The sequence below is a fragment of the Phyllostomus discolor genome, chromosome 2, assembly GCF_004126475.2.
Source record: "Phyllostomus discolor isolate MPI-MPIP mPhyDis1 chromosome 2, mPhyDis1.pri.v3, whole genome shotgun sequence".
Lineage (NCBI taxonomy): Eukaryota > Metazoa > Chordata > Mammalia > Chiroptera > Phyllostomidae > Phyllostomus > Phyllostomus discolor.
Window position 1 is genome coordinate 108261592 of NC_040904.2, and position 144179 is coordinate 108405770.

Sequence of the window (144179 nt, forward strand, 5' to 3'; positions counted from 1 at the left end):
TCTGAAGCATAGGGGTGCCATAAGGAGAAGAGGAAGAGCAAGAAATTGAAAACTTATTTGAACAAATAATGAAGGAGAACTTCTTCAATCTGGCAAAGGAAATAGACTTCCAGGAAGCCCAGAAAGCTGAGAGACTCCCAAAGAAGTTGGACCCAAAGAAGTACATACCAAGGCACATCATAATTACAGTAGCCAAGATTGAAGAAAAGGAGAGAACTTAAAAGCAGCAAGAGGAAAGGAGACAGTTACCTACAAAGGAGTGCCCATAAGACTGTCAGCAGATTTCTCAAAAGAAACCTTGCAGGCAACAAGGGACGAAAGAAGTATTCACAGTCACAAAAGGCAAGGACCTACATCCAAGATTACTCTATCCAGCAAAGCTCTCATTTAGAATGGAAAGACAGATAAAGTGCTTCCCAGATAAGGTTAATTTAAAGAAGTTCATCGTTATCAAGCCCTTATTCTATGAAATGTTAAAGGGACTTATCTAAGAAAAAGAAGATAAAAATATGAACAGCAAAATGACAATAAACGTATGACTCTCAAAACTGAACCTAAAACAAAAACAAACTAAGCAAACAACTAGAACAGGAACAGGATCACAGAAATGGAGATCACATGGAAGCTTATCAGTGGGGAAGGGGAGGGGAGAATGGGGAAAAAAGTACAGGGAATAAAGTATAAACTGTAGGTACAAAACAGACAGGGAAAGGGTTAGAATAGTATAAAAAATGGAGAAGTCAAAGAACTTATATATACGACCCATGGACATAAACTAAGGTAGGGGGGATGCTGGTGGGAGGGGGGTACAGCGTGGAGAGGGACAAAGGGGAGAAAAAATGGGACAACTGTAATAGCATAATCAAAATATACTTTTTAAAAACTTTTAAAAAATCCTACATTGCTCTAACAGTGAGGGTGCTCTTCCTTACAAGGAGCTATAGTCTACCTCCCTATGACCTCCCTTTATTTCTGGCTCCTCCCAGGCTGGGGTCACCAGCCCATACCCTCCCCTTTTCTGAACATACTCTAGGATGTCCCTGCTTCTCCTCTGGGGTAGGACTCGGTCCATTCCAGGGAGAGTCTCCATAGTACAGAACAAAATTGAGTAATCACCTCCCTTATGCTGGGTAGACATCTTAGTAAATATGACCTGAACTGGACACTTCCTTCTTTGGAAGCACTATCCCACTGTTGATTCCAATTAGTTCTCAAGTGGGTCTTACAATTCTTTTCACTTGACATAACATAAGACCTCCAAGTCTTGAGAATTTTACTTTTGCCTCTTTTTAGTCCCATGGTGTTGAAGGGCATCAGGAGGACATCTCTGGGGGGCCTGGCTGTAATGATCTCACCATAGCAATAACCAAAACCAACACCTGCTTTCCCTACGGGCATCTCACGAATGCCCCTCGACCACCACATCAGGAAACTAAGGGTGAAAGACACAGATGAGCCCGTGGTCACATGGCCAAAGACAGGCAGTGCTCATTATAAAACTGTTCACACTTTTTAATTGCTTACTGTGTGCTAGGCACTGGGCTGAGTTGCTCTTACAACAGCCCTCTGAGATAGGTGCTGTTTTACTGCCTTTTATACGTGAGGAAACTGAGGCACAAGATGGTTTATTTACCTGCCTAAGCTGCATCAGTGTGTGGCTAAGCTTCGATGTGAACCCCAACAGACTAGTTTGGGTCCATGTTCTTCATCCAAAAGTTTCTTCTTCTAGAGGCCGTGAGGTCAGGTTTTGGCTCCAACAACGACACTGGGTCAGGCCAGTTCCCTTGGAGACTTGCTTTTCTCACTGTGGTTTGCTTTAATAGCAGTTTCCCCATGTGGTATGACACAACATCCACCCAGCGCTCAGCTGACCTCACAGCATGGAGGGACCACTCAGGAAATGAGAGTTTACAGTGAAAGAAAAAGAAAAGAAATGTTTAAAAAGCCTTTTTGGGTAGCCAAATGGATTTAACCTGCCTCTCACCTTGCTTCCCGTTCATCCATTCATTTCTTCAACTAATTTTTTTTCCCACATGCCTGCCAAAGTCTCTCCCTGGTCTACAAGCCCCCGTGGTCTGGATCCTGTGACTTCCTGGATCCTCTTACCTCGTCTCCTTCACTCAGCCCCTGGTCCCTGGGTTCTGGCCGCAGTCTGCCCAACCTGGCACACTCGTGCTGTGGGCTGTTTGCATGGCTCTTCTTGCCCCAGGAAAGTTCTTCCCCATAGGTCCCTGGCTCACTGGCTCATTTCCAAAGACCTTTTCTTTTTAGGGAGACTTTCTCTGACTACCACCTCTAAAATTTCAACACCTCTTTCATGTATCGTGTGCCATCTTCCTTCCCAGTTTCATTATCTGTCTTTAACCTTTATTGTGCTCTAACACACCAAATGTGTTATTCATTTTCGTGGTTGTTGTTATTTGACTATCAGCTCCATCAGAAGAGGGATTTTTGTCTAATACATTCACTGCTGTAACCCTGGCACCTAGTGAGTGCTTTGTACATAGAAGGTTCTCAATAAACACTTCTGGAATGAACAATGCTATGGTCTTGGAGTTGATATGTGTGGGAAGCCGTCTCTGTCTTCAAGAGCTGACATCCTGTGGGTGACAATGGAGGCCCACACTGGTTACCACCATCTGTGAAGTGGCAAAGTGTCTGGCTGAAGTCAGCCCAGGGTCTCCGAAGAACCAAAGCTGGCCTTGGGACCCCACACCCCACTGCCAGGGGAAGTGCTTCAGAGCTGGGAGAGGGGTGGAATTTAGAACTGTGACATTAATACCTCAGGACCTAATTTATAAAACATGTAATTATAGGGTGCCAGTGTTTAATTGTAATTTTGGTAATGACCTGCAACTGCATACTAATTATAGGGCAATCACCTCAGACGTGCTCACAGTCACTGTACATGCCCTTCAGCCCAACAGGGAGCTCTCCAGCCAGGGTCTCTCGGGCTCCACAAGGGCAGGGCACTGGGGAACACCCTCCATTTGGCCTGTAATGCCGTGCCTAGGTGACCAGCATGAAGCAGGCCTGCAAACGCCAGCTACCACAAATTCCTACACCTCCACTCCTTGTGAAGGGTAGCCTTCTCACAGGCCCTAGTTTAAACTGCAGCAAGAGGGACTTTGGCCACAGCAGACTGAACCTTGGAAGGGGTTTTGGGGTGGGGTGTGGAAGAGGAAGGTAGGCCTCCTGGTCAGCTTGGGCTGGGTGGGGGGACCCAGAGTCAGGGCTGTGGCTGGGTTGGCTTTCTTTGTACCTGAAGTGGGGTGGATCAAATTAGAAGCTGCAAACTGGTGGCCCCTGATATGTTTTATGCAGGCTGCCCACTGCTCTGAAGTAGGGAATCTGAAGAGCCTTGGAAAGAGCACATGCTCTCCTACAACTGCACTTTACACTGCTCCCTATGACTTGCTCCCCCGCAGCCCTCTTCCTTTCATTTGTACTTGAACCTTTACCACCTGGGCCCTGTTGGCACTGACTTGCCTGCATCTTCCCAGAGGCAGTGTCCATGGTAAGATGGACATGGTCACTGGGGCTAGACACCCAGTGGTTGAAGTCTACACCTTGTCCCTTGCCAGCTGAGAGGCCTTGGGAATACAAAGGGATCTCTCTGAGCCTCCCCATGTGTGAGAGATTATGCAATAATCTGGCACATGTGGCACATGTATACAATGCCCAGCTTGCAGGGTTTGGCCAACATGTTCTCCAGCTACAAGAGGCAGCATAGTGTAGTGGTTAAGAATGCGGGTTCTAGTGCCAACTTCCCAGGACCCCAACCCAGCCTGCTATCTGTGAACTTGCTGAATTTGCACGCTTCTTCACCTCTTGAAGTTCTCATTTCTTCACCTGTAAAATGGGAATAATTGTAAAGACTGCTACCTACATAAGAGAGTTTACACAATGAGTTCAGAAATATGAGGACTTAGAATAGTGTCTGGTATACAGTAGCAATCAAGAAATGTTAGCCATGAGTACCTACCATGTGCTGGGGAGCTGTGGATAGAGAGGAGGGGAGGATAGGCCAAACTCCTTCAGATACACACACATGCACACAAGGCACATTGCGCTCTTTCTCCCTCTCCTTGAAATTCTCCCTTGCTGATCTATCAGGGACTCTTATTCATCCTTTCAGTTTCTCCTCTGTCTGGCCTTTGCTGCTCCTTTCCTCTTTGGAGCAATATCTGTTGGGTGCTGACTGCTCTTGTGTTATCTCACTCAGGAGGCCACTGGCTTTCCTCTGTCTCTGAGTGGGAGTGCTGGTGGCGTGTTGGTGGCCAGCATCCTAACCACAGGGGCATGGACTTCAGAAGAACTTGCTATACGTTGATCAAAATGATCTTATCGAGTTAGTAGGAAGGATCCCCAGAGGACTTCTGTGCTAAGGTAGGTGCTTTTTAATTAAAAAAAAATTAAAAGAAATGTCCTGGCTGGCATAGCTCAGTGGATTGAGCGCGGGCTGGGAACTAAAGTGTCCCAGGTTCGATTCCCAGCCAGGGTACATTCCTGGGTTGCAGGCCATGGCCCCCAGCAACCGCACATTGATGTTTCTCTCTCTCTCTCTCTTTCTCTCTCTCTCTCTCTCTCCCTCCCCCCCTTCCCTCCCTAAAAATGGATGAATAAAATCTTTAAAAAAATTAAAAGAAATGTGTGTTAATGAGGAAAAAAGATACAATCATAATGAAATACATATTATGTAAAAGCAAAATTTTATTCTCAACCTCTTGAGTTTCCCAGAGGTAGCCAGTGGTAGCAGTTTCCGGTGCTCCACTGCAGACATTCTCTATGCACATACCACACACAGTGAGTATTCCTCTGCAAATGAACCCCTCTAAACAAGCACTCTCGTCTGCATCTCTTTTTATGATGTACTAATTTCTTAAAACATCCTTCTATTTCAAATCTCTCAGACCTACCCCATTTGTTTCAGTGTGGCCTGGTGTTCCAAGGTATGAATGCCTCATGATTTCTTCAGCTGGCCACTATTTATAGACATTGGACGGTGTCTGGTTCTTGCTTGAGCATCTTTGTACACACACCTTGGCATGTGTACCTAGTAGCAGTGACTTGGTCAGGTCCCCTGAGTGGCTGGGCCAGGCCCCTACCTGGGTTTTGGGTTGCTTTCAGTCTTTTGGTATTTTACATGTCTTAGCTGCCGAGTGCGGATTCTAAACTGCTTTAGAAATAGCCTTCTCTCTGTGACTTCCCACCACAGGAAGCTCCATGGTTCTAATGAGAAACACCCTCACGGGTGAGAAGAGGGATGCATTGGTACATCTCTGTCCCTACTCCATGCCTCACCACCACCAGCGGAGCAACTCTGCTTTGTCCGTATGGATTTTTTTACTGTAAAAGTGGAGCTTCTGAGGTACAGAACCATGTTTTAAGGCATTCATTCACTCAGGAATCTTCTTCCCCACCATGTTTTAGATCCAGGGGGACCGAGGCTCAGGGAGAGGTGCTTTCACGAGTGTGAGGCTGGGCTGGGCAGCAGCTGACACTGGCCTTTGCAGGGTCAGCCCCCATTAGGTGCCTTCAGCCCTGTCCCTTGGCCTAATCTCATTTTCTGCCTTGCTGAACTTTGGACAAGGCTTATTTCTCATCCAATTTTAATGCAAAGGAGGCTGCCAGGCCTAGCTTGTTCTGAGTGCGGTGACAGTGGCCATGAATGGGAACCCCAGTAACGGGGACAAAAATGTGACAGGGCCCTCCATCATGGCATTGCCCAACAATTGGGGCATTATAGTTGCTACTGGAACCCTTTTGGGGAAGGGGAGGGGGTGTCCGCCTAATATGCTAAGCAGAGAAAGGCCAGGCCTGCTTTGGGCCACCTGGCCTTGGCCTGGTCAGTAATTCCATTGTGTTAGGCACTTGGACCTGAGCAATTCAAAGGGCCTCCCAGCTGCCTCCCTCCCTCCACCTTCATTCACCTCCTGCCATCAAGGCCTGTATGTCTAGTGTATGGGTGCAGGGACCCCCAGGCCCCCGTCTTGGGGAGGCTGCTTGTCCCACTGCCCTGCTACGTGACCCTAGGCCAGGTGCTGGATCTCAGCAGGTAATAAAGTAGTGACAACTGTAATAATCACCACACACAATCACAGATATTTCTGAGTGTTTGCCATAAGCACTTGGCATGCATTCTCTCTATAATTCTCACAGTGACCTTGGGATGGGGTTTTTTCTGCCCCCAGCTTACAGAGGAGACCCCACAGTGAAGGGACCAGGCATCAAGGGGTATCTGTGGTTTGGCAGATGAGCCCTATACTGTGGAATGCAAGTCTGGAAGCAGCACAAGCCAGCAGAAATGGAGGGCAAATCACATGTGTAATCTCAAACTTTCTGGTAGCCTCATTAAAAAAAAAAGTAAAAAAGGAACAGGTAACATGAATTTTAATAATATAAGTTATGTAGCTCTACTCCAAATTTCATTTAAACATGTAATCTATATTTACAATATTATTAGTGAGACATTCTCCATTTCTTATCTCATACTGAAGCCTTCACACTCTAGTGGGTGTTGGACACTTGGCACAGCTCCATCCAGACTTGTCTCCCTGTGTGCGCTCAGGGCACCTGTGGCCGGTGTTTGTCATGTATGCACAGCTCTCAAGGGGACCGGCAGATGCACTCACATTTTGCCTGGGCTGTTCAGCCACTCTGAGACACCTGGTGGACACCCCTGGTGGGCCTTGCCTCTCTGGGGATCAGTTTCCCCTCTGAGGCTCCCTTCTTAGCTTGGTGATGAAGAGGAACAAAGGGATCCAGGAACCCTGGCTCATGGGTGCTCAGGTATAGGCTCCCTGGCAGGGCCTCTCCGGGACCTCTGGATCGTCTGGCAGTGCTCCCCTCCCCACCCAGGGCTGTTTCCTCCAGACCAGCTGAGCAGCTTCTCCTCCCTTCAGGCAGCCCCTCACTTTTCATGTTGAGCAGAGTCAGCCCTTGCAGCCTCTGTACGCTGTCTCTTTGGAGTGTGCAGATGGGGCTGTGGGCAATGGCAGGTGGGGGTGAACTATATAAATATCTCCTAGGCTGGGGAGGAATCTCAAAATGGCTTTCTTTTGCTAAACCTCATCATGGTGAACCCATTTTTCAGATGTGGAAACAAAGGCCTACTCACCCAAATACCCATGGAGAGGTGGCTGAGCTGCCCTTCCACCGAAATCTTGCAGAAGTTTAGCTAGGAGAGTTGTGCTTGCTCCAATTTCTTTTTAAGGCCATGAGGCTTCTTCACTGCCCAGGGTGAAAATTCACGGAGAGGCAGCTGGGAGGGGCTGTGAGCAGCAACCCGGGCTGCCTAAACTCAACCCTAGCCGATTTTCTGTGATGGGCAACTTCAGGCAGTAAAATCACTGGATTTCCTCACAGGTAAGTCCTGGGTCTCTTTATCAAAGACAGGGAGGTCAACATTTGCAAACTGTAAAGGGCAGTTCCCAGGTCAGGGGTGGAAGAGCAAAGAGAGCAGATATGGACACAGGTCCTTTTCTCACCCACATTCCCCTCCCCAGGCCCCATTGATCCAAGGAGGCTCCTGTCCTGAGAACCACAGGCTCCCTGCTCTGCTGACTGCCCCTGCCCCCCTGGGGTTTTTGGGGTTTTTCTTCCATTTGTGACTGGACAACTTCCAGGGCCAGAGGTGGGATAGGCGGTAATGGACCACAGAGTGAGTTATGGAGTCTTGAGAGGCGACTTCTGAGGTAATGGGGGCAGTAATGAGGGGTAGTCAAAGTGTGGCATGCCTCCTTTCCTCCTCTGTCTGGCTCCTCCTCCATGCTCCATTCTCCTCTGGGCTACTTTCCAGCCCTCCCAGATTGGCTTGGTGACTTCACTTTCCAGGACTGGACACTGAGGTGTGGAGGTGAGAAGGGGCTTGTCCAAGGTCATACAATAAGTGAACTCAAGAGTCCAGGGCCTCCTATTTCTGGTCCAGAGGTGCCTGGGGACCCTCCCAGTGGCCTAAGCCATGAACCCTCCTCACACAAGCTCCAGCGCTATCTACAGGTTCCAGCCTTGAGGCTCCCAACTCTGCTCTCCCCCTGACCTTGGATTGAGTCTGACTACTTTAGGATGCTGGTTCCATTGCTGCCCATCTTTACGTGTATGGCTTTGGCCAAGTCACTCTTCACTGAGTCTCCATTTCCTCATCCATAGAATGTGGAAAATGATATTTGCACCTTGTCACAGAGCTGTCAGAAACAATGTGAGTATGACTATTTAGAGCCTTGGCCCTTCAGGACATGCTTGCCTGAGCCTCAACCCTGGAGCATCCTGGAGCCCAGGTTCAGGCTGAGGGTCCTGACAAGCCCTGGGCTAGCCCAGAGAAGAAGCGTGTCCCCCCTGCCCTCTGAAACTTCTCTGGCCTAGAACCTGAAGTTACACCTGACCACAGAAACTTTATGGGCTCTAGTACCTGAAGGGTGGAGAAGCCACCCCAGCCACAGTCTGGAGGAAAGGGCCCTGGGTGTGGTGGGGGAGAGTGTTGGCACAGTAGAATGATCCAGGGAGGCCCTGCCAGGGTGCCTACACCTGAGCACCCATGAGCCAGGGCTCCTGGATCCTTTTGTTCCTCTTCATCACCAGGCTAAGAAGGGAGCCTCAGAGGGGAAACTGATCCCCAGAGAGGCAAGTGGACCACCAGAGGTGTCCACCAGGTGTCACACAGTGGCTGAACAGCCCAGGCAGAATGTGGGCACATTTACCTGTCCTAAAGCACAGTGAAGATGTGGGAGCCACACACTCATTCTCAGAGCATTTATTGAACATTTGCTGTGTATTGAGCACCAGATATTGGGATAGACCAAGCACAGCAGTCCCAGTTCCTGCCCTCAGGAGCTGCCAGCCCAGTGGAGACCTCATCAGCTAGGTAGGGACAAAGGAACAAATACAGTGAAAACCTGTATCAGTGACAGAGGAAATGAAATCTATGCAGCAGCAGAAAATCCCTGAGCCTGGGGGTGGGCAGTAGAGGTTGGGGACAGCCTTGGGTTTGAGGCTCAAAAAGGGACCCTCGGAGAGGAGACTTAAGCTGAGATTGGACAGCAGAGTTGGGAGAAGGGCATCCCAGGCAGAAGGAGCAGCAAGTGCTGGGGCCTTGCAGTGGGAGAAAGCTTTGGGGGCCCCAGAAACAGAAACAACCTGTGTGGCTGGGGTGCAGGGGTGAAGGGCAAGGGCAGAAGTGGATTCTGGGGACTCAGTGAGGCAAAGGGGAGCAGTCACACTTTATTTCCAGTGGGCTAGGGAGCACTGGCTGTTTTTAAGCAGGGTAATGGCATCTCTGCTTGCTCAGTGGGGAATATTTGTAGGAGGTACGAGAAGCTGGGGACTTGCTAGGAGGCTGTTGCAGACACCTCTCCATGGGTCCGAGATAGAGGTGGAGGAGGGGAACAGAAATAGATGAATTCAAGATCTAGTTAGGAAGGAGAAACAGCAGGCTTAAGGATAAGATATGGGAGGTAAAGAAAAAAGACAAGTGAGGAAAGGTGCAGAAGTTTATGGTTGGAGCAGGAGAGCGTGGAGGGATAACCAGGAGTTCCATGTTGGCCTTGTCAAGTTGCCTGTGAGACCCTCAATTGCACAGGACACATAGGCAGGGAATGCTTGATCTCATTGGGGTGGATATCTCACAGAAATGAATAAGGTCACCTACAGACATGGAGAGAAGGAGGGCGGCCTCACACTTAGGCCACTTGTTCTCAAGCCTCATTAATAAAGGTTTGACCTAGAATGAGGGAAATGACACCTGTACTTTACACTGTTCAGACTCTTCCTGGATCCTGTGCCTGGAGCTGGTGGAGAGGAAACAACCCATATTGGGAGGAACCTGCAGACAGTGTTCATTAAACAGACTGGGGACAGGCTGCGCTCTGGGGTCTCTTCAGGCTGCCCTCTGCAGGGGAAGGAGATGAGACTGTGGGCCCAGAGGGCAAAACTCAGAGAGGCAGGCTCCACATGGATGGGGCCATCTTACAAGTAAGGAGGGAGCTCCCCACTCAGGGAGCTATGTGAGCCATGAATAGACAGCCTCATGTGGAAGGTGCTTTAGCAGTGAGTGGGGGTGAGACTCCAGGATCCACAGGGCCCATCCTGCTCAGAGAGGTAGCCTCCAGCAGGGACCAGTATTCCCAGGGAGCAGCAGGAACCACCATTGATTACAAATTGCTCTGTGATTTTTCTCCTGTTACCAGGGTGACAGCAGGCTGAGCATCTTAAGCAGCAGTAGGATGCAGCCAGATCTTTGCAAGCCATTGAAGATTTCCCTTCAGGGTTCTTCAGTGCCTTTCTCTACTTCCTCATCTCCTCCCCTTACTCCTTTCCCCTTAACCCTTTTCCTTTTGCCCTTGCCCCTGTCTCCTTAATACTGTTCCCTTCTCTCCCTCTCTGTCCTTCTTCCATCCCTTCCCCTCACTGAGACCGTACTTAGTGTTAGAGGTCATACCTATTCCTTACTCACCTTCTAAACACTGTGCCTTCTCCTTATAACTCATGCCAAAGCTTCTTGCTCACAATTGTGTGGGCCTCAGTTTCCCCACCTGTAGAACTGAAAGGACATGATCTTATGTGACCTTTCCCATTCCCACATGTCCAAAGCCAGTTCACCCTCGGGTATCCAAAGCTAATACCTTCTACCAGAGGAAGTCTCTTGATGTCTCTGCCTGAAGGAGACTCCTTCACTCACGCACGTTTGCCTGCGTTCCTCACCCTGTGCCGTCCAATGTAGCAGCCAGCAGTCACGGGTGTCTTCCGAACCCTTGAAACACGGCTGGTGCCAAATGATGAAATAATATTTGGAATATATTGGATTACATAACATATATTATTAAAATTAATTGTTCCGGTTTCCTTTTTCTTTTTAGAAAATTTTAAATGACCTACATGACTCATATTTCTGTTGAAAATAGCATTAAACTAGCATTTGTGAAGGCTGCGGTGAACAAAGCTCAGACGCACCCCATGGAACGCTGTGGTGTGCATTCGTTAGTATTCCTTCACGAATGCACACCACAGGGAGGGAAAGGAGACTTGGAGAGGGGAGCGACTTGTGAAGGGCACAGTGCTGGGGTGCTGGGGACAGGTCCCCCCTCAGTTCAGTAAAGCCAGCAGACATTGCGGTTGGAGGCAGAGGTGAGTGCTTTCAGAGGTGGAAGGGGTAAGCCAGGCAACTTGTCTTGGCCGGTGTTCAGGTTGGTAGCAATGGCTCGTTGCCTCCCAGGTGTCCAGGGTTCTAGGTCATAGTGAGCCCTTGGGGGTCCTCACCAAGCTTCTCCCACTCCATCACCACCCACATTGCCCTGAAACTCTAGTGTCACCTCCTAAGCCAGGTGGGTCTAATAACATCCAGGTTCGTCCTGCTATTCTACCCACAGTTTATGTGGAGGTGACCTGCCGCACACATATGCTGTCTCACTGCAAATTGTATGACACTCTGGTCTGTGAGCAAACTTGGTTCAGAGATGCTGAGGCCACAGGGAGAAAAGAGCAGGGCCACAGCCTACCTAAGGGTAGAGCTGCCGCCCAGACCCCATCTAAATGGCTCCAAAGACCTTGCTTGAAAACACTCTGCCTGCTGCCTGCTGGGCTGGCCACTGTTCGCTTACCGGAACCACACCCACATCCCCCCTACCCCCGTACCCCCTGGCAATACACACATTCCCTGTCCTTCTCTGCCCACTCAGCTCCAGAGGCTGACCTCTGTGTACCCCGTCACCCAGGCTCTCCAGCTCCCTGCTTCTGACCGGGCTTGCCCATCTCCCTCCAGCCAGTGTCGCAGTGAGCTGCCTGTGTTCCTCCGCCTCCAGTCACAGCTCCCATGTGAGCCTTCCTTGCGTGGTTCCAGATCTTTTTTGTGAACCAGTCCCTGCCCTGCCCTTTGGGGTCTGTGGCCAACCCCAATGCTGCTCTGTCCCCTGGGGCTCCCCAGGCCCTGCCCACTCCCCTGTAAGTAGTGCCTCTATCTGTTGCTCTTCTATTGTCCCCACTGAGGGGATGTCTGTGTCTTGCCTATACTCACAAAAATCCACCCACAGCCCATCCAGGGCCTTGAGCTCACTGGCCACCTGGCTCTGGCTGCTGGCCTTGGCCTTGGCCTTCCTCATCCCACTGTCCTCGGCCTGGCAGCCCTCCCTATACATCTGGGTCATAGCAGGCCACCTTGTGGTTATTGTTTCCCATAAGTCTTGGCCTCCTCACTGGGTCCTGGTCTGACCCACAGCTCATGGCTGATCATTGCTTGGTGACCCGGCTCAAGGGCTTCTCAGACACCATGGCTGTGTCTGGTTCTTTTTCCATCTTCTCTATCCCAGGGCCTGGCACTCAGGTGATGCCTGTACATTTTGTTCAGTGGCAGAGTAAGTAAAGTGATACAGAATATCCAGAGTCTGGTGTGTGTATGTCTGTCTGTATGTGTGGGTACATGTGTATGTGTATGCACACATATGTACATACAAACACACACACACATATGCCTAGTATATGGGGGCACATCCATATACATGTACATATACATATATGTATGTACGTTAAGGACATCTTCAATTTGTAAAACGATTTTAAAGTGCCACATGCATGTCCAGACTCTCTGTCCACTCTGCACCCTGGCGAGGTCAGTTAGACAGCTGGGTGAGAGAATTTGTGATGGATGGAGAAGCACAACCTTTCTGTAGCCTCCATATCTTTTTTGGTTCACTCTGTGCCCAGCAAAGCATGAGGCCTACAGCCTACTTAGCATGAAGAAGAGTTTAGTAGGCGGAGGTACCATTTGTCCTTGGGATTTATTGTCATCTCCGTTGCCAACACCAGACCTGAGCCCTGGGCCTGGTCCCTGGGCAGCGTGGTGAGATGCTGGACTGCTGAGAAGTGTGTGTACTCTGTGGGAGCCAGGCTCTGGCACTCACCAGCTTTGTGGAGACAGTGGGCTGGCTCTTCTCCATCAGCTCCTCCAGAGTTACTCTTGGACTGTTCTGTGTGTCCTGGGGCCTGATTCTATGGCTGCACCCACCGCCTCCCCACCCTCTGGTTTCTGTTGGCCTGAAAGGGAGTCAGAAGGTAAGCAGAACACAGGTGGCACAGGTGGTTGTGGCTGTCCACCAACACCTGTGCCTCCTGCCGGGCTGCCTGCTCCTCCAGCTGCACCTGCCTTCAGACCCTCAGCAGGTTCAGGAATGGCTCTCCGTGCCTCTCAGGCCTTGGGAAAAAACAGCCCCCCACTGTGGCCAGCCCACAGGTGCCTCACTGTTCCTTTCTGGTGCCTTTGAAGTCTGCTCACACCTCTGTAACTAGCCTCTTTATTAGTTGCCTGTTTGACTATACTGTCTGTTTCCTGCCATAACCCTGCCTGATTCACCAAGCATGTCACTTTCTGGGGTTGAGTTTTGGTTTCCAAAAATTGGGAGGAATAACGATAACCAGCTTATAGGGTGGTTGAACAGGTTAAGTGAGAGAATTCACTTAGCAGATGGCTGGCTCACCACTAGTGTTTAATAGGTGGCTGTTGTTTAATCATGTCATGGGGGAGGGGGACAAGGTAGATTAGTGGTTAAGAACATGGACTCCAGAGCCAGACAGAGTGGGTTCAAACCTCAGCTCTGCCATATCACAGCTGTGCAACCTCGAGCTCATTCGTCAGCTTCTCTGTGCCTCACCTACAAAATGGAGATGGTAGTTATTATAAGACCTATCAAGGGGGACTAAGCACATGAACAACATAATAGCAAGGGCAGTGACTGCCACTACCTAAGTGCTGGTTAGAAGTTAAATGTCAGCAGCGATGCTGCAGCAGGCACCAGCTGGCATTGTCACCAGAAAAATTTGCAAACACCACAAACTGCAGTCACCTTCATTCCCCGCACACAGTTTAACATGTAATTTCCTCAGGTTTTCCTCAACCTCCTCCTCCTTGTTGAGAGCTGGATAGATGCAGTCCTGGAGAGTGTGTCCATGTTCTCTCCTTTCTCCTACGTGGGCTTTGTGGATACACCGGCAGCAGGACCCCTGCCCCCAGCACCACCACTCCTGTGGCCTCATGCTTCCCACCTTTTTACTTTAGGCTGAGCACCCCATCCCTTCTGCTGTGGATATGCTGAGGGCCTTCAGCTGAGCGAGCAGCTCTACAAGCCCCTCCCAGGGCTGGCATGCCCCCCCTTGCCTGCCCAGCACGCTGTGTAACTGGAGCCGCAGTCCATGGAGCTGGTCCCAGTGGCCGGATCGCACAGGTATCAGCTGACCGCCTGTGTCCCGTTTTCCTTCACATGAGGTGCAGTTAACAATGGTCGACAGTCCTCACAGGGGGCCCAGGCCCCCCCAGGGAGAGGCCCAGGGCATGCTATCAGGCCACACAATCTTACCCCTTAAAAGGCCTGCCCTCCTTACTGACATATAGCACAAATGGGGCCTTCACTTGCTGCCAGCGACCGTCTGCCACCCTGGGAGTACAGGCCGGAACCCAGGCTCCCATGCCAGCCAGGCCTGTTGGGCTTGCTCTTTCCCTCCATGTGAACCTGCCTCCTCATACACCTGACCATTCTTCTCCCCTCGGCCTGGGTTACACCCCATGAAAGCCCTTTGTTCCTCAGCCCTGGACGAAACTGGGCCTGGCATGCTGTGAGTCTGCCCTGCTCCTGCCAATGTAGCCATCTGCCGGTGGGCAGCCCCTTGGGCCCCTGCTCTGTCCTCAGTGGGTCACCAGCTCCAAGGCCAGAAAGCGGATTGAGAGTTGTAGGTGGGGTGAAGGGTGCTGCTATTGCCTCAGGTAGCCCTGATACTGTCTCTTTCCTGTCCCAAGAGGCTGGGCTCCTTTGCTGTAGAAGTTTCTCTGCAGCTGCCGTGGGAGACCTGGGTGTGTGTCCTACTGCTGCCTTTCTTTCTGGATCAACTGGGGAAGTCACTGGGCCTCGCCAAGCCTCCTCCTTGTGTAAAAGATAGAGACTGGTGCTACCTCCTGGTAGCCAGGGTTACCTCTCAGCAGGGAGGTTTTATTACCTGAGGACAGTGAGAAGAGCCAAGCTCAGATCCAAAAATTGGGATGGAGATCTTCATAACACAGGCATGCCTTATTTTATTGAGTTTAGCTTTATTGTACTTGCATATATATTTTACAAACTGAAGGTTTGTGGCAACTCTGCATCCAGCAAGTTTATTGATGTCATTTTTCCAACAGGCTCAGATGACAGTGAGAATATTTTAGCAATAAAGTATTTTTTAATTAATGTATGACTTTTAAAAAACAAAGTGCTATTCATATAGATTATAGCATAGTATAAACATAACTTATATGCACTGGGAAACCAAAAAAATTCATGTGGCTCATTTTCTTGCAACGTTCTCTCTACTGTGGGGATCTGAACCTGCAAGCTCTCCGAAGTCTGCCTGCACATATGGTTGGTGGGGAGCAGACTGCAGAGCTGCAACTTTGGGCCAGGATCCTGGTCCCTGAGAGAGAACTCAGCCCAGGTGAAGGCCTAGACCTGAAGCAGGGTCTGAGTTTGTAGGAGAGCCCAGGTACTGGGCAAACCTTAGAGTTGCCCTTTCCAACACAGTAGCTGCTAGCCACATGTAGATACTTACATTTAAAAAGAAAACTAAAAATGTAATTTCCCTGTGGTTGCACTGGCCATGTGAGCACTCGTGTACAGCAACATTTTATCATCACAGAAAGTTCTCTTGGATGGTACTGCTGAAGAGAGCTGGGTTGCTTAATTCGATACATACTAGTGAAGCACCTACAATGTGCCAGACTCCACATCCGTTGCCTGCTCTCTCCATGCACATTTATTAGGTACATTCTGTGTGTGCTGGAGCTGGAGGGAGGGCATCTGAGCTCAGCCCTCGGCAAGCTTGCAGCTGGCAGTGGATTGAAGGCTGGGCTGCATGTCACAGGAACATAAAACTGGGTGTGCTGAGCCCCTGGAAAAATGTGTAGGACATGTGCTGGGGCCTGCGGGAAGAGAGGTCACCCCCACTGGAGTGAGGGATGCTTCTGTTTCTCTGTTCAGACATATGAAATGGGTTGACAATGATTTTTGAGGCCTTCAAGTTCTGAGTTAAACACCCATAACTCCCATTACCAGAGTTTTGAGTGGCCTAAAACGTGTTTCCATGCATCCAGGAAAAAGGAGCTCATCACACCCACTTCGGCAAGACATAGCCTAACCTCACTGTGGTGGACAGGATAAGGCCCCCCTCTCCCCACATGTCCACATCCTAATCCCTGGAGCCTGATCGTACGCTACCTTATGTGGGAAAAAGAAATTTGAATGCGTGAATAAATTAAGGATGTTGAGATGAGAAGAGTATCCTGGATTTATGTAGGTGGGACTGATATAATTATAAATGTCTCGGAAGAGAAAGGCAGGAAGGTAATGTGATGATGGAAGCAGAGAATGGAGAGATATGCTCTGAAGATGGAGGAAGGGCCCAGCAGCCAGGAAATAATGGGCCCCCTAGAAGGTGAAAAAGGCTAGGAAAGGGATTCTCCTCTTAAAGGCTCCAGAAGAAAGCATCCCTGCCAACACCTTTATCTTTGGGAAAGAGATTTTTGACCTCCAGAACTATAAGAGAATACATGTGTGTTATTGTATTGTATGAGTTTGTGATAATTTGTTACAGCAGCAAGAGGAAACTAATACACTGGCACAGTAGTTAACACTGGTTTTGGCACTGGACCAAAATAGGTTTGAATCACAGCTACTACCTTTTCTGACTGGATAATCTTGGGCAAGTGGCTCAATTTCTCTATACCTCAGTTTACCATAGCTGAAAAATAGGGTCTATAGTGATACCCACCTAATAGGGTCACTAAAGGACTTGAGAGAGATCATGCAAACAGATTATTCAGAAACAGTTCCCTGTTGTAAACATTATTATTATCTCTTGAAAGGTAATATTGAAAGGTTTATTGAGAGTGTAATGCCCAGAGCCATTCTATCTGGTCTGTAAAATTACTTCATCCTGCCCAAGTTTCTTTATCTGCAAAATTATGGTAAAATAACCTGCTGTTACCATTATTGTTAGGAGGGTTAAATAAAATATTCTGGACTTCCAGCCAAGATTGGAGTGTAGGTAGACACACTGTGCCTCCTCACACAACCAAGAAAGGGACAACAACAATTTAGAAACAGAATAACAACCAGAACTGACAGAAGATTGAACTGTATGGAAGTCGAACAACCAAGGAATTAAAATAGACATGTTCATCCAGACCAGTAGGAAGGGTGGAGTCAGGCAGCTGGGCAGAGAGGGGTTGTGGCACAAAGTGTGGTATGACAGAGCACATAAGGCATCCCGGGCACAAGACCGCAACGGGTGGACCCTGGGTGCTAAGATGGTGGCTGGCAGACCCCAGGCTCATGGTGGCAACTGGCAGACCCAGCAAGGCAGCGATTGTGAAGCAAGGCACTGCCCACAACCCAGGGGCCCAGCGCCGGGAAATAGAGCCTCAGGTCACTGATTGAAAACACCTGTGGGGCTTGAGGCACAGGGAATGACTCCCAGCCTCACAGGAGAGTTTGTTGGAGAGACCCACAGGGTCCTAGAACACACACAAGCCCATCCACACAGAAATTAGCACCAGAAAGGTCCAGTTAGCTTGGGGGAATCGGCAGAAGGGACTGAAATCCAACAGAGATCAGAGCAAGCACCATTGTACCCTCTCGGATCCTGCCCCCACATACAGTGCCACAACCCAGCCACTGGGTTGCCCCACCCTGGTGGACACCTAAGACTCTGCCCCTCATACATAACACGTACAACAAGACAAAAAAAAAGGCTCAAATGGAAGGACACATCAAAGCTCCACAGCAAATACAACTAAGCAACCAAGAGGTAGCCAACCTATCACATGCACAGTTCAAAGCACTGGTGATCAGGATGCTAACAGAATTGGTTGAATTTGGTCACAAATTAGATGAAAAAATGAAGGCTGCGCTAAGTAAAATGAAGGAAAATGCACAGGGAACCAATAGTGATGGGAAGGAAACTGGGTCTCAAATCAATGGAGTGGACCAGAAGGAAGAAAAAAGCATACAATCAGAAAAGAATAAAGAAACAAGAATTCAAAAAAATGAGAAGAGGCTTAGAAACTTCCAGGACATCTTTAAACATTCCAACATCCGAATTACAGGGGTACCAGAAGGAGAAGAGGAGGAGCAACAAGTGGAAAAGTTATTTGAACAAATGAGAAAGGAGAACTTGCCCAATCTGGCAAAGGAAATAGATTTCCAGGAAGTCCAGGAAGCTCAGAGAGCCCCAAAGAAGTTGGACCCAAGGAAGAATACACCAAGGCACATCATAATTACATTAGCCAAGGTAAAAACGAAGGAGAGAATCCTAGAAGCAGCAAGAGATAAGGAGACAGTTACCTACAAAGGAGTCCCATCAGACCGTCAGCTGATTTCTCAAAAGAAACCTTGCAGGCAAGAAGGGGCTGGAAAAAAGTATTCCAAGTCATGAAAGGCAAGGACCTACATCCGAGATTGCTCTATCCAGCAAAGCTATCATTTAGAATGGAAGGGCAGATAAAGTGCTTCTCAAATAAGGTCAAGTTAAAGGAGTTCATCATCACCAAGCCCTTATTTTATGAAATGCTAAAGGGACTTATCTAAGAAAAAAAAGATTAAAAAAATATATAGTAAAATGACAGCAAACTCACAATTATTAACAACCACACCTAAAACAAAAACAAAGCAAACAACTAGAACAGGAACAGAACCACAAAAATGGAGATCACATAAAGGGTTAGCAACAGGGGAGTGGGGGGAGGACAGTGGGGAAAAGGTACAGAGAATAAGTAGCATAGATGGTAGGTAGAAAATAGACAGGGGAGGGCAAGAAAGTATGGGAAATGCAGAAGTTAAAGAACTAAAGACACATGGACATGAACTAAAGTGGGGGAATGTGGGTGGGAGAGGTTGTGCAGGGTGGAGGGGAATGAAGGGGGGGTAATGAGACAACTGTAATAGCATAATCAATAAAATATATTAAAAATAAATAAAATAAAGTATTCTGCCTATAGCACTAAGAATAGTGCCTGGCCCCTGGTAAGCATTTAGTCAATGCTAATGGTTATTATTGATATTATTATATTCCCAGCCCCGGCACTCCATCTTGGCCAGAGCCAGGCATAGAGCCAGGAAGGCTGAATGGCGTGTCCTGCAGAAAGAGCAGGCAGGATGGGGCTGAGGCTAGCCTGGCCAGGCCTGGCTCTCTGCACCTCTGCTTTCTCTGCCCCCACACCACTCAAGCTGTCCAAACACAGGCTGGGTGCCTGAGGAGGACTCTCAAGGAACAACCCTGGGAAACGGTGGTGTCCGTAGCTTGCGGTTGAAGGAAGTGGCCCTTGTTTGCTTTTCTGGAGCCCCAGGGAGCTTCCTTCTCTCTGCATGTTTGCTTTGCTTCCCAGCAGCTGCCTGCTGCGCAGGACTAGACACCCGATGGACCTGAGCCCAGCCCGAGCCTGGGGTAGATGCTTCCAGACCCAGAGAGGCAGCTTAGAACAACAGCACCAGCTCTAGCCTCAGCTCCCAAAATTAAATATTGAAACTCCGGCTATTAAAACTAATTGTAGAACAAACATAGCTCACCTTTGCTGTCCACCCACTGGGTGCCTGGTTCCCTTCTTTGTGGTCCATGTGTGCTCGAATCCTCCCAGGAACACTATGGACCAATAGCATTCTATACCCATTTGCCAGCCAGGAAATTGAGGAGTGGAATTGGCAAGCACTGTGCCCGAGTTCTTAATAAGTTCGTATGAATTGAATTTGATCTCTAGTAATCTCACTCTGAAGCTGACTGCCTTGTGTGGGCCCTCTGGAATTTTAACATAGAATCAGAGGCTCAAAATCATGAGATTACAGCATTTTAAAACAGTGTAGAATTCAGGAAACTGATGACAGAAATTTTAACATTATTATAAGATCTTGTAATAAAATCAGAGATTCTTATTTTCAGGCTCACAACATGTCATTGCCAGGAGACTCTGAAAGTTCCGTGCCCCCCCTCCACTGAGTTCTTCCAGTGATGCACTTCCCCAGCCCATCCTGCCCATCCTCCTAAGCAGCTTCCGTTCCACCTTTTTGCTTGCATAAATTAGTACCCTGCCTCCAAACATCTGGTGACACACAGTAGCACTGATTCTACAAGGCTGTGCATTTCTTGTGTGGACTTCACAGAGCCTTCCCAAGGGAGTATGGGGGATTTTTCATCCTTGTGCTGGGAGTTCTGCTGGAGGTTCCTGTGGTTCTCCAGCAGGCCACCAGGAGAAGGAACTTCAGATTATGGCTGTGAAGGAAACTTGTACAGACCTCTGTCAGGATCAGTCCCTAAAAATGTTTGTACAAAAATAAAATCTGCCTGTAGGAACAAATAAAATGCTGTCCAGGGCAACCCAGACCTTGATGGGGAAGCCCCCCTGCAGCACACTGGTGGGTGGTTGTTTAAAGTCCTTTGAATTCCTCTAGGAAAGCAAAGCTCTCTGGAGGGTTTATCCAGAGCCACTCTGTGGCAGAATCGACCCCTCTCTCTGGGAGAATCAGTCACAGCATAACAGCCACTACTGATCAACCCATGAACCCCACTTCTAGGACACTGTCTTACAGCAAGACTCACTCCAGTGCAGACAGGTAGGTGTTCAAGGATCCTTGTAATGATGTTGTGTGTGGTGGTGGAAAACAAATGGAATCCTTTCCAATGTTCACCGACAGGAGGCCGATAAAATCAACTTGGGTACCTCCATGCTATGAAATACTCTACTTCAAAGAATAAGGCAGGTCCACTCACGTGTATTGTGAAGTTCAGAAAACAACTTGCAAAGCAGGCATATAGAAGGTATTCATGTGTTTGTTTGTATTCACATGGACAAAATCCTGCTTCCCCCGGGATAGGAGGCTTTTGGAGGAGACATACCTATTTTCATCTTTTACTTTAGACCTCCTGTATACTTTCAAACTAGAGAGCATGTATCAGTTTTGTTATTAAAATATGCAAAAATGTACACATTTATGAATATAAAGAAAGAGAACATCTTTCCTTGTCCTGAGATGATCTGCCTGGAGAGAGCCCATAAGGGGGAAGGCCAGCCCACTTAACCCACTTACAGGCTCCTTTGCTGAGACTGAGTCAGGCGCTCGCCTCTCACTGATGAGGTGAACATAGCCCCAATCTTACAGTTCTGGTCAGTAATTCCAGTTGCTCTGGTAGCAAAATGTAGGCATTTCCATGGCATAATGCAATGGAGGACAGCCCCTTGCTTTTCAGTAGTCTGGAAGGAGCCTCTGACACACTTTCCCATGTGGGAGGCTGGTCCTGGGCCCCTGCTACTATCTTGTTGCTCCTCTGTACAGGTGGCTGTAGGGGAGGAGCAGAGGGTGGGGCCCACTGACTTCTTCCTCGCATGGCTCTGGGCGGGATGCACATCCAGGCCTGCTTCCGATTCCCAGAGGAGAAGCAGTGCCAGGAAGCATCTCAGACATGCAGGGGGACAGGGACCTGCAGGATGTGGCTTTGCTCTGAGACAGTGAGCACAATACTCTGGGCTTCTCTACCTTTACTACCAGCATCTTTTCTTGGGCTAATTAAGCCACCAAGACTTAGAAACAGGCAGTTGACCTCAGGAAAAGAATTGGGTGGACTCTCCTAACTATCCAAATGGACTTGAGTAAAAACTGCCTTAGAAACTCAGTCAGGGTGGTGCTGGGAAGGCACCTGGGGTCTGCTCTGGGACCCCGCCCAGGGGCTACTCTGTGTCTGTTGTCGACTTGGCATTCCTCAGCTTCCTCACCTCTAAACACCACTAAGCAAAAATATGTATGATTTAGTGACCACTGTTGATACATGCCAGGAAGAAAGGTAAAGCTGGGTTCGGCATTAGGGGCAGCATATGGCAATAAGCTGACATTTTAGGCAGGGTGATCTAGGGGTGCCTCTGTGAGGAGGTGACTTCTGAACAGGCACCTGCCATGTGGAGTCCCCCAGGTTGGGGATGAGCGTGATAGATCAGACTCAGCCTGGAAACCTTGGCCTCAGCGAGTAAGAAAGCCCTTCAGTAGAGAGAGACACCAACAGGAGCCAGATCATGTGGATCCTCTGGCCATGCTGAGGAGTTTGAATATTATCCTAATTGTGATGGGAAACCAGTAGATGAATAAACTAGGCAGAACAATAAACAGGGGTGAGATTGCAGCATGGTCTGGTCCATCTCTGGAAGGAAAGGGGAAGCACAGGGAACTGCAGGAGTCCCGGGCACCCTGTGACACAAGGCCAACACAGGCTTCCTGAGAAGATGTGCCTGGGGGACAAGGAGGCTGGCCACAAAGGAAGCTCAGAAAAGGTTTCTGAGGTGGTGGCCCCCGTGGGAAACTGGACCAAAAGATGCAAACAAGCCATTTACAGAAGAGGAGACAGAAAAGGCCAGGAAGCACATGAAGAGACAGGCAAACTCATTAGCAACCAGAGAGACACAGCACATCACTTTATGTCTCAATTAAATTGGCAAAAGTAGGAAAGCTGGGTATTGCCAAGTTCTGGCATGCTCATGAGCATAGAGGACCCCTGGTGCCCTGCATGGGAACAACAACTGGATAGATAGTTGTCTATCTAGAGAACTACCTCCCAGGTGACACCTACCTGTGACTCAGCAATTCTGCTCCTAAATACCTATTGGAAGACATTCTCACAGGTCCCTAGACAATATGCAATACAAGACCACAAGAAGACACACTAATGTTATTTGGGGCAATAAGCTTTGCAGGTACCTTGGTGCCTGAGGGAGTGCTGGGGTAGACATGTACTGAGCACCTGCAGGCACTGTACAGTGGGCTTGACATCATTATTTCATTGCAGAAAGGACCCCTTATTATCACCATTGTACCACTGAAGGGGCGAAGGCTCAGCAGGCAGAAGCCCTGGCCCAAGCCACAGAGTCAGGAACTGAGGTCTGTGTGACTCAGCCTCCCCCCAAGTCACCTGTGCTGGGTGGTTTCAGCTCCCTACTCAGTTCCTCATCCCCAAAAGGGGCAGAGATGGTAGCCACAAGGCTGGAGGTATCGGAGGTATGTGGTCTTTCAGGATAAAGCCCTGGCTATCATCAGGAACCCAGGTAAGAGTCCCCAGTTGGTCCCATAGCAGCCCTGTAACTTCAGACAAACACTTCCTTTGCTCGGTATCTTCAAACTGCTCACCCATGAAATGGGCATGATAAGACCCACCTCAGAGGCTTTAGTGAGCTACCTTATGTCAAGCTCCTGGTACAACAAATATCTCTTTCCCTTCTCCCCACTCCTCAGGTACATAGAGAAAATTTAAATAGGGAAGGCTTTTTGGACAGGGTGTGTCTAATCATGGAAACTTGTTTTTCAAAAATTAAATCCAGGCAAACTGAGGTCTCATCCCTGCTGTGTGGCCTTCATTAAGTGCCTGCCCTTTCAGGGTCTCTGTGTTGCCCATTGTTAAACCAGATGATCGCTCTCTGACCCAAACAATGTCACTGGTCAGGGCCAGGAGTTCTTGGTACTCTCTATGAAAGAGAGGGGGAGCCCAAAGGAGTATAGGTTAATTCCCACACTGACAGGTGAGGCATGTTGAGGGGTTCACAGCAGCCAGTCTGTGTCCTGGTGCGTTAGACCCCAGCCCTCCTGTGACCAACAGACCTTCTCCCTCATAACTATCTTAGCAAAGCCACTTGGACCTGGCATCCCCTGCCTTTGGCCTGGGTTCAAGTGTAACAGAGATGGCAGGCCTTGAACTGCACACCTTCCTTAAGCTGGCAACTGGAACATGAAACATGATAGAGACAGGAACAAGAGACACCTATGCTATGCTCACTGTGAAGAGTCTAGGCAGAGGAGCCTGTCTGCTTAGGATCAAGCCCTGGTCCTGCCACCTCACAGCTTCCTGGGCAGGTATCTCATTTCTTTGTACATGAGAGGGAAAAACTGCTGGGCCTAGTCTGGGTTGTTATGGCCATTCAATGGGACAAGTTAGGGTCATTAAGCATACAACACTGATAAGCCACTGTCATTGTTATTGTTGCAGGCCCACCTCCCCCACCTTCCATCTCCCAGTGCAAAGGGGAGTGAGTCCTCAGGGTAACCCAGGAGCTGCAGAATCTGATTTGTCAGGACCATCAGTCAGGAGAGGCTAAGTTATGCTGCAGTAACAAAAGCTCCAAATCCTAGTGGCTTAATATAACAAAAGTTCATCTCTCACTCATGCAACATGTCCAAAATGGGTCAGCTGTGGCTTTGCTCTTTGTCACCGAATCAGGCTGATGAAGCAGCCACCATCAGGAACACTGTCAACCACTGCGGCAGAGGGGAGAAGGGAGTGAGGAGTTGATATTGGCACTTAAAGTATCTGCCTGGAAGTGAGACACATCACTTCCTCTTCCATTCAAATTGGCCAATGCAAATCACATGGCCAACCTCAAAGAGGCAATGAACATGGCCCCACTACTATGTGCTTGGAGGATGGAAAGGCAGAATATTTGCAAGCAGTGCCAATGACTGCCATGCCACCCAACCTTCTTTATGACTGTTATTATTGTTGCTATTATTTTCAATTTGGAGTTCAGAGAGCTCGAGGAGTCAGCTTCAGACCACAGAGCAGTCATTGGCAGAATAAGAGCCATTTCCTTATTCGATAAGTGTTTATTGAACAGGTACTATGTGCCAGACTGTCTTAGGCATTTGGGAAATGATGCAAAACAGGGAGTCAAAAAACTCTGTGTATAGAAAAAGCTTTTATTTTAATGATGATGGTGGAAACACAGACAATAAACAGTCAACATAATGATGAAGTGAATGGCAGTGTAAGTGAGGGGGTAGAAACAACAGTGCAAAGGAAGGGAGATATGAGTCCTGGAAGGAAAATCGCATTTTCTGTTTTAAGTGGGATTTTCAGGTCAAGTCAAAAAGGTGACATTTGGGCAAAGATTTGAAGGTGACGAAATGAGCCATGGAAATGAGGGGGCTAAAATAAATAATACTTTTCCTTTCACCTTTTAAGTTTTTCTGGCTGGGCTAATAATCAAATTAACAGAGTCAGAGTAACAAGAGAAAATAAAGTTTTAATGCATGTGCATGGGGAAGTCACACAAGCATGAAAATTCCAAACACAGTAACATAAAATTGGGTATATATGACCTTTTAAAATTTTTTATTGATTGATTTTAGAGAAAAAGAGACAAACATCAACTTGTTGTTCCACTTGTTTATGCGTTCATTGGTTGCTCCTTGTGTGTGCCCCAACTGGAAATCGACCCCGCAACCTTGATATATCCAAATGATGCTCTAACCACTTAGATACCCAGCCAGGGATTACATGACAATTTGAACAAAGGAGAAAAGTTGGGGGTGGGTGGGATCTTAGATTTCAAAACTGAGAATAAGTGATTTACAGGTAATTGGGGAAGAGCAGAACATACACGGCAGGTAAGTTTTTGCGAGGCAATTCAGAAACGAGACGTGGAGGGGGCCTAGTAAACACACTGCTGTTTGACACCCCCTGTCCACCATACTCAATTCAAATTAGGCTCAAGAAAACATTGTAAGATTTCCATCCTGTAGTAGGTCTTTCCCTCTTAGGCAGGAAAGCCAGGAGGTTCAAATGTTCTTTCTGAGTCCTTTGTTTCTTGGCAATCAGATTAAAATCAATATCCCAAAAAGCAGCTGTAGGGGGGTAAAACTGTGGTCCCCTTCAGGGGTGTCTGCGGGGGAAAGCATTCCAGATGGAGGGAGCAGCAAGAGTCTGTTCCATTATTCAATCAACAAACATTCACTAGGGCCTACTCAGTTTGGGCAGGTACTAAGAGCTTGGCACACAGAGCAGAAGGAAGTGATCTCTAACACTGATGATTTCAGAGCCTATGGAAAAGAAGTGAAAGGCCTTATCCTTAATGAACTAATCAATTATTCATTCATCTATCCACCAAGCATTTATTTAGAGCCCACAGAGTGCCCTGCCCTGTGTGGGAAGCTGGGGCCTTAGTGCAGGGTCAGATGTGGCCCCTGTCCTTGAATTACTCCCAGTCTGGTGGGTAAGGCAGTTACTATCCACTGCGAGAGAGAGAACCCCAGTGGTCAGGGATGCCCAGAGGGATGTCTGAAGCTTGGAGAGCTAGGAGACCAGGACATCACACTGGGGAAAGGTGAGACTAAGACCTGAGTAGACAGCAACTGTAAGCTGGGGAGGAGAGATTTAAAAGGGAAAGTAGGAGCACCTGGTAAATGAATTTGGGTCTGGGAGGAAAAGGTAAAACCAAGGGTGACATTGGGGATCCCACTTCGGGCACCTGGGAAGCTTGAAAAGGGGCTGTTTTTTTGTGATTAAAAATGTGGGATGCAGAAGAAAATAATGAGTCTAGACTTGACCACAGGGGAGTGACATGTCTGGTGGGAGAGTGTGCTGCTTAATAGTGGGGTTTGGGCTTCAAACCTGGGTCTGCACTTGCCTGGTTGCATGGTCTGGGACAAGTCAGAAGTCTGTCCCTCTCTGAGCCTTATTTTGTCTCTTGTAACCTGGGAATAAATATCATGTACCTTGGGAAGCTCTGGGGGAGGGGACAGTTAACTGATATCACCCAAGTGCTGTGGCTGTGGCCCCCAGCCTCAGCTGCTCAGAACAGCAGGGAGCTTTGACAGGTCTCCAGGCCCAGTCTGCCCCCCAGTCCCATTTAAGCACAGTTGTCGGGCAGGGGCAAAGCACCACCTTTCCAAAGCTTGGTGGGTGATGCTGATGTACAGCCAAAGTTGGGGGCCACCATGCTACTTGCTCTACCTGGCACACTAGGAAGTCTGATAACAGAGTTATTCATATTTTTAGTTTGGATGCCATTATTTTCTATACCACTATTTAGATGGTGACATCAAGAGGCAACTGGAGAGCTTGCACTGAGGGCTCCCAGCTGGTGCTGCAGAGCCCTGTCTGGGGCCACACAGGCCAGCACATTTCCAGGTGGAAGTTATGCTGCCCTGGGGCTTCTTGAGAAGGATCCTAACTTCAATAAATGGGTGAGAAAGGAAACAGTTCTCACACTCCAGTGTAACCAGGGACTTTATTCTTAAAGTAATAGAAAATTTTTGCACCAAATAAAAATAAAATAAGATTACAAAATACAGATAAGCAAAAGGAACACAAAATGCCTAAATAACAGTTCGCCACCTGGTATAACCACAATGAATGTCCTTAAAGGCAAAATTCATGTAAATATATACAGTATATAGATATAGATTCTGTACCTATATAATTGTAACTATAATATTTTTATTTCCAACAAAAATAAAACTAAACTCTAAAACTTCAGGCAGAGCTCCCCAGACCTGGAATCACACCTGCTTTCGCCTTTGTTAGGCAGGTGACTTAAACTTACTGTGCCACATTCTCCTCATCGAAATTATAACCCTCACAACAGGCGGTTAGTGTTTTTTGTTTAAACAGCCAATTATTTTTAAAGATATTTAAATAACATGAACAATCACCTTTTACATTTTCCCATGGAATCATTTTATCCAATTGTCTTCATTCCCTTATGTAACCCTAGCTTTCCATCTGAGCCACTTCCTTTCTTCACAGAGGTGTCCTTCCACATTTCTTGTATTATTTGTTTGCTGCTGATGAATTCTTTCCACCTTTGTGTCTGTAAAAGTAACATGTTTTTCCCTCTTCTGGCTTCTTTTAAGAATTTCTCTTTATCACTGTTTTGTTTTGTTGGTGAGGATTGTGTTTTGTTTTTTAGAGAGAGGGCAAAGGAGAGAGAAAGAGAGGAAGAAAAACATCAGTGCATGAGAGAAACATCAATTGGGGGCCTCTCACACACCCACAACCGGGAACTTGGGCGGCAACCCAGGTGTGTGCCCTGACTGGGAATCGATTTGGCAACCTCTAGGTTCACAAGCCAGCACTCAACCCACTGAGCCACACCAGCCAGGGCTCTTTATTACTGGTTTTGAGAAATGCACCTTGGTGTGATTTTATTAGTGTTTCTTATAGTTGGGATTTGTTGAGTTCTTGAGTTTGTGGGTTTATGATTTTTCCTAACATTTGCAAAGTTTTCAACTGTTATATCTTCAAATTTTTTTCTGCCTTCCTCCTACTTGTCCTTCCACGTCTCCAATTACTTGTGTGTTAGGCTGCTTAAAGTTGTCTCACAGCTCACAAATGCACTTTTCATTTTTTAAAAATTATTTTTTCTCTTTGTGTTTCATGTTGGATAGTTTCTCTTGCTGTGTCTTCAAGTTTTTAACATTTTCTTCTGCAATATCTGCAATATCCCTGCAATAGACAGGGATAATTGTCCATTATATTCTTTATCTCAAATCTCATATTTTATATCTCTAGGAGGTCTTTTTTATAGCTTCCATATCTCAACTTAACTTTGTCCACCTGTGGCATCGAGTCACAGTAATTGTTTTCAGGTCCATCTCTGCTAATTCTAGCATCTGTGTCCATGGTGGGTTGGTTTGGATTGCTTCACTTATTTTCTTCACCAAAGTGTGTTTTCCTGCTTCTTTGCAAGCCTGGTGAATTTTTGAGCCAGACATTGTAAATTTTGGGTTGGGTGTTGGATATTTTTGTGTTCGAATGAATCTTCATCAGAAGTCCAATAAAGTCACTGGGAAACTGTCTGGATCTCTTGGGTCCCATGTTTATAGTTTGGTAGAGGGGTCTGGAGCAGGGTTCAGTCCACAGGTAATCATGCCTCAGCACTGAAGCAAGGCCTTCCTGAGTGCTCCACCCACTGCCCTGGGACCTGGGAGTCTTTTCTGTCTGGCTGACCTCTCTAATCTTTCAGATGCTTCTTCCCTGGCCTCAAATAGTGTCCTAACATACATGCATTGGTTATTATTGGGTACTCAAGAGAGTCCTTGTGGATCTTCAGGCTTCCCTCTTTGGGCATTCGCTCCTTGCAGGTGCTCTTGCCAGCAAACCACAGTTTCCTCCATCTCCATGGACCCCCAGTGAGTTCCCTATGCCCTGTGTAGTCCCCCTCCCTGTGGCCCAGCCTGGAAACTCTCAAGAGAGCAAGCTGGACAATCATAGGGTTCATCTGGGTTCTTTCCTACATCACAGGGATTGCTGCCCTTTGTGGCCTGAAACCCAGTGTCTTGAAAGCACTGTTTCAACAGTTTTGTCTGTTTTGTTGGTTTGTTTCAGGTAGGAAGCTAAACTGGTTCATGTGGCTCCAACTTAGCCAGAAGCAGACACCCCCAATGATTCTCTGCCCTCCTCACCTGAATTAAACTCTATTCTTTTCTCCTTTCCCTCTTCTTCCCTCTGCCAATCCAAGCTGATGTGTACCCTGAGTCAGACACTCACCATAACCCAAGGGAGGCCACCTGGAAGTAGGGCGAGGAGGTCCAGAGCACCTCAGACCTGGAGAAGCCCCCGCACCTGTGGGAAAGGGTGAGGGGTTGGCATCACAGCCCTCTCCTGGCACTGGCAGATATGCTCGGAGAACGTCAGGAAGCCTGGCAGACCCTCACTGTAGAGGTCTGGGGAAGGACTGTTATCTACCCCACCTTCCATAGATGAGAAAACTGAGGCCTAAAGAGGTGAAGCCTCTCCCAAGTTCACACAGAATGAAAGGTCAGGGTAGGATTTAAACCCAGCCTAGCAGACCATTAATTATAATTATATTACCTGCCAACATGTGTTTAGTACTATTCTAAGCCCCGTTTCCACGGCTCTGCTGTTTCATCCCAGCATGGCCCTGTCAGGTTGTGGCCATTGGCTCAGTCTTAAAGAGGCGCACTACCGCAGGACCGTCAGCAATGGGGGCTCGAGAACCTGGAATCCTGCGTCTAGCTTTTAAAGCATGTGTGATCTCAGATTAGTCACTGAAATTCTTCACCTCTGTCTCCTCACTTTATACCCAGGTATTACAGGTTAAATTGTGCTCCCTCCAAATTCACATGCTGGAGTTCTAACCTCTGGTACCTCAGAATATGACTGTATTTGAAAATAGGATCTTTAAAGAGGTAACCAAGTTAAAATGAGGTCATGAGCATGGGCCCTAAAATGTCCTTATAAAAAGCAGAAATTTCAACACAGAGACATGGACTGAGGGCAGACAATATGGAGACTCAGGGAGAAGTTGGCCATCTATGAACTGAGGAGGGAGCTGTGAAACAGATTCTCCCTCACAGCCGTCAGAAGGAACCAATCCTGCTGATGCCTTGATTTTGGACTTCTATCCAGAACTGTGAGGAAATAAATTTCTGTTGTTTAATCCACCCAGTTTGTGGTACTGTATCACTGCAGCCCTAGGAAAGTCATATACCAATGCTGACAACAGTATCTGTATTATATTGTGAGGATCGCATTTAAGAATATGTGAAAGTGCTTAGGAAAGGGCCTGGTACACACTCAGTAATAGATGAGGAGGCTGAGGCCCAGAGAGTTTAAGCAACTTGACCAGGATCACACAGCTCACAGTGTCTGAACCCAAACTCTACACTCTTGACAACTCTGTTGCCCTGTCTGAACTCCAGTCTTAAGGTCTCTGCTGACGGCCACTCGCTGGGGTCCCTGTCAACCCAGTGCCTTTTTTGCCTATAGTTTGTGCTCAACCACTTTAATCAGTCATCCTCTCAGAGGTCAAAGGAAAAACAATGAAAGAGCCAAAAAAGGGGCCAGGTTGGTGGAGAAAAGATCCTACTCAAGGAAGTAATTCTATATTAAGTGAAAAAAGTCCACCTCATGCTCACAGGTTTAACGCCACCACATCCCTGATACATGTGTGGCCCTGGTTGCCTCCCAGTGGCAAGACCTGCGTCAGAGTGTCTGCTATGAGTCACCTGTCTGCCCCAATCTAGGTATGCTGGTCAGCAGGTGGGCTGAAGGCTGTTCTGGGCAGAAGAAGACAGATGTCCCTGTAGAGAGGAGGTTGGACATTTCAGAGTGCAGTGGCCTGGTGCCTAATAAAGTGCTAAATGACAGGCCCTGGGAGCCAACCCTTAGTTTCTTTGTCTGCAAAATGGGTGTCACTGTGGTGGGGGACAGCCCCAGGACCTGCAGATGTTCAAGATCCTGTTGGTGAGTGACAACTCTCCAGCCACATGTTGCTGTAGGACAGAGACTGTCAGAGCAAGGCTACAGAGAATGCACCCCTCCCCTGTTACCCAGGGTGGGGTACAGAGGCAGAAGGAAGAAAGGCTGCTTTGGGGGGTGGCAAGGGGTAAGGATTGGGTGAGTAGATTGCAGCAGCTCTGGGGCAATCTCTCAAGGTAGGACTGACTAGCTATAGGGCATGGGGAGGTAGCAGTGGGATGCTAGGTGAATTTGAATTTCAGATAAACAAGCTATTCTTAGAACAGAATACCCATGCAATGTTTGCTACGTACTTGTACCACATTTTTGTTTTTGTTGTTGCTGCTGCTTGTCTGAAATTCAAATTTCAATGTGCATTCTGAATTTTATCTGGCAGAGATGGTGGGGTTTAGGGTGGGCCCCCTCTCAGGTCAGACTGCCTGGGTTTCGGTCCTGACTCCTCCACTTTCTGGCCCCACAACCTCATCAGGTTCCGGGAAACTCAGGCTAGGTCTTCTCTGTCTCAACAGCCTTTTCATAAGGCTGGTGTAGGGATTCCATGAGATGACCTTTCTAAAGCCCCTGAGAAAGGGCCTAGTGCACAGCAAGGACTCAGCATATGCCCCCATTTTTATTATTTGTCAACTTTGGACAAGCGCGTCTCGGGTAGCAGGCCTCAAACCCTGGGGTCTTGGGAGCCCCTAACATTTTAACAGATTGTTGCAGAGCTGTTGTATATGTGTGCATCTGTCAATATTTACAGTAATAGAAATGAAAGCTGAGAAAAATGTTTAAGTATTAGTTTATTTAAAATAACAAACCTACCGTGTTTACATAAGTAACATATTTAATGAAAAATATCTTCTTGTTTTAAAACTAATAAAATAAAACAGTGAGAAGAGAGACATTGCTTTACATTTTCTCTAATTTCTTTAATGTCTCACATCTGCCACTGTGTTCAGCTGCTATGGTATCACTTGTCACATAGCCTCTGGAAACTACACTGCACACCTGTGAGAGAATGAGCGTGAAGAAGGCAACTATCTCGGTATTCCTGTAAAAGTGGCTTTGGCCTATTGATCTCCTGAACCCCTGAGAGAGCTCTGAAGACTGTGCTTTCAGAAACCCTGTCCAAGGTGAGTTTTAAGGAAAGATCCCCCAAAGCCCCTGGCACCCACCCAGAACCTGATGTCAGTGGGGACTGAACTCAAACTTGCAGTTTTGTGGTGGTACAGGGTGCTGTCTAGCCAACAGTGGGTGTTCACAGTTGCTGTCTGCTTTGACAGCACTAGGGAGCCCCACCTGAACTCACCCATGCACTCTGCAGTGAGGGTGCTGGGGCTCAGAGGGTGGAGGCCTTGTCCCATCTCTCCACAGCAGGAGGGGGCAGGGCTGTGACTGGAGCCCAGAATTTTAGTCTGAGAGCTGGGACTTTTCTGGGGGCACATTGCTTTGTGTGAGGCAGGACTGGAGCCTCAGAAGGTATCCAAGAGGGCCTCAGAGGTTGTGTCTCTTCACACTCAACTACCTCCTGTCTGGCTGTGGCCTCCCTCTTCACAGAGATGGCACGAGGTCCTCCTCTAAACTATGACTCCCCCATGACAAACACCCATGACTCCCACCACTGTCCCCCCCCACACACACACAAATGCTGGGGGCCTGCAAGTGCCAGGGCCACAGATGAATAGTGAAGGTCAAGCCATGGCCTCTCATGTAAGACAAGTTGCCCATTCTGTGGCCAGCCTCTGGGTGGGTGGCATCTTGTGAGTGTGACCCTGGGACCCTTGTAGTGGTCTGTTTGTATCTCTTGGGGTTTCTTGTGAGGGTTTCTCTGCAGCTCTGGCCATGGCAGACGTGTTTGTCTATACCTCCTTTGTAAGGGTCCCACCCTTGGCTGTATGTAATGTTTTGGGTGTGTGCAGGCCCCACAGGGTTTCTTGCTCAGTGTCCATGTGCAACCACAGGCTTGTGTGTGCATGCATGAGCAATGGTGTGACACTTTCTCTGGGTCAGAGGCAGCTTGCCATCCTGGGGGCTAAGCTGGGGGTGGCCATTGTCTCCAGCACATTCTTCTGGGGCCAGGAGTGTTGTTGTGGCAACCAGCAGCCACCTTGTCAATGGAGCAGATGTGCCTGTGACCATGTCAAGGGGATTTGATCTGTCTCCACACCCCCCACCCAACCTTTTGCCTCTTGTCTCCCAGCTTTTGGATTCAGAGGGCCCCTTGAGCCCACTGACCCCCAGGAGGGGCCTGGTGAGTCTGGAAACAGTCTCCAGCTCTTTATTCATTTTTATTCAACAAACGTTTGCTAACCCTGACTGTGTGCTGCACATGAGGGACCCAGTGGCAACAAAGGCAGCCAAAGTCCTGCACTCATGAAACTTAACAAACACAGTAATATCTGAACCTCACACGTCCGTAGCCCTTACAATGTACCAAGCACTGAATTTTACAATTTACATGGGTTAGCTCATTTAATTACCGTGATGATTTTTTTTTTGCTGCCCCATTTTACAAATGGCAAAATACAGGTACAGAAATGTTAAGCTACTTGTCCTAAACTACACAGCCAGAAAATAGCAGAACCAGGTTTGAACACAGGGCATCTGGCTCCAGGGTTGATGCTCTTAACCACTGTACTGTACAACCTCTAGTAAATGAGAAATATCATTTTAGATAGTGGTAAATGCCACAAAAGAGAAAACAAAAATAGTGGATGAAAGGTGCTGAAAGCCTGGGTGGTTGGAGGTGCAAACTGAAGTGCTGGCACTTGAGTCAAGTCTTTTTAACCAGGAAAACCCAGCTATGCAAGAAAATCAGAGAGAACAGGACATGCAAAGGTCAATCCAGAGGCAGGATGAACTCTAGCATATTGGAAGGACAGAGAGAAAGCCACTGTGGCTGGAGTCTAGTAAAAGGGGCTCTTTGCTGTAACAGATGAATTTATCTGTTGAAATCAGGTAAGTTCTTATCTGTTGAAAACAGATGAAATTTCAGTGGCTTTTCACAATAGGCAGATTTCTCACTCATGGGTGTTCCTGATTGTAGGGTGGCTCTCCTTCAGGTATTCAGGAATCTTGGGGCCTTTTCTCCATAGCTCTATTGCCCACACCTCACAACCCCAGTGGAAGGCAAAGAGCACAGGAGGTGTAGAAGAGTTTGGAAGTGGAGCACATCATCCCCACTCCATGGTGCAGAGCCCACACACATGGCCACTCCCAACCACAATGGAGACAGGTAATGTGGTCTAGCAGTGGGACCTACATAGAGGACCTGGGTGTGGTGAGAATTCAACCCAATTCAGACATACAGATGGCTGGTGGCTATGCAGACAGAGTGGTGAGATTTAGGTATATTTTGAAGTATACTCATTGGGATTTTCTGATGGACTGGGTAGAGGAAGACAAGACCCAAGACTGACTCCAGAACAAGGTGACTGATAGGTGGATAAGCTCAGAGTGGCTGTGTCCCTGCCACATGATCAGTGCTGACACTCTGGCCTGCTCAGGGCAGCAGATGTGAATGTCTTCACACTGGTCCTGCAGTTAAGTCCTTTCCCTGTCCCATGCCCATTGCTATCTTAAGAGTCTCTTTCCTAACACTTTGAATCTGAGCTGGCCCCATGGCTTGCTTTGGCCAATAGAATGTAGCAGAACTAACCTGGTGCCAATGCTGAGCCTGGGCATCAAGAAGCCTGGCAGCTTCTTCTCTTACATTTGAAATTCTTCCTGTCTGGTGTGAACAAGCTTGGAATAGCCTATTGGAAGATGAGATCTTGTGACAGATGACCCATTTGTCCTAGTTAAAGCCATTCTAGACCAGCCCAGTAGCCAGCTGAACCCAAAACACATGACAGAATTTTGCAAAGATCAGCAGGGTTACCTCCTGACCCACAACAGACCATGAGAGAACCCAGCTGAGATCGGAACAACTGTCCAACTCATCCATAGACTTAGGAACAATGATATAGTTGTTTGAAGCAACTGAGTCTGGGGGTGGTTTGTTACTCAACAATAGCTAACTGATACACTTCCCCAAGAAGGCAAAGAGCTCTGGTCATAGAGTCCAGCCAGTGATTTGTGTGGGTGAATTCCTTCATCTCCCAGACTTCGGCTGGAAGGTGGCTCTGGAGCGCTATGAAGGAGTTTGTGGTTCTGATGTCAGGAGCTCAGGATGAGAATAATAACAAGGCTCGATCTACACATGGTGGCTCCAGATCCCATCTTTCCTGCAACAACACAGAAGGGCTCCTGGGAGGAACAGGAGTTTGTCAGGTGGAGGGAAGGAAGGTGACTGCTCCTGGCAGAGAACGCAGCAAAAGTACAAGATGTAGAGGATGGTGTGAAGACAAGAGAGAAGCCGTGAAAAATTCCTAGGAGCTTGCCTGGCACAGAGTAATAACTTCACAAATGGCAGCATTGTTACTGCTGTGCAGGGGAGGCAGAGGCAAGGCTGCCAGCACGGCAAAGGCCAGGTTGTGAGGGACTCATGAACTTGCTCTTCATCTGCAGGAAAATGGGGAGCCACATCTGGGTATAGGTAGGGAGTGGATTAGTCTAGCCAGAGCTTGGAAGGCTGGTTTAATGGGGTATGGGTAGAAGCAGGGAGACCTGGGAGGAGGTGGTGGTGTTCTCCTAGGTGAGAGACAATGGTGGCCAGAGTCAGTGAGGAAGGTGGATTGGCTGTGCAATACCCCCAGGGAAGAAGTGCCAGATCTTGGTGACCTGTTGGATGCATTCAGTAAGGAGGGGAAAAGTTGACAACGACAATCTACATGAGACTTGGGTGCCCTATGTGGTCCACATCGAATCCTTTCTCTCCGTCTTCCTTAAGCTTCTGTTAGAGGGCAGAAGGCTCAGAACCAAGTGCCAGGGGCTGATGTGGGATAGCTCAGACTACAGCTCTTGTTTCCTTACTTCCCAGTGGTAGAGTCTTGAAGAAGTCACTTCTCTTCCCTGAGACTGGCTCTCATATGCAAGTGGGAATGGGTGCCCTCCTAGGGTCTCAGGAAACATCACAAACTTGCCTTGAAGATTACAGGGGACAGCTCTATCTCAGGTAGGGAAAGGTGTCAACCCAGGACTCTCCTAACCTGGGTCTTGCTAAGGGATTCCCTTGATTGAAGAGATGTGGGTGAAAGAATGAAAGGTTGGGGTTCCCTTAGCTGGCTGCCAGGGTACCCCCATGGAGTGGCTCAGGCCACAGGCCCATTACCCCACAGAGCTTTGAGCTAGCTATGAACTTAAGTCCAAAGGGGTGTGAGTGCATGTACATACACAAGTGAAAACACACACAGGGTGGGGAAAAGTAGATTTACAGCTATTCATAAGGAAAATAATATACTAATTAATAACAGTACAGGAATAAACTCTGCTTTGCATACTCACAACTGTAAATAGACTCTTGCCCCACCCCAAATGCTCATTGGAACAAGTAGGAATTTCACCCTTCCCATCCCACCCCTCCACATTATTTTGTCGCCTCAGGGGTGTGCTGTGTTGGTCGTTCTAGGAGGCACAAGTTCTGTCCTTGGCCTTCTCTCTTCGAGGCTTGCTGCAAGGCCTTGCATAAAGCCCCTGTCCCCATCTGGGCCTCAGTTTCTCCATCACTAAAACAAGAGATTTGGTCCAAGTCAGAGGCTGCACCCTGGTGGTACAGATGCCGAGTTCAGCTTGCAGTCATGATTTGCTCCATCCTTAGGGTGTTTGTTGACATATCAAAAGAAAAAAAAAATAGGAGATCTTACTTTAAAAAGCCGGGATGTTTAGCCCTTCTTGAAAAATCAGAGGGTCTGGCCGTGAGGAGGCCCACATTCCCACACAGCTACAATGGGCCTGTGTGGAGTGGCTCACTTCCCAGTTGGTACACACCAGCACCCTAAGCTTTTGACACTCTAGTCCCATACTTTCTAATTTTTTTCCTCTTAAAATTTTTGCCTTTTTAATGTCAGTGTTATTGAAAAGCCACTTTAGAAGTAAAGCAAAGGGGGCAAAATACCTTTGCCTAACACAGAGTGAAATATTTATTATCATAAGCTGTGTTTGATGAATCTTATCATTGTGGAGAGAATAGTAATAATAGTAACAATTAATAGTAATAATAATAAATAATATTTAGCATTCATCCATTACTTTGAAACTCAAAGTGTCATATAATCATAATAGCCCTGAAAGGTAGGTATTTTTATCCCACTTCTAAGAATGGAAAAACTGAGGCTCAGGGCACAGCTGAGCTGGGTACCTCAGAGGGAGGGCAAGCCTCTAGGTTGGAAACTAACACTTTGCTAAGGAGCCAAGTGATAGGCCAGCAGCTGACCCAGCCATTCTCCTCACAAGTCCAGCTGCCCTCCTGCCAGGCCCACTCTTCATTTGAATAGCAAGACAACACATAGGGATCACTTCTGATATCATGTGATTAACATTAAATAATCATCTGGAGAGGCTGATCAGAACCTCTCTCACTCTTAGGTGCCAGAAGGAAGCCAGCCAACAGCAAAGGGACTGAAGGCTTGAGAAACCTTTTTGCTTATGGTAGACACTGTAGGTTTTCCAAGGCAGAGATAAACTGTGACATGGGGGGCTTCAAGAAACTTCTGCATTTCTTTCTCCCTTACCCATGGACCCACCCACCCACTCCCCCACCCATTCGTCTATCCATCAATCCATCCACCCAGCTATTATCCACCTATCTATCTGTCCACCAATTCACCCATTACCCTTCTATCTATTCATCCATCCATCCATCCATCCACCCACTCATTCCTTCACATGCCTATCCATTCTGACACCAAAGAAGAAAAACATGGTCCAAGGGAAGAAATCAACCAACTGTCCAGCCATTTTATTTGTCCATGCTGTGATCCAGGCTCAGTGCTCTCCCTGGAGTGTCCAATACAGCCTAGACATGGAGGACTCCCAGGGCAAGGGGCAATGGGGCTGTGGTCTCAGAGGTACCTGAGTTTAGCCAGTGTCTGTGGGCATAGAGTTCAGAGGTGCCATCTCTTCGTGGCTCAACACAATTGCCAAAAGTCTCTATAGTTTGACTCAACACCACAAGCCTTCCCCAACAAGCAGAGATGTATAGGCACACACCCACAGGCACACACCACCCAAATTTTTCAGACACACAGATGGAGAGAGACAGAGATAGTTGGGTACACACAGGAGCACACAAGATATACATACATCAACACTCCAGAGGTACGCGAAAGCATGAAGTCATGTGACTACCCCAAGACTCCCTAAAGTCACACAAACACAAATGGATGCAGAACACACACAGCCTCCTTAAGGAAAGCTTTCCAAGTTCAGAGGCACTGGATGAAGGAGGACCCAGAGAAGGGAGGCTTCGTCCACCCCCCTCTCTCTGATGGTCTGTCCTGGGACTGTGACATCCAGAAAGCCCAGCTGCGCATGGGACTCCTCACTCGAGTTTTTCTGCCCTGTAACTGAGGACTGCACCTCACCCTTACCCCTTGAGACACACAGCAATGGCAGGGGCTTTCTGGTGAGGAGTAGGCTCCCTGAGCTTGGTTCTGCCCAGTGGCAATGACTAAGTCCCTGCGATGCTCACGCAGTGCTGAGGACACACAGACCTACCTACCACATGGCTCATCATGAGGTCACCACTCAGTGATGTTGCTCTAAAGGCCTGAGTATAACAGGCTGAATTGAGGATCTAATTCCTTTTCCAGGTGACATGGATGACACCATAGAACTGGCACCCACTGGATGCTTTTGCCCATTTGGCTAACAGAACTCAAAAACCCAGCCATGTGAGGGTCCTCGTGGGGCCTGACCCCATACCCAGGCCTTGCCCTCCTTACCCCAAAGCAAGCCCTAGAATTAAGAAGAAGCACAGGCCTTGGAATGATACAGTCAGGCTCAATATAAATAAAATATTCATATAAAAATAGTTTCTTACAAAATATTCTCTCTTATCCAGAGGCTCACTTTCTAAAAGATGGAAACTGCTGGGAGTTATTATCTTTCCTCTTTCTATATATTCCAAACTGGATTTTTCTAAGGGCGAAGTTTGAGTTGGGGAGAACTAAAGGGTAGGAAATGTTTTCTGAAAAATGTCTCCAAATCTGGACTAGCTTAAATGTCTGGATAAGTAGCAGCAAACAAACAAAAAAAAGTGTATGTATATTTATATATGTAAAGGACATGGACATCTCTGTTCTTAAACATCCAGTGCAGGGATATTTGTGGAATCAGCTAGTAGAAATGTCTGCATAAAGAGTAATTTTGTACAGTTGTACCTGGCTTCTTGTCCTAGTGACAAAATTTTCCTGCAAAGAAAGCAAACAGCCCATTTTGCAGAAAACGGATCCCAATGAGTGGAAGGACTTTTTAATTAAATAAATTAATATTACTTTTAAAATCAGAATAAATTGTTAAATATTGCTATGATGAGGCCCAAAGATCCAGAGTTCCTGCTGTGGAAGGCTCTGCTGCAGCTAAGGAAGGCCCCAGGCAGGCCCGGAGTAGCTGGAGCAGCAGCACTGGGTGTGGACTAGAACCCTTAAGGGCTCTGGAGAGCCCTTCCCCACAGGTCCTGCAGGAAACCCTGCAAGTGCCTCTGCAGCAGAAAAGACAAGCTCAGCATTCTGGCAGTTCCCTGTGGAAGTCTGGGCAGTGACCTGCCAGGGTGAGTGCAGCTTGGAGACTGGTCTTCCCCACAAGGGACCTGACTTGAGGGCACGCCCAGTGCGGTCTTGGGCTCACTTGCACGTGTACACCTCGGTGCGCTCACTGCAGGTGTTGCACTTGACATAGCAGCACCAGTGGAATTTGCAGTTACACTGCCACACGCGGGCATACTGGTGGGTGTTGTAGCCACGGCCACAGCACATGAGGTCACAGCCGCTGGCCTGGGGGGCTGTCTTGTTGCAGGCACGGCCCTGTGTGCCCATGCTGCCTGTCACGGGGTCCTCCTCGCAGTAGTTGGGTGACTTCTCGATGTACACCAGGTCCGTGTCCATGGGCTTGCGGTATGACAGTGGCTTCTTGATCTTCAGGAAGGTGGGCTGCTTGTTGCGGCTGGCGCGCACAGGCTCCACATGTACAGCCTCGTTGTACTTGTCCTTGAGCACGTAGCCCAGCTCGCGGAACTGCGGCAGTGTGGTCCAGCACGTCTTGGTGGTGCAGGAGCCTGACACACCATGGCACTTACACTCCAGCTTCATGTTCTCCTCCAGGATCTGCAGAGGTGGGGAGGGAAGAACACAGTGCACATCACTGCATGCGCCACCCAGGCCGGCCCACCCCCTCCCTCAACTAGCTGGCTTTGGCTTTTGTTTTTCTTTTTGGTGCAGGAAACTCAGGCCTGGATTCAAATTCTTCTCATCTCCAGCCCTTGTGCTGTGCCTTCCACCTGGAACTAACTCGCCTTCATTGCCTCCCAGGTCCTGTGTGGTCCTTAGATTGTTCAGGCCAGTCCAGATCACACATAAGTTCTCTTTGGTCTGCATAGGTTTAAAATAATTTCGGAACCAGGGGACTTAAAAGTAGACTTCCATGGTTTTTTTTTCCAAACAGAAAGTGCATCTGGCAACCCTGGAGTGATAGTTAAATTATTTAGTAAATGGTGCAGCTGGGTGCTGACTTCCTGGCATAGAATCTGGCCACAAATGCCAGTCTGGTTGCCCTGCTGTGTGCTGGCTCACCACAATCTTTGCCAGTATTGTCATATGGCAACAATGCTTGGACCTATACCAACAGGTGTCCCCTTGGTTGGTATCCTTCAATTTGCCATAGTCCTCACTGCTCCTATTACATCCCTGACCCTAAGCTATGGTTTTTCAGAAGTCAACTGTGTTGATCACTTATGATACCTGCCAGGCCCTGTGGACATATAAGTATGGAAATCATGGCTCTAATTTAAGCTTCCCTGGCATATTTCCCTGGCTACCAGGTCGGATGTGTCCCTTCTTCTGAGTTCCTGAGACCCTTGGGCTTCCATCATCATTGCATGAGAGGCAGCATTGTATGTGGGAGGGGTGGTTACAGCACAGATTCTGGGCTCTGAGTTCAAATTCCAGATTTAACACAAATCTGCTGTGTGTCCTTGGGAAACTTACTTCAGCCCTCTGTGCTGCAATGTCTCTATATATAGAATGGGGATAATAATAAATAGTGATTAATTGTAATCATACGATGAATTGCCAGATAACAGTGGAAAAGAATGAACTACTAATACAAGAAGAACAGATCTCTAAGATGTAATGTTAAGTGAAAAAAGTTGGACACTAAAGAGAACATATTGTGAAGTTCAAAGACAGGCAAAACTAAATGGCTGGTTTTCATTTAATCTTTATTTACATATATAGGGCCAGACATGGTCCATGGACCATGTTTTGCTAACCTCAGCTTTGTAATATCCCAGTGATAAAAGAAGGCAGTATTTGCCACCGCCCCCCCCCATAGTACAGGGTATTTACACTGTTTTCAGTGTTTTTTTTTACTTTTCTTTCCTTCCACTCTCTTTCTTTTTCTTTCTTTCTTTCTTCCTTCCTTCCTCCCTTCCTTCCTTCCTTCCTTCCTTTCTTTTCCTTTCTTTCTTTCTTTCTTTCTTTCTTTCTTTCTTTCTTTCTTTCTTTCTTTCTTTCTTTCTTTCCTTCTTTTTAACTATACATAATGTGAAAGCAAGTATATTTGGAACAAAATCTTCTCTTCCTTCCTCATCATCTTCAGCCTATTTTATCCTAATAGACATTTATTAAGCTCCTACTGTGTACCAGGCACTGGATGGGGGGGTGTGAGTGAGCATAGTTTCTGCATCACAGTACATGAGCATTTTCATAGTCCTTCCTCCAGACGGTCAAATTACTTTTGCCTGTTGCACAGTGAAAGAATAAGTGAATAAATTAGTAAATAACTGAACAGTTATTAATCACTTCTACACACACTGGGACCGTGCTTTTATATATGCCAGCTTATTTAACTCCTTCAGGTGAGCATGATCCCACTTACGGAGAAAAGCTGAGGCTCAGCTAGCTCCCAGAGCGGGCACACTGGTGGGCATGGCATCAGAGGCCCACTGCTGAGGGGCAACCCCAGTGCTTGTGCCTGCTTGCTAGCTATGTGCCTTGGGGTTGACACACCCCGTCTCTGGGGCTCAGCTGCCTTCACCGAAACATGGAGTGAAGGCAATTTTGTCATTTCTGACGAAGGCGGAGTGCTAGAACAGAATCAGACATTCAAAAAGTAGTCATTAGTGCTACTGTCTGTGCTGGGCCTGTGTGGGTATTGGGGACACAGAGGTTTGTCACCAAGAATGGGCCTTTATTTATGGTCTGACCAGCCCTAGTTGCTCTGCTTCCAGGAGGAGGTGACCAATGCTTGGTCACTATACTCAACAGGAAGGCAGGGTCACCTGTGTTTCAACCACAGTACTTGCAATCAAAGAAGCCAGCAATGCTGCAAACATTGCAAATGTTGAGATTCTGACAGATTAGGCACTGAACTAGCAGGACACCTAGTGTGACAGAGCACATACTAGGTGTCAATACCCTCATGTGACTTCCACACACTTAGAGCTGGTACTGATGAGTAGCCACCCAAATAACACAGGTGTCCCTTTTGGTCATCAGTGAGGACAGAGTTCCCAGATGTCCAGCCCACCTTTCTGCCTTGGCCTAAAAAGCATGTGGAAGGAGTGAGGCTCAGAGGTGTGATGCATGCTGGGGGCAGGGTTAGGTGGTGTTTCTGAGGCCCAACAGCTGGCTGACTGAGGTCTCGGTGCCATCAAAGACTTTGACACAGAAATGCTGAGGATGCCAGACGAATTCCTATGCTGCTCAGTGCTGGCGAGGACATGGAGCCCCTGGGACCTGCACGCACTGCTGGCTGGAAGGCAGACACAGTGGTGTTCCCAATGATGAAGATACACAGAAAACGTGCAACTTGTGTAGCCTAGAGAAACATACGTGTGTGTGTGCAGGAAGCAGGCTTCAGGGTGCTCACAGCCGCAGTGTTCATGACGATGCCAAACTGGGCACCCTCTGGGTGTCTGTCCATCATGGCAGAATGAATGAACTGAGGCGTGTGTACTCATCAGCACACTGTACGGCAGCGTCATCAAACAGCCACAGAGACACAGCAGGGAGGAAAAGAAGCAATTGAAAGATTTCCATAGAATTGTTTCATCTGTATCAAGTTCAAAAGTGGGCAAAACTGGATTCTTCAGGGCACATACAGAGGGAATGTATGGAAAGTAGAGAGATGAGGAACACAAATACCAAGACATTGTTTGTCCCTAGGGTCCAGAGCAAGGGGCTGTGGTTGCTGAGAGTCACCTAGATGGCTTCTGGGGTCCTGGCACTCTTCCATTCCTCGATATGGGTGCTTTATAATTATTCTTTTAAATAAACACAGATGGTCTTTGTGCCTTTTTTTTTGCATGTAAGCTATGTCATGCAGTTTATAAAAATGCAATGGGTACAATGCCCAATAAGCATGTGAAAAGATGTTCAGCATCTCTAATCGTTAGGGAAATGCCAATCAAAATCACAATGTGGTCTATCCACAAATGCAATCTTACTCAGCCATAAAAAGGGGTGAAGTGCTGACACATTGCTACTCATAAATGGATCTTGAAAGCATGATGGTCAGTGACAGAAGCCAGTCAGAAAAGGTTACGAATTATATAATTGCATAGTGGATGTCTAGAGAAGGCAAATCTATAGAGACATAAGATAGATGAGTGGACTGAGAGGAGGTTGCGGAAGCAGGGAGTGACCATTGAAGGGTACAGGTTTCTTTTTGAGGTAACGAAAATATTCTAAAATTAATTGTGGTGATGGTTGCACATATCTGAAAATATTTTTTAAACTGTTGAACTGCATGCTTTAAATGAATGTACTGTATGATGTATGAATTATATCTCCATAAAGTTGTTTTTAAAAAGTCATTGGAATGTTTTAGTAAGAACCTATTGAGCTGTATCTGCAAGTGTGTGACACCAAACATTTTTTGCTGAGGTGCACCCTGGGCTTTGAGTGCCAGTGCTGAAGACCAGGTTCCTCGTGGGCCTGGGTGCAGCTGCCACCTCAGTGTGCTGCCTCCTGCACATTGTCTCCCTCTTCCTCTGTGGCTGCCTGAGGCTGTGGGGTATTTGTGTGGGCCCCTAGTCATATGGCACCAGCCTGTTAACCCTGCAAACTCTGCATTTTGAGAGCCCCAGTGATCGCATTATGTCTGAATTAAGCTGGGTGTAATCACAGCCCTCCTGGCCAGGACTAGTGACCCAGATGGAAATTACAGAAAGGCAGCAAGCCCTTCCCCTGAGGCAGGGACAACAGCAGAGGAAGTGTGTCTGGGACAAAGCTACATTCTTTACACACTGTTCCTACCCACTGAGACCGGGTTGGCTACCAGCTTCTGAGCTGCCCAGGGGGACTTCCAGGATCCCTTTACACTTGAAGGGTCTGGACTGTGAATCAGTGTCAGACAGTTGAAGGGTTTGCAGGAACTAAATGACATGACCCCATACACCTTCCCAGTCTTTGGCATGCAGCAGGTTCTCTTAGGAAATGCCCAAATGTAAATTCACCAACAGATGCTCAAACTATTCCACAACTAGTATGCCCAGCCCCGAACAATCACCCTGAGCAGCAACCCTGCATTGCTGGTTGGACGGGAAGTCCAGAGAACCTTGGAGAGTAACTGGGTGGAGGAGGAAGGGGCTTGGAACTGTGGGTATGGATCGTTGTCAATATTCTATGTCCCTAGCTGCACTTCTGGGCCCCAGTTTAAAGACCAGTGACATAAGACTACTCAGAGTCAACCAGTTTACTGTACTGGGATGCAAAGAAGCCCCAGTGCAAAAGGCAAAGAAATGAGAAAACAGATCCATAAGGTCCAGATGTCTGGTCTCAGCAGGCTCTGAGCACATGTAGTCCTTCTTTGCCTCTCTCCTCAATGGTGGTCTGGGGTCTCAGAACCACCGAGGCCTCAGATGACATGAGGAGGATGCTGTGTTCTCATCTCACCTCCAGCTCCGGCCACAGGCCCCACTCATATCCACCTGTCACTGATGATCAGTTAGTGCAGGCCTGGGGACTGAACTACACAGGAACTGAGGGAACAAACTGAGCACATACTATGTGCTGGCATCATGTGAGTATCGGGGACTAAGCAGACAAAAGAGGGATGGACTGAGCCCTTATAAAGAGCACATTCTATGGAGTAGAGGAGAACAAGTAACTCATTCAAATAATAAAATGAGTAAGAAGAAGAAAATGGAACAGGAATAAGAGCCAGAGAGTGAAAAAGGAGGAAGGGAAGGCTATGTGCCCTTGGTGATGAGGACAACTTCTCTGAGATGACACTCAGGCAGAGGGCAGAACCCAAGAGGAGGCCAGCACGTGGCAGCACAGACTCATTCTCTCATTTCATTTCCACGTGAGCAACAGCAGGGTCCAGGCGGAAGCTTCCGCAGAGCAGGGCCCAGGCCTGCGGCTGCAGCACGGTGACACGGCCACGGCCACGGGGAAGGTGCTGAGGGGGCACAGGTGGGGTCTCGTCCCACAGGCTCCACAGACTACGCTAAGGAGGTGGGGTATTTTTTCTTATTCAGTTTTTAGAAAATGAACTTTATTTTTTAAAAACAGTTTTATGTTTACAGAAAAACTGTGAAGAGAGTTTCCATACACCTTGCATCCAGTTCCCCTAATACTAATATCTTCCATCAATCAGTACAGTAAATGTTACAATCAATAAGTTAATACCAATATGTTATTGTTAACTGAAGTCCATACTTTATTCAGCTTTCCCTGGTTTGTACCTAATGTCCTTTATCTGTTCCAGGATCCTACATAAGCCACCGCATGACAGTAGTTGTCCTGCCTCCTTAGGCTAAAAGGTGAGATTTTATTGTGAGTGGACAGGGAAGCCAGTGGAGCGGGATGTATGATTTTAAAAAGATCTCCCATTGGTTGTAACAGATATGCCTCTCATATGAGGGAGATTGGACGTATGTGGGGGCAGGGGGACATGGAAACTTCTGCTCTGTTTTGTTGTGAACCTGAAACCGCTCTGAGAAACAAAGTCTGTTAGAAACAGGACCTCAGCAGAGACGCTGCACGTAGGGAGTCGAGACTCGGCTGCCACCGATGCCGCCCGGCTGGGTGCCTTGTTTCCCCATCTGAACTTAAGGGTTTGAACTAGATGGTTTCCAAGGCCGCTTCTGTCTCCCTCTAAGAATCTTAGCCTCGGATCCATGCTGCTCTTTAACTAACACAAAATGTTTTCAGAGCTCTAACAGAGTGAGATTTTCCTGTATCTCCTGAGGGATGGGCATTTTCATCCCATTTCACAGGTGAGCAAACGGAGACTCAGAGAAAGGAAGAAGCCTCAGTTCAGAGTATGCAGGATCTCCTCCACACATCTCTGCAGGCTACTCCCCACACCTCCCCCTCACACTCCATGCCCCAGGAGGCCAGATTGTAGGGCTGTACCAATGACCTTGCTTGCTCTAGGACCCCGACCATTCCAGGTGATTGATTGGGCCCAGAGCATTTGGGTTGTGGGATGGTTTGAATATAGCTGTGTCACTTCCAGATGGGTCTAGCCAGTGGAAGGTACTGGAGGGAACTAAGAGGGCAGGAGGAAAGTCGTAAAGTTACTCCGGCTCATCTCTGCTGGCCCCACAGGATGGCTGCACTCTCTCTCAGAGGTCACAGCTGCTGCTTGGAAGTCCTCTGAGTACAGCCCCCAGGATTCTAAGCAGCCCAGCTTCTTGGCACTTTAGGCCTAAAAAGTCATGGTTTCTTACTGTGGACAGCCCTAGGGTGCTACACCATCCTTTTTGGTTCCTTTAACTTTGTCCTTTGCTTTATCAGCAATTTCTCTTTAAAAAAAATGGTTTTCTTGCAATATAATTAACATACCATACAATTCACTCAGTTCAAGTATACACTTCAATGGTTTTTAGTATATTCAGAGTTGTGTAACCATCACCACTAAATTTAGAAATTTTTCAATCCTCTAACAAAAAAACTCCATACCCAATAATAGTCACTGCCCCATTTCTCCCTTTCTCCCAGTCCCAGGTGACCACTAATCTCCCTTTTGTCTTTATTTATTTGCCTACTCCAGACATTTCCTACAAATAGAATCATATAATATGTGGCCTTTTGTGTGCCTAGTTTCCTTAACTCAGTGTAATGTTTTCAAGGTTCAACCATGGTGTAGCATGTGTCTGTACTTAAATTCTTTTTCACGGCTGAATAATAATCCATCGTGTGGCCATCTCACACAGTTTATCCATCCACTCATAAGTGGCTGGACAGCCCTCTCTTTGAAAACTCCCTTTATCTTCCCAGTCTGAATGTGACCATTATACTGACCACAACCCCAGGAGCTACAAACTGCCCCTCATGGCAGGGCCCGGAATAAGCCCTGTCCTCTTGATTCCCAGTCCCGTGCTCTTTCCTCCATGTCCACCTCTCAGCTCTGCACCTGCTATTCCTTACCTAGCAGGCCACTATTTACTGCCATTACAGATGCTAGACCCTACAGTTCCACTACTGAATATGTACCCTCTGGGGAGGTTTGTGCATGTACAAAATGACAAACAGCCTCAGAGAGGCAGTATCTCAAATATCAAAAAGCCAAAAGAATCTAAAGATCCACCAATGCAGACTAGTTATGTAAATAATGGTGTATCTATAAACTGGAACATCCAGCAGCTGTTAGAACAAGGCAGCTCTGTACTCACTAATGAAGTCTGATCTGCAAAATACATGGTTAAGAGAAAAAAGCAAGGTGCAGAAAAGTATGCAGAGCACAAGCTCATTTGTGCGGGAAAGAAAAGACTTGTGCATGTGTGTTCATAAGAGGACAGACTACTATCTCTGGAAGAATATGGGAGAACTTGGTAAGAGTGGCTGCCTCGGGGGCAGGCTCCTGGAGTGGATAAGAGGGTCAGATGGATGGGAGTCTTTTCATGGGATTGCCTTTTGTACCTTTTGAATATTCTGCTATGTCAGAAAAAAAGTCACCTCTCCCACAAAGCCTTCCCTGATTGCCAGAGCAATCAGTGACTCCCTCAGGGTTTCCGTAGCTGCCCTGGGCTGTTGAGTAGTTGTCACCCTGGCTGTGATGACTGTCTACCTGTCAGCCTCTCCACATCAGGCTAACAGCAATTTGTGGTGGACATGGAGATATGCCACCCAGATTCCCCTTCAAGGGAGATCTTGTTTCAGAGCTATAGGTAGTGGTGTGCTTGTAATCTGACTCTCAAAAAAAAAAAAGCCCTGATTTTAAGCAACCAAGGATTTAGCAATATGCTCACAAATCCCTGAATATGTAACACTGGCCTTGCAAACCCATGGAAGCCAGCTCCAGCAGACCATGGGACCAGGAGTGGATTCCACACACATTGTCCAGTTGTCCAATCTTTCACGGTCTGTCCCAGCTGCAGAGAACTGCAGCCTTTCCCTGTGGCTGGCAGCTGGGGACAGAGAGAGGCACAGGTCTCAAGGTCTGGCCACACTGATGGGCAGTACTTCCTCCCGAGTTCCCACTGAAGCACTGCCTGGCCAGCATCACAGCTCCACTTCTGCCCAGTCCTGCTCCTCCCCTCTCTCTGCACTGATCCCTGATAAACAGCTTGAACCTGGAACTCTTTCTTAGCCTCTGCTTCTGGAGAACCCCACCTGTGACACTCCTGAGAGACCAGGGCCAGTACATGCACCTCCATCACCTCAGCCTCTGGCAGAGACTCACCTGGCATAGAAAAGGTGCTGACTAGGTACAAAGTGAAAGAAACACCCAGTGTGAGTTTTTCCCGTTGTGAAACATTTATTCACTTGCTCTCTCATTTTACATTGAGCACCTGCTGTGTGATATCTGGCATCATCCCTGCTCTGATGCAAGCAAATGCTGTCTCTGCCTTCTTGAAGCTTGCAGACCCAAGCCAGAGCAGCCCTAGAACTGATCACCCCAAAACCTGATTATAGATTGGTGAGTGCTGTGAAGGAGCAGAACAGAGGGGCTGCTCTTGTGTGCAGCTCCAGAAAGCCTTCCCCAGGAAGGCAAGCTGGCAGCCAGATAACAGAAGGATGAGTTAGAGTCAGCCAGGCTTAGCAGGACGAGGTAGGCGTGGCTGGCGAAGTGAGAGGGAGATGGAGCTGGGAGGCACTCAGAGGGCAGGAAGCATCCGGATCATCCTTAATTCCGAGGGTGCCAAGGAGGGGCTTTCGCACAGGGGAGTGATGAGGTCCAACCGACAACTTCAAAGATCATTCCAAATGGAGAGGCCATTAGGTTAGAAAAGGTCAGAGTGGTAGCATGGAAATCTGGCAGAAAGGTATACCCCCATCACCCAGGCCAGAGACACAATGGTGTTTCTAACAAAGGTTGTGGCAGTGGAAGGGAGAGAAGGAGCAAAATCAGTAAGACTCAGTGGTGTATGATTGGTGGAGGATTGCGGGGGCCCAGGGTTGACTCACAGGCTTTGATGCATGCAGAGGCTCATTCACTAAGACAAGGAACGGGAAGGGGAACTAGGCACGGGAAAGAGTATGTGTTGAGGGTGAGGGCATAATGAGGAAATTTCAGAGAGTGAGTAGTCAGGAAGAAGGACATCTGGGGAGCAGAAGGGTATTTTGGTGCCACTGAAATCTGGCTCCAGTCAGCTCAGGTGCTCAGTCAGAATTCAGTCACTTCGACAGATTAAAACATGTGGTTGAAATGAGCCAGAAGTAAGGCAAACACCTATGGTTTTTTGTATTAAAAAATTGATTGCAAAAAACACAAGATAGGAGACACTGAGAACAATTTATAGCTTTAGATGACTACAAGTTCAATATGAACTAAGAGGCTGCTAAAAAGCCAACCATCCGAGGCCATATTAACTAAGGTCTATTGCCCACAATAAGGGAGGAGATGGTCTTGCTGTGATTTTCAGAAATGGGCTACACCCCAGCAGATGGACAGAAACAGATAGAACATATGTAGAGAAGGGAGCTGAAGACCCATACTGAAGACGCCGGAGCTGCTTAGTCCAGAGAAGGCAGTTTCTGCCCTGATTATTGTCCCCCACACTCTTCAGATAGTGGGGGACAATAATCAGGGCAGGGTGAGTGGGAGGGACTATGCATACAGAGGGAAAAACTGAGACTCTAGTTGGTGGGCAGGGTGGGAGGGGTGTCACAGGGCAGCAGATACCAGTTCAGGGAAGGCCAGCCATCCCCACCAAGCTGACCAGAGGTGGAGGGAGCTGCAGAGGTAATGAGCTCCTTGCCCTGGGAGTGTATGAGAGCAGCAGCTGGGGTCCACAATGGAGATTCCTGTAATGGGTGAGGGTGGCTGTTCTCAATCTGCTTCTCTGTCCCCCAGCCCAGCCCCAGATCTGTCTGGAGCAACAGGAAGGATTTTTCCACTCCACTGGAGAGAGAAAATCAATCTCTTTCTGACAGGTCCCCCACGAAGTGCCAACAATGTACCAGGTGCTGCCCAGAGCCTGGAATTACCAGGGTGGGGTTCTTAGGCCTGGGAAGGGCCTTGGAGAAACTTGGCTCCAGAAAATTCCTTGATTCATAACACCAAATAGATACTATCAACAGTGGTCTCCCGGCTTTCCGACGCCCTTAGGGTTGCCCAGAGGATCTAGGGAGTGAACATCCTAGAGGAGGAAGGGGTTCTGAGAGGAGAGAGGTGAGACGGTGCCCTCCCATGTGGTCCATGTCCGGGGTGCTCTTGTAACCAGACTACCCACCCCCTGGTAGTCTGAAGGGCATCAAATTTTTAAGAACCAGAAGCTGTTTCCCAGCATTGAATTCCACTGCTCCCGTTCACCTCCCCTGGGAAGAACCTGAAGTCCCAACACAGTGCAGGATCCCACCTTGTGGGGTCCCATCACTCCTGCCATGTCCCCTGCTCGAATGTGGTTCTGCTCATCGCCATGTAGCCTGGCTCAGCCCAACACTTCAAGGGCCTCCACAAATGCTACCTCTCCTCAGAGCTGGCCAGTCCCTGCCCTGCCCTGCCCAACACCAGCAGGACTTCTCCAGCATAATCTCTCCTGCTCTTTGTGCCTTGTTTGATAACAACCCAGCCGTGGCCTTCAGCCTCTGCAAACACCAACTCCTCAGTGAGGCTTTCTCCAGCCACTACAAGCAAAGGAGCCCCACCTGCCATCGCTCCCAGTTCCCACTTGTTACCACTCCAAGACCCCACCGCTCATTGTGCCCAGCCCCCCCAGTCATCACTCCGGTTCCCACCAGTCACTGCTCCAAGAACCCACTGCTCATTGCTTAGGACAGGCTGGTGAGTCAGGCCAGTAAAGGCCAAGTAGAGTGAACCCTGGGGATTCATGTGAAACAGCAGACAAGAACTGTTGGTTATTTCCCTCCAGATACGAGCAAGAGAGGATGCGGGGGCCAGAGCTGTGGACAGGCATCTTGTAACTACGTGGGTCTGAGAATGGAGTTAACTAAGAAAGCAGAGCTCAAAAAGAGAGAGAGTGCAAGTGTTTCCTGGGACAGTCATTTGCACCATGGATCAAACTGGACCTCAATTCATTACCCCAGATCATCCAATTCCTTAAGCTAATGAATTCCCTTTGTTTTTTAAGCCAGTTTAAGTTGGGTTTCTGTTCTTTACAACTTAAAATACCCTAACTAGTACAGAGCTCCTTTCATCTGTATAGAGGAGGTGCCTTTTGTAAAGCCAATATCCAGCCCTTAGTTTGTGGGTTTTGTCAAAGCATGGGGCAGATCTGGTGTGCTGAGGACTGCTTTGCTTGAAAGGGCCTTGTGCGGGGTGGGGGTCCTCAAGGGCTGGAGACTGAGGTTCCTTTGCAGGAAGGAGTCAGTTTTGGACAATTTTTACCCCAGGTGATGAGTAGTGACTCAGGCCATCAGAATCATTCGTTACATGGCAGCACATTGTGCAAAAAACAGCCAGAAGCAGAGGATAAAATACCAGCGTCAGGGCCAAGTAACCCAAGAACATGGTTCAAGTCCTACCTCTGGCTGCCACATGCAGCTGATGGCAGAAATGGCCAAAGGGAGCAAGGCTCACTCTTGCATGGATCTCCGTTTTCTCATCACAGCCTACTTACCTCTGACCATGGAGACTGGAAACATTATGTACCACATGATAAAAAGAGAAACCTGAGAGAGAGACTTCTCATTTCCCATCTTTGGGTACTATGGTGTCGGGCCATGATTCTTGGAGCTTAGGCAGCCATCTTGTGATCAAAAGGCAAGAGATTCAGAAGCAGAAAAGGTGACAATGGCAGACTGGGAGAGTGGCAACAGCCTGGGCCCTCAAAGTGATTGTTTAAGCCTCTGAAAGAAAGTATACCCAGACTTTCATTTTGCAAGAAAAAGCAGACTCCTATCATTGAAGCCACATTTGTAAGGTGTTGTGCTACTTGGAAGCAAATGTATCTGCGGTGATCCTTTCATTGCTTAAAGTAGGAGCAAGTCTTTTCTCTGAGGGAACAGTGGGATTAAATGAGAAGAGCTATCAAGGCTTGGTGCACTGTGTCACGGGCCCCAAACCTGTGTGAATTTCCCTCATTTCCTTCAGTGAAAGTGAGTATGAGCTGGTACAGTCTGGAAAGGCAGGGAAAGGGGAGCGGGGCTATGAGGTGGAAGGACAATCAGCTGGTGGTCCTGGCTCTGCATCCAAATGGCTGTGTGGTTGCAGGCAAATCCCTCTCTCTCTCTCTGGGCCTCAGTTTCCCCCACCTGCACAGCGAAGGGGCTAGAGGGGGTCTTCAAGAGAAAATAGGGACACAGAGGGATGAGGAGGGCAAGGGTCAGGAGAGGAGCAGGTTGGAGTCCACTACACTCTCCCATAGGTCCCCCAGGGAGGAATCAGTTTCAGGGCGGCACAGTAGCTGCAGACTTGCGGGCGTGTCCTTTTTCCCCAGAGGTCATTGTGAGTACCAAATGAACCCTGCTAAAGGAGCTCTGACCTTTCATCTTCCCTCCCACCTTCTCCCACATCCAGGCTGACTCATCCCAGAAACCCATCCTGTTATAAACCCCCCACCCAGGTCCTGAAGCTTGTCTATGCTGCTGCCTCCTGGTGTGGAAGCCCAGGGCATCTTTCAGAAGCCCCCAAGATGGCTACCACCTTCTCCTCACACACCATCTAGATATTCCAGGTCTCTGCAGCATCCTCTCCCATGCATGTCACCACTGGTGCTTTCCCCCACTATCAGATGTTAGCCACCCTTTCCCCGGCGGGACGCCTGGTTCGTGAACCTTCTCTGAACAAACCCTGAGTCAGATGAGTCACCTGGGAAAGTTGGGCACCAGCCAAGGAAAGGCACAGAAAGCAGTAACAGGTCTGCTGTGCATGCAGTCTTCCTCTTCCTAGGCTGATGTTTCCACAGAAGGCCCTGCCTGGGTCAGATTCAAGGGTACTTGAGGCAGGAGGACTGTCACCAAGTCTGGCTGGTTTCTTCTCCCAGGTTTCCATGCCTCAGTTATCCATGTTCCTCATCTCCAAGCAGCACCTGACCCAAACCACCTGCACCAATAGAGTTGAATCCTCGTCCCCCTTAGCACACCTGTGCCACACGTGGGCCACACCCTGTTCCAGGCACTTCATGGGCATCACCCTAAGGAGCCCTGCTGGAGTCCAGGCAGGGCCCCATGAGAGCCTGGGTGTGCTGAGAAGTCTCGAGGTACCCTTCTCTGTCCCCAAAGGCCATCTATGCACACCACATGCATGGGATCCCTGCCCTCCAGCCTCCAGTGAGGTCCAGACTGCTGAAATACCACAAAAGATGGGGCAGGAAGAGAGAGAGACTAGGACATTTATTCCCGAGTCCCTCTGTGTGGGGCCATGCGGCGGCTATTACTGGTTTCCCCAAACTGTAACCAAGGAGCCAAGTGGCTCCTCTCTTCAGCTACACTGCTCCCTTCACTGCCCCTCAGTCCTCCAGGCAGTAAGAGCTCCACATGGTTGCCAGCCCTGGTGTTGTGAAATCCCTCAGAGGATTCCCTTAACATAGCCCACACTCCTGTAAGTAACCCCTTCATTAAACTGTTCTGTTACTCCCAACTGTGCCATCTACCAGACCGCGGCTGGGGCCCTGGGTTGATTAGGCCATCAATGAGACCACCTCGTGAGCCTCGATGGCATCCCCTCACACAATGAAACACACCCAGGGGTGGCGGTGTCGGGACCGAAAGACCGAAGGCATAGTGCTGGACCAAAGAAGACTCTTAGGAAACGCAGCTGGGTTATTATGGTTATTAAATTATTTACGGCACGATGTGAAATTTTTGTGTTGGTCTTACAACACAAAGAGGGCTGTGGTAAAGTAGCGGTAGAGGCCTTAGCTGGCTCCCAGCAGAAGCTCTGGGGCTAGAGTTGCCTTCCAACACTAAGAGTGGGGACAATTTCTCAGAATAGAGCTGCATGCTGACTTCATGCCCAAGCTGCTCTGTGTTGTAACTTCCTATTTGCACACCTATCCCTTCCACCAGATTGTGAGCCCCTTGAGGGCAGGAACCAGGCCCAACTCCAATAAAAGCCCCTGACTTGGCATCAGCTGCTGTTTTAAGTGCTTAACATAAAGCAACTCATTGAATTTGCACAGAAACCTATTATTATTCCTATTTTACAGATGAGGACACAGAGGCACCAAGGAGTCACAGTTAGGACGTGTTGGAGCTGGTATCAAACTAGGTAGTCTAGCTCTAGAGCTGCGTGATGCAGCTGAATACATGGAACGTGCAGGGCTGGGAGAACTTTGCTCCCTCAGGCCGTGGTTCATAGAGCAGGTTTGTGCAGTGGACACTGTGGTGCCCACTCAGGTCCTCCAGGACCAAGCACTCACCATCCAGTGCTTGGAGTGTTGGTTGCTGATGCTTGCAGTCAAGTTTCTCCTAAAAGATGCTCTCATCATAGGATCCGTCTCCTCAGCACAGCCCTCGCAATGACTGGTTGCTGCTGGCTACAAAGGCCTGGTCTCCATGCCTTTGTAACTGGGACAATTCTAAAAGGCAATTCTAGCCTGAGAGCTTCCGCTGGGAGCCAGCTACAGCCTCTACCACTACTTCACCACAGCCCAACTTCTCTCCCTCACTTCCCTACAGGTGCATCTCCCCAGAGCCCTTCCTGGGTCCTGCCCCCAGGAAACTATAGATGTGAGCACCCCAGGAGGGAAGCTGTGGACTACAAGCCCAGACACTGCACTGCCTCTCCCACTCCTCCTCCTCCTGGTCCTCCCTCTGCTCTTCCTCCTCCCTCTGCTTCTCCTCCTGTTCCTCCTTCTCCTGCTACTCCTGTTCCTCCTCCTCCTCCTGCTCCTCCTGCTCCTCCTGTGTGTCAATCCATCATGAGCAGAAAGCTGCATTTCATTCAGCTGCAGCTGTATTCCTTTGGGCAACTCAGATGAAAGAGGAGAAAAGAGAGCTTTTTCTCGGTAAACATTTGGAATATTTTCTTCTTGGTCACATTCTTTAAGTAATATTGGATGCACTGACTTCAAGAACATATTCCTGTCTGCCTTAGGTGCAGTGAGGGGGGGTGGGGAAGGCTGCATTCCATAGAACACGGCCACTGGAGTGCAGCTGGGTTGGCCTTGACTGCAAGGGAGGTGCAGGGTCTTGCCCAGGCCTCAGGAAGAGCAGTATCAATCAGACCACTCAGGAAATCTTCTTGGTCTTGATAGAGACCTTCTGAAATTCAGTGCTGGCCAAGTTGTGACTGTCCACACACCATCTGTGGTACCCTACTGTCCTGGGGTGAAAGCCCAGAGTGTGCTGCCTGGCTCTCAAGGCCTCCATGAAGTGGGGTCTTACAGACAAACAACGCCTCATTTCCAGACTTGTCTTTCTAGGTTCCCACTTCCCCTCCATACACCTGTCCACCCCTGCACATAGTCACACACATACCCAAAAACATCCCCTTGTGCTGTACACACACACGTCCTCCCCACATGTATGAGCCCCAGCAACCTCATACTTGTTCATATACCCTCCCACTCATCACCACATACTGTCATACGTGTGCTCACATTCACTTGCTCCCTCCCTCAGAGTCACACACACAACCCACATGCTCATACACAAACTCCCATACATGGCCCCCTAAGTCCCACATGCTCACACACATGTAGATCCTCACATACACCCTGATACACAGCACTGCACACCATTCATTCCGGCACATGGGCTCACACAATCCTTCCCTCCTCCTGTGCTCACATATGCACACACATACACATCCCCACATACAAGTTCACATAAAGTCATACACACATCCTCATACTTGAGGGGAACCCAGACAGTACAGGCCAGCAGATGGGCTCCATCCACTGTGCTTGCTCACCAGGGCTCTGGGCCAGGCCTCAGCTTTGCTCACTTACTGTGAAGGGACTACCACAGCCCCTTCAGGGAGCTGTTGTGGGCATAAAGTAGAAATCCCATTTTAGACGTGGAACAGATGAACTCCAAGTCAGGCAACGGCTGCTCATGGTGCAGCCTCCCGACTCTGACCAGTTTCTCCCAGACACATGCCAGCTGTCTCTTTCTCATGAGCTGACTTGCCTAGTGGGAGCTGGGCTGACTAAAGAGCAGGGGCTGCCTCTAATGGGTCCAGCCTGGAGACAGGGTTTGGGTGGGGAATGTGCACTGTGGCCTAGAGTGAGGCAGTCAGCTGACTCCAACCACAGCATGAGAGGCAGGGAAGCCAGCAGAGGGAAGGTGGAGTGATTGGATACACATGCTCCTCCCAGCTTCTGGAGTATCAGTGCATTGGCCGTATCATTCATTCATGCATGCATTCATTCACTCACTCATTGGCTCATTCATTCATCTTTCATCATTCACTCACTAATTAATCTTTCACCATGTTAATTTAATCCCTGTCCTGGGCTAGGCCCTGAGGTTGGTGGCCAAGCAGGCAGAAAAAGGGAAGCTTCCTGCTCTCTGGATGCTTATCCTCTGGAAGGGAAGTCAGGTGTGCACCCTGTGCATCCAGTTGCCACATGGGCATGAGGCAGATGCCAACCTCTACCAACAGTGCACACCTGCCTCTCCAGTGGTCATGGTGGTTCCCCTTCCACAACTTGGCTGGAAAGTGTTTTCCACGGAGGAATCTGAGCTGAGGTATTATATGGCATGGAAGAATTGTTTGTGTTGTTCTCAGTAATAACAGTATTATTGTTATGTTTTTAAAATCCTTATTGATTAGATATCCATGGGTGAAATAACATAATGGCTGGGATTTGCCCTAAAATGTTCTAGAGTAGCAAATAAGATGACATTTATGTATGTAGGTCAAATGCTGGGGTTGTTGGAGCTAGGATTATGGGTGTGCAGGGTTCACAACACTGTCCTCTCTCCATCTACTCTTATATATGCCCTGCCACCGCTTTGACCTCACCTCCTATGCCTGTTCCCTCTACTCCAGTCACAATGCATCCCTTGCTGTTTCTCCAACACACCAGCACGCCCCTGTCTCAGGGCCTTAGCACTGGCAGTCCACCCGCATGGAACACTCTTCCCTGCTCTTGACATGGCTCCTTCCCTCCTTTCCTTGGCCTTTTGCTCAAATCTCACCTTTCCAAAGGCACTTTTTCTGACTCTGCCCTAGTTTCTTTTGCTCCCTTACAGGTACAAGTATCTGACATAGTACACATTTTCCTTGTTTGGTTTCTCTTGTCTCCCACTAGAATGTAAACTGCCCAAGAGCACGGACTTAGCCTGTTTGTTCCTGCCATGTCCCAGCACCCCACTGGTGTCTGGAACATAGCTGCTACTCAGTAAACACTTGCTGAATGAATGACTGAGAGCAGTAACAATGGAACCACTGAAATGAGGTAAGAAAATGATTCCCTGAGTTGAGGACATTGGCTAAACAAAAAGAAGGAAAGAGCAGGCTGGACAGAGGGAATGGTATGAACAAAGGCCAGAGCAAAAGGGAGCAGAGAGCAGGTAGCAATCAAGAAACTTAAGGAGGACAGTGGGTCAGACTGAAGAGCTGGCCAAGCCCCTTGATGGGACAAAAGACTGTTTGGCATTTGAGAGGTCCCCTCGGACAGCCACATGGAGGACAGACCAGAGGCTTGAGCTGGTGCAAGAGGCATTAAGAGGGAGGCTCAGCCAGAAGAACTGAAGATGAAGAACAAGGAAGCACAGAGAAGCCAGACAATTGCTTGGCCTTTTTCCAGGGGAAGGCCCCTGTGAACCCACTTTGGTGGTGAATCAGCCTCAAGCTGATGAGGACAAGCCAAGCGTCCACAGCACCTGCTGACCTACAGATCCCAGGCAGCCCCATGGGAATGCAGAGCCAGAGAACCCAAGGCAGGACTGGTCCATGCTGCCAGCAGGCCAGTGCCTACACCCGTCCTGATCCTCCTTGGCTCTTGACTCAGAGGCCTGGGCTCTAACAGGGACAACCCTGAAAATGGTGGACTTTAAGGACAGGTGGTACCTACGCACAGGGATGGTGGAACAGTCAGACCAGACACATGCACTTGTACATCCACACAAAACTTGTACATGGATGTCCACAGCAGCACTACTCACAATAGCTAAAAGGGGAAACAACCCAAATGTCAATCAACTGATGAATGGATAAACAAGCTGTGGAATATTTATACGATGGAATATTACTCAGCCATAAAAAGGATGAAGTACTGACACATGCTACTACATGGATGAATCTTGAAAACATTATGCGAAGTGACAGAAGCCGGTCACAAAGGATCCCATGTTATCACAAAGGATCCATTTATATAAATGTCCAGAATTGGCAAATCCACAGAAACAGAAAGCAGGTTAGTGGTTCCCTGGGGCTGGAGAGTGGGGAGTAACTGCTAATAGGTATGTAATTTCCTTTGAGGGTGATGAAAACGTTCTAAAATTGGTTGTGGTGATGGTTGCACAACTCTGAGTCCCCTCTGTGAACACCTAATGTCAGGTCTTTGTGAACCACATCAAGCCCACATCTGCCTCGGGGCCTCTACAGCTGTCTGCTTTTTCCTCCAGTTCCTCAGCTCCAGCTCTGCTGCTTATAGCAAACCTCACCAGCCAGCCTCCCCATGGTGCCTCACCCACTGTCCCTCAAGTCACCCCTCTCGTATAACCCAGGTTCACATTCTCAAGCACTGAGGGCACTTGAAGATCACTTGCTTGCCTTTCCCCTCCTTGCCTACATGGCAACTCCAGAAATGCATTGCTCTCAACTGTTTTGTTCAAGAGGCATCTTGCCTCATAGAAGATGTTCAATAAGTATTCACTGAATGAATGAATGGATGGATGGATGAATAAATTAATTTACCTCAGCTCAGGAGCCTAGATGTCCATTTCCTTCACAGTGAGGTATTGCAGAAGAGGCCCTGACTTGGTCCACACATGATCAAGACTGAAGCCCCCAAGGAGGGGCTTTAGGGAAGGGACAGGGACAGAAGGGGCAAATGTTCTAGAGCATGGAGGAAGGACCTAAGAGCCAGGTCCTATTGCCTGAACACCCTCTATGCCGCTGGCCACCCCCAAATGAACTCCCCAGACCTCAGCAGGGCCCTGCCTTGGCAATCAGGGACCACTGAAGCCCTTTGAAGCCCCCATCCTAAAGCAGGAACTCCCTTTGTGTGGGTGTTTGGTGCAGGAGCTGTTGTCGGAGAGGGTGGGCTGGCCTGGCCTGAAGTTCCATGCTATCCCACAGCCAGCCCAGAGGACGTGGAGGCAGGGACCCCTCCCCTGAGATAGCCTTTCTGACCATGGTGGAGTCAGGATTTTTCCAGCCAGGTGACTGGGAAAAACACCCTCAGTTATCTCTACCCAGGGCAGTTTCCAGTCGGGATGGGGTGGGGCCTCTCCCGGGACTGGAGGGGTTGGGCATGGCTGAGCAATAACCAACCTATTCCTTACTGCTCTGAAACTATAAGGAGCTGCTGTAGGAGCTCAGACCCAGGGCTCAGAGGGACTTGGGTTCTTGTCCCAGCCTGACCACCAAGAGCTGTGTGGCTTCTGATGCTCACCCTCCTGGCCATCTCTGAAGCTGTATCTGTACCATGTGGGCCGGTCCTGTGTGTCTGGATAAGCATGAATGAGTCTGGGGAGGTCCTCCAAAACCAGGTCATGCTGATGGAACTGGAACCTCTCACAACAAAGGAAGAAGAGGTTTAACTCCCTGACTTGGGGTCCCAGCTCTGGGGGACCACAGGAACACCATTCAACCCCTCTGAACCTGGTTCTCCAATAAGAAAACTGGGGCTTAAGAACAGCAACAACATGGGTTGTCTTATGTTTGCTAACTGAGGCAGAGTATGCGAGGTGCCCACCACCCAGGAAGGGGCTAGAGGAGAGGACTTCAAGGGGTTGAAGCCTCCAAACCTCTGCAAGACTATTCTCTACAGAGGATGCCCACCAGCTTGGAGATGCAGGGAGTGAAACTGGCCCTGACAACTCCCAACTGAGAGCCCACAGGGACAGAAAGGATTTCCCAGAAGGAAGTGAGGTCCCCATCACCAGAGGTACTCAAGCCAGAATGAGATATGTGCCATCTAAAACAGGGGCCACCATCTACAGGGCAGCTTGAACTGTGGCTCATCTGAACTGAGATGTGCTGTAAGTATAAAGTGAATTTCCAGATTTCAAAGACTTATTATGGAAAAAAAGAACATAAAATATATTAGCATTTTCATATTGATTACAGATTGAAATGACAGTATTTTAAGCATATCAGATTAATTGAAATATATTGCTAAATTTAATGTCACCCTTGTTCCCTTTTTGATGTGGCTACTAGAAAAATTTAAATTTACAAGTGTGGCTCATGTTAATTTCTATCAGACAGCGCTGGTCAGAATTCTTGTTGCTCAAAGCACAGTCCCAGGGCATCAGCACCTGGGAGCTCCTTGGAAATGTAGCTTCTCAGGTCGCGCCCTAGACCTACAGAATCAGAAGTTGAATTTCCCCACCTCCCCCCACCTGTTTGTGTGCACATTAAAATTGGAGGCACCCTGCAGATGACTTGGCTGGAGGTCTGGGGGACCCCTGCTTCAGGAGGGAAAACCTGAAGTCCAGAACTCCAGACTTCAGGTATGTAAAAATCAGGTAATCATGCCTTTGTCCCGTAGTCACACACTCAGTGCACAATGTTTTTAAACCCTGCTTTCTCTTGCCAGGAAGCAAACTCATACTTTCAAGAGAAAAGGGCAGCATAGCAAAGGACTAGGCTCTCTTGGAAATGAACAATATGAAACACAACATTGGTTGGCATCCTGTAACTTTTTAAAGGCTGGGAAATCATCTCAGGAAACAAGTGAAACATAGATCTATGTGTTAAAAAAAAATCACAACTTAACCAACTCCCTCTAAATTCCTCCTTCTTTTTTCTCTCTGAAAACTTGGCCCACAGGCATTCGATGGCACTAAATATGGAAATGGTGAGAAGTAAATCACTCAGAGGTGCCACATGTTGCCCAGGGCCTGTTTTATGGTTGAGTTGTAAACCACTGATCACTGGGAGCTGTAATTAAAATGCTGACAGCCTCCCAACTGTGAACATGCCAGGAGGGAGCAGGGCTGGGAAACCATAACTGGGGAACAAGAAGAGTGGCGCCTTTCCCAACCTAAATCAACCCACACTCAAAGTTCACCTTTGGCTTCCTAGGACACAAGCAGACCCACAGTCCTCACCCCACAGGGTGCCGGAGGCGAACTGCCCATCTCTGCTGCTGCCTGAGTCCCCAATCCCAAACACATCCATCTGTTGTTACCTTATCTTCCTTCTCCCTCTGTTCACTGAGTCTCTTTGTCCCCGCCCCACACTTGTATTTGTTATTCCCGCTATCTCAAATGCTATTCCTCAGGTGGCTCACTTCCTCACTTCCTGTTCTGAGCTCACCTTCTCTGAGGGGCCTCTCCAACCAACCTGATATAAATTTCCCTGCTTCTGTCATCTCTGCTCTCTCACCCTGCTTTCTTTTTTCATCACAGCATTTATTACTCTCTGACAGTAGATATAATTGATTATTTGTTTGTCCTCTGCTTTCCCTCTGGAATGTCAGCTCCCTAAAGGCATGTAGTATCTAATCCCAGAGACTCAAACAATCCCAGACACATAAATAGGTGCTTAATAAATATTGCTGAATGAGTGAATGCATGGATTTCCATCCCTTTCTTTCTCAGCTGATCTGGTGAGCTCACTGGGAAAGCATCCAGTAATGAGCTCAGCTTTTCACCCATCCATTCAACCAGTCATCCTTCTAAATAGCTAAATATTCATCCATTCTTCTGTCCCTTTCTCCACCCATCCATTCATCCACTTCTCCGTCCATATAGGTTTCTCCAACCATCCTTACAAATACTATTTATCTATCTATCTATCTATCTATCTATCTATCTATCTATCTATCTATCTATCTACCCATACATCCATCTTTCCTTCCAAATATCCATCCATTCATCCATCCCTCTGTCTGTCCATCCATTGGCCATCCACCCACCTAAACCAACCCCCAAGTGCTTATACCTCCTATCCTGTGGCTCCACAGTCCCCCACACTTCCCTTCACCAGATCCAGTTCATGCCATCATGAATACATGCAGTAATTTACCTTTTCCCTCTTATTACAATGTAAACACCTCAAAAGCAAAAATTATCTTATTTACATCAGATTTCCAGTGCCCAAAAAATAGGACTGACACTTAGTAGGTGTCAGTGAATGTTTTCTAAATGAATCTATTTTTTTCTCTCCCCTTGTTTACTTTTTCTGCATTTCTTGCTAGATTGTGAGCTTCCTAACGGCAGGGACCATGTTTTAGTAATTTTTTGGTCTCTAGAATCTTGTACCTGACACAAAGGAGACATGCTATAAATATTTAATGAATGAGTGAGTGAATAAATGCCCAAATAGAGGAACTATATGTAGCAAGAGTATAGACTCTAGAGCCAGACTGCCTGGCTTCAGATCCTTGCTCTCTACTTATTAACTGTGTAACTTGAACCTTGTAAAGTGAAACTTCCTTTGCTTCAGTGTCCTCATTTGTAAAAGAGAAATAATAATAGTACTTAACTAACTGGGTTTTTAATAAGTTAATATGCATGGAGTACTTAGAGCAATGTATGGAGTAAGACAAGGGCTACATAGGTGTTTAAAAAGAAAACCTGGCTGTTGTTGGACTTCCAGCCAAGACAGAGGCATAGTTGGATACACTATGCCCCCTCGCACACCCAAAATTAAGGACAACAAAAATTTAGAAACAAAAAAACCAACCAGAACAGAAAGAAAATTGAACTGTATGGAAGTCCCGACAACCATTCATCCAGACTGGTAAGAGGGGCAGAGTTGGCAGCTGGTGGAGAGGGGTTGTGGCTGGAAAAGCGGTGGCTGGCAGACCTGGACACGCAGGGCACAGGTGAGACTAGCAGACCCCAGTGGCATACCCCAGGCGTGGTCATGGGAAGGCAACGAGCAGACCCAGTGAGGCGCACAAGGCAGCTGGCTGTCTGCAGCCACACATTCATGCATAGATAAACCAGGTGAAAATGGGCAGTGAGACAGACTGTGCAAACCACGACCCCAGTGCTGGGAAATAAAGCCTAAAAGCACTGATTGAAAACACTTGTGGAGGTTGAAGTGCAGGGAGAGACTCCCACCCTCACAGGAGAGTTCGTTGGAGAGACCCACAGGGTCCTAGAACGTACACAAGCCCACCCACCAGGGAACCAGCACCAGAAGGGCCCAATTTGCTTTTGGGAAGTGGCAGAGGGGACCGAAATTTGACAGAGAGTGGAATAAGCACCATTGTTTCCTCTCTGACCCCACTCCCACATACAGTGTCACAACCCAGCCACTGGGTTGCCCTGCCCTGGTGAACACCTAAGGCTGTGCCCCTCATACATAACAGGCACAACCAGACCAAAACAAAAAAAACAAACAAACAAACAAACAAAAAGGCTCGAACAGAACAACAAATCAAGACTCCAGAGCCAATACTTTTAAGCGACCAAGAAATAGCCAACCTATCAGATGCACAGTTCAAAGCACTGGTGATCAGGATGCTCACAGAATTGGTTGAACTTGGTCACAAATTAGATGAACAAATGAAGGCTATGCTAAGTGAAATGAAAGAAAATGCACACGGAAAGTGTGCATCCCAACAGTGATGGAAAGAAAACTGGGTATCAAATCAATGGAGTGGACCAGAAGGAAGAAAAAAGCATACAGTCAGAAAAGAATGAAGAAACAAGAATTCAAAAAATGAGGAGAGGCTTAGGAACCTCCAGGACATCTTTAAACGTTCCAACATCTGAATTATAGGGGTACCAGAAGGAGAAGAGGAAGAGCAACAAGTGGAAAAGTTATTTGAACAAATAAGAAAGGAGAACTTTTCCAATCTGACAAAGGAAATAGATTTCCAGGAAGTCCAGGAAGCTCAGAGAGTCCCAAAGAAGTTGGACCCAAGAAGGAATACACCAAGGTACATCAAAATTACATTAGCCAAGGTAAAAATGAAGGAGAGAATCCTAGAAGCAGCAAGAGATAAGGAGACAGTTACCTACAAAGGAGTTCCCATCAGACTGTCAGCTGATTTCTCAAAAGACATCTTGCAGGCAAGAAGGGGCTGGAAAGAAGTATTCCAAGTCATGAAAGGCAGGGACCTACATCCAAGATTGCTCTATGCAGCAAAGCTTTCATTTAGAATGGAAGGGCAGATAAAGTGCTTCCCAGAGAAGGTCAAGTTAAAGGAGTTCATTATCACCAAGCCCTTATTATATTAAATGTTAAAGGGACTTATCTAAAAAAAAAAGAAGATAAAAAATATGAACAGTAAAAAGACAGCAAACTCACAGTTATTAACAGCCACACCTAAAACAAAAGAAACTAAGCAAACAACTAGAACAGGAACAGAACCACAGAAATGGAGATCACATGGAGGGTTAGCAACAGGGGAGTGGGAGTAGGAGCGGGGGGGAAGGTATGGAGAATAAGTAGCATAGATGAAAGGTAGAAAATAGACAGGGGGAGGGCAAGAATAGTATGGGAAATGTAAAAGCTAAAGAAATTATGACACATCAACATGAACTAAAGTGAGGGAATGTCCACTTTAGTGGACAGGTGGGAGGGGGTGTGTAGAGGGGAGGGGAGTGAAGGGGGGAAATGGGACAATTGTAATAGCATAATCAATAAAATATATTTTAAAAAATAAATAAATAATAAAAATATCCAGAGTCTTAAAAAATAAATAAATAAATGCTCCCATTAAAGGCTGGCCCATAGGAACAAATATAGACAGCACAGACTCTTGAGATTTGAAGGCGAGAAGAAAACTTCTGACCGAGTCTGCAATGTTCCCCTAGGAAGCCTTCTACAGCCAACACTTGAACTCTCCCAGCCACATTGGATCATTTGGCCAACTAGCAATATTATGTCAGGTGGTCATTAGTGCTGTGTAGAAAAGAAAACATGGAAGGGGACAGGACATCATGGAGCAGACAGGAGGCCAATTTCAAATAGGGTGGGTAAGAAAGTTCTCCTTAAGAAAGTAATAGTTGAACAAAGACTTGAGGAGGTGGGAAGGTGAATGTCTAGAGGGTGAGTGCTCCATGCAAAGGGAACTGCAAGTAAAAAGGCTCTGAGGTAGGGATGAGCCCAGTGTGTTTGAGGAGTAGTGCCAGTGGGACAGGATAAGCAAAGGGGAAGTAGAAGAATATAAGGTCAGAAGGTCGCAAGTCATGAAAAGCTTTGTACACAGTGAAGATTTCAGTTCTACTCCTACTAAGCTGGGAGCCATTGTGAGATTATGGATAGAGGAGAGATGATTTAACTTATGTTTGCTAATGTGAAAGCAGAGAGACAAGTTCGAAGGCTGTACTACTGCAGATAGGAGGTGATCATGGCTTGGACCATGTGGTCAGGAATGCAGGTTGTTAGAAGGAGAAGATTCTGGGTAGTTGCTATAGGAAGAACCAACATGTTGGACGTGGGGTGTGGGAGAAGGGGTCAAGAAGAAAGCCAAGTATTTGACCTAGACAGTGCCTCTATTTCCTGAACTGGGCAGGGAGATGGAGGCAGGAGCACATTCATGAGGAATAGGTCAGGACCACAGGAGGGGGAAGGGTGGCAGCTGGAAATACCACATTTAAGTTTGGGTGGAAGTTCTAGGCTAAAAACTGGACTTCACAGAAAACTTTGCAGTCCCAGAATGGGGCATATACTTGGGTACTGGTGACAAGGGGCTGAGAAGGACAGAGGCAGGGCCCTTTCCATGGGGGCTGTTCAGACATGACTGAGAAACCCAGATGGACCTCACCTGTCTCATAGAGGGGAAGACCAATGTGGGATCACAATGGCTTAGTCTCCTTGTGACCCTCTCTGTTCGGGAAGGTGAATATTTCAATCACCCCTTGGATATCTCCTTTTCCCCAAGTCCTTCCAGCAGGTGATGTGGCTGGTACATGACAAAAACTGGGTCTAAGACCTAGAAAGACCCGTAGGAATAGAATATAGGGCTGAGAACCTAATGTGGCTTTAAAATTACTATTACTTCCAATAACAATATTCATAATAATAGCTGCTATTTTCTGAGCACGCATCATGCAAGACAGCATGGGACCCAGCACTTTATGGGTATTATGTCATTCAATGTGTGTGATGGCTCCGAGAAGCACAAATTATCACTGCCTTTTTCCCAAGGAGGGAACTGAGGATTGAAGTTAGAAGACTGACCAACATCATGCAGCAAACAACTTGTAAAGTCGGGTTTTTCACTGCAACTCTTTCCACAGCCACGACATTCCCATCTCCCAGCATGGAACCAAAGCTGAACATCCTTTCATGAGTCAAGAGTACAATGTGGCTAGGAGCTCTCCAACCTGCCTCCCCACCCAAGGCTCTCAAGCCCAGGGGAGAATAACTCCCTACAGAGCCATGCTCCCAGCAGACTGATCGGCACCCACCCTGTGCATCAGGTGCCTCTCCTGCAAAATGGCCCAATTATTGCATTCACTTGGAGGAGAGTGTGAAGCTTGGCCATGAAAATATAAAAGAGGGGTTTTGCAAATTACAAAGTGTTCTACAAATGTTGTTGTCAGAATTATTATTGTTTCAAAATACTAACAATGGCTCAGTGGACTGAGTGCCGGCCTGTGAACCAAAGGGTCGCTGGTTCAATTTCCAGTCAAGGGCACGTGCTTGGGTTGCAGGCCAGGTCCCCAGTTGTGGGCACAAGAGGCAACCACAGAGTGATGTTTCTCTCCCTCTCTTTCTTCCTCCCTTCCCCTCTAAAATTAAATAAGTAAAATCTTTAAAAAGATTTTTAAAATACTACCAATCCTTCCAGGCTCACCCACCCCATAAATGTGCATACACACAGACAGACACACACACACACTATTGAGGGTTAAGAAGAGGCCGCACAGAGTGCAGGCTGCAGAGGCAGGATGGCTGGGAGGGCATCCTGGCTTAGATGCTTTCTCCCTTGGCAACCTCAGTACACTACTTAACTGCTCTGCGCCTGTTTTCCTCACTTGTAGAATGGAAGAGATGACAACAGGGCCTTCCCTGTCAGATCGTTTACGGAGAGCACACGTTGTGTTGGGCCTGGAGAGGGGCACATGGAGCAGCTGAGTGCAGCTCTCACATTGCCCACACCCCACTGGCCAGGGTTTGCCCCCATCCCCCAGTGTCCTGGGAGGCCCTGAAATCAGGTGTGCCCTTATTCTGATGCAGCTACGACTGCTCAGGAGTCTGGGACACTGCTTCAGTCACTGTCTGGACCTCAGCTGCTCATCAGCAAAACAGAGTTAACAAGGATCCCCAAGCTGATGGAATGGATTAACTCAGATACGAAGAGTGTGGGCACAGAGCAGGTGCTCACCAGTTCTGGGCAATGACTATTATTTGCCATCTCAAATGCACACTGCAAGGTGACAATTTAAAGAGGCCCTTTTGTCAGGTAAGGACTCCTTTTCCAGGACATAATAGCACCTGGATTTCTCTTCACAGGACGAGCAAGTGTTCGGATTAGGGGAGATGACAGCAGCTGACTCCTGCCCACTTCCTGGCCACATCACCAGGCCATGCCCCTCCCTCCAGGACCATTCCTGCTGGTCCCCTCCCCTGCCTTCCTCATCACCACTTGGCTCCCCCACCACCCCACCCCATCCCAGCAGATTTGATAACACCCAGGAGTCCCAGTCCCCCTCTTGAGGACAAAGGCAGCAATTGTCCCCGTGGCTGCCTTTTGACTTGGCCTCTCAGGGCTCCCCAGACTGCCCCTCCCCACCTCAGGTTGGTTTCAAATGAGCCTCTGGCTACAGCGCCAGAAGCCACACAGGGAACTCCTTCCAACAGAAATCAGATGGTCACTATTTGAGACCACTACCTAGTGCAGGCCAGGAAGTCAAGATGAAAGGATTTGCTGCAACCACTACAGAGTTCTCCCCTTAATACATTAATAACACCAATATCTGCACCCACTGTGCTCAGAGCTGATAGGTGCTGTCCAACAGACCCACCCGAGACAATGGAACTAACACACTAGCCACGAGCCACCCAAATCATGGACTGATGACCTGAATGTTTAATTTTATTTGTGATTTTAATTTAAATTTGAATAGCCACATGTGGCCTGTTGCCACTATATTGGACAGCTATAAGCACCACACTTCACTGAGAGCACCTACTGTATGCCAGGCTCCAGGCTGAGCTCTGGGAGACACTGAGGTAACTCACAGCTGCCCAGAAGGACAAGGAGGATTTTGCAGAGGGAGAGGATGTGGCTCCCTGGGCTGCCCTCACCAGGCTGAGCAAGCCCAGAAACTGCATTAAAATAGGAGGTGCCCTAGGTCTCTACACAGGTGTGGACACTCCTAAGCATGCCCCAGTCAGGGCAATTCCTCATCCAGTTTCACACTAGATGCCCCCCCCCCATAACAGCCCAGGTCCCTCCCTGCTGGGAGAACCCTCCTCTTCACACAGACTAGTTTCCTCCTGGCCCAGAAGTGTCCTTTCCCAGGCAGAGGACAGTGCCTGAGGACTCTCCCAGGGCAGAGCAGGAGAGAACTCACAGTGCCTGAGTAATCCACAATCCCCAAATTTCCAGATAGCATGGCCTTTTGGAGGCTTGGAACTGTAATGTCCAAGTTTTCCGAAACAGGGAACCTCAAAATCTTAGGATAACACCTTAGAATCACAGTATGGCAGAACTATGGGTAGAGATAAACACATCTGAGTCCAAGAATTGCTGGAGCTAGTAAACCATTTCAGTGGTATAAAGAACTGAGTCTGGAGCTGACTGCTTAGGTTCAGATCCCAGGGCAGCACCTGTCAGCTGTGTGGCGCTTGGGCAAGTTGCTTAACCTCTCTGTCTCTCCATTTTTCCATTTATAAAGTGGAGACAACAACAGAGAATACCAGCCATGTAGGACTGTTGTGGGGATTAAATTAGTACATGTGTTTCCAGTGCTAGTATTAGAGTCATGTCTTCATTCTCCAAGCAAATGCATGCCTGCCCTCTAGCTGATCTCACTGTTTGGCAGCAAGTTCTTCCTCACTGGACCTAAAACTTGCATTTCCCAACATACCTCTATTCCTTGGGTCCTTGTTCTGCCTGCTTCCCCACTCTTGCCCTTCAGTGACTGAAGCTACCACACTCCAGGCTGAGCCTCCTCTGCACCTGCCCTGGGCTGTCATCTCCATCCTGTGTGGCAGTGGGGCAGTGGTCTTGGCAGCCCATCCAAAGCAAAGTGGGATACTGAGGACTAGGCTGCATGATGCTGGGGACCCACAGATGTTTCTCTTCTCCTCTTCTCCATGGGAGGTGCTGCTCCTGTCCTATCTCTGTTCCCCACCGCCATGGCCTCCCTAGTTGGTACCTTCCTTCCCAGGCACTGTCCACTGCTATTACTGTGGTGTCAATGATCAACTGGGCTGAATTCTGCCCTTGCTGTGTCATCAGAGAAAACTGGAAAAACCTTAGGTCTTGTGGGTGTCTTTTTTTAAGGTTTATTTTATTCTCATTTGAAAGAGAGAGGGGAGAGAGAAAGAGAAAAAAAAAACACATCAATGTGAGAGAGAAACACTGATCGGCTGCCTCCTGCACACACCCCAGTGGGGAATCAAGCCTGCAACCCAGGCATATGCCCCAACCTGGAATCAAACCAGGGACCTTTAGGTTACAGGATGACATTCCAACCAACTGAGTCACACTGGCAAGGACCATGGGTGTCTTCCATCTGAGCCTAGGCTGGTTCCCCTGATCCCTCCTCAGCAGCTTCTGCTCCAGACTTGTCCTGGCTTTTCCCTCCGTTCACACCCACCCTGGCCTACTTATCCCAGGGGTCCGGTTCTACTCAGGCCCCACATCAGCACTGCAGCCAGACACAGGGAGCAGGAAAGAGGCCGAGCCAGGAGCTGGGCTCTGGGTGTGAATCCTGATACTCTACCATCTAGGTACACGTGGCCTTGCCAAGGGCCCTCCGAGTCTGGTGTCAGTCTCTCATCCATTCAGTGGGTCCAAGGAAGGAAGAGTCTCTGGTTCTAAAATGACTGTACAGCTCCCCTTGGCACTGTCCCAGAAGCCGCTCTCTTCTGCAGGGCTGTAGGGGCTGCAGAGAGTTGCCAGACTAAGCACATAAATAGACTAAAGAAACAAAACAAAACAAAAAACCCTCAAATGCATACCTTTTGCAAAAGTTATCTCAAAAAGGAACCTCGAGGACATCATGTTAAGTGAAATAAAGCAGTCACAAAAGGACAAAGACTGTAGGATTCCACTCATAGGAGGTCCTTACAGTAGTCTAACTCACAGAGACAAAAACTAGAATGGTGGTGGCCAGGGGCAGGAGTGAGGAACCGAGAGTTAACGTTTGATGGGGACAGAGTTCCGTTTGGGAAAGATGGAAAGAGCTCTGGAGATGGATGGTGGTGATGGCTGCGTGATGTGAGTGTATTTAATGCCACTGAAATATTAGAATGCTGAGGTTTCTTTTCAATTCTCACCAGAGGATATATTTATTGATTTTAGAAGAGAAGAAGGGAGAGAGAGAGAAACATCAATGTGAGAAAGAAACATCAATCGGTTGTCTCCCGTATGTGCTGCGAACTGGGGATCAAACACACCACCCAGGTATGTGCCCTGACCAAGAAGTGAACGCACAGCCTTCTGGTGGACAGGATGATGCTCCAGCCAACTGAACCACCTGGCCAGGGATAGGACGTTAAGATTTATGTTGTGTATATTTTAATAAATCAAAATTTAAAAGATATAAACCTTTGTTGATTTTATAGTTAATTAATTTTAAAAACAGATAACAAGCTTAAATACAAAATGTAAAACTACAAACCTTTTAGAAAAAAGTATAGGAGAAAATCTTTGGGACCTAGGGCTGAGCAAAAGGTTCTCAGACAACACCAAAAACACTGTCCATAAAAGGAAAAGTTGAAAAACTGGACCTTATCAAAGTTAAGGACTTGCTCTGCAAAAGACACCCTTGGAGAGGACAAAAAGACAAGCCCTAGACTGGGGCGGGGGTTGGGGGGAGGGTTTGCAAACCATACGTCTGACAAAGGACTGCCAACTAGAACACAGAAAGAAATCTCAAAACTCAACAGTAACAACATAAACAGTCTAATTAGAAAATGGGCATAAGATGCTAACAGACATACATAGATGGCAGATAAGCACGTGGAAGATGTTTGACATCATTAGCCCTCAGGGGGATGCTACTTAAAACCACAGTGAGATACCACACACACCTACTGAAGTGGCTAAAAGGAGAACAGTGACAATACCAAACACTGGTGAAGATGTGGGGACACTGGATGATTCATGCATTGCTGATGGGAAAGTAAAATGGCACAGCTACTCTGGAAAATAGTTTAGCACTTTAATTTAACTGGGACTGCTGTTTTTGTTTGTTGTTTAGTCTGGCAACTGTATTCCTTGGAAATTCCCCAAGGTTAGAGCAGATATTTGTCATTTCACTCATGCACTCAACAAATATTTCTTGAAGACTTACTATGTGCAAGGCACTGTTCTAAGTACAGGGGTAGATGCATGCCATCCCTTATGGTGCTGACATTGTAGTGGGAAAACAGGCAATAAAATCATAAAAAGCTATGTTAAAGAAGATAATTTCATAATGTGGTGAGGATCACATAGAAAACAAAGCAAGGTGGTATACCGAGAGAGATGATATGGACATAGGGGAAGAGAGTCAGGAAGGGCATTTGTTATGCAAAGATTTGTGGGAAGAACATGCCTTACAGAGAAAATGGGATGTGCAAAGGCCCTGAGGCAGGAAAAAGTCTGGTGGACTCTAAGAGTGTGTGGCTGCAGACAAGGTTGGCATGTATTTGTCCTAAGTACCCTGTGTCTTCCCCCAACACACATGTCAGACCTGGAAGACCCTTCTGAGACCATAAGGTCCTACTATGTTCAAGGCCGTGGAAGAGTGAGGTTTGTCCAAAGCTGCCCCTGGTGCAAGTCCCTTATGTTCTGGCTAGAGGCCTTTCCAATTGGGAGGGTGAAACACACATCTGCTCCTGGATCTGGGGCAGAAATGGAGATTATGGTGGCCTGAGGAGGCCTCCTCACAGCCTGGCCTGGTCAGCCAGCTTCAGGTCAGGCAGAGCCTGGCTCCCCAGGCCCTCAATGTACCACCTCTGACCACTCTATCTGGTCAAATATGCAAGTGGCCCTCAGGACAGAGGAGAGAAGCATAGCTGAGCAAGCCTTATCAGGGCCCCACCCCGGCAGCCTGGCCAGGTCCCTGGTGTCCCCTGACTCACAGGCCTGCCTGCGGCCAAGGCAAGGTGGGAATCCAGCTCCCAGCAGCACCCAGACCAGACAGGGCAGGGCAGGAAGGGACAAGACCGGCACCCTCTATGAGCAAGAGGCTGGGCAGGGACTGGGAGGTGACTTCTCACTCAGGTGGAATTCCATCCCCCTGAGCTCACCTCCCTGGGAGCAGGCAGCACATTCCAGCAGGGGCCAGCCCTATCCCAGCTGGGCCCCCATCCCCAGGGCTGCCTCTCTTGAGCTCAGGCACCACACTCCCAGGAAGGTATTGCTAAGGGCCCTTCCCTCCCCTGAGGCCCTCAGAACTCCCTGTGCACTTTACTCTCTGTGCACAGCAAGGCTTCCACAGCACGCCAGTCCCCACAGCACAGCCAGGGCACCCTGGGCAGTGACCACACTGCTCAGCCAGATCACAGCAGGAAGGTGGTCTCTCAGCCTAGCTCTAGGAGGTCAGACCCTCACTTGCTGCTACAGGGCAACCTGAGGGCCCAGACACATACCCAGGTGGTCAGGAGCAAGGATAGCCACCTAGTCCAGGATAACTAAGGCTTAGTGTATATCAGTTCTGAGTTCCATCCCTACTTGGGGCCTCAGTTTCCCCATCTGTCCAATGGGACTACGACACATGGAGCACCCCCAACCCACTGCCCATCCATGTGTTTTTAGGACTTACTGTCACCTCTGCCTGAACTGCCCTTTTCTTTTCCACCTCTCTTGCCCACTGGAGGACTCCTACTCATCCTTCAAAGCCCTTCTAGTGGTCCCTTCTTCTTCCCCTAGATGTCTTCAGACTTCTGCTCAAGGAAAACACTCCCTCCTCTGGGCTCTTCTGAGCCTCCTGTGTGGCATTTCCCCTGTGGTGTGAGCCTGAATCATAACTTTTGCTCCTCTTATCTGACTCTTTCACTAGATGAGTACCCTGAGGGCAGAATCATGGTTTGCTCATCTCCCCACTGCCAAAAAGCCTGGAAAGAAGTCATTCAAAGCCACAATGATTCTACCATCCAAAGATCTCCACTCACACTTCTGATGTCTCTCTCCCTCTGTACCAAAGACCCTATGATTCCAAATCCCACATGTGGGAATGTGAACCTAATATTCCACATTCCCAACCTGAACAGTTTGTGATCTCAATCCAAAAACATTATGGCCCTAAAATTTCAATAGGGAAAGACTATAATTTTTATCTTCTCACCTAGTCATTCTGATTCGACCCTGCAGACCGCACAATTGCATGGGACAATGAGGGGAAGAAAGGCTGGTGGGTCCACAGAGGTGTCCCACCCCCCCAGCCCCGTGGTCTACTTCCACAAGACGGCACCTGGTTCTGCCCGAGGAAACTGGAGGCCTGTGATGGCAGGATGCCCCCACAGCATTCATTCTCCCCCATCTGGGAGATGAGTCGGTGGGCTGCTCTGGGTTTCCCCTCACTGGGCCTGCCACCACCTCTGTCCCTCCACACACACACTGCACCCCCCCTCCGACTTCTCCTGCCTCCTCCTTTTCTCACACCAGCTGCCAACAAGCCCCAGAGCCTGTGGTCAGGTTGAGTCTTGTCTCCGCACAGCCGGAGTGAGGGAGCCAGTGATAAACACATCTGTGATCCTTTCCAAGACACTCAGCTAGGAGTGGCTGCGGGCTGGCCTCTTTTCTCCTGTCGGTTCCCCACCTCTGCTGTGTGAGTGCGTGGGGCCCATGGAAGCCTACTGTGGGGGACGTTCTGGGGTAGGGGCCCATGCCTTCAAATAAATGGCACACAGCATGATCCCGGGGGGCCTTCTGTGTGTGCCCTCACCTGGCCCTGACCAGTACCTGGGATCCAGAGCAAACTGAGGGTTATAGTCCTCATTTGACAGATAGGGAGACTGAGGCCCCAAGTAGGGATGGGACTCTGAACTGATATACACTAAGCCTTATATACCCCAGGCTAGGTGGCTGTCTTTGCTCCTGGCCACTTGGATATGTGTCTGTGTCTTCAGGGTGCTCTGTAGCAGAGGGGGCCAGGCTGGGAGACCACCTTCCTGCTGTGGTCTGGCTGAGTAGTATGGCCACTACTCTACATGTCTGAGGGCCAGTGGGGACCCCATACCACAAAAAGGCCAGAGCTTCAGTTGGTCAGGCCTTTTCTTCTGTATGTTGGGGAGTCCCAAATTCCAGCTCTTGCCTCTGGTTGAACTGCTATTTAGGGAACCACCCACAAGCATCGTCACAAACCAGAATGGAGTTGGGCAGGTCAGGGAGATCCACTCAGCTGGTTTCTCTGTGCTGGGAGATCCTGGCCTGCACTCAGTCTTCATCCCCAACCCAGGGCCTCACTATGCCTCATGGGAGTCGGTGTCTATGACCTCTGCCCTTCCCTGTTCCTGAACCATTAGTGGTTCCTCAGTGACCATAAGGTACAAAACCATCCACTCTTTGCATACACAGAGCAACTCTGTATGCCAGCCTTTGGGGTGCAGCTGTGAATGAGATACATGCGATCTCTTGTGCCCTTTAAGCTTACGATCTGGTATGGAGTGGGGCAGGAGGGTGGCAAGCCCAGGAACAAGATGACATCAGAGAAAATGCAAGGAAAGAATTGAAAAGAAAGCTTGTCTGAGGAGGGGGCATCTGAGCTGAAACCTGAAGAGCAGCCACAGGAAGATCTTGGGGGTGGGGTGGGGCATGTGTGGGTCAAGGCTCTCACTCACTGGCCTGGCAGGTGACTTTGCAGGCTCTACAGCTGCTGTTACCCTATCAGGGACCCACAGACCAACCAGTTTGGGCCCCTGACTTGCCCCAAGCCCCCATCTCTGGGATTTTGGGCCCTACCTCCCCACACCAGACCTGGGTTGCCTTCACCTCTCTTCCCTGCCTAACTAAACCTCACTTGTCTTTGGGGGTACACCTCTGGCAGGAAGCCCCTGAGGTTGATCTCAAGACATCTGACAGCTTCCAACATCTGCACTGCCCTAGAGCTGCCTTGAACAGCAACCACAGCCATCACACCCCTGGAGCTGTGTGGCTTATGAAACCCTATCCTACTTGATGCACACTGAATCTTTCTTGCCCCAAGCTAGGGATTCTCTTCTTTAATTCTCAAGTGGCCCTACCAGGTAGCCACAGATTAGAAAACTGAGGCTGGAAGAGGGAAGCCACTTGTCTTGCTTTTTTCTGTCCCCAGGGACTGAGAGCTTCAAGGGCAGGAGGGAGCCTGTGATCTGTGACCAAGCCCTAAGGAGTGATCTGTCTACAGAAACCAGGAGGAATGAATAGCTGAATAGCCTGGAGGAACTGCTGACCGTGGGCAGGAGCTCCCAACCACAGGACTCAATAGGTACGGCTAGGGAGGGCCTAGCAATTTACCCCAAGACATCATCCTGGGGCAAGCCAGATGAGCGGCTCTGCAGGTGTTGACTCACTGTGGATTCCTGGGAGGCTCTTACACCCAGGATGTGGCCAGAGGCTAGACAAGAGGAGGGAGGAGGACTATCTAAGGACTGGAGGGAGGGCCAGCTTATTCCTTCCCATTCGGCTGCAGTTTGGGGACCTTGCTCCCCTCCAAGGTATACAGGCTACTCCCCAATACCACTTAGCAGACAGGCTCCTTCCTGCATGACACATTCTCAATACTTGGAATTATAGCCACCCTGTGATGCAGACTAATTGTGTGCCAGCCCTGAGGTAAGTGCTCTCCTGCCTTGTCTCCTTTAGTCCTCACCTCAGCCCTGAGGACACTCTTGCCAGCTCTTCTTCCTTCCTGGGTAGGGATCAGTGACAAAGCTGAGATCTGAACCCAGGCAGCCAGTGCCAGCCCCCAGGGAGCCCTCTGACCACCACACCACAACAGCATGCGGTGAGCAAAGAATGCCAGCTTGAGAGCCAGACATGCTTGCTTGGCATGTCTTATTCTGGCATTGCTTATTAACTGTGGGACCCTTAGCACATTACTTAACCACTCTGTGCCTCAGTTTCTTTGCCTATAAAATGGGGATAATGATACTATTGTTCTTTGAGATGCCTTGAGAATTAAGTGATCTGATATATCCAGAGCTAGAAGGCTGCTTGGCCCACAGACATGCTCTAACAGAACAAGATCTGTACCACTTAATACATCTGTCACCCAAGTGGCGCAGCTCACAGCCCACACTTAGCCAATAGATTTATATGTTTGAGCCTCTGGAATCTTTTTTTTTACCTTTTCTACTGGTGACTATCAGTTTGAAATACCAACACTTTTTAAAACATGAAGTGATTATACATAAAAACCTGAGTCTAAAATCAGAATGTTTGGCCACAGTAGGCTGGCATCCTGCACAGCAACAATGGCTGGAGTCAAGTAGGTGGTCTGCATGCCTTGGTTCAACATAGCCTTGTGCATGGTTTCCCAGGTCATTGTCACTCTTGCTCCTGCTCAGCCCCCCTGGGCACCTGTATCTGTGGTCCCCAGTGGTGTCAGCACAAGTCCCGTCACTACAGTTGTCTGCCCCGCACCCAGGCAGCAATAAGCCCTCCCTCTCTGTCTGACCTGGCTCACAGACACTTCTCTACAGAGCTCTAACCTGACATCTAAGCTTTTCCTCACCAAACACACCTCCTGGGCCTGGGGATTCCAGAATGGGTTCTGAGCACCTCAGCCTTCAAAGGCAGTTAAGAGCCCACACTCAACCTCAGGCCACAGCTCAGGGCACTACTGGAGTCAGGAAGCATGGACTTAGGTGCTCTGAGACGCCTGGCCCAAATATTTCCTGGGATAAAGAGCTCACTTCTTTCTCGGTAACTCAAACTGTATCTCATGGCTGTGACTTGTCCTCACACTGGCTGGACCTGCCTCTCTGGGATACCCCTTACCCCGTGGGCCCTCACTCTGAACTGGGGACCTGCAGACTCATCTGCTCCCTTGCCTTAGGACAGTCAGATTCCCGTTAATCACTCAGCCCCCTTTCTATCCCAGCCATATCCACTACAAATATCCTAGAACATCCCTAGCTCTCTTCCAATCTGGGCTCCGAATCCAAGAGCTCAGATCTCCAAGGATCTGAGGAGGCAATAAAAAGGGTATGGTCACCTCCTTTACTTGAGCTCCAGGTTTTGGCTCAGGTGATCAATGACAGGTTAGCAGCTCTGCTCCATAGGGATGACTCCTACTGAACTGATCTCAACCCCTCCCCACAATCAGGGTTTTCTACAGCTGATTTGTGGACCCAAAGATAAGAGTTCACAAGCATCCCCATTTCCATCTTGCTGAATAACATACAATTTGTTTTAACAGATTCAGTTATTCAACCTCTCTTCTAACTGACAAGCTTCATGCCATACACTGATCCTGACCAGCAGCAAATTGATGATAGCACTGAGCTAAGGGCAAAGCTCTGTGGCTCATTACCAGAGACCAAACACTAACACCAACCCTTAGGAATAGGCTGTTTTGAAGCATCTCTGCCAGAGCTGCCAGCGCCCCTCCCTGGCTGCCTACCTTGCGGCCTGCCTCGTTATTGTGTAAGTTCATGAGAGTCCTGGCATTCTGCTTGATCTCCCGGGCATCCACAAAGACCTTGGCGAAGCCGATGCCGTAGCGGATGTCGGCAGAGCAGCCACCCCACTTCCAGCCCTCGTCCCGATGGTACTGGCCTTGCTTCTCCTTGTCACAGCCACAGTCACTCAGGTTGCCCTGCGTGCAGGCAGCTGTGATGGCGTGGGCCACACCGGCAGCTATGATGGCGTAAGTGAAGGCAGCCTCCCGGCTCCCTGCAGGAGAAGAGTGGAGAGACTGGGGTCAGGTCCAGGGCATCCTGGGAGAAGAGAGGCCTCCATAAGAGGGTGGCTGAGCTCGCTGCAAAGGCTCCACAAAGATAGACCAAGTACCCATTCCTCACCTCCAAAAAAGCTCCACCTTGGATGATGCCTGAGTGCCCATGTCCTGCGCACACTCACTGCATGCCCTTAGGGAGCTGACAGGGCAGGAAAGGAGAAAGGCAGTGGGCTCATTGCTAGGCTCTGGCAAGCCACATGAAGGCCTCTCTGTGGATCATCACCCATTCCACACCACACTCAGATTAGCAGTACAAACTACATGCCACGACGTTCACAGCACCTGGCAACAAACTGCAAGGCAGTGTTACTTCCCCACCTGCAGACTGCACACAGTCTTTGAGCCAGAGACTGGGGTTTAAATCTCAGAAGACTCAGTCTCTGGTCTTTTAGCTAGTGATGAGCCCTCACTGTGTCTGTGTTTAGATGTATAATGGAAACTCTGCAACAGTACTTTTCTCATGAAGATGAAAGAGAACAGTAAGAGTTTGTTCTATAAGAATGGCTTTAAGAGTGCTCGTCCTCAGGAAAGTTGTAGGTATATTTCAAAGTAGAACTGGTGATTTTTATAAAGTCTGAGTACTGAATGAAGGAGCAATTGTATAACTTATACACTGGAGGGAAGAGAAGGTCTCAGTGAAACTTGTATGACTTTTATATTTCTGTGCCATCAAATATAGGCTAAAATATGAATTTTGTAATTCTATGTTTAAATGGAAACTATTGAAACCAGGTAAAGACACAACAAAGAAAGAAAATTACAGGCCAATATCTCTGATGAACATAGATGCTAAAATCCTCAACAAAATATTAGCAAACTGGACCCAGAAATACCTTAAAAAGATGATACACCATAATCAAGTGGGATTTATATTCCAGGGATGCAAGGATGGTACAATATTTGCAAATCAATAGACGTGATACATCACATAAAATGACAGACAAAAATCACATGATCATATCAATATATGTAGAAAAAGCATTTGATAAAATGCAGCAACTGTTTATGATTAAAAAAAAACACTCATCAAAGTGGGAACAGAGGGAACATAACTCAACATAATAAAGGCCATATATGAAAAACCTACAGCCAACATCACACTCAATGGGCAAAAACTAAGTGTTTCCCTTAAGATCAGGAACAAGAGAGTGGTGTCCATTTTCACCACTCTTATTCAACATAGCACTGAAAGTCCTAGCCATAGTGATCAGACAAGAAGAAGAAATAAAAGGCATTCAAATTGGAAGGGAGGAAGTAAAATCATCATTATTCCCAGACAACATGATATTGTATATGGAAAACCCTATAGTCTCCACAAAAAAACTACTTGACCTAATAAATGAGTTCAGCAAAGTAGTGAGATACAAAGTCAATATTCAGAAATTTATGGCATTTTTATACATCAATAATGAACTATCAGAAAGAGAAACTAAAAAAACAGTCTCCTTTACTATCACAACAAAAAAATAATAATGAAGTACATAGGAATAAATTCAACCGAGGAGGTAGAAAACCTATACTCAGAAAATTATAGAACACTGAAGAAAAAAATTGAGAAAGATATGAATAAGTGGAAGCATATCCCATGTTCATGGATTGGAAGAATTAACATCATTAGAATGTCCATACTACTCAAAGCAACTTATAGAGTCAGTACAATTCCTATTAAAATACCAGTGGAATATTCCACAGATCTAGAACAAATATCAAAAAAATTTATATGAAACCAAAAAAAGATGCCAAATAGCCTCAGCAATCTTGAGAAAGAAGAACAAATTTGGAAGGATCACAGTACTTAATATCAAACTACACTACAAGGCCACTGTAATCAAAACAGTTTGGTCCTGGCATAAGAACAGACACATAGATCAATGGAACAGGATAAAAAGCCCATAAATAAACCCATGTCTTTATGGCCAATTAGTATTTGATGAAAGAGACAAGAGCATACAATGGAGTAAAAATAGTCTCTTCAATAGTGTTGCGAGAACTGGACTGGTACATGCTAAAAAATGAAACTAGACCAACTTACACCATGCACTTGAATCAACTCAAAATGGATAAAAAGCTTAAATATAAGTCATGATACCATAAAAATCCTATAGAAAAATATAGGCAGTAAAATTTCAGGTATCTTGTGTAGCAATATTTTTGCTGATACATCTCCTAGAGCAAGGGAAATAAAGGGAAAAATAAACAAATGAGACTACATCAAATTAAAAGTTTCTGCATAGCTAAGGGGACCATCATTAAAATGAAAAGGGAACCAACAGTATGGGAGAACATATTTGCCAACAATAATACATCAGACAAGTGTTAATTCTCCAAAATATATTCCAAAATACATAAAGAACACATACAACTCAAAGCAGAAAGACAAACCATCAAATTAAAAAATGGGCAAAGGACCTGAATAGACACTTCTCCAAGGAGGACATACAGATGGCCCAGAGACATGAAAAAAATGCTCAAAATCACTAGCCATAGGAGAGATGCAAATTGAAACCACAATGAGATGTCACCTCCCACCTGACAAAATGGCTATCATTAATAAATCAATAAGCAACAAGTGTTGGAGAGGTTTTGGAGAAAAGGGAACCCTAGTACACTGTTGGTGGAAATGCAGACTGGTGCAGCCACTGTGGAAAACAGTATGGAATTTCCTCAAAAAACTAAAAATGGAACTGCCTTTTGACCCAGTGATTCCACCTCCTTCCTCTCCTCTTAGTGCTGTCAGACTGTCCCATGATTCTGTGCCTCTAGATCTATTTTGCTTATTAGATTCCACTTATAAGTGAGATCACATGGTATTTACCTTTCATGGTATTTGCTGGGAATATACCCTAAGAATCCCCAAACACCAATTCAAAAGAATTTATGTTCCCCAATGTTCATAGCAGTGCTATTTACAATATCCAAAATTTGGAAATAGCTTAAGTGCCCATCAGTAGATGAGTGGATAAAAACAACTGTGGTATATTTACACAATGGAATGCTACACAGCAGTAAAAAATAAGGAATTCCTACCTTTTGCAACAGCATGGAACGACTTGGAGACTATTATACTAAGTAAAATAAGCCAGTTGGTGAAAGGTAAATACCATGTGATCTCACTTATAAGTGGAATCTAATAAGCAAAATAGATCTAGAGGCACAGAATCATGGGACAGTCTGACAGCACTAAGAGGAGAGGAAGGAGGTGGGGACTAATTGAAAGAAGATGAAGGGCCCTGGCTGGTGTGGCTCACAGGTTGAGTGCTAGCCTGAGAATCAAAGGGTCACCAGTTCGATTCCCAGTCAAGGGCACATGCCTGGGTTGCAGGCCAAGTCCTCAGGAGGGGGCATGAGAGAGGCAACCACACACTGATGTTTCTCTACCTCTCTTTCTCCCTCCCTTCCCTTCTCTAAAAAATGAATAAATAAAATCTTTTAAAAAAAGAAGATGAAGGGATTAGTCAAAGAACATATATGAAGGACCCATGGATATGAACAACAGGGTGGAAATTGACTATGGGTGGAGGAGGACAAAGAAGGGAAAGTGGGACAACTGTAGGATAACTGTAATAGCATAAACAATAAAATTTAAAAAAATAAAAATAAATGGAAACTATTGGTCTTCTTGACCCTACATGAAAGGACTAATATTTTCAGTTGGTTATTTTATTATAAATTATTCCACCCTCACTTTTAAAATTTGGTTGAATGCTTTTCTTGTTAAATAATCAAAAAGTAAAAATTATAAGTTAAAATTATTTTACCACTCTCAGTTCTGTGCCTGACTCCTGGCACATGCCTGACACAGCAGTGCTTATTCTGTCTATTACTACTGCGGTGTGCCACCTGCCATTTATAGGTTCATCCATTCTTCCTCATTATACTGTGAGCATCTCTGGAGAAGGCTGGGATGTGGCTCCTTTACATCTGCATCCTCAGGCCTTGGTCAAACACAGAAGTCAGGGCTGGGAGAGGGGGAGGAGGACTGCTCACAATCAGGGTAGAAAAGAGCAGATACATCAACAGAAAGGTTTAGTAAGGAGTCTGAGGAGATGCTGAGAAGTTGCTTTCTTACAGGTCTTCCCAGCTATTTGAACACGGCCCTGCTGGAGGGTGCTGGGGCTCTTAGTGGGAGTAGAAGGGTCCTGAGTTAGCCAGGGTGCAGGACTGCTGCCACCCACCCTCTTTGCCTGTTTGGGCCTCTGTCTCTACACCTGCAAAATGGGTTCACAGTAGCATCTACTGTAAAGAATGGAGATGAACCAAGCAGTCTGCAGGAAGCCCTATGTGCAATGCAAACCCCAGGGAGCAGTTAGCAATTTGGCTCTCAGAGCCAGGGTGGATAAGGCTGAGGGCAGGCAGCCTGTTGGAAAAGGCCCCATAGCAAGCCAATGAAGCAGCACTGACCAAGTATGGCGGGTGGGGAGAAGTGTTTAAAGATGTTGGGGTGAAGATGTCTTAAGCAGTGGGGAAGGAAGTGGATAGGGCAACCTCCAAGTTGCTTTGAGCCCCAGGTTACTCTGGCCCACACTCAGACACACCCCTTTCCAACCCACCCATCGTCTACTTCATGGCCCCCCTCATCTGGGCTGCTAAGACACAAACAACCTGTATGCCCCTCCCCACACCCCAAACCCCACTCCCTACCCTGCAGACATATGAGCCTTTTCACCTGTGGACTGGATGGCTTCACTGTGCCAGGATCACTTTGCTCTACCTTCTGTGCCAGCCTAGCCATAGCACCCCTGTTAAAACAGAGGCTCAAATTCCAGCTCCAACACACACTTACTGGGGTCCTGACTCTGCACACATTCTCATATTGGTATTACAAACCATATGTGCATGACACAAGCCTGACAGAGGGCTGGGACAGAGCCACATTGAAGGGGGCAGCCACTGGATGGACATACACACAGGTCTGACTATTCGGCAGGCTGGACACCTGATAATATGCTTGTTATGCAAATTTAAGAAATGGGGCACAAGACCTACCAATGCTTGTTTGGGATCACAGGAAGGCAAGGGAACCTGCTGGGACCATGAGATGAAGACAGGGCTAACCAGATAGAAACAGAATGACCAGCTCCTGTTGCTGGGCTTTGCAAAGGAGAGAGCTTTGAAATTTAAAGTCATGAGGGCAGGAGACCAGGCCTCAAGACCCACCGAACAGGACATTAGAAAAGAGCACTTAGTGGACAAACTTCCAGGGAGTGGGAGAGGGTAGACTGCAGAAATACTCTCCCCACCCCAACAAAGCTGGGCAACAAGCAGGTGAGTCTGACTTGGCCAGAACAGGAGGTGAGGGAGCGAGTGTGGGCAACCAGAATATCCTGTAACCTGTAACTTCATTCCTGCCTCTGTGCAGATTTAAGGCTTAAATTTATTCCCCTGCATGTCCCAAGGGTTCCCAAGTCAAGAGGGAAGACTGGTCCCAGGCCAGTGATTCCCTGAAGGAGAACAAAGATAAGGGTCCTGGGCTGCTACAGAGTGTCAAGTAGATAGGTAAAAATGTACCAGAGGGAAGAGCCAGCAGTGAAATTAGACCCACAAGGACATGAGAAAAAAGAACAGTCAGATGGAAAATATAAAGAGAACAGGATGGGTGCTGGGGTCTCCCGGTTCCATCACTTCCTACCTGTGTGACTTTGGCCAAGTTGCTAACCTCTCTGTGTTCCAGCTTCTCCACTATAAAATAGGAAGGCTAACCACCCACTTATTTAGGGCTAGAAAAGAATTAACCAAGGTAAAGTATTTAGCACAGAGCCTGGCATGAGAAAGTGGCCACATTTATTGCAATGTCTATTGATGACAGCAGTAACAGTTCCTTCTAAGAGAGCTGTGAGGTAAGGACTAGAAATCTTCATTTACCTTCAATTACAGTTGAGGAAACTGAGGCCAAGAGAAAGGTCTGGCTTGCTTCGGTCACCCAACTGGTGGACTACAGAGCTGAGCTGCAGACTTTGCCTCTAACACCCACACAGACAAAAACAAAACAAACAAACAAAAAAAACCTGTCCCCAGGGATTAAATGAGTCCAAGAAAGGAGATGGGTCCCTTAATCAGACCAAGGTGGAGTATGCCCATTAAAAAGATCACACACTATGATCAAGTGAGATTTATCCCAGGGATACAAGGATGGTACAGCATTTGCAAATCAATAAATGTGATACATCACATGAAGAAAAGGAAAGACAAAAATCAATGATTATATCAATAGATCTGGAAAAAGCATTTGATAAGGTACAGTACCCATTTATGATGAAAACACTCAGCAAAGTGGGAGTACAGGGAGCATTCCTCAATATAATAAAAGCCATATATGAGACACTAACAGCCAACATCACACTTCAAAGGGCAAAAACTAGAAGTTTTCTCACTAAGATCAGGAACAAGACTAGGATGTCCTCTTTCACCACTTCTATTCAATACAGTATTGGAAGTCTTAACCACAACGATCAGACAAGAAAGAGATACAAAAGGCATCCAAATTTGAAAGGAGGAAGTAAAACTGTCACTGTTTGCAGATGATATCATAGTGTACAGAGAAAATCCTATAGACCCTACCAAAAAATTACTCGACCTAATAACTAAATTTGGCAAAACAGCAGGATTCAAAGTCAATATTCAGAAATCAAAGACATTTTATACACCAAGAAAGAAAGATCAGTATCAGAAGTCAAGAAAAAAATCCCATTTACTCTGGCAACAAGAAAAATAAAATACCTAGGAATAAACCTTGCCAAGGTGTTAAAAGACCTATACTCAGAAAACTACACAACAATGAAAAAAGAAATTGAGGAAGACACAAATAAATGGAAGCATGTACCATGTTCATGGGTTGGAAGAATCAACATCATCGAAATGTTCATATTACCTACAGCAATTTATAAATTCCACACAATCCCTATTTAAGTACCAATGGCATATTTCACAGATATAGAACAAATATTTGATGAAATTACAGGCACTGTTAGAAGGTACAGAGAGAGGCTTCCCCTGCTTTAGTTTTCTCCATAACTTTCCTTCTATCTTAGACTTATTTGTTTGTTGTCTGTTTCTCCCACCATACCTACCACCTCCATTGCCCCTCTAGAATATAATTTCCTTGAAGGCAAGCACTTTGTCACGTTCCCTGTTGTGTATACGGTAAATATTTGTCAAATGAATAAATGAATGAATGAATGAATGAATGAAAGCTTCAAACAGTGACCAAAACCATATGACCTTTATTTAGTGCTTCCATGTAGGTGCTTTGGAAAGTATGCTCACATGTTCCTAAAGAGAGCAACCCAACTGAAGTTCAGAGAGGCTCTGCAAGGATAGAGGGTAGTGATGAACTCCAGCCCATCCAGCACGACTGCCCCCAGGTGTCAGCACAGAGTTCGCCAGAGGCCTGGGGTTTTGGTTTTGTTTTGGGATGGAGGAGAAGGGTGGAAAGAAAGTAACATTTGTTGAACATCTCTGTGTGCCAGAACCACATTTGGCTCTCAGTGTGGTACTGTGCAACAGTCCCTTTGTAGAGATACCGTTTTCCAGTTTTATAGGTGAGGAAACTGAGGCTCTGAGAAGAAATGTGATTCACTGAGGCCACCCACCTAGAAACTGGCCAGAACTGGGATTCTAGGCCCAAGTTGGTAGTGTCTTTCCTCAATCCTAGTTTACCTCCCTTCCTGGCTCCTTGCTGCATCTGACAGCTTACCATTCCTTTGGCTTAAGGTATTGTTTCTTAACAAAATGTCTTTATTTTTGTCAAGAGTTGCCACTCAGTTGTTAGTAGTTAAGACTTACCAATTAGTAATTTTTAAGACCCCATTAGTAATTTTTAAGAGATGAGCTAAGCTTGCTAAGCCAAGAACGGGGTTTGATGGTAGTGAAAAGGTAGAAATAGATCCGAGTCTTAAAATCTCAGACTCTCAGGGTGTGAAGCCACGTTGATCTCCAGCCATCTACAACCTCTTCACTGCATCCCCCCCAAGATGACTAACAACTCCATATTTCATTAGTGGGGAAACTGAGGCTCAGAGAGGCGACTTACCCAAGAAGAGTCAAGATTCGGGCCCAGAGGTCACATACAGTCTCTAACAAATCCAGAAGACTCCCCCAGACCCTGACCACACTCAGTGTTTGCAGAAGGACCAATCCTTCAGGCTGTGAGGGATTGCCAATGCCCCCTCGCAAATTGGGTGATTTCCTGAGTGCTGTCTCATTTGTTTTTTTACAATAAATCTGCAAGTGTGGCTCAAAGACGTATGTTTTATTATTGCAGAAATGCAGTGAGACAATACACCCAATGACACATAGTTCATAATAAGCATAGCAAAGTCATAAAATTGTTTACTATTTACCAGGCTCTGTTCTAAGCATTCACTATAGATCAACACACTTCATCCTGCAACAGTGTTATGAGGTGTGGGCCATTATTATCTATATTTTACAGATGTAGAAGTTGAGGCCCAGAGAGGTGATATAACCTGCCAAGGATTCTAACTTGGTCAGCCCAACTCCAGCATCTGAGCTACTCTCTCCCTCAAGGGCATAATATCCACTCCAGTCTTACTGACCCCAGCCCCGGCTCTCTCCTGGATCTACCCCAGGGGGCCAGTGAGCAGCAGACACTGCACTAGGCCATCACTGACCATGTGCCCTCCAGGAGCAGACCCACCCCTCCTCTGTCCTGACCATCCACCTCTTACCTCATGCCCATGAGCAGAGGAAGAACCTGCAGCAAAGTCAGCCCCAGCCCTTGGAGGGATTTAGACATCCCTTGACTTCATGGGGGCCAAACAGAGAGATCGAATCACTCAGCAGCAGCTGAGGGCTCTGAAGAATGGAGAATAGGACAGTGTCTGAGTAGCAGGCATCTGGTGTGGTAACTTCTGACCATGGAGGAGCCAACTATGAGGCTCTCTGTGCAGGGAGAGAGGGCTCCAGGCCCGGGGCAAACTCTCTGATGATGGCCCCTGATGTGGTATAGCCTGTGATGGAAGCAAGTGAGCTAGGGGCTGTGGGGATAACTGAAGCTATAGAGAGGGCAGTGGCAGGTCCTGCTGGCCCCTACCATCCTGTCCTGGACAGAAGCCCCAATGTCCCTGGAATCAGAGAGTAGGTCCCCAGAGCCACAGACATGAATGAAGCCCATGGTTCCTCCTGGGACAACAGATTCAAGGAGGTCAGGAGACTTGCCCAAAGTCTCCAATGACTCAGTGAGACCAGGGGGATTGGAACCAAGGCCTCCTGGTTCCCAGTATGGAATCCCCATCCTCATCTCCACCACATCCTTCTTAACTCTCAATCCACCCCTATCTCCAAGTAAAATTTCCATCCAGAAGCTCAGGTGGCTTCAGCTCATAACTCCAATAAAATGAAACTTGTCAGTCACTCCTCTCTACTCCTTATTAAGCTGGATGACCCTGAGCAAGGATTCTGCCTCCATTGAGTCTTAGCTTCCCTGTCTTTGAAATGCGAACCACCAAAAGGACACTTCCAGGTTGCCCTGAAGATTTAATGAAACTCCTGTGTAAAAAGCCCAGGCCTCTAGATCCATATTATCACTGAGTTGAAAATGAGGAGCCCAACTGACGCCCTCCACACATTCCAGCCCCATAACAATCCTGGCGGGTACAGAGGAAATAAACTGATGTCCAGGCCTGCCCGAAAGATTCCATTGCACCACCCTGTGCAGCCACTGTAAATGGTTTGCACCGGAATATTATCTGGGTGTATTTACGGTATCTTACTGGAAACCACAAAGTGCATTGTATTTTTTTTCTTTTTCTATTTAAAGCCAATGGGTCAGAGAGTGAGCAATCTGCAGTGACACAAGCTAAAATATATGATCATTTGGAAAATATACAGATGGAAAAAGGTTGCTTTTGCCAACCCTGTGGCAGGACAATTCACAGCCCTACTGGGCTCAGAATGCCATATCTGGCTGTCTCCATCTAAAGGAACTAAAGAGCCTCTCAATGAACAACCAGGAAAACTGGGGAAGCAGGGAATATGTGTTTCGACTGAGCCTGGTTAAGGCAACAGGCCACCAGAGATGGGACCTAGGGGAGGGGCACATGCAGGCCCCCACCCTTTAACCTTCCCTCCTACCTGGGTTCCATCCAAGGGTCTCTCTTTCTACCAGGCAAGGCAGAGAGCTCCGCTGACCTCCCATCAAGGATCAACACCTGCTTCTTCCTGCCTCCGTGCCTTTGCACATTTTGTTCCTTCAGCCTAGAAATGCCCTTCCTCTCCCATCTGCTTGGAAACAGAAAATATAGCCCAGTAGTTTCAAAGCAGGGCTGACAATCCTGGTTTCACATCCTGGCTCTACTTCCCAGTGTCTGGATCTTGAGTAAATTAACTGACCTCTCAAGGCCCCAGTTTCCTCATTTGTAAAATGAGAATAATAAATACTTGCCTCCTAAAGAGAGTAAATAAACCAAAGCATATAACATGCCTGCACAATACCTGATAAGGAATTAATTAGCAGTAGCTCTTTTTTAAAAGAGATTTTATTTATTTATTTATTTTTAGAGAGAAGGGAAGGGAGGGAGAAAGAGAGGGAGAGAAACATCAATGGGTGGTTGCCTCTTATGCATCCCCTACTGGGGACCTGGCCCACAACCCAGGCATGTGCTCTGACTGGGAATCGAACCGGTGACCCTTTGGCTCGCAGGCCTGTGCTCAGTCCACTGAGCTACACCAACCAGGGCAGCATTAACTCTTATTAGGTGCATTATTGATTAACCATACCCATCAAGATGCAGCTCCGGTGTCCCTTTTCTGAGAGACCTTCTTGAGTTCCCTCCCTCTGCTTGTGGCCCAGCACCTTAGCCATTCTTATTTTGTGTTGAATTAAATGATCAGTCTCTTCCCACCAGGCCATGGTAACCTGGATTATTTATCTGCAAAGCCTCAAGAATTGAATGAATGAATGACTGTGGATGTAGAAGTGTCTATGTGTGTATGTGTCTGTCTGTCCACCATATGAAAACTGGACTTATCTCAAAAATAGCGTCAGGGCAAAAAAAACCCAGGATGGTATCAGGCTTGCAAAAATGCAAATGAGAGAAAATGTCCTTTGTTGGCTGTGTTTGAGACAAGAACAGGGAAAGAAAAGGCCTTTGGTCAGGCAGGATGGCTCATTGTTAATGGCAGAAAGAATGTGGAGCTGGCCCTGTCCCTCACTTCTGTCTCTCTCACTGGAAAGGTCTTCCATTCCATCCCTCTGAGCAGTCCTCAGCTCACCAGACATGTACTCCATCCACTTTCAGAGCCCCAGAGGGGTAAAAAGATGGATTTGTGCATGGCATGCAGATTCCCAATTAGGGATCCTAGGCCAGCCACTCACCCAAGACAGAGAGAGGGGAGCTGCTGAAGTGACTGCTTGAGAGGAGAAATGGTGACAAATGTAACAGCAGAAGAAGCCCAGAAATGTACCAAAGTTACCCAGTCTGTAGAGGAGGGTGGCCCCCAGAGCTGAATCCTAGGTCATCTGTGCCCATCCCTGGAAAAATTCTGACACGGAAGCACCAAACAGGAGGTCATGAGTATTTGGGAAAGAACGCAGCTGTCCCCAGGAGCACACATCAGGAAATCACCATTTCTTTGTTGACAATAATGCTAGAGACAGAGCAAATCTCTATATGTGCTAAGAATTTGATTATCTTCCCACTTCCTGTCCTCGCCTGAGATAGGGGAGAGAAACTCTTCCAACATTTCCCTCTCAGGCAACCCCCAAGTCTTGAACATAAAACCCTGCAGCTTGACTGTCCCCACCTCTATCTCCACAGAAGCCCTTCTGCCTTCCCTACACCACATCCTGCAGTGCAGGTGCCCAATGACTCTGGACCCCGGCTCCTGGCTGGGTCACACCAGGAGCTTTCCTTGGCAGCTCCTCCCCGGTCACCCCCTTCCTGTCCTGGGTGTGGGCCAGCCCATGCCAGTTGAACCCTGCAGGCAGCCTTCCACGCTCCAGTCCACCTACTCATCCACCCAGAGCTCTCTTCTCTTCTACCAGATCCCAGAGCGTACTGCAGCCCTGACCATGTGGCCTGTCCCCACTAGTCCATGGGCCCTGAGGGATTCATCGGCTGTTTACCACTCAGAAGATTCTAGTTAATATTTGTGGGACAGATAAATAAATAAGTGGGTGGACATGTAGGGTGGAGGGGGCACGGTGTGTGATCCCAAAAACATTAATTTATATGAATTCAAGAAAATGCACATAGGGAAAGATAAATTAAAATACTATATATGTGGGAATATAAATTGGTGTACCCACTACAGAAGAGTATGGAGGTTTTCAAAAAATTAAAACTAGAATTACCCTATGTCCAAAAAAATCCCATTCTGGGCATATATCTGAAGACAATGAAATCACTGTCTTGAAGAGATGTCTGCACTCCCATGTTGACTGCAGTATTATTCACAATAGCCAAGGCATGGAAACAACCTAAGTGTCTACCGAAGAATGAACAGATAAAGAAGAGGTGGTACATATAAACAATGGGATATTATTCAGCCATAAAAAAGAATGAAATCTTGCTATTTGAAGTAACATAGATGGACTTTGAGGACATCATATTAAGCGAGATAAGTCTGAGAAAGACAAATATCATGAGATCTAACTATATGTAGAATCTAAAAAGCTCAAAAAAATACTATATGTATATTTTGGATGTGTGGTCTTCATTCTCTATACCACTGTACGAACCTTATACAACCACATGAATATTTTACTGTACTTGTATATAAAACCAGGTATTCTGAATGTTGTGGCTTATTTAAAGGACTTTCAAGGGTAATATTTACTAGAATTACATTTCACCATCCACAGCAATGTCGGAAGCTAGCATGTGCCTCTGCTGTAGCCTTGGGGAAAGATGTTGGACTTGGGGGTGAGTGAATATACGCTGGTGGATTCTGATTAGTGCAAAACCCGCATGATAAGCATGGTCACCCTGTGAAGGTCCCCAGCGCAGTGTCTCCTGATGTGGGTGCCTCTGAAGAGCAGCTCCACCAGAGTGTCACTGAGTCCAAGGTCAGAGAGGAGTGGGCCCTCCAAGGGAAGCTGCTGTCATGTCTGCAGGACTTTTCAGAACCTTTAATTTGCTGATGGAAACTCTGGCTCTCTTGGGCAGGAAGTACAGTGCTCTGAGTTCACAAATTTATCATTCTAAGTACCCCCTGCCCCGCCCTTATTTTCCCAGAGTAGCTGGTGGGGGTTGAGGGAGTGGAGACTAGTGTTCTGCTGAACAGATCCTGGGAACAGATCCTCTTGAGTCATGCCACTGGGGAGGGGTCTTCCCTAGGCCTTGACTTAGTCAACATTTTTATCCCACTGGAAGGGAGAGCTAACACAATGCTGGGCTAAAATGGACGAACATGAAAATGTGCAGGAATGAATGTTCAGTCTCATATTTGGGTCAGGAATGAAAAGTCTTCAATCACACAACAGAGAGAACAGAGTGAACAGAGTGTTTCCTGTGTGTGAAGTGCCACCCAGACCTGAGAGTCCTCAAGGGCTCAGAACAATTGTTAGCACATTGGGCAGAGAGGAGCTGAACTGCCTGGGAGTCATGGATTTCCTCATGTGTTTCTTGAGCACCTACTGTGTGCCAGGAGAACATGACTGACAGTCCCTGGCTCCATGAACTTCCATGTCTGGTATGGAGACTGATGCTGAACCCATTATTACAAAGTAAGAAAAGTCACTTCTGAAAGAGGTAAGTACTGTAAAAGCAGCAGCACTGGGTGAACTGCTGGTGTAGGGGTAGGAGCGTTCTCAGGCCAGATGGTCAAGGAAGGCCTTCTGGAGGAAGCAGCATTTGAGTGGAGACCTGTATAATACTGGGTGGGCAGGTTACCTACCATCATTCAGCAGCTTCTCCCTTCCACTCTTCTGCTCCTCCTCATACTCCAGAAGGAATTAGGGTAAGGGTCTGTCCCTATACCCACTGAGCCTGTGGTGAATATGTGCTCAGGTGCCAGCCACTGTATCAGAGGGTTTTGCTCCCTCAAAGACACACCTTCTACCCAAGAGACAGATGATAACAACTCAACTATGGTTTATGGTGCATGTGCAGTGTGCCAGGCACAGTTCTGAGTGCCTCACAGGGAATAAGTAATCTCCTCCTCTCCCACCTAGGAGATAGGCACTGTTATCATGGCCGTTTGGTCAAGGTCCTTGGCTGGGAAAAGAACCGAGCAGGTGGCTTCAGGGCTGAACAAAGCACTGCAGAATGAATGAATAGATCAGGATTATACCCTAAAGTAGTGAAGTGATAGAAAGAAATGGGGAGGTAAAGGATGGATAGGGATGAACATTTCCACTCCACAGGAGAGCCATGAAGCTTCTCTTGGGGTGGGTGACATGTGACCCCAGAATGGAAGAACAGAAGGGTACCCAGGCAGAGGAAACAGCCAGGGCAAAGGCCCTGAGGTTGAAAGCACTTTCACGTGCTTGAGGTTCAGAAGAAGGCCAGCAGAACTGGGGTGGAGATAGGGTTGGCATGAAAGTCACAGAAGTCTGTAAGGGTAAGGGACCGGGGGGCTTGTCAGTATTTTATTCCCAGAGCAATAGGAAACCACGATAGGGTTTTACACAGGGATGTCATGATCAGAGCATCATGGGAAAGATGCCATGCTGAATGGCCAAGTGGACGGGGAAGGCAAGTGTATATTAGGAGCCTGATGGAGTTGTCTGGGCAACAACTTTCTAAAGATGGAGGTCTAAACCAGGATGTGGTTTTAGAGGTGGCGAGAAATGGACAGGCTGGTAGAGTCAAGATAGTGAGCTTAGACTAGCAATTGAACCAATAGCTTCTCCCCATTTCATTCTACATCTTCCCATTCTGTTGCAACAAAAATCAAATCTAGAAAGGCATCCCCAGTTCCTCATGCTCATCTTCATCTGAGATGGGCATGCAGGCCTAATGGGAGGGACCAAGGGATGTCCTGTGATGGCCCTAACCCAGCAGATGCCAGAGCCTTACGTCCTGTATAATGCTGCTGCCACTTGGCAAGGTGGCCCATGTGACTCCCCTGTTCTGCAGATGGCCAGACTGAGATGAGAAAGGTGAGGTACTTGCTCAGAGGCACCAGCAAGGGAGTGGTGGGGCTGGGATGGAAACCTGGCTGTGTGACTTGGATACCTGTACTTGTTTTGCTGCTCCACAACCCAGCAACAAGACAAGGTTCTCAAGGTCATGGCATGTTCAACAACCTCAAATCTGGCAGGTGCACACAAACAGAAGAATCTCTCAGGAACAGTGAACTGCTATCAATCAGTCCTGCCACAAAACAGTCATGTGCCTTCAGTCAGTCTCCACCTTGCCCCAAGCCTGAGATGAAGGCATCCTTTCTGGAATGGGTGAGACCAGATGAAGTGGCATATGAAAATCACATGCAGGGGAAGGGCTGTGTCAGCTCCAGGCCCCTACTTGTCTTCAATGAAAATGTAAAAGATGAGAGATTGAAGCCCCTTTTAACTCAGCCTCCCTGAGGTGCTGCTGAGCCAGTCCATACTCTGCTCCCTGCACCATGATATAACTATGATGGCCCAAACTGAGGGGAGAACACACAACTCCAAGGAAAAATTGGTTAAAAGCATGAATAGGCAACTCCCAGAAGAGTAAACATGCACAGCCAGTACATGTAGGAAGAGATTTCAACAGCATCACTTCTCAGTGAAGTACAAACCAAGATGATAGTGAGAAAGCAACTCACACCCATTCCTTAGGCAAAAATGAAGAAGTCTGGATGATCCCAAATGTTGGAGAGGCTATAGATCAACACTATTTGCTGATGGGACTGGCATTTGGCACAATCGGTGTGTAAATCAGGTTGATATTCTTACCCTGTGACCAGCAATTCTATTCCTTTGTATGTATCCAGGAGAAATGCATGCACATGGATGCCAGGAGACCTGTGGTGGCACTGTTAGTGACAGCAAAAGTTTAAGGCAGCTCACATGCCCCACAACCCAAAGCATGGGTGCACATTGGGGTCTGTTTACCACAGCTGAAATGAATCAACAGCCCAGAGTGGTATGGCTCAGTTGGTTAGAGCATTGTCCTGTAAACCGGTTCAATTCCCAGTCAGGGCACATTCTTAGGTTTAGCTGTAGTTGCGGTACATAGAAGAGGCAACTGATCGATCTTCTATCACACTGATGTTTCTTTCCCTTTCTCTCTAAAGTACCTCTCTCCTTTTCCCTCTTTCTGAAATCGATAAGCATGTCTTTGGGTGAGAGGGGAAAAAAAAAACAGAATCAACAGCAGCTACCAGGAAGATAAATGAGTGAAAATTCCAAAAGATTGCATACGGTATCATACTTTTCTTTATAAAATTAAATATTGGGTTGGCAAAAAAATCCGTATATTTTTTTCTGTAAAATAAGAGACCCATTTTTCATTTTCACCAATAACTTTATTAATTTGAATATTTTGAGTATATCAGCTATTTCTCATATGGTATAATGTTGATTGTCCTCAGTTAATGTCTTGATTTGATCACTGTCAACTTCAGCTGCTCTACGCAACAGACCGTGGAGCATTGTCCAGTGAGAAATCTCCAGTATGAAAATTTGCAAACCACTTTTGACACATTCGATCAGCCACAGCACCTTCTCCATACACTGCACAAATCTTTTTTGCATTTCAGTTACATTTTTACCTTTCTTGAAATAACAAAGAATATGCTGAAAATTGTGCATATTTTCTTCTGTCTTCATAATGAAAATGACTACACAAAAATTCACCAATCTTGATGTTTTTTAATGCATTCTGATGTGATAGCTGTCATAATACAATCTAACAAAATTATTTTGAATGAAATTAAGGACAGGTAAGCACTACCAGAGCCATCTTATGGAAAAATAAACCAAACGAACTTTTTTTGCCAACCTCATACAAATAAAACCAAATAACTGACCTTTGGGGAATATATCAACATGATAAATTTGACACAAGCAAGCAAGGAATGGAAAACCCAAGATTCAGGACAGAGAAAGTATGGCTTGGGAGGGAAAGGCAGGGAGTGCATGAGGGATGTTCACAGAAATGGATCTAAATTGCCTGTCCTTATTCTAGCTGCTGTGTTGGGTGGTATAGATTGAAGGTGGGGGCAGAGGGGGTTGTTGTATGATTTAAGAAAACAAAAAGCCTGGACATAGGTGAATATCTTCTTAAGCCCCCCAAGGGCCACACTGGATAGCAGTTGATAAAGCTGATGTGGGCCACACAAACACCCAAATAATCCCTGTCATCTTAAGACCCTTGAATACACAGCCTGTCATCTCCCCTGAGGCTAGCGACACCTTGCCTCCTGAGGCTGCAGACCCCTGTTCACCATCCCTTTAGCAATCAAATGTCCATATATTGAGACCACTGTTCCCTCAGCCTGGGATCCCATTCACTGACAAATGAAACTCTTCACACCCTTAGAGACCCAGGTCAAGGCTCATCTCCACTGTCCAGTCCACTCCTCCCACCTTGGAGTCTAAACTCTGAGCACCACCACACCCCATATGCCCTTCCCTTAAAGCACAGACCAATGCTGTGCTGTGGTTGCTCATTGTTATGGACTAAATTGTATCCCCCTCCCCAAATTCATAACCCCCAGTCACTCAGAATGTGACTGTGTCCAGAAGCATGACCTTTAAAGAGGTGATTAAGTTAAAATGAGACCATTAGGGTTACCCAAATCCAGTCTGACTGGTGTCCTTATAAGAAGAGATTAGGGCACAGAGACATCAAGGGCATGCACATAGAGAACATATTTTGTGAAGACACAGTAAGAAGGATGCCATCTGTAAGCCAAGGAGAGAGGCCTCAGAAGAAACCAAACATGCCAACACCTTGATCTTGGACTTCCAGCCTCCAGAACTGGGACAAAATAAATCTGTGTTTAAACTGTGGTACTTTCTTACAGCAGCCTGAGCTGACTAATAGACTCGTGAGCAGTCCCACTCCCATGAGAAATGTTCTGGGTGGGGCTCCCACGCCTGGCCAACAAAAGCATTGTTGCGCTTGGCCATTGTGATTATTGCTGATGGACACACAAACAAAAGTCAAGCCCTGTTATCTGATCCAATCAGAGTAAACCATAGGAATTCTGCAGGTGCTGCCAGAGAAAGGTTAAGGCCTTTCTGCAGGACTTGAACTTGAAAGTTGTGGTGCCAGCAATGAAACAGCCATCTTACTGTTCAAAGAGGTGGCTCTGGGGTTGGTAAAAGCCAACACTACCTTTGGTCCAAGACATTCTGAAAGTCGGCACCATCCCTGACTTTCCAGTTACTTATGCAAACATGAATTCCCCTTTTCTTCTGAGGTGGCCTACATTGGATTTCAGTTTCTAGCATCCAAGAGGGCCTTGTGCATGGCCATCCTCAAATCTATGCGGTAAAATCTGGAACACTCAGAAGGCAAAACAGAGCCATGAAACACAGGCAGAGTTCGAGACTGGAGTGGAAGTTGAGGGGGGTGGTGGAAGGAGAGCCTTTAGGTCTTAGCATGGGATGGAAAACCTGTTGGGGACTGGCTTCCCACCCCAGTATCAATGTTCCCCTTTCTCCTCAGTCACAGATTCTCAATTGGTCTCAGCTGCTCTGAATAAAAGACTATATTTCCCACCTTCCTTTGCAGTGAGGTATGGTCATGTGACTAAATTCTAGCCAATGATATATAAGCAAAACATGGGTTGGAGATTCTGGGAAGTCTCTTCGATGGCAGATGTGTCCTGCTGCTTGGAATGTGAATTTGATGGCCAGAGCTCCCAAAGTCAAACACTGCACTCCTGATCTCTCACCCCATGAGACAGCCCTTGTTGACTGATCATTCCCAGAAAGAGGCAACCCCATGGAGGCAAGAACACTGATGAAGAGCCCAGAAAGCCTAAATTTGAGACTTGCCCATGGTGTCCTCAAGCAGGATAGCTGTTTATACATGAGGAAACCAAGGCTCAGAAGGAAAGTGACTGCTCAGACTTGCAGGAAGGTGTCCAATCCTGATCTCATCTCCTCTGCTCCCACTACCACCACCTTAGAAGGGCAACTCCTTCCTTAGTTTTAGGTTGTCAGTATCCCTCCATCCTGGCAGCTCCCTTCCAAAGCAGATCTCCACTGCTATCACTCACTGGCTCCACAGCCACCAGTCACCTCCTGCCTGGAAAACGGGACCAGACTCCCACCTCCCACCTTTGTCCCTCCACAGTTCATTCCATTTCCAGTGCCCAGAGCAATGCTGCTAAATCTGAAGTCAGCCCCTGTCACTCTCTTGCTCTCCATTCAATGGAGGGAAGGAAATCCAGAATCCTGCCTATGCCTGACAGACGTAGCATTGTCCAGCTCCCAGCTCCTCTGACCTCTGAGCCTTTCTTTCTCCCCTCTTTTGCTGTACTCCAGCTATACCAGCCTCCTTGCAGTTCCTCAAGCATGTTTCTGCTTCAGGGCCTTTGCACATGCCATTCCTTTTGCCTGGAAGGCTCATCCTCTCAACATGCCTGAGATTCACCCACGTCATGAATTCAGAGGCCTTCCCTGACCACACAGGTAGAACAACAGCCTCCAGCCACAGTGGGTGAATGCATGAGTGAATCAATGAATCACAATGAATGAATGAATTCTGCACCCACCCTTTAATTCAGAATTCCCATTGGATTGAATCATATGATACTGCCATTTTATGGGCCCAAAATCATTGTATAGTGGCTATTTTATACAATGTGACTTACTTTGGCAGTCATACCCATGCTCAAAATTTTCCAATTGCTTCCACCACCGAGAAATTCAAACTGCTCAAATTGACCACATGCCTCCTGGCTCTGGCTCCCATTCTCTTCCAGGCCCGGGGTGGGGGCATCCCATGGATTCTTCTGGACTCCTTTCTTTGCTTGAATTCCCTAAGACCACCACTGCCTGTCCAAGCCCTCCTCTTGAAAAAGGCTCCCTGACTCAGGCCTCTGCTCCACTCTGAGTACACTGGAGTATATACTGGATGGAGTCATCCTCCATGTCAGCTTGAAAGGGATCCCTCAGTTCTACACCTCTCTCCAGCCAGGGTGGAGGCATGCTGTTGGATGGCAGGGCCCTCAGCACCATGGCCTTCCACTGCATCCCAGCAGGCACTATTACAGTGACACCAATGGGCTGGTTATTCCAAGACTGCAAACTGCACTGGGATGAACCCAGTCCTGGGAAACCCTACAACTCACTTTTGTTGACCTTGGACAGGTCTCTTCTGAGCCTCAGTTTCCCCATAATTGAAATAATGCCAGAGCACAGAGCTGTGTCCCAGAAATGGAGGACAGGGGTATAAGCAAGTGAAAGCAGAAAAACACAGGTGACAACAAGGGAAGGAATACAGGATGGGGATTTCATCCACCTAAACTGGCATCTCAGTACTGATGCCATTTCTGGGCACAATCTGGGACAGCCCCTCTTTCCTCTGAGCCTTGGTTCTCCCCCTGAAAGGTGAGCCCCGGCACTGGGGAGAAGGGGAACAAGGGCGAGTGAGTGGTGCAAGGCAATGTCCTATCTCCCAGAGATGTTGAAAGGGTGTGGGTGTGAAGAGGGCCTGCAGCAAGAGACCACCATATCCCTGCAAGCCTCCTCCTGAATCCGGGATCCTGTTCTGCAGCCCCATCAGGTGTGAGTAAGAAGGCAGCTACAGAAGGTGATCACAAACTGAGACCTTTGGCTGGACTGAGATTATGTTGCTCTCCCTTGCAAAAAGAAATGGGAAGAAAACACTCACTGGTGACAGGGGGTCCCGATACCCACTGAGCCATTCCCAACAGATGAGGAAGAGATGAAGGCAGTGCCAAGTGCTTGGATGATAGGATAGGGCTTCATGGCTACAGGGCTTCATGCAGGGGTCTAGGGGAAGGTCTGTGAGATCAGGATACTGAGATGGAGGCATGTGCACAGAGGATGAAGCTCAGGAGTATGGGGTTGTGGGAAAATATCTGAGGCAGAGGGAACTCCTGCAACTGTATTCCCAAAGCAGGACCCCGTATGATATGTTTGGGAAACAGGATGAGGCTGGTGGTCAAAGGGGAGGGAGAAGATGGGGGCAGATGGGGGCAGAGGTCAGCAGTTGGGATTTCATTCTGATTCCAGGGTTATAAGCAGGGAAATGACATGATCTAATTTCCATTTACAAAGAATGACCCTGCCTGCAGAAGAATCTACAGAAGGATCGGGGAGCAGCAGGATGATGGGAGTGGGAGATGGGGGCCTGGCAGCCCAGATACATACACCAGCTGTGTGATCCAAGAGGGAGGAAGTGAGGACTCAGAGCAGTGGCTGGGTTTTGTGTGAACTTTTTCAATAACCAATGGACTTGTTGATGTTGGGGCTGATGGAGAGACAGGACTCAAGAATGCCCAGCGATCAGTTGAGCAGGCCAGGTGAACCACTCCATCCCAAAGAAATCCGAGGCTAAGTGGACTTTCAGGAGAGTCCACAGTTCAAAGCAAGCCTTCAGAGGTCCTGGCCTGCCAGTCCAGACACACATTAGCAAGACACACAGCATAGCCTTCCCCTCACTGATCAGGGACTCCTGGTTGCCAAACCCTTCCCACTAGGTTTTTCTCACGATTGTTTTAGAAATCCAAATGTGTGTCCCAACAATTTGTGCATGCTTAATGTGTGCATGTCCAAGCAACACGCAATTCCCATAAAACAAGGGTTGCAAATAGAAATGCCCACAGTGGCCAGGCAAGTCTTATAAGGCTGGCTATAAAATGAATAATAGGGAGTGGTGGGGACTGTGGCAGTGAATGGATCTAAAGCAAGTTGTGTTCTCAACTCTAGCCCATTGTAACTATGGTGATACATGTGTAAACTTATTTTTCAAAATAAGCCAGAAATTTGTATTTTTAGGTAAAACAGCTAAATTTTAAATTTTGGGCTTCATTAAAAAACAACGTAAGTGCTATTCTCAGCCAGTTAGCATTTGGGCCATACACAGCTGGCATGGTCTAGATTCAAACCAGGGACTGGCCTTCATCAGGTCGAGGCACCTTCAGGATCTCAAATTGGGGTCATCCCAGCACGAGGCACGGGCACGTAAGGGGGTCCCAGAGAGCTCCTGAGAGAGTATTCCGGTCTCCGCTTAGCCTGTAAGACCCTGTTTGCATTGTCTGGAGAGCACTTACCCACTTTGAGCTCCTTCCCGAAGACGGTGCGCTCCCCCAGCGCTGAGCAGTTCCAGCGGCCATTGCGGAACTGAAACTGACACTCGTCGAGGCCCATTTGTGAGCCTTCTCCTATGACGATGATGGCGTCCGGCCTACTCTGGCAGATTGCCCGCTGTCTGGGAGCCAGGCCTGGGATCTTGTTACAGATGATGCTGGCGCCCAGAGCTACCACCGAGGAGAAGCCACTGGAACAGAGAAAGTGAGCATTAGGCCCGCAGGGTGGGGGCATGGCCTACAGGTCCTCCCTGGGTATTGGCCCTGGTCACCTCACCCTGCAGCTCCCAGCAGGAGTCTCCCAAATTTCTTGATACCCATGTTTATTCATTTGTGATTTCACACTGGTATCTGTGCAGTGTATACATACAATATTAGTGAGTCATGATTTCCTTTTCAAAACCAAAAAATAAGGTGATGTATGTTAAACATAAATGTTGAGTGAACTAAGCAAGTTTCCTTTGTAGTTATGGTAGGATTCAATTGAGATGAAGTTTAAAATCATGCAAAATGAATCTTAATACTGTTTAGGAATCATCTCTACGTGGAAAAACTACAAAGGGAAACTATTGGGTTGGCCAAAATGTCCATATGGCTCTTTCCATGAAATAAAAGAGACACTTTTCATTTTCACAAATAACTTTACTGATTTGGATATTCTGAGTATGTCGGCTATGTCCTGTGGTATAACATTGATTGTCCTCAACTAATGTCTCAATTTGACCGCTATCAACTTCAGCTGGTCTACCCAGCTACAGAGCATCATCTGAGAAGTCTCCAGCACAAAACATTGCAAACCACTTTTGACACATTCAATCAGACACGGCATCTTCTCCATATGCAAATTTTTTTGCATTTTAGTTGCACTTTTACCTTTCTTGAAATAATAAAGCATAAATGCTGAAAATATTGTGTATTTTTTTCTGTCTTCAGTATTAAAATGTCCGCAAAAATTCACTAATTTTTACAATTTTTTTGCTGATATGACAGTTGTCATAGTACAATCTAACAAAATAATTTCAAATGACGTTAAAGACAACCACACTAGAGCCATCATACAGCAAAACTGAATGAACTTTTTGGCCAACTCAATATAGAGTTTCATGTAGCAGTTGCCTCTGAAAGGGTGGTGGGTGCACAGATGTTCATTAAAAAAACAACTGTTCATACGTGGCTTATATACTCTCTGGTATGTATGTATATTTTTATTACCAAAATATATTTAAAGAGAAATTGTCAATAGAAGCTCTAAGTATTTTCTCCCCACAAGCCAATGGAGTACATGTGTCTATATCCCCTTCTGGACATGACTGACCTAAAACAAGCTTATGACTATTCTGGTGAAAGTCATTCACTGAATAAATACATATTAAACATCTATCAGGTGTCAGGCCCTATGCTGGGAGACAGGCAAAGGCCCCATCCTCAAGGAGCTGTAGAGCTGTAGATCTTACCCCAGATGCCTCACTCTGGTTATTCACATCATAAATGAACCCAACAGGCCATTTCAGACAATGACACACACTATGAAAACAGTAAGTAAAGATGCTGTGATGGCAATTAGGAGTGGATTTGGGAGGAAAGGAACAGGGGCCACTTGAGCTGGCATTGTCAAGGAGAGAGACCTCCCTGAGGAAGTAACAGTGAAGCAGAGATCTGACTGGCCAGCAGTGGGAAGGTCTGGGGAAGAGCATTCTGGGCAAAGGCAAAAGAAAATGCCAAGTGGTAGGAGGGGAACTGTTGACAAGTAAGAACCCCTAGAAGCTGGTGCAAACCAGAGCTTGGGAAGGAAGACACGCTGGGGACAAGAGATGGCCCGGGCTGAAATTTTCTCAGATACCTCAGGAAACACTGAAGGTCTGCAGGCATGATACTGACAAGACCTCATCTCTCCAGCCCCATAGGATTATGGGATGCCAGACAAGAGGTGGTGGTCGTGGCATGGCATTGGTGGCAGTGATGGGGGTGGCTGCAGATAGAGCTGACCAAACTTGCTATGGACTGATGGACTGATGGACTGATGGATAGAGTAGAGCTAAGGGGAGAAATGGCAAAGGTACAGGGGAAGATAGACATCAGTGTGACTCATGGTTATGAGCCTAAGGGTAGGGCCATTTCCTAATATCAAGATAACCCCAAACAGGCTCCAATAGTAACCCCAATGATGTAGATAGCCCATCCTTTATATAAAGATGGGTTACTCATCTGTAGTTTCCTTTTGCACAATCCTCAAGACTACTTTGAAAGAGAAGATTTTAACCCAGATGCCTCACTCTGGTTGTAATAATAAGAGCTTCCACTTAATGAGGGTCATGACCAGCCACTGGGCTAAGTGCCTCATGCTCTCCATCCTGGAGCTCAGGAGTGGAAAGCTGTTCTGGAACTGAGATTTTTTAAAGCATAGTTACCCTGTACCAACAGCACCTGAGGTCCCACACCTTTCCAGGTGCATAACTGACCACTCCTGTCCTCTTTCCCTCCGCTCCTGCCTCGTGCCAGCCTTCTATCTGTCTTAGGCCCTATGTCCTTGCTGGTACTTCTCCCTAGAAGCTCTCACCTCTTGAGCTGCACATGCTTGGCTTCTTGTCATCATTTATGGGATCTCAAGAGTTACCACCTTGACCAACCCAGTTAAGGGAACCTGCTTCCCCACCCAACCCTTCCTAATTTTCCATCACAACCTCTATTTTGTTTACTTAATATTCTTGCTACTCATGGTCTGGTCTTCTGAAATGCCTTAATATATTTGTTTTTAATTTTCCTGCTCATTTGTTTATTATCTTTCTCTTTAGACTATGAGCTCTCTGAGGTCAGGAAGACTGTCTTCCAGTTCACTAAATGGCTACTGAATGGATTGTGGAGCTTCAAAAAATGTCACTTAGGATGAGCACCTGCTCTCCAAATATGCATTGGACACATCAATGCATGAACTTTTGCAGCCTCCCTAATATGCGTCAAGGCAATATGGTGGCACAAACATTAGCCCATGTGGCCTTTCTAAACAGCCCTGTTGGGCAGGACTCACCCTACCCACTTCACATATCTGAAAACAGAGGCTTACAGAGATTGAGACAGGGAGGCTAGCAGGTGATGGATTTGAAACAGGAACCCAGTGAGAGCTACTGGCCATTCATCTCATCCATTAAAACAAAGTCTAACACGGAGCCAGAATGTTTGAAATGTTTGAGGAAGAGGTGGCATAGAAAGATTAAGTCCATCTCCTGTCCACAAGTCAGAAAGAATCACAAGGAAATCCCTACATCAGCAGAGAAGTGTAATGATATATTAGGGTCAAAAATTCATAGGAACAATAATGTAGCAGCTAAGAGGTCAAAGCTAGGGTGCCATCTACCTTTCCTTCACCTATACTAGCTGTGTGATGTTGGGCAAGTTACATCCCCTCTCTGTACTTCCATGGCTACAATGAGAATATTGATAATTATTGGGCCTGATAATTATTTCACCTCATAGGATTGCTGTAAAAATTAAATGTGTTAAAACATGGAAAGCGCTTAGAAGATCTTGTTGTTAAAGTTGTTGTTGTTGTTGTTGTTGTTGTTGTTATGGGATTTGATTGTCACAAGGGGCTAATGCTTCAGTCACATAAACCACGAATATAAAATAAGAAAACCACAGATGCCCTGCCATCAGTCCTGAGCAGGAAGGAACCAGTCACATCTGCGGAACTAGAAGGCCTGTTAGGGACTTTACCCCTCATGCCCATTTTACAGATGGATAACCCGAGGCCCACGGAGCAGCAGAGCCTGGTTCCAAATCATCCTGCAATTCCATCTCCCTGCCTAGACCTCTCTCCGTCCCAAAGGGCGGCTGCCGGGCCGCAGGTCGGCTCCTTCCGTGGGTCCCTCTCTCCCGGACGGCTGGGCCCCTGAGAAGTCAACGAGGTCTTGGCGCCGGCGGGAGGTCGGGCGGGTGGTGCAGCCAAGGGAGGTTATTTTCTGTTGTTTTTCCCTTTCTCTCTTCCCTCCCCTGTCCCTCCACCCCGTTTCTAATTAAAAAGGAGATAAAGCCGCGAGCGGCCAGCGCCAATCAGCCGGACCGGCTTCCTGGATGCTGGATGCGCGCGTGGCGGCGGGTGCCGCAGCCAAGATGAAGATTAAAGTAGAGGGGAAAAGAAAAGCCACTCAGCCGCGGGCGAATCAATAACACTTAAAACACACCGGCAGGCAGGCAGCGCGCGGCCCGCAGCCGCCTCTCCGCCCGCGGCTGCGGCTGGCGGGCCGCCGCGATCGCTCTGTGCGCACCTGCTTGTTTCCACTGCGGCTCAACTTGAGAAATCCCCGCTCCAGAGCCGCGGGGTGGGCAAAGGGGAGGAGTGATAGCGACAAAACACAAAGGATCTGCCGTACACCACCCCTAGCCTGCCCCCTCTCCTGGCGGAACGGCAGGGAGGTTCCCTTCTTGGGGGCGGGGAGCAGGTTGGGCGCAACCTGCCAAGGTGGCCCATTTAGCGCCAGAACCTCTAGCGATCCCTGAAGCCCCCCTCACCCCATGCGGCTTTCACACGCTCATCCCCTACGTACAAAGGGTGACCAGCCATGCAAATGCTGCTCCAGGATCTGTCCCGAGACGCCCACCACCACCCCCAGCCCCAGCCTTCCAACCAGGGCACCGCCCTAAGGCCCCACGTCCGTAGAAATGCGGTGGCGAAGCGGTGAGGGCTACTCTAGCCTCGCGCAGACAGACTCCGGCACCCAGTTTTAGGGGGCGGTGTGTCCGGCCTCTTCGGGGGCGCTGGCTCTGCGAGCTCGTCTCCCTCGGTCTGTCAGGCTAGCTTTCGTCCTACCTTTGTGTGTGTTTGTTTCAGCTGGTAGGCGTTGTCCCCTTGGCCTAGAAGGGGCTCTGGGAGTCTGAGGGTCTTTGGAAATCGTGTAGTGCCGGGGTTCTGAGCAGGATTTGTGTTTTTTGCCAGCGAACGTCCCTCCCTCTGGGTACCTGTTCCCTGTGGCACAGACCGGCCCCGCCTGCCACCAGGGACTGCCCCGTCTCTGGGAGAGGCTGTGCCGCGCCTTTTGGGCTCTGGGGGCTGAGCTCCTTGGGGGTGGTTGTGGTCCTGGACCCGGGCTCAGTGTTCCTGCTGGACCTGCTGGCCCGTGGGGACCGGCCAGCCTTTTGCAGCGGTCAGCTCTCTTCTGCGTCTCCCAAGCTGGAGCGTCCCTGCTGGCTGTCTCTGCTTCTGGGGGCTTCCAGACTCAGATGTCCTCGGGACGGCCAGTCTCCCTGCTCGTGCCTCTCGGGCTCTGCGTACCCCTGGGGCGCCCGCCCGCGAGGGACCTTTGTGCGCCCATCGCTCCCGCACCGCGCCCACCCTGCCTCTCTGAGGAGCCACGGAAATTGGTGGCCGACGGTGGCTCTCTGCCGGGGCAATCTTTCCCCGAGCCACGCCAACTTTGTCGGGACGTGCACGTCCCTTACCCGAGCGGCCCTTACCCGATCCGGAGGTAGACCATACCCAGGCTGAGAAAGAGGTGGCCCAGGCAGCGCCGTGCTTTCCGGTTCATAGTCCCCGCTGGCCGCCGGGGCCGCGGGCCGAGCTGCGCTGATCCCGCCAGCCAACCCCCGCAGGACAATCAACATAGCCCGCCCGGGAGGCGCGGGCCGAGGTGTCCCCGGGACCGTCAGTCCGTGCGCCCGTCCGCAGACTCTGCTCCTGAGCCTCGCGGGGAGCGCGGGAGCCGCGGAGCCGGAGGAGAGTGGGAGGAGCAAACGCCTCGCGGAGCGACGCCGGGCTGGCTGGGCGCGAGCTGCCGGTGCGAATGTGCGAGGCGCGGGGAGTGTGAGGATTCAGCACCCACACGCCCCTGCCTCTCCCTCCCTCTTCTCTCCCGTCCCTCCCCGGCCCGCCTTCCCGGAGCGCCCGCCCCGCGCCCCCGTGCCCGCGGGACCCTGCAGCTTGCTCCCGGCGCGCGCTTGCGGCTTGCCCCTCGCGCTCCCGCGGCGCCCTCTCCCGGCTCCGGGACGCTGAGCCGAGTTGGGGGGAGGTGGGAATCCACTCGATCCCCAGAGGTCTCTAACTCCCAAGTTGCGGGGTGAGTGTGGGCGCCCAGGTACTGCGCTCAGGGCTGGGTGTGTGCGGGGGAGGGAATCCGACTTCGGCTGGGAACCCTTGGCCCTGGCCTGTCTGCCTGTCCTCCTCGCCTAGCTAAGAGCGTGGAGCTGGCTGTGCGGTGTTAGGTCGCGACCGGTTCCGCCGTTCTCCCGGCTTTCGAGGCCCGCTTCGGGGGAGAGCACCCCCTTCCTTGGGGCTTTTGGCGGAGCAAGGATAACTAGCTCAGCATATTCCACCCCTACCCCTGTCTATTCTATTGGGGCAGCAGGTGGGTGCTTAGGTCGGGAGGCCTCCTCTAGAATCCCTCTTCTAGCCGACAGTCGGAGTAGGGTTGAGGGCCTGGATGCCCCGCACTGAATCGAGAAGTGGGGTGATGGAACCACCTGGGAGCGCAAGGTTCAGACGGCTGCTCAGCACACTCTCAGGGCGACACCTGGCGGGCATAACAGGTGGTGCAGCTTGGCCTCGCGGGAATCGCCTCCTGGCTGACCAAGGGTGCACAGCTCGTCCTGTGATACACCCCCCAGTTCAGTGAGCTAGGGGCTGTGGGACTCAAGTTTCAGCTGAAGGAGTTGAGGCTCAGGGGCGCGAAGGTGTTTTCCCAAAGTCTCCAGCTAATGAGTGGCAATGGCCCACTCTAGTACCCCACCTCTACCTGCCTAGGCCAGGCCTACCTGTCCTCTAGAATTGCTTTTTCAAACCACACACCCATTCCTTGAAAACTACTGGTCATGCCTTCATTCACAATCCACAAATGCCTATGCCAGGCGCCATGGTGGGGAACCGTAAGTATAACAAGAAACAAGAAAGACAAGGGTCATTCTCTCTTAGAGCTTGTGAGGGAGACAGACCAAAAGTAAACAAATAAATAATTTCAGGTATCCCAGGGACAAATGGAGATAATAAAACAGAGTTATGGGAGAGACAACATGGGGTGCTGCTGGACAAAGTGGAGCCAGGCAGACCAGTGAGCAGACGACCCACCACTCCAGGTATGAGACATTGGTGGTTTGGGTTGGGGTGGTGGTTTTAAAACATAGGCATGGAAGTATTTGACACGCCTCCCAATGAGAGGTGGGTTGTCTGTGCTCTCCCTGCTTGAATCTGGACAGGTTTCTGAGGGCTTCAACGAATAAAATGTGGCCAAAGTGATGTGGCAAGACTTGCGTGGTCGTGGCATAAGAAGCAATGCAACCTCTGACTCAACTGGAGCACTCCTCTTTGAGCCCTCAGCCACCACAGAAGGATCTGGAAAATGCCATGCTGTGAGAAAGCCCGGATGTATTTAGAAGCCACACGTATATGTCCAGTGCACAGTCCCAGCTGAGTGCAGCGTTGAAGCTAGCCCAGCCCTGGTGCCAGACAGTGGGTGAAGAGGCTCCATCAAGTCATCCCTGCCTTCGAGTCTCCCCAGCTAAGGCACTACAGACAGTGGTTTCTGCAGTCATCCCTTGTGTGCCCTCTCCAAATTCCTGAGCCCCATAATTTGTAAGCATAATGGAATAGTTGTTTTATGCCACTATGTTCTGGGGTCACTTGTTACACAGCAATCAAAATTGGAATAACTATGGTAGAAGTGGGTGCAGAAAGGAGGGAGGGCGCTGGGCCTAGGGTACAAACAGTACAGACAGAATTGGGAAGGACTCAGTAGAGAAGGGGAGGGTAAGAGAGAGTGAAGAGAGGAATGAACAATGACTCTTATGCCAGTTGGAGTCCTTACATGAATGGAGGTGTCAGTGAACAATGAGGGTGAGGGTGGAGGGTGAACTGAAACAGCGGAAGGTTTGGGAGGAAAAGTCACAAGGTTTGCCTTGGCCATGTTCTTCCACCTCTTCCTCCTTCCGTATGCACCCACAGACTCAGTCAGCATGGAGCCCCCAGCAACCTGCCTCCAAAGCACGGCTCGAATGTGCACTTTCTTTTCTATATGCATCAACATTCTCTTAGACCAAAGGTTCATTTGGGTCACATTCATGACCAGGACATTGGGGCAGAGGCTGGGGACACAGCAGTGGATCAGATCAATCCAGGGTCTGCTGTCCTGGAGTAACTAGTCTGAGGACTGACTGAATCACCAAACACAGAGACAGCACTTACACTGTCATTGAGAACTGAAGCACATCACTCATTGAATCCTCTAACAGCTGTTCTTCTCATTAACATCATTATCATCACAACCACCATTATTTTACAGTATGGGGAAAGCAAATCATGGGGGGACTAGGTCAAGTTCCAAAACTCCCTCAGCCGGGACATGGCAGAGCTGGGATTTTAGCCTGGAGACTTTTGGCTTTGACCTCTGTCCTTAGCCCCTCAATTATACTGCCATCTAATGGAGAAGACAGACTTGGGCCACTGAAGTAAAAAAAGAAGGTGTTAGGTATGAAGCTGGGGTATTCACTGTGGACTTGCGCACACAGAGGCAGGGGCTCCAAATTCAGCCTGGGTAAGTCAGGAAAGGCTTCCTGGAGGAGATGTTCCTATACTGGGATCCAGAAAGAATGAGTTGGTTTTAACTAGATAGAGGTTTTGAAGCCAAAGGAAGCAGGGCCCATGGAGTTCTGATAGGTCTGGAGAACAGAGTGTTAGAGGCAATGGGAGTGCGGGAGGGTTGCAGAGAAGAGGCCCAACATTTAGGGAATATTAACAAGTTTGGGCTTTATATAAAGAGAATCAGTGTATCACATGATCCGATCTCTTTTTCAGAAGGCTCGTGGTGGCAGCTCTTACGGAGAACCGGTAGAAAGGGACAGGCGGTTGAACAGTCATCTAGAGAGAAAAGGCCCACCCTGGACAAGGGCAGTGGCATGGAGAGAAGTGGATGGAATTGAGAGCAGAATAGACAGGATAAGGAGGTCACAAGGACATGATTCTGTCCTGTGAGAGAGTGTGCAAGACTGGTGAGGACAACACAAAGATGAGACAGGAGGAACCTGTCGGAAGGAGATGAACTTAGTTTCAGAGTTTGAGATATCTGCAGGTCGCTGGAAGGGCAGTTGACTGTATGTGCCTGGCCCAAAAAGAAGGGTGTGGGCTTTCAAGGTGATGGATCTCCACAGCTGGAAGTGGGGTGTCCTTCAACCCAAGGCATGGATGGGTGCTATGGGAGGCCAAGAAGGCCCCGTGAGGAAAGCCCAGCACAAAGCCCCAGGAACTCAGCATGATTTAGAGAGACAGCTGGGGAAAGGAAAAGCTAAAGGCAACTGAAGAAGACTAGCCGGAGAGGCAGGAAGCTATTCAAACTGCCAGAGAAGGAGCTAGGAGTTTGCAGGATCTGACCATGCAGGGGAAGCAAGGCCTGAAAAGGGCCCAAATCATCACCCTAGCTTCCTAAGGTCTTTACAGTCTGGCTCCAAATTTCCCTTCCAGCCTCCATCTTTCCCAAATCCCCTAAGCCCATATCACAACAAATTAGTGGGCTGCCACTAACATTTACAAAATGGAAATAAATAAAAAATTGAGAGGACATTGCACATAACAAACTTCCAATTGTGTGTGTGTATATTGTGTGCACAACGCGTGTGCACGTATATATTGTGAATGTGCATGTTGTGGATTGTCATTTTAAAAAGGTTGAGAGACTTCTTATTCTGTCCTGTTATTCCTTTGCAAATGCCTAGAATGCCTTTCTCCTTTTTTCCACCTAGCAAACTCCTAACCCATCCCTCAAGGCCCACCCAAATAAGAACTCATCTGACAAATCTTTCTTGATTAACCTTCCTTCTGGCCTAGGCACTTTGGTCTCTTCCCCCTTCACACACGCATCAAACTCTCACTGAAAATGAAGGTGTGCCAGGCCCTGTGCTAGGTTCAGGGTACAGTGAGAAACACAACAGACAGTACCCCCTCCTTTAAGGAGAACATGTTTCAGTACATTTCTTTCTTTGTGCTCCATGACCCCTGAGCTGATCATGGCAGAGCCCTTCCCATCCATGAGACGTTTGGGTTCACAGCCTGCCCCTCTCCTTTACCACATGAGCTCCCTGCCAATAAGACCTTGCACCTCTGTATCCCAGCACCCAGCATCAACTGGGGACCATGACTTGATAAAAATATCATAGAATTTGGGGTCAAATTAGCCTGGGTCTGAGTCCCAGTTCTGCCACTTTAGCAGCTGCATGATCCAGGGAAGTTTTATTTTTTTAAGTTTTTGGGCTTTCTCTGGGGTTAATAATTTTCAGTTCATTTCATCTTGCACTCAGTTGGGAGCTCCATGGGAGAACTGTATCTGACTCATGCCAAGACCCCAAACCAGGTGTAAGTAACTGGGCATGTCTCTCTAGCAGGTTCTGTTCCACTTTCAGGCACACAAGCATGCCCAGGGCACGGGCACAGCAGGCCGGGGGGCTGTGGCTCCTTCCGCCAAACACAGAGGGAGAGGCGGCCAGGGTCCCGAGGAGGACCGCACTGATGATCACTTACAACAGGCGTTGAGCTCTGCTCGGTGCCAGGCCCTGCTGTAACCAGGGGGTCCAAAGGGGTTCAAACTCTGGCTCCACCCTTTGCTATTTCCATGACCTTGGAAAAGTTACTGAAATCTCTCCTTGCCTCAGTTTCCTCATGTGTAAACTGTGGATGATAACAATTTCTACCTCTTAGGGTTGTGAGGTTTGAGAGGCTCCATTTCAAGGGCTCAGAACGCTGCCTGGAAGTGGGGAGTGCTGTGTACCTGTTTGTAAAGTTAAATTCGTGGGAACACTGAAGCCACCACTTGGTGTCACCATCCGCCAGGAAAGGATGTCCCATTTAGGACAGTTTCCACTGAAGGATTCTGAGGCTGGGGTTGTAGAGTATTTGTAATTGTTTGTTTAGTTTTCTCCATCTGTGCTTCTAAGAAAACTTCAGCAACACAACCCAGAGGGAAAGCTTTTATTATTTCTAAAGTATCTGGAGCTGCTGGGAGCAGCCGGGAGGAGTGGAGATTCCCAGGAACCAGGGTCCCATGGACCTGCATCTCAGGAAGGCTGTTGAAAAAGTATGGGCCTTTATAACATCGGAGAGAGCTGGGCACTCGGAACATGGGGCAGAAGCTCTTGTGTGGAAGCCAAGAGAATGAGAGTTTCCTCTCAGCTTTGTCACTGCTGTGTGGCTTTGAGAACATCCCTAAAATGTGACTTCTCAGATGTACCTTTGCAGGGCACTCAGTCTGAAGTAGCCTTGTCTCCAGCTACCCTCTGTCCCATCATCCACTTCACTCCCTCAGCTCTGGCCCCTGCAGGGAAGCCTGCCTTCATCTCCATGCTCACTGTTGCTGTCTCGTCCACATGCAGCGCTGGAAGGGAGCGCTAGGAGGCCAGGGCTAGCACAATGTCCTGGTCACCATCACAGCTCAGTTCATAGCAGGGGGTGTGAAAGAAAGTGGCTTGCTGGAGAACCTCTGCTCGTGGGGCCAGAGAAGGCCACTCTGAAGGGGAGGCTTGTGCTGAGAACTGAATAACAAAAGCACCCTTTGAAATTCCTTCTTCTCTAGATGCCATCTCTGGCAGACCCCTCAACCTGGGTTGTTTGTCTCCACGGCCCCGGTGCTGGCCCCTGTCACGGCAGCATCATCCTGAGTATTGGTCTCCCCCCTTCCCCTGACATGATTACTTCCAGAGGAGTGCCCACACCTAAGACACTGAGGTGATGCTGACAGTATCCTGGGATAAGCAGCCCGCAGACGCAAAGAGTTAAGGAGGGGGAGTGAGAAGAAGTTTGCAGAAGCCTTTCAGGAGTTGACAGCCAAGCCTAAAAACATCATTCCATAGATGTGGGAAGCTGCTTACCTCGCCTGTGTCTGGGAAAGGCTATGACATAGGGAAGGTGAGCCTGCATTATTTTGTGACTGCCCAGCATTCAGCCCTCTTTCTGTCTCTCCAGCATCTCTCCACTCCTACTTAGAATGACCCTACACTCTGATTTCATCCACATGGTTTTCATCCACCTCCCAACCCTGCCACAGCTGTGCACAAGGTCTGCTCACTGCAGGCCTCTGAGTCCATGCTTAGCACAGGAGGGCCAGGACAGGCAGGGCCACAGCATCCTGGCTGGAAGCAGTTGGAACAGGGGCATCTGGGCTGGCAAAGTGACTTCTTACTCCTTCTGCTGCCAAAGTCCTATTGACTGCCAGGCTGAGCCACAAACCCAAAAGGCCTGTTTGTCAATTTGGGTAGAGACAGTGGGGTACAAAGAGCATAAAGAGACTCTGTTCCATAGATGGGGAGGCTGAATCCCAAAGCAAGGACAGGAGGCTCCCAAGACACATGGCCAGCTAGGGGCAGAGTCAGATAAGAAATGTTGCTGAGGTCATTAGGGCAGCACACTTAGCCTTGAGTCCTGGCCAGCTACTTGCTGTATGATGTTAGGAAAATGATTAATCTCTCTCAGCCTCAATTTCTTCATCTGTAAAATGGAAATGGTAACCATAATGCTACTACATAGGTTACATGCAATCATACATGTAAAGCATTTAGCAGACTGTCTGGGGTTATATCATGCCTTCAACATATGATAACTATTCGGTGATGATGCTGGTAATGAAAATGATCATGATCATGATGGTGATGGTGTACATTGGAACCTACTCCACTTAGGACCAGAAGGAATCTGAAAGGACTTTCTAGCAAAGGTGGGCATAGCTTCTCTACTTATAAGCACCTTCCCAGGTACCAAATCTGACTTCGCTGGAGCAGAGGCCTTTGGGGATTCCTGCTGTGGTTCAGTACTGACCCAGTGTCCATACCCTCTCTGTGCTGTCCCCACTGAGTGGTGGCCAACTGTGCACAAACCTCTCTCAGGAAGGGCAGCTCACTTCATTGTGTGAATGAAGCTCCCTTTGCATTTGGAGGCAACTGTGATTTTGACACAGCTCTTCAAATCCATGTGAAGGCAGCTGACAGACATTGGAGGGACTGGAGAAGGGAAGAGCAGGTCCCCACTTTTCTCTGTGCCCTGAGTTCTCCTGCTCAGACATGGGGCCAGGCATGGCAGCTCTCAGTCAGTATCTCTCTGAAAGAGACTTCTACAGGCTTTTAATTTTCCAGGCTCCAAAAGTGAAAAGTTAAAAATTGTTTTATTTCACTTCAACATAAATCTAATATCCACAAATTTTGTGCTGTCAAGATGCTAACTTTATGACTGAGAGCTACTCTCCAGTTGAATTCCCTACTTGTTTGCTTCTGTGTTTACAGTCAGGAGGTTGTCACCTAAAACTGCGGTCATGATTCAGAGCGAATGAGGAGAAAGCAGAAATTGATGACTTGTATAAAATGCATTGAAGCCTCTGTTCTGTATAGCTTTCCCTTTTAAAGGGAGCTACACATTTCTCAAGTTTGTGAAACACATTTCCAAGGACCCATGTACTTTCAAGGTTTGTGAGTCAATGGATGGGCCATCAGGTGAATGGGATTTTTTTTGCTGAACTTGGGGTTAAGGTGTGTGTGTGTGTGTGTGTGTGTGTACTCGAGTTTTTGTGGCATCAGAACCCCCTGAAGGGCTTGTTAACATACAGAGGGCTGCTCAATCCTAGGTTCTGATACAGTCCATCTGGGATGGGGCCCAAAAATATGCATTTCAAACAAGTTCCCAGACCATGTTTATGGTCCAGGACCACACTTAGAGATCAGAAAATGTTTCATAGTAATACTTTTAACCCCAAATCATAGTGTAGTGCACACACCCATGAGATGAGAGGCAGGAGTCAGATGGAGTCAGCCTCTGCCAGACTCACTATGGGATCCTGGGTAAGCCCTTTGCCCTCTAAGGCCTCTATCCTTTGTACAGCATGAGGTGTTAGGACTTTGCACCTAGTGGCTTGCATCTAAAAGCAAGCATGAGACCTGAAGCCTGATTTGCATTATGAGTTTAGAGCCCGGTGGATTTATTTGTGAGGCTTCAAGTCTATGCAGGGAGCACATGGAGGGGTAGGCAGGGGCAGTCTTAGCTCCCTGTTTTGGAGAGGCAAGCTGGTAGCCACAGAAAGGCAAACTCCCATTTCAAACCCCATCTCTGACCATGTGACTTTGGTGAAATAACTTATGTGCAAGGCTCAAATTGGAGGTGCTCATCCTCATATAAGGTCACTGAGAAGTCACTTCTGGAAAGCACCTGGAGCCAGTGGGAGCCCTTAGATAGATCTGAGTGCTCCTGCCACACTTGGCCTCACTGACCACTGACCAGATGACCCTGGGCTCCTGGCCACCTTAGAAGGAGGGTGCTTATCACAGTTCCACCCCCAAGGTCTTCCTCAGGATAATCTGTCCCGAGTGATTCATTTCATGGGCTGGGTCCTTCCTCTCAGGCCTGAAATATCTCCCTTCACCATTTCTGGGTCAGGTCTGTAACCCACCACATGACTTCCTTCAGGACTCGCCTTGGAACCCTGCCTGCCTCAGCCCTCCAGGCCCTGGCCTGGGTCACTACCCATTCTGGGCCTGACATATCAGGCAGAACTCAGCTGGGGAGGAGGAAGCCCACAGCTTGTGCTGGAGAGAAAGTACGTCCCTACATGTAACTCCCACCTTGGCCCAGCCACACCTCTCTGTTCACCGGGTTGGGCTTCCACTGTCCCTCCTGACCTAGCCTGGCCTGAGTATCACAGGCACACACTTACCCAAGGAGGCTTCTGAGCCACAGGCTAGGGCAGAAGACTTGGCCTACATACTCACAGAACTTACAGAGCCCCCTTTTTCTGGAGGCAAGGACAGCTCTCTGGAGAAAAGAGAGATGTGGGCACACATCCCAATTCCATTGTGGACTTGCTGTGTGATTTTGGGCAAGTGAGGCTTCCTCTCTGGATCTTAGTTTCTCTGATTTTAAATAGAAAAACACCTCCATCTCCAGTTGTGAGGAATACTGATGCTTGGACTTTACCTCCAACCAACTAAATCAGAATGTCTGAAGCGCGGTCCCAGGTACTGGGTGAAGCCAGGGATGGAAACCACAGTTGTGGGAGCATTGTTAAGAGCTGAGACTTTGGGGTAGAGCAACGTGGGTTTGAATTCTGGCTCTGTTATGTAATTACAGAGACTTGAATGGATTATTTGCCTCTCAGAGCCTCCATGTCATTGTTCATAAGATGGAGTAATCAAGAATACTTACTTCTCAGTGCTGTTATGAAAATCAAAAGGAGTAATAGATATTAGGTGCTTTGCACATAGTGAGCACCCTAAACAATCCATGTGAGGACAGACTGCTGTCTGTTCATTTCACCACTGTATACATAACAGCTAGCTCTGTGCTCAACCCATTCATAGTTGGCACTTTGAAAAAATATATGTAAATGAACAAATGTAGCTGGTATCATTCTTATGGATTAAAAATAATTTTAAGAATCACTTACCATGAAGATAGAGCTCCTCTGTCTTTGGTAGACTTCAAAAACTGCATTTCCCAGCATCATTTGCACCTATGAGTGGCCATGACTCTCTTCCAGCCCATAAGAAGTAGGTGGAAGTCAGTGGGTCTTTAGTCCCTTGGGCTTCCCCTTCTTTTCTGTGCTCTGGCTGCCATTTTAAGAAGGGATGGCAGAATGGAAAACGAGGAGGATCCTGGGAGACCCGGCATGGGTAAGCTGCCAGTGCAGCCCAGACTGCCCCACTCTGGGCTTTTTTTTTTTCCCTGAGAGAAATAAACTTCTCATGGTTTAGGCCTCTAGTTGGGAATCTCGGTTTCTAGCAAAAGGAAAACAGATTGCTTTGGGCTTCCTCATTGTCTTACTTTCTGTCCACAGTCCTCAGGCTCCAGATAAATCTAGGACAAGAGGACCAAGCCACCTGCTGCTAATTCCCCTCTGTGGATGTAAAAAGGGGTGAGGGGCTCTATGGAAAGGAATCTCACATGGTGATCTGATCATAAATGCCTCAGTGGGCAAGTTATGGTGAGTAGTCATGCCCCAGGCATATAACTTTTTAGTTAAAGTTTTCATCTTTGCCTTAAGCAAGACTTGCCCATTGTTTCTGTGGATCTAAATTAACACATCTTTAAAATAATCCATAACCACCCTCAGGAGAGCACAAAATCTTATTAACTATCCTATAATCCAGTACCTGTTTTGCATTCCTCCACCAACATGTAATCTTCATTTCAAATGCATAAGAGAAATTGCAAAACTTATTCTGTGAAGCATTTGAGATCCTGCTCCCCAGCATATGTCCTCAGTTTGGCTCAAATAAACTCATAAACGTTCTCTACAGGTGTGGGCATTTCTTAAGTTGACAAGAATCTTTTTCCAAAAAATTAATAATGCCTATTTTTGTAGGGTTTTGTGAGCATTGAATAAGATGACCAGGTAAGTACCTGTCATAGTGTGGCAATCAGAATTTTGAGGTGGCCCCAAGATCCCATGACCTACATGCTGCCCCCACCTCGAAGGTCCTTCCCTCTTTCTTTGGCAAATTTCTATTCATCCTTCAAACTCTACTCCAATGTTAAGAATCTCCTAACACTTATGCCCCATTAGTCACATCCTGTCTCTGGACACATACAGCCTGAGCAGCAAAACAGAAAAGGATGTCGTGCCTTCAGATAGCAGCAGTGTCCAAGGGCAACTGTTTAGAGGTTTTTGGTACCAAGACCACCTGAGGTAGCCCAGCTCCTGATTTCCTTACCCTTGTCTTCAGATTTTCTAACTGCACTATCTCTCTCTTCAACAATTGTTTTTACTTTAATTAGTAAATTCAGTTTCTGCCCCTTGTTCAGCCTTCAGTCTATTCAAGGTTTGTGGAATGAATCTCAGTTACACTGAGGGTCATTAGAAGAGGCCATTTTCCCCTTAACCCAACCCTCTGAGGAATGGGTTATGGGACTAACACCTGGGCAGCCTCATTTTGGGATGTCTTGGACAGGAGGGCAGGACCCACACAGATAGTCCTTCCTGGCCAAGGTGTTATGTGCATTTTAGGGACAGAAAACTAGGCTCACTGCTTCTAAGCAACCTGCTCAAAGCCACCCAGCTAAGGGAAGGCAGAGGGCCAGGTATTCTCCCAACCTGCCCTGGGATTAGTCTTCTGTGTACTCCTGGAGGGTGCAGGACCAGGGCTCTCTCCACCTTGTCACCCAACTCTCCTCTGTGTCCACACTGTGCCTAGAAGACAGATGGCGTCCAACACGTGCTCGCTGCCTCCTTCACCCTTCCACAAGCTCAGGGAGACCGGAGTTTATCAGCAACTTCATTTGCAGATGGGGAGACTTGAGACTCAGAGGCAAGTCCTTCCCCAGAGGCATCCAGAAGCTATGTGGGGGCCGGGGGGGAGGGGGGGGGGTGCCGGACTCGATGGCAAGTTCTCGAAGATCTACAGCCCAGGTTCCTCCCTTCACTTCCGTGGCCTCATGTGATGATGGAAATCCTGGGAGATTTCTGCAGGGCTGTGAGGAAAAGACTCCCTCAGCATGGCCCGGTTGGGGGCTGGGGGGATTGGCAGCGGCACAGGCGCTTCTTAGGTGACTGAGAGCGTAGCGAGGAGGGCAGGTGGAGCCAGTCCATGCAGGGCACCACTCACAGTAGCAAGACGGTGGCGTGGCGGGACCAGCAAACGGCTCCACTGGCCGAAGCAGAGGAACATGCGAATCCACGTTGTTCCACCTGTTGAAAGAGGTGAAGAAGGTGGGCGGAGCGGGGCCAAGTGGGCGCTGGACCGAGTGGAGCCAAGCTGGTGGACTGAGCCGACAGAGTGGAGCGCAGCGGGGCTCCAGGGTTGAGCGGGTGCAGCCAGCGAAGCTGGTGACAGGAAGGAGGCTAAGTGGGTTGGGTCTAACGGAGGCGATGGGAGTGTGTAGAGAGGTGAGGCTGTTTTGGAAACCCATCACCTGTGGAACCTATCTTTCCAGGACCAATGGGAAAACCAGACACAATGGTTTCCCAAGCTTGCAAAACAACCTCAGAGAATCTCTTACTTTGAGGGCTTCCGTTTCCCCATTTGAAAATTCAGCGTAATAGACGGAGGCAGAAGACGCTGTGTGCAGCCTCTCTGAAGCTCTCCCCATGGCGGGATAATACAGAGTTTTCATATTTTCTAGTGGGATTGGCTGTTAATCTCTCTTGTGGGTTTACTGGGTCCCATTAACTTGGGAGGGGTCCTGGGAAATGTTACTTTGTCACCATAGACAGTTGGAGCATTGGGGAGCCTCCCGCATTGGCCAAGATCGCAGCGGGGGCGTGGTTATAGCACTGAGCGGGCTAAAAGCTAGAAAGATCAATGGATAGGGCCTCTAGTGTGCAGAAAGCTAGAAACATGAATTGAATAGGGGAAAAAAGCCATTCCCTCCCTATTCTTATAAGAACCTCCCTCTTGAGCAGAGAAGACTGAGATGATCTCTGAGACAGCAGACCACCATTGTCACAGGTTGTGCGGCGCCTGAATAAAACCTTTCCTTTTGCACCAGCACCTGGCTCATGAGTTTGGCTTTTGTTGCTGTATGCAACTGAACCTCTGTTTTGTTCAGTTACAACTTGAAAGGCTGTTTTTCTGGAAAAATAACTGTCCCTTACGTGGTTCAGAGAACATTTTCCTGGCTCCTCCTGTGACAGCTGCTTTGCCTTGGAGGTCCAGAGAGGGTATGTGACATGCTGACTCCCAGTTAAGCCTGGTCTGGCCCCATGAGACCAGCAGGGGCTTTCTGGGGCCTAAGCAGAGAAAGAGCCATAAATGGGGGAGGAGGCAACTTCACTGAATCTCATTGTTTTCATCTGTAAGATGAGGATGCTGATGCCTGCCTCTCAGAAGCCCAAAGCTACTTCCTAATTCTCAAAAAGGCACTTTGGGAATGGGTGGATAGAGGATTTGTACTTGACAGTGTTATCATGCAGTCTTTTATGTAATAAAATATGCCCCTTTTGATTTTAAATAAAAACTGTTCTGTACCAGGCACTGTTCTAGGCGATGGGGCTATAGACTGAACAAGTAAGCCAGTAATCCTTACATTCTAGTAGGAGATGGCTGTTGCAGTGGGGTGGCCCAGGAATTCAGGCCGTAAGCAGCCATAGGCACACTGACCTCATAGGCATCTGACCCCTTCTCCCAGTCTCCCCCAGCCCATGCCTACAGCTGAATTGTTCCAAAACACACACTTGATCATGTCACCTCAAGTGCTGATGTGAGATAAAGGCCTCTGTCGGGAGCTGGTCCCAACCCACTTCTCCAGTTGCATCTCTCCCCACATTTTCAGGAAACTGTGACTACTCACAGGCCCTTCCAGAGCCTGTCATCTTCATCCCTGTGCTCTACACATTTTGTTTCAAAGTGCCAATCTCAATGTTAAACACAAGATGGCATCAGAACTATACTCAAGGCTTTATCCAGTGCCCACTGGGTATTGGCTACCTACAAACTGGCTCGCTTGCTTGTTGGACCTTTTAGAAAGCCCTTTCAACTTGTTTTATAAGCAGCCTATGTATTTTTAGCACAACTCTCAATTAATTTTATGTATCTTAATTTTCCAGATATAAATAAGGATGAGAGTAGGAGTGTAAAATGTGTCTACCCAGTGTTTGAGTAACATCATCTAGTCCTCAGAGCAGGCCACATAATTCTACTCAGAAACCACTTCAGGGTCCAAATTCACTCGCAGCCTGTTTCTACAACCTTTGTTGCCTGGGTGCTTTGAGGATGTTGGCTAAGGTAAGGGATATGCCCTTCTCTTTTGGGGGGGCTCTGTTTTTCATAAGGTCAGAAACAATTCAATCAGAAGGATCAAAGTCCTATTTATTTTTCACTCAACTAATATTAGGTAAAAATCAGATATTTGTACTGGTTTCTCATCTTAGGAGGGGCCACAAAATGGATTTTTACCTCCTGTCAAAAAGTGGTCATGGCCTGGTCTCTGCTGCCAGGTCATTTGGAGGACATACAACCTTTTATAGAGGAGTGTTCACTGAAGAAAGTCTAATAGAATGGGGAAAATATGACCACGGTTAAAAAGTTATTTTACTTTGCCTTTAAATATTTCTATTTCTGGTCATATTGTGTAATGTACATAATAAATCTCTGTTGCATTCATCAAGCCTGTTTTGCAAATGGCTGGAAGTCTTGTCGGTTCATTCCATGATCTCCTAGCCTGAGTGAAATTCATGGAATTTCAGTAGTGTCTCTTGGAGAGTTTTGTCTTTCTCTTCCTCTCAGCCTCATTTCTTCATTTATGAAACTGTGCTTATAATCCCCATTTCATGGAGGTGTGAGAATTCAGTAAGATCCTGCATGAGAAAAGCCTTTGAAAGTTGTGGTGTTGGGGATAGGATAAAAAAGGCAGCTGTTAGAATACACAGCACAATTAGGCAGATTAGAAAAAGGTGTCTCTTTCTCATGGTAGACCCAAACCTGTGCTAGGGTGCATGGCTTGGTGAGAGAGCTTGACTGGATTTCTGCCCCACTTGCCCTCTTGGCAAGGTACCCAAGGACACAACCTACACAATGGTGTGGTAGCCCTGTGTATTGAGTCTAAATTCACACAGAAGGGCCTGACCTGAGTGCCTCTCCCATGACACACCCTGTGTTTCTACCAAACTGAAAACAACAGTGATTTAAAAGTGAAGGATCACTTCACCCCTCAATTCCCTTGCACATGTGGGTCCCACTGCCTTGCATATCACTTCTCTTACTCTTGGTGGCTCATTGAACAACTACTCATTCATGAAGATGTACCTCAAGCAAGTCTTTAAGTCTTCCTGATTTGATCACTCGTACTTTCGTAGCCCCTCCCTTCCATCTGAGCCCATTCCTATGCTAGCCCTGATGTAATGATCTGTTCTGTTCTGCTTCTTCTGGTAGCTTGGGAAAAACATGAAGAGACTGAGACCCAGAGAGTGGACTCCCTGATATCCCAGGCAAATCTTTGTTCAGCATGTGAGCTTATTAAAGCTGCACAGTTCCATGTACAGAGTGGTCACTCTGAGGAGGAACTGCCAGACTGTAGAAATGGCTCAAGGCCAGGGAACATGACTCATTTTCCTCCTAGTGCTTGGTTAGCACCAGCTCAGGGCCAAAGTGATTGGTTCTAGTAAGTATCTGTTGGCTGATTCATAGACCATGTCAGCTGAAGGAGGCCTCAGCTCACTCCAGGCCGTGGAGTCCAGGGAACCATGGAGGTGAGTGAAGGAAGGGCATCTGGTGGATAGACAGGGTTTTCCAGGAACAAAAGGAAGGGAATGCAGGATTGTCCTTTAAATTTACTTGTTATCAGCATATGAAATCCACATATTCCTTATCCTTGAGAAAACAAAAACATTATAGATTAAGCTTAAGTTCACCTTGTGGGGTGTATCCAGTTCAGGCACTGTCACAGAGGTGTCTACTGTTCTAAATGGGTCAGTCTCTACATGCATTTTGTATATGTCTATTCGAGTACATGCTAGCTGCAGTTCCCAAAAAGCTTCCAAATACCAGTTGCTTAAAATAAAAACGTTTATTTCTCACTCACTGCATGGTGTGATATGGTTAGGAGATGGCTCTGGGCAGTAACTCTAGAAGGTGTATTGGGATATGGGCTGCAATGACTTGTAACTCGGACAACTCCTTGATCGCTGCTTCTAGCCTGTGAGAGGAAGACTTGGTGGGACATTTTAGGGGTTAGGCTTTAGGCAGCATGTGCTACTTCCTTCCTTCTGTGAATGAAAATATCTAAAAGAGAATCACTAATATCAGGGGCCCTAATATAGTCAGGAGGTCATTAGGGAAGTCAGATTTATGCATTGTAGCACCCAGATGAGGTCGGGACTTCTGGAGTTCAGCGTTTGCTGTAAATGTACATCCCGGAACTTGCCCACTCTTATTTTTGTAACAACATTCACTTTAGAGTTTCATCATCTGGACTTGACCAATCCTTTTTGAGTCAGCCATCACACATGTTAAATAGCTAATACAAAAGGTTTCCTTTGTTCCAGCTGGTGATTTTTCCCTTTATAAGCTCTGGCTTTCTTTGTTCTCCTAGAGAACAGTTTAGCTTGCTACCTGAATCTGTATTTCCTGGCTCCAGCTTCTTTTGCTCAAATAAGTGCTTTTTATTCTTTGTAACAATCTAAAATTAATTTTGGTTTACAGTAATGGTGGCAGCAGTGGGATCCAGACTTACCATTCTCCAGTTCCCACTGTGGCCATGGATTCCTGCAAAATACCTATCAGAGACCATTGTTCTCTATCATCCCCTCAGGCAGTCCCAGCTTTTGCTGCTAAATCCTTCTGGGTCCAAACCTCCCTCCTTTGTCATTGTTCCAGCGTTTATTTGAGCCTTCTCCTTCCTTCCTTCCTTCCTTCCTTCCTTCCTTCCTTCCTTCCTTCCTTCCTTCCTTCCTTCTTCCCTTCCTTCCTTCCTTCCCTCCTTCCTTCCTTTTATCTCCCAGCCTCCATCTCCTTTTGGTTTCAAGTTGGAGATTTGGTTTTCAGTTTTTCTGTCTCCATTTATCTACAAGAGTACGCCAGGGAAATGACCCTTTATCTAGGTTCAGGTTCAATCATACAGCTCTTCAGACTTCATCCATAGGCTCAGACTTGACCCATGCAGCTCTCCAGACCCTGTCCATATAGGTTTGTGAGGACACACATTAAGGGCACTCATAGGGAGGCCTTCATCAGGTGAGTGCAGATGGGTAACCCATGTTCTAAGCTTTTTCCTGCTTATCAGCTACCCTTTTAGGATAAGCCATGATGATTCACAGCTAAATTGGACATCACAGGGAATTTCTGACCTACCAAAACTTGCTTTTCTCAAAACTAAATTAGAAAACCATGGCTCCAAAATAAAATTAACTGAATGATATACCTATTTTAGGTGGTACCTTGAGGCTTCCAAATGTATTCAGGACTCTAAATTAACCAAGATGAACAAACAATTAAAGAAGTGAAATGGTTTGTGAGGCCTCTGCATCCCCTCTTCCCTCTTGACCTCAGACCCACCTCCAACATCCTCTTCTTTCCCCTTTAGGAAAATCTGCTGCTGTGAAAATTCAGACATTCCTAGGCTGCTCCCTGTGTGTTCTGATCTCCAACTTATGTGCACATAAGTTCCAACTTAGGAGACACCCTTAAAAGAGAGGATCCTAAACCTCTCAGAGACAACAAAATGCATTCTTTAATAGATTCAGAAAGTTCTAGAAGACAGGATACCTTTTAAAAGGGTTCTAATTAAATTCTTACAGCATGGGAAAAATTAAACCATCTGAAAAAAATAACCTTAACTTAGTCCATTGGCCAGAAACATCATTTGGATCCAATAATTCTTTTGAATTTTGTATTATAGCCTAGGACACAAAAGCTAATGATTATTAAATATAAGCTATAAGATCTCTTCCTTTACCTGTTTATGTATGTTTGTATATGTATGCTATAGATATGTTGTTTATCTGCCTCTGGATGGTATGGTCAGGGTTAATTTGTAAACACAAAATTAGATTGTAAAGGAGCCCCCTCTAAGTGCCTTAAAAACATACATGGTTTAATGTGAATTAAAGAAATAATGAGGGGGTCCTAACATGGCGGCTTTGTTGGAGGGAGCCTGATCCCCTTTCTCTATGCAGGGGAGAGAAACTCGCGGATCTGTGGAGAAACAGAGCAAGGGGCCTAGGTTATCGAAACATTTATGAAAACACGACATCAAAAATTACAGCGGACATTGAAAAACCAGATGGTAAAGAGACTGCTTCAGGACAACAGGGACCCAGGGATCAGCTTGGGGACCAGGGGGGTTGCAGCCCCCAGGCCCGGTGCCCCCAGGGTCTGCCTCAGGGCACCCGGGGGAGCGGAGTCGCTGCTCCCTCCCCAGACAACGGGGTTGAACAACACCAGGTGACACCTTGTGGCTTGAAGGCACAGCGAGGGGAGTTGCACTGGGAGACAGTCACACAGGGGCTGCAGGCACCCACGCATAGTCCTGGGAGGGGTGAATGCCCCCAGCCTGCGCAACCAGGGGTGGCCTGGATGTGCGCCCAAGCCCCAGCCCAGTGGGAGTGTGGATCTGTGGAAGACCCAGACCTCGCAGCCCTGAACAAGGAAAGGGCACAGGTGTTCACGGGTTTCTGGAGCCTGCGGTGGTGAACTCGGGGGAGCATGTGCCCCTCCGGGATTTCTGACTCTCGCACTGTGAACCCAGAAGGGACGCGGCGCTTCGGGTGTTCCTGGAACCCACAGAGGGGAAATTGGTAGAAGTGTGTGCCCCTTTGCCATCCCCAGAGCTTGAACCGTGAATCCAGAAAAGGTGCAGGTGCTTTCTGAGAACATAGAGCCTGCCTCGGTGAAATTTGGGGGAAGGGCGCGTCTCCTTGCGATCCCCAGAGCTTGCACCATAAACCCGGAAAAGATGCAGGAGCTCTGGGAGACCGTGGCAGTGAGCTCCGGAGAGTGTGCTTGGGAGCGCTCATACCCACACCCAGGGTCCTGCAAGGGGACGTCAGATTGGTTCTGGGGAGAGTGACCTGCTGGCCCTAGGGACAGTACCCAAGAGACTGACTGAGTTTTGACTGGGAAGAGTGAAAAGCATTCCAAACGCCCCTCAGCCTGCTGAAGCCAGCAGACCAGAAAAACTGGTTTGGCCAGTTAAAAACCAACAAGAGGTTTTTTTGTTTTGTTTTTTTGTTTTTTGTTTTGTTTTGTTTTGGTTTTTTTTGGCTGTTGTTTGATTGTTTGATTATATCTTGTTTTTTAAGTGACTTTTTATTTTTTAATTCTTATTATTTTTATATCTCTCAATTCCTTATGTTTCTCTTTCCTTCATCCTGGTATTATTCCTTCCACTCCAAATTTATCTTTCCTGCATTCCATCTTCTGCTTCCCCTCCTTTTTTTTTGAGCCTGCAAGTTACTGCAAATTTGTATTATCTTTTTCTCACTTTTCTGACATTTTTTATTTTAATAGTATTTTGGTATTCTTTTTCTTTCTGTATAATCTTCTTTGCTTGGCTGGTTACACTGTCATTTGATAGGTTCCCCCTGTTATCTCAGTCACAGTGTGTTGATAATTTACTGTCTTTCATTTGTGTTCCATTAGTACACCTCTCAAGGTTCTATACTCCTTATTCTTGTTATCTAGATCTCATAGATTCTGCCACATGATTGTTGCTTTAATATTACTGTAAATAAGGCCTAGTTCATACAATTGTAAATACTACTCAACACCCCTCCCTGATCTCAGCCCACTTTGCAATTTCCTGAACTATATTATTGTGGGGGTTGTCTATTCTTTTACACACTACTCCTATTTACTAATCTTTATTCCCACCCTACCTCAGAATCTGACCTCCTACAGCCTCACAGCTTTCTAGATCCAACTAACAATCCTTTTGTCCCCAATAAGAGTCTTACCTTCTTTCAATCCTTTCTAAAACATGGCTTGTGGGGAGGAAGATCATGGTTAACACTACATGTAGCCAAAGGATATCCCATCTCTTCTCTACTGGCTGCTAATGTAAATATCATAGAATACTGTCTTGCTGTCTTAAACTATTTTGCCTTACTCCTCCAACTTATCACAAAAAAGAGTAGGGGGAAGCTGTGAACACCAGGATATACAAAGGAGCATGCACCACTGAATCTCACAGGTATTCTACCACAGAAGTTCACACCATAGTCACAGGGAACCAGAACAGATCAATTTTAGAAACAGAGGCTAACAAGAAGAGTCTCACGAACAATGAGAAGACAAAGAAACAATCCCCAAATGAAGGGAAAGGAGGAAGCCTCAGAAAGAATGCTAAATGAAACAGAGGCAACTCAACTATCAGATATTGAGTTCAAAACAGTGATTATCAGGAAGCTCAATGAACTCACAATGAGCTACCAGAAACTACAGGGAAGCTACAACAATCTCACTGCAAACTATATAAACATGAAAAAGGAAATAGAAACTATCAACAAGGGTCAAGAGGAAATGAAGAATACAATTTCTGAACTGAAGAACACAGTAGAAGGAATGAAAAGCAGGATTGATGAAGCTGAAGACCAGATTAGCAAATTGGAAGACAAAGTAGAAAAGAACACCCAGAAAGAGCAAGAAAAGGAAAAGAAGCTCAGAAAGAATGAAGAGGGATTAAGAGAAATGCAAGACAATATGAAACATAATAATATCAGTATAATAGGGATACAAGAAGAAGAAGAAGAAGAAGAAGAGCAAAGGATAGAAAACCTATTTGAGAAAGTAATGATGGAAAACTTCCCTAATTTGATGAGAGGAAAAGTCACACAAATCCAGGAAATATAGAGAGTCCCAATCAAGAGGAACCCCAAAAGGCCCACCTCAAGACACATCATAATTAAATGGAAAAATTTCAAGACAGAGAATATTAAAGGCAGCAAGGGAAAAACAAGAAGTAACATACAAGGGAACCCCAATAAGGCTAACAGCTGACTTCTCCATGGAAACATTCCAAGCCAGAAGAGAATGGCAAGAAATATTCCAAGTAATGAGAACCAGAGGTCTGCAACCAAGGCTACTTTACCCAGCAAGACTCTCAATCAAGATAGAAGGCCAAATAAGAAGCTTCCCAGACAAAAGAAGTCTAAAAGAATACACCTCCACCAAACCAGCTCAGCAAGAGATGCTAAAGGGAATGTTTTAAGGAAAGGAAGGAAAAGAGAGAGAGAGAGACAGTAACACACATACATAAAAGGCAATGAATAAGTGCCTATCAATAATAAACCTTAAATGTAAATAAATTAAATGCTCCAATCAAAAGACATAGAATAGCTGAATGGATAAGAAAACATGACCCACACATATGCTGTCTACAAGAGACCCACCTCAGGATAAAAGACCTACACAGGCTGAAAGTGAAGGGCTGGAAACAAATTTTCCAAGCAAATGGACAGGAAAAAAAAGCCGGGGTAGCAATACTCATATCAGACAAAACAGACTTCCAAAAAAGGGCCATAAAGAGAGACCCAGAAGGTCACTTCATAATACTCAAGGGAAGAATCCACCAAGAAGACATAAATATTGTTGGGTACCACCTTGCCTGGTCTCAGGAAGCTGTAACCCCCCCGTGACTTAGGCTGAGTGAAAGACCTCTGGACGAGAAGCCACTGAGGAGACAAAACTTATTTCCCTGGCATGAATGCTGCCTGTTCTAATGCCTGGCTCCCTTGCATGATCGGTGGTCAAAGATGGGTAACAATTCTCTAAAAAAGAGAATGAATCTAAGACAGACACAATGACGTGGGAATGCCCTAAGGGAAGATACTCGGGGCTGTGGATATGAAGGGGTGATGGACATCAACCCCTGCCCCCTCGGCTTGGTCAAAACCTGAGTCCTTGTGAGAAATCCAAGTTTCCTGGCTGCCTTTGTCTTCTCTGTTAACTCAGGCCTGCAGGGGCGGTGCAGCCTAGACCAGAAACAGTGGACCCCTGGGGTAATCAGGCCCGGGACATAGAATATGCAAGACCCTGTGATATCTGTTTGCTGGAAGATGTTATTAGACTAGAATTTGAAGGCACAGACAGGGAACCAAAACTTCCCTTTGAGCCTTGTTAGATAAAACCCCAATCTCTGCCCAGAATCACAGCGGGGGTTCAGTCTGCACCTTTGTAAGTCACCTACTTCTTTTGATCTTTTCTGCCAGACTGTGAATCCACAAACTAAGTCTGTATTCTCAATAAAAATCTGCTTGGGAATAGATATGGCATGCTCTCCACTAGAGAGAGTGGCCCTTCTGTTCCTATTTCCCCACAGGACCTAGTTCTCTCTGTGTATGTTTTTTCTCATGTTTCGACGAGCATCTACAGCCAAGGTGGATACTGCTGGCTGGTATCCTCCACAAAATATTGTACATATATATACACCCAACATAGGAGCACCCAAATACATAAAGAAAATCTTAGAGGACTTCAAGAAAGATATTGACAGCAACACAATTATAGTGGGGGATTTTAACACCCCACTGTCAAAAATGGACAGATCTTCCAAACAAAATATCAATGAAGACATTGTGGCATTGAACAATACCCTAGATGAAATGGACTTAACTGACATATACAGAGCCCTCCATCCCAAATAAGATAAATACACATTTTTTTCAAATGTATATGGAACATTTTTAAAGATAGACCACATGATAGGACACAAAACAAGCCTCAACAAATTCAAGGAAATTGAGATCACACCAAGCATTTTCTCGGATCACAAGGGACTGAAGCTAGAAACCAACCCCAAGAAAAAAAACCCAAAACACTCAAAATCATGGAGATTAAATAGCATGCTATTAAACAATGAATGGGTCAAGAATGAAATTAGGGAAGAAATCAAAAGGTCTCTGGAAACAAATGAAAATGAACTCACAACAACCCAAACCTTATGGGACACAGAGAAGGTAGTCCTGAGAGGGAAGTTCATAGTGATACAGGTATACCTAAAAAAAGATATGTTTTAGGTTGTATGTTTTCAAATAAACAACCCAACCCTATGTCTACAAGAACTCAAGGAACAACAACAAAGACAGCCCAGAGCAAGCAGAAGGAAGGAAATAACCAAGATCAGAACAGAATTAAATGGCATAGAGACTAAAAGCACAATTCTAAAGATCAATGAATCCAAGAGCTGGTTCTTTGAAAAGATAAACAAAATTGACAAGCCTTTAAGCAGACTCATCAAGAAAAAAAGAGAGAAGACCCAAATAAACACAATCAGAAATGAAAGAGGAGAGATTACAAGAGTTACCACAGAAATACAAAGGATTGTAAGAATTTACTACGAAGAACTGTATGCCAAGAAATTTGAAAACCTAGATGAAATGGACAAATTTCTAGAAAAATATAATCTTCCAAAACTCAATGAAAAAGAAGCAGAAAGCCTCAACAAACCAATAACAACAAAAGAAATTGAATCGGTAATCAAAAAACTCCCAACACACAAAAGCCCTGGACCAGATGGTTTCACAGGAGAATTCTACAAACCATTTAAGGAAGAGCTAACCCCTTTCCTTCACAGACTATTCCAAAAAATCCAAAAGGATGGAAGACTCCCAAACTCTTTTTATGAAGCCAACATCATCCTAATTCCAAAACCAGATAAAGACACAACAAATAGAGAAAACTTCAGGCCAATATCGCTGATGAACATTGACGCTAAAATCCTCAACAAAATACTGGCAAACCACAACCAACAATACATTAAAAAGAGCATACATCATGACCAAATGGGATTCATTCCAGGGATGCAAGGATGGTACGATATTCGCAAGTCAGTAAATGTAACACATCACATAAACAAAAGCAAAGACAAAAACCACATGATTATATCAACAGATGCAGAAAAAGCATTTGATAAGGTACAGCACCCATTCATGATAAAAAACACTCAGCAAAGTGGGAATAGAGGGAGCATTCCTCAACATAATAAAGGCCATATATGAGAGACCTACAGCCAAAATCATACTCAATGGGCAAAAATTAAAATCTTTTCCACTAAGATCAGAAACAAGACAAGGATGTCCACTTTCAGCACTTCTATTCAATATAATACTGGAAGTTTTAGCCACCGCGATCAGACAAGAAAAAGAAATAAAAGGCATCCAAATCAGAAAGGAGGAAACAAAACTGTCACTGTTTGCAAATGACAGGATAGTGTACATAGAAAATCCTATAGACTTCACTAAAAAACTGCTTGACCTAATAAATAAATTTGGCAAAACAGTGGGATACAAAGTCAATATCCAGAAATCAAAGGCATTTCTGTACACCAACAATGAAACAGCAGAAGCAGAAATCAAGAAAAAAATCCCATTTGAAATAGCAAAAAGAAAAGTACAATACCTAGGAATAAACCTAACCACAGAGGTAAAAGACCTGTATTCAGAAAACTACATAACAATGAGGAGAGAAATCAAGGAAGACACAAACAAATGAAAACATATACCGTGTTCATGGATTGGAAGAATTAATATCATTAAAATGTCCATACTACCCAAAGCAATTTACACATTCAATGCAATACCTATTAAAGTACCAATGGCATATTTCACAGGCATAGAACAAACACTTCAAAAATTTATATGGAACCATGAACGACCCCGAATAGCTGCTGCAATGTTGAGAATGAAGAGTAAAGTAGGAGGGATCACAATACCTGACACTAAACTATACTACAAGGCCACTGTAATCAAAACAGCCTGGTACTGGCATAAAAACAGGCACATAGATGAATGGAACAGAACAGAGAGCCCAGAAATAAATCCAAGTCTCTGCAGTCAATTAATATTTGACAAAGGAGGCAGCAACATAAAATGGAGTAATAATAGCCTCTTCAACAAATGGTGTAGGAGGAACTGGACAGCTATGTGCAAAAAAAATGAAATTAGAGCACCAACTTACACCTTATACAAAAATAAATTCAAGGTGGATAAAAGACTTAAGTATAAGTTGTGACACCATTAAAGTCCTAGAGGAGAATGTAGGTAGGAAAATCTCAGATATTTCACACAGAAACTTTTTTACTGACAAGTCCCCTACAGCAAGAGACATAAAGGAAAGAATAAACAAATGGGACCTCATCAAAATAAAAAGCTTCTGCACAATTAAAGAAAACAGTATCCAAATAAAAAGAGAACCAACTGTATGGGAAAACATATTTGCCAATGATACCTCAGACAAGGGTTTAATCTCCAAAATATATAAAGGACTTACATGACTCCACTCTAAGGAGATAAGCAACCCAATTTAAAAATGGACAAAGGACTTGAACAGACACTTCTCCAAGGAGGACATACAGAGGATCCCAAGACACATGAAATGATATTCAATATTGCTAGCTATCAGAGAGATGCAAATTAAAACCACAATGAGATACCACTTCACATCAGACAGAATGGCCATCATAAACATAGCAACAAACAACAAGTGTTGGAGAGGTTGTGGAGAAAAGGGGCCCCTAGTGCACTGTTGGTGGGACTGCAGACTGGTACAGCCACTGTGGAAAGCAGTATGGAACTTCCTCAGAAAACTAAAAAGGAATCTGCCTTTTGACCCTGCGATTCCACTGCTGGGATTATATCCTAAGAACACTAAAACACCAATGCAAAAGAACCTTTGCACCCCAATGTTCATAGCAGCACAATTTACAATAGTTAAGTGCTGGAAGCAACCTAGATGCCCATCAGTAAATGAATGGATCAAAAAACAATGGTACATTTACACAATGGAATTCTATGCAGCAGAAAGAAAGAAGGAGCTCCTACCCTTTGCAAGAGCATGGATGGAGCTGGAAAGCATTATGCTAAGCGAAATAAGCCAGGCAGTGAAAGACAAATACCATATGATCTCACCTTTAACAGGAACCTAATCAACAAAACAAAGAAACAAACAAAATATAACCAAAGACACTGAAATAGAGGACAGGCTGACAGTGACCAGAGGGGAGAGAAGAGGGCATTTCAGGGGAGAATGGGAAGGGTTTACAGAAACAAATTTAAAAGACACATGGACAAAAACTAGGAGGAGGGTGGTAATGGGAGGGAGGTGGGGAGGGTTAGGTGGGTGGGCTGGAATGGGAGTAAAAGGGAGAAAACTGTACTTGAACAATAATTAAAATTAAAAAAAAATTTAAAAAGTTAAAAAAAAAGAAATAATGACCCAAAGGGTCTTCAAGTGTACATGACCTAGAATTAATCTTTACTAAATAAAAGCTGGTTTGAGGTTGTTGAGTTAATTAAAACAGACTCTTTATCATAACTATAAAATAATAACAACATAACATTCAAATTCTACCTCGGTTTATTGGTCAAAAAGTTCATGTTATCTCTGTTACAAAAACAAGATAATTGTTAACCACTGTCAAGTCTCATGAAATCTTCAGAGAGTAATCTAAACGTGATTGTTAAATACAAGTGGTTTAACAAGAGATAAATGGGATAAGAGATTCTGAGTGAACTTTTAAGAAAAGAGTTTTCCAAAATCCTTTGGTTACTTGGATCCTTAACATCTGCTAAGTTAAATGATTAATTAAATTAAACTTTAAAGAGGAGTTTAGTCCATTTGATCTGGGGTATTGTTCAATGCTACAATATCCTTGTTGATAATTTTGTTTGGAAGATCTATCCAGTTTTGACAGTGGGTGTTAAAATCCCCTACAATAATTGTGTTCCTATCTATATCTTTCTTGAAGTCCTCCAAGATTTTCCTTATGTCTTTGGGTGCTCCTATGTTGGGTGCATATATGTTCATAATGCTTATGTCTTCTTGATGGATTCTTCCCTTGAGTATTATTGTCTTTCTGTGTCTCTTTTTTTTATGTTTTATTGATTATGCTAGTATAGTTTTCCCAATTTTTCTCCCTTTATCCCCCCTCCACCTTGCATCCCCCAACCCTCTAGCATTCCCCTCCCCTTAGTTCATGTCCATGGGTTACACATATAAGTTCTTTGAGTTCTCTGTGTCCTGTACCATTTTTTTTTACCTCTCCCCATCTATTTAATGCCTACCAGTTCTGCTTCTTCTTCCCTGTACTTTTCCCCCCCATTCCTCCCTTCCCCCTACCCACTGAAAACCCTTCTTGTGATCTCCATTTCTCTGATTCTGTTCCTGTTCTAGTTGTTTACTTAGCTCTTGTTTTCGTTGTTTTTCTTTCTTTTATTTTTTTAGGTTCATATGTTGATAGTTGTGAGTTTGTTGTCATTTTACTGTTCATATTTTTTATCTTCTTTTTCTTAGGTGAATCCCTTTAACATTTCATATAATATGGCTTGGTGATAATGAGCTCCTTTAACTTGACCTTATCTGGGAAGCACTTTATCTGCTCTTCATTTTAAATGAAAGCTTTGCTGGATAGAGCAATCTTGGATGTAGGTCCTTGCCTTTCATGACTTCAAATACTTCTTTCCAGTCCCTTTTGCCTGCAAGGTTTCTTTTGAGAAATCAGCTGATAGCCTAATGGTCACCCCTTTGTAGGTAACTCTCTCCTTTCCCCTTGCTTCTTTTAGGATTTTCTCTTTATCTTTAATCTTGGGTAACTCAATGATGATGTGCCTTGGTGTGTTGCTCTTTGGGTCCAACTTCTTTGGGACTCTCTGGCCTTACACACTTCCTGAAAGTTTATTTTCTTTGCCAGATTGGGGAAGTTCTCCTTCATTATTTGTTCAAATAAGTTTTCAATTTCTTGCTGTTGTTCTTCTTTTGCACCCCTATAATTCAGATATTGGGATGTTTCAGGTTGTCCCAGAGGTTTGTAAAACTCTTCACTTTTTCAAATTCTTGTTTCTTCCTTTTCTCCTGGATGGATGTTTCTTTCTTTTGTTCCAAATCGTTGCTTTGAGTCCTGGTTTCCTTCCTGTCATTGTTGGTTCCCTGAATATTTTGCTTTATTTCACTTTGGGTATTTTTCATTTGTTTTTTCATTTTTCAACCAAGCTCAGTCAGATCTGTGAGCATTTTGATTACCAGGGCTATGAACTCTCCATCAGATAGTTTGGCTATCTTCTTATTGCTTAGCTCTCTTTCTGAGGTTCTGCTCTGTTCTGTCACTTTGACCCTATTTCTTTGTTTGGGGCCCCTGTTATGTTGTAAGGGGGTGGAGCCTTAGGTCCCCGCCCCACCCCCCACCTCGCATGGCATCCCTTCTTGCTGCACTGCAGGCTGATTGTGGGGGAGGGGCCAGAGAGGGAACCATGCAGCTCCCTTGCTCATCTCTAGCCCACTTTTCAATAAATTTTCATGTGAGACTGGGAGTTTCTCCCACAGAGGGAACCACTGTAGTCCACAGGAGGCTCTGAGTCCCAGTTTTCCCTTAAGTCAGCCTGCCCCCTCACCCGAACCGCCCACCACCTCACTGCGATTTCTCAGCCAGCCCCAGCCCCACAGTCCACAGCCTGGCCGCAGGTTATCTCCATCTGCTGCCTTACCTGTCTGTTCTCTCTGGCTGTTTCTTTAATTCTGTGGTTGTTGGAGTTCTGTGCAGTTTGATTTTCTGGCACTTTGGTTGTTTATTGATTTTAAACTTCTTGTTATTCTCCTTTTGGTCATGCAAGGATGCGAAGGGCTTCTACCTATGCCTCCATCTTGGCCAGAACTCCCCTGTGTCTCTTCTTATGGCCTTTGTTTTAAAGTCTGACATGTCTCATATAAGTATTGCTACCCCAGCTTTCATTTCCTGAGAATATTTTTTCCAACACTTTGCTTTCAGTCTGTGTAGATCTTTTGTTCTGAGGTGGGTCTCTTGTAGGTAGCATATGTGTGGGTCATGTTTTCTTATCCATTCAGCTGCCCTGTGTGTTTTGATTGGAGCATTTAATCCAGTTACATTTAAGGTTATTATTGATAGGCACTTATTCATTTCCCCCCCTTTCTACCTGTGTTCCTCTCTCTCTCTCTCTCTCTCTCTCTCTCTCTCTCTCTCTCTCTCTCTCTCTCTCTCTCTCTCTCTCTCTCTCTCTCTCCTTTCTTCCTCTTCTTAAAGCAGTCCCTTTAGCATGTCATGCAGTGCTGGTTTGGTGGAGGTGTACTCTTTCAGCCTTCTTCTGTCTGGGAAATTCCTTATTTGGCCTTCCATTTTAATTGATAGCCTTCCTGGATAAAGTAGTCTTAGTTGCAGGCCTTCGGTTTTGATTACTTGGAATATTTGTTGCCATTCCCTTCTGGCTTCTAGTGTTTCCATTGAGAAGTCAGCTGCTAGTCTTATTGGGATTCCCTTATATGTTACTTCCTGCTTCTCCCTTGCTGCCCTTAACATTCTCTCTCTTTGTCTTGGAATTCTGCCACTTTAATTATGATGTGTTTTGCAGTGGGCCTCTTTGAGTTACTCTTGATTGGGACTCTCTGTGTTTCCTGGGTTTGTGTGGCTTTTTCTCTCATCAAATTAGGGAAGTTTTCTGTTATTACTTTTTCAAACAGGTTTTCTATCCCTTGCTCCTTCTCTTCTCCTTCTGGTATCCTTATTGTATGGACATTATTATGTTTCATGTTGTCCTGCAGTTCCTTTAATCCCTCTTCATTCTTTCTGAGCCTCTTTTCCTTTTCTTGCTCTTTTGGGGAGTTTTTTCTACATTGTCTTCCAGGTCATTGATTCCATCCTCAGCTTCATCTAGCCTGCTTTTGATTCCTTCTACTGTGTTCTTCAGTTCATAAATTGTATTCTTCACTTCTTCTTGGCTCTTGTTGATGGTTTCTATGTTCTTTTTCATGCTGATATAGTTTTCAGTGAGTTCATTATAGTTTCCCTGTAGTTTTGGCAATTCTCTGTGAACTCACTGAGGTTCCTTATAACTGTTGTTTTGAACTCAACATCTGATAGTTGACTTGCTTCTATGTCATTTAGCACTCTTTCTGAGGATTCTTTCTTTCCTTTCATTTGGGGTTTGTCTCTTTGTCTTCCCATTGTTTGTGAGACTCTTCTTGTTAGCCTCACCTTCTTAAATTGATGTGTTTTGACTCCCTGAGTTTGTGGTGTGAACTTTTATGGTAGGAGACCTATGAGATTCAGTGGTGTAGACCCCTTGATCTCCTAAACTTGCTGCTCTTGGGATGTCCTTTATGCTGTTTATGTTGGCTGTCTGTATGTCTTTGGGTTTTGATTGTTGTTGGATCATTCTTTGGTGGGCCCTTCCCTCCAGCTGATTGACTGAAGGTCACTCCACCCACCACATCTTGTATGCTATTGTGCAGGTGCATAACCAGAACAAAACCACGAAGCCCAGCAAACACGCCCACATCTGCAAAAATAACTCCTCCCTGCAATCCCACTATGAATAGCAAATGAACCAGTATAAAGAGTTTAAGACTGTTATAAGAAAGGAGAGAAATAAATTATAGTATAAAATCTAGTAACAATATGCACAAATTTGATGGACACAAACTCAATGCTAAAAAGCTATACAGGAAAGAAAATATTGCAAATCATGGAGAAGACCACAGTGGATTTCATCTCAGTAGCCTCTAGTATTTATCACTGTTTTTTCTTTCTGGATCCACTTCTGGTGATGTCAGATGTTGACCCCATCTGACTTTAGGCAGCCTGCTCCAAGACTGCCAGGGAGCTACTGTCTGTGGCTGTCTCCTTCCATTGTTAATCTAGTCACTTTGCACTCAGCAGTCAGGCTAAAGCACCATAGGTCAGGGAAGAATCCCACCTGGGGTTGGGGCTATTGCTTCCTCTCAGACTGCTGCCACTTGGAGGGGGGTGGTCTGCCTGAGCCTGATGGCTGCTTCTGTATGGGGGATGCCAGGATCCCGGCGGCTATTCTCTCAGTTCTCTCCTCAAAGCCTCCATCTCTAATCTCTCCTCAAGCATCTCTAGTCCTCTCTGCCCCTCTTTGCCAGGGATGTACTGTCTGTGGTCGACTCCTTCAGTTGTTAATCCAGTTGCTCTGCACTTAGCAGTCAGTCTTAAGCACCACAGAGTTGAGGTCAAGTCCCTCCTGGGGCCAGGGCTATTGTTTCCCCTCAGGCTGCTGCTGCCTGTAGGGGAGTGGTCTGCCTGAGCATGATGACTGCTGCCTTATGGGGGATGACTCAGCACCAGGATCCTGGCATCTACTCTCTCAGCTCACTCCCCAAAGCTTCTGTCCTCAGTATCTCTTCAGGCATCTCTCACCCACTCTGCCCCCACCTTTCCCAGAGCCCAGAGTAAGTGGCTGCAAATGAAGATTTGTGCATTGGACCCTGGCTGGTGTAGCTCAGTGGACTGAGCACCAGCCTGTATAACAAAGGGTCCCTGGTTCAATTCCCAATCAGAGCACATGCCTGGGTTGTGGGCCAGGTCCCCAGTAGGGAGCACATGAGAGGCACACATTTGATGCATCTCTCCCTCTTTCTTCTCTCTATTCACCTGTGTTTAAAAATAAATAAAACCTTTTAAAAATGAAAGAACATTTGTGTGTTTGTCCTTTAAATGGCTCTTTGTGTGTCCAGCTATCTGTGTCTGGCAGAGAGCAACCCTGATGCTTTTCACCACTGGTTGTTATCTGTGTACTTTTTGGGCTCTGGTGCTCTGGTCTGGGGATCCCAACTTAGGGTTTAGACCCCACACTTCTCAGGGGGATCCAACTAGTTGCTTAATTATCTTTTTGGTGCTGTTGCCTGTGGGCACCTAGCCAGCCTTCTCGAGTCTCCACCACACTCCTTATGGGTCAGGTTGTGCTGAAGCTGATTCTTCTGTCTGTCCAAGGTTATAAGTCTTCTCTGTCACTATTGTTCAGTTGTTTGTTTAGGTGATTTTCTCTGCAATTTAGTTGTAATTCCAGATTGGTCCTGGGAGTAGCATAGTGTGGCTTCCAACCAATTCTCCACCATCTTGTGCCTTCAGCACTAGCCTTCCATTTTAAATGAGATCTTGCTGGGTAGAGTAAAGTCCTTGCTTTTTATTACTTGGTATAATTTGTGCCAGTTCCTTCTGGCTTTAGTGTTTCTATTGAAAAATCCATTGTTAGCCTTATCAGAGCTCCCTTGTACCTTACCAGCTGTTTCTCCCTTGTTTCCTTTAAGATTTTCTCTCTGTCTTTAAACCTTGCTATTTTAATTATGATGTGTGTTGGTGTAGGTGTCTTTGGATTCATTTGATTGAGACTTTTTCTGCTTCCTGATCTTGCATGACTTTTTTCTTCACCAAGTTAGGGAAGGTTTTTGTCATTATTTTTTCAAATAAATTTTCTATTTCTTATTCCTTTCTCTTTCTGGTATCCCTATGATGTGAATGTTCTTATGTTTCATGTTGTCCCAAAGCTCCCTTAAAAGTAAAGCTCTCATTACTTTTTTAGTATTTTTTTCATTTTGTTGCTCTGTGTTTTTTCTACTTTGTCTTCCAACTCATTGATTCAATCATCTGCTTTGTCTAGCCTGCTTTTAATTCTTTCTAGTGTATTCTTCATTTCAGATATTATATTCTTAATTTTTACCTGGTTCTATTTCATGGGTTCTATGTTCTTTTTCATGGTGGTGTAGTTCCCACTAAATTCCTTGTTGCTCCCATAAAGTTCCTTGTAGTTTTCACTAAGTTCCTTGAGCATCTTTATAACCATTACTTTGAATGTGTGTCTAATAAATTGCTTGGCTCGATTTCATTTAGCTCTTTTTCTAGGAATTCCTCCTTTTCTTTCAACTGGGCATTGTTTCTTTGTCTCCCCATTTTATGTGACTTTTATTTTCTTATTTCTATGCATTAGATTGATCTGCTTTGATACCTTATCTTCATGGGCTGGGCTTCTGGAGTAGGAGTCCTATGCAACTCAGTGGAGCATTCTCCTTTGTGTCCTGCACTGGTTGCTCTAGGGATGCCCTTTATGCAGTTTATGTGGTGTCTCCCATTTTATTTGGGTTTTGATCCTTTTGGGCTTATTCGTTGGTAGGCTCTCCCCTTCAGCTGACTGACTGAAAGTCTCTACTCCCTTCACATTTTGTATGCTGGGTACAAGTTATGACAGAACAGAACAAAACATCACAGAAAACAATACCCACACCAGCAAAAATACCCCCCAACAACAGCAATATTAATGAAAAAGATTATTAAAAGTGGAAAAATGAGAATAATGTAAGAAAGAAAAAATATGAGATGACTAAAGAGAAGAAAATTATTTTGAGAGGATAGAAGGAGAAGAAATAATAAGAGTAAGGAGTACAAACAAAGTTAAGAAAAGGAAAAGATAAAATTTAAAATGAAAATGTGAAAGAAGGGAGAAGGCAAAATGGAGTGAATAAAAGGGCGAGTAAAATATGAGATTTGAAATAAAAACATAGTGAAAATAGGATCAAAATTGGAGAAAAAGAGATAATGTTAAAAGGCTATATGAGAGCAAAAATAATGCAAATAATGTAAAAGAACAGGTGGGATTTTTCTCAGCAGAGTTTAGGGTTTTTATGCTGGCTTCTCTTTCTGAATACAACTCTGGTGTTCTGAAGCTGGTGTGGGGCAATGTCAGATGCCCATTCAAAGGTCCAGCAATTCATAGTCTGTGACTCTCTCCTTCAGGCTTGGCTGTGTGCTAGGGTAATTCCCAGTGCACTGCCCTGCTGGCTTTTTATCAGCACAAGGCCCAGGGGTGAGGCAACTAATGACAGAAATCACCACAGGTACTAGTTCTACCTTCTCTGCCTGCAGTCCTGCTGTTAGTCTGAGTCTAGCTACTCACCAGTCTGTTTCTGAGATGGCTTCTGGTGGAAATGGGAAGATGGAAATTCTGGATCTCCAGTGGGAGGTGCTGTTCAGACTTCAGAGAAAATGGTGTGTGTGCCCACATGTCTGAGTTTGTCCCCAATTATTTCCCTGAATTTGGCATGCAGTGCTCCTAGCAGGGTAGCAGGTGAGGTCTCCAGAGCCCAGAGTTTGGTCTCATGGCATTCCTAGGCTCTCCATTGAGAGAGAAGAACCAGTCTGGTTACAGGGAGACTGTATGGAATGGCTGCGCCCTAAAGCCAGTCTGTAACACTCCTGAGTCCATCTGTGTTGTTGTCTCCTTGGTAGGGGATAAGATGTGGGTTGAGGGAAAGTAAGAAAGATGCTGGGTGGGGCAAGTAGGATTTCAAAGGGTGTGTCAAGTGGGATTCCAGATGATGGGGCTAGGAGTCTTTCAGAGGTTAGGGCAAGTGGTTTTCTCTTGGGGTGAGGTCATTACTTTTCCCTTAGGAAAGGCTTGTTTTTTTCTCAAGAAAAATGGCTGCTATAATATGGTGTTTTATCCCAGCACCTAGAACACACAGCCACTCCCCAGTGCTTCTCCTCCAAGGCTCCTAAGCCAGAGTCTCCTCACATGACTGCAAACCATGCTTTCCTCCCTTCACTTGACCCAAAGGTGAGTGGCCAGGAACATGAAACCTGAGTGTTGACCCCTTAAAACAAAACCAAAAAAAAAAAGGAAAGAGACAAAAAAAGGTGGCTTTGTCTCCAGCAGGCTCTGTCTTTCTCTAGTGAGCAAAAAACAAAAACAAACAAACAAACAAAAAAAACAAAAAACAAAACAAAACAAAACAAAAAAACATGGTCTTTCTCTGCTGTGTAGATAGGTGCACACAGTCACTCTGTGCATGGGAAACCAGTCTGAAGTGCAGGCCTCACTCCTGTCCAAGAGAAGCTCCCTCAGCCATGTGGTCATCTCAGCCACCATCTGTGATATTGTTGCTGGCCCCCACTTGTTTTAGCAGTGTTGGCCAATTCTGTGTTCCTGTCCTTTCTACAGTCATGAGGTGGTTTCCACCCAACTTTGGTTAAGAATCATCTCCTCAGGTAGTCCTTAGTTATTAATTTTGGGTGGATCTATTACCTCTGTATTTTTATTTTCAGCTTGGTTCTAGGAGGCAGTGGGAAATAGGAGGCAGTTGTCTTTTCATTTTGTTGATAGTTTTCTTTGCTATGCAAAAAAACGTAGTTTGATGTAGTCTTATTTGTTTATTTTTTCTTGTATTTCCCTTGACCAAAGAGATATGTCAGGGAAAAAAAATGTCACTAGGAGAAATATCTTAGATTTTACTGTCTATCTTTTCTCTTGGAATTTTATGGTTTTGATTCTAACATTTAAGTCTTTAAACCATTTTCTGTTTGTTGGGTATGGTATAAGTACATGGTCTAATTTTTTTCTTTTTCTTTTTGCATGTTATTTGTCCAATTATATCCAACACCATCTATGAATAGACTATCTTTACCTTATTGAATGTTCTTGCCTAATTTGTCAAATATTAATTGACAATAATAGTATGGGTTTATTTCTGGCCTCTCTATTCTCTTCCATTGATATCTGTGTCTGTTTTTATGCCCGTACCGTGCTGTTTTGATTACTATGACCTTGAAGTATAGTTTGATATCAGGTAACATGATAGCTCCACTTTGTTTTTCTTTCTCAAGATTGCTGTGGCTAGCTGGGGCCTTTGTTGTTCCATATAAATTTTTGGAATATTTGGCATAGGTCTGTGAAATATGCCATTAGTATCTCAATAGGAATTATGTTGTATCTATAGATTGTTTTGAGTATTATAGATATTTTAATGATGTTAAGTCTTTCTATCCATGAACACAGTATATGCTTTTACTTGTTTGCATCTTCTTCCATTTCTTTCTTCATTGTCTTACAATTTTCCAAGTACAGGTCTTGGCTAAAATTTTTCCTATTTAATTTTTGATTCAATTGTAAATGAAATTGTTTTTTTTAGCTTCCCTTTCTGATAGTTCATTGTTAGTGTATAGAAATTCAAGTGATTTCTGGATATTTGTTCTATATTCTGCTACTTTACTGAATTCATTTAATAGTTCTAGTAGTTTTTTGGTGGAGTCCTTAGGGTTCTCTATATACAATATTGTGTCATCTGCAAATAATAAAAGTTTTACTTCTTTCTTTCCAATTTGGATGTCTTTATTTCTTCTACTTTTCTGATGGCAATGGCTAGGACTTCCAGTAGTATGTTAAATAAGAGTGGTGAAAGTAGACATCCCTGTCTTAAGGGAAATGCTTTCGGTTTTTGCCTCTACCTTCTGGGCTGCCTGTTAGGCCTAGTCACAGAAACAACCTGTGGTGGTACATGAGTTGGATGAGGAAGGTTCTCAGTGAGTAACCATAGGAATGAGTCATGTTCACCAAATTGATACAGGTTTAAACTTGATGCCAGTACTGGGTCTAAGACCACTCAGCAAATGTTCCAGGGTATACCAAGTCTAGTTGCCACCTGCTGGATGCTCACACAACTTTGTCATGGGGCAGGGGTCCTAGGGTCTCATCAGGATGAGGCCAGTAGAGTCTATTTGGGCCCCAAAATACCAAGATTTAGCTGAGCAAATGAAAGGCTCTACAATGGTTGGCATGTGAGGGAAAAGTTCTACCATCCTAGAGTCACTCAACTGTATTTCCCAAAGTCTACTAGGAGCCAATCTCAGGAGTGTAGGGATACTAGGAGTCAGGAGAGTAGAAAGTGCTGGTCAAGCAAGGGGGAGCGGAGGGCTGTGGTCTCCACCCCAAAGCCACATAATTCAGGCACTGATAACCCCTGAGTCTGCTCAGACCTGTACACTCCAGTCCAGGCAGCTAGCTCCTCAGCAGGGAGTGAGTTCCACAAGGTGGGGTGACCAGGAGTCCAGAGGGTCAGACTACTGCATTTTCTCAGGCTGATTCTACATGGAGGGGCAAGCTCTATCCAAGAAAGATGGCATCTGCGATGCAGCAGAATAACTCAACATAGGGTTCCTGGTGGCTATCCCTCTGCTCTCTCCCCAGAGCCACTCACACAATACTAGTTCACTCTGTCCTCCATCCTCTGGAGCCCAGAATGAGTGGCTATGAATGATATTTTGTGTGTTGGTTCTTTAAGAGGGTGCTTGTGCCGCTAGCTCACTGCCATCACTTCCTGGCAGCCAGAATCCCTACTGATTTTCACAGCCAGATGTCATGTTGTTGCCTCTTCCCAGCTCTCATGCTCTGGGCTGGGGAGTCTGGTATAGAGTTGAAATCCCACACTTCTCAAGGGGAACCCTTGAAGTTGAACCCTGGAATCTCACCTACCACCCATGGTGAGTCTCTACTTCTTTCCTGTCTGTATGTGGCTTCTGTAAATCCTTGTTATAAGACTCCTCTTCAGCTAGTCTTCAGTTGGCTATTCAGGTTGATTGCTCTATATTTTAGTTGTAATCCCAGTTTAATCCTGAGAGAAGGTGAGTATAGCTTCTACCTACTGCAGCACCAACTTGAATCCTTCCAAAAGTTACAGTTTTAACCTAACAGTCAATTGCCTTCAAAACAAAAAAAAAAAATCAATATTCTTACAATATTATAATAGGACTGAGGACATAGCATGAAAGTCAAAAAGTCTAAAATACAATGTAAAATTATTCATCATGTAAAGGAACAAGAAAATGTGACCAATTCTAAAGGGTGAATATAATCTACAGATTCCAAGCAGAATATCAATATCATGCATATTTTGTAATTATAAAAGACTTTAAATAAGCTATCATAACTAATCTCCATGAGGTAATATGAAATACACTAAAATAAATAAAAAATAGAATTTCTCAGTAGAGAAATAGAAATTTTAAAAGTAACTACATGGAAATTTTTAAGCTGAAAAATACAATATCTGAAAAAAATACAATATCTGAAAAAATTATGTCACTGGATAAAAGAGAAGTCAGTGAAGTTGAATATAGACCAACAGGAGAACAGAGAATAATGAAAGTAAGTGAAATTAGCAGAGCTTCAAGATCCTGTCAGACAATTTTTTAAAATGGTTTATACCACACGGAATGGTCACAGTGATAGCAAGGAAAGGGTTGGGGACAAAATATATTTTTTAAAAAATTGTGGCCAAAAGTTCCCAAATGTGATGAAAGATATATTTATTGATTTGGAAGTACAGCAAACCCAAATAGGTTAAATTCAAAGAAAATCATGCTTAAGCAAATCACAATAAAGTTGCTGAAATCCAAAGATTAAAAAAAACTTAACTAACACCTTGTGCATTGCTCACCTTCTACTTTTGGAATGAAAGTCCTCTGATTTAAAAATAAAACACAGTAACTATTATGGAAAATTTAAACAT

General features: G+C 46.8%; 1 protein-coding gene across 2 annotated transcripts; it reads right to left on the reverse strand.

Moving 5' to 3' along the window:
• Positions 1–37817: 37817 nt before the first annotated feature.
• On the reverse strand, positions 37818–106559 carry WNT7A (Wnt family member 7A). Of its 2 annotated transcripts, none has more exons than XM_028504497.2 (4): positions 106176–106559; positions 100692–100918; positions 78210–78481; positions 37818–40217 (listed from the first exon to the last, which is right to left on the reverse strand). In XM_028504497.2, exons 1-4 carry the CDS (start codon positions 106244–106246, stop codon positions 39738–39740), a joined length of 1050 nt encoding a protein of 349 aa, XP_028360298.1. In that variant the 5' UTR covers positions 106247–106559; the 3' UTR covers positions 37818–39737. The 2 variants fall into 2 exon arrangements, with proteins under 2 accessions (XP_028360298.1, XP_035874210.1); XM_036018317.1 differs by lacking the exon at positions 106176–106559 and adding an exon at positions 105532–105654.
• Between the last annotated feature and the right edge of the window lie 37620 nt (positions 106560–144179).

Coding starts and splice junctions, on each gene's coding strand:
- WNT7A (XM_028504497.2), bottom strand. CDS start 106,246: ATGAACCGGAAAGCACGGCGCTGCCTGGGCCACCTCTTTCTCAGCCTG. Junction 100,919..106,175: donor ATGGTCTACCTCCGGATCGG/GTAAGGGCCGCT, acceptor TCTCTGTTCCAG/TGGCTTCTCCTCGGTGGTAG. Junction 40,218..78,209: donor ATAACGAGGCAGGCCGCAAG/GTAGGCAGCCAG, acceptor CCACCTCTGCAG/ATCCTGGAGGAGAACATGAA.